Source organism: Neopelma chrysocephalum, unplaced genomic scaffold (assembly GCF_003984885.1).
Source record: "Neopelma chrysocephalum unplaced genomic scaffold, ASM398488v2 Primary Assembly neopelma1_89, whole genome shotgun sequence".
NCBI classification, from domain to species: Eukaryota; Metazoa; Chordata; class Aves; order Passeriformes; family Pipridae; genus Neopelma; species Neopelma chrysocephalum.
Window position 1 is genome coordinate 695,812 of NW_020897751.1, and position 139,615 is coordinate 835,426.

The 139,615-nt window shown below is 48.1% G+C and overlaps 4 protein-coding genes and 2 long non-coding RNA genes across 9 annotated transcripts in view; 2 read left to right on the top strand and 4 right to left on the bottom strand.

Moving 5' to 3' along the window:
• The window catches only part of RNLS (renalase, FAD dependent amine oxidase), a 61,247-nt gene extending 52,949 nt beyond the window's left edge, over positions 1-8,298 (top strand). For both annotated transcript variants that reach the window (XM_027693077.1, XM_027693076.1), the window contains exons 5-6: positions 4,265-4,440; positions 7,969-8,298. In XM_027693077.1, the coding sequence (XP_027548878.1) occupies positions 4,265-4,440; positions 7,969-8,121 (329 nt within the window). In that variant the 3' untranslated portion in view covers positions 8,122-8,298. The remainder of the gene's footprint in view (positions 1-4,264; positions 4,441-7,968) is intronic.
• An 11,284-nt stretch (positions 8,299-19,582) lies between these two features.
• On the bottom strand, positions 19,583-35,314 carry LOC113972230. Of its 2 annotated transcripts, none has more exons than XR_003535812.1 (3): positions 35,108-35,314; positions 23,879-24,076; positions 19,583-20,013 (listed from the first exon to the last, which is right to left on the bottom strand). It is a non-coding gene; the product is annotated as an uncharacterized LOC113972230 (long non-coding RNA). The 2 variants fall into 2 exon arrangements; XR_003535811.1 differs by lacking the exon at positions 35,108-35,314 and adding an exon at positions 21,388-21,513 and having other exon boundaries at positions 23,879-24,168.
• Positions 35,315-42,981: 7,667 nt separating this feature from the next.
• Positions 42,982-47,915, bottom strand: LOC113972212. Its single transcript, XR_003535800.1, has 2 exons — positions 46,948-47,915; positions 42,982-43,814 (listed from the first exon to the last, which is right to left on the bottom strand). It is a non-coding gene; the product is annotated as an uncharacterized LOC113972212 (long non-coding RNA).
• A 9,389-nt stretch (positions 47,916-57,304) lies between these two features.
• On the bottom strand, positions 57,305-103,851 carry PTEN (phosphatase and tensin homolog). Its single transcript, XM_027693062.1, has 9 exons — positions 103,696-103,851; positions 88,558-88,642; positions 84,550-84,594; positions 80,031-80,074; positions 76,650-76,888; positions 71,305-71,446; positions 68,608-68,774; positions 61,828-62,052; positions 57,305-60,482 (listed from the first exon to the last, which is right to left on the bottom strand). Exons 1-9 carry the CDS (start codon positions 103,772-103,774, stop codon positions 60,297-60,299), a joined length of 1,212 nt encoding a protein of 403 aa, XP_027548863.1. The 5' UTR covers positions 103,775-103,851; the 3' UTR covers positions 57,305-60,296.
• Positions 103,852-108,293: 4,442 nt separating this feature from the next.
• ATAD1 (ATPase family, AAA domain containing 1) lies at positions 108,294-121,682 on the top strand. Its single transcript, XM_027693061.1, has 10 exons — positions 108,294-108,440; positions 110,153-110,327; positions 111,580-111,678; positions 111,965-112,085; positions 114,009-114,209; positions 114,830-114,936; positions 116,205-116,294; positions 117,992-118,042; positions 119,247-119,383; positions 120,278-121,682. Exons 2-10 carry the CDS (start codon positions 110,166-110,168, stop codon positions 120,396-120,398), a joined length of 1,089 nt encoding a protein of 362 aa, XP_027548862.1. The 5' UTR covers positions 108,294-108,440; positions 110,153-110,165; the 3' UTR covers positions 120,399-121,682.
• Positions 121,683-124,064: 2,382 nt separating this feature from the next.
• The window catches only part of PAPSS2 (3'-phosphoadenosine 5'-phosphosulfate synthase 2), a 24,515-nt gene continuing 8,964 nt past the window's right edge, over positions 124,065-139,615 (bottom strand). The window contains exons 2-13 of one of the 2 annotated variants that reach the window (XM_027692904.1): positions 135,332-135,437; positions 133,501-133,736; positions 132,601-132,739; positions 132,230-132,348; positions 131,992-132,105; positions 131,374-131,485; positions 129,894-129,914; positions 128,424-128,629; positions 127,539-127,674; positions 126,408-126,676; positions 125,476-125,705; positions 124,065-125,097 (exon numbers count right to left, since the gene is read on the bottom strand). In XM_027692904.1, the coding sequence (XP_027548705.1) occupies positions 124,956-125,097; positions 125,476-125,705; positions 126,408-126,676; positions 127,539-127,674; positions 128,424-128,629; positions 129,894-129,914; positions 131,374-131,485; positions 131,992-132,105; positions 132,230-132,348; positions 132,601-132,739; positions 133,501-133,736; positions 135,332-135,437 (1,830 nt within the window). In that variant the 3' untranslated portion in view covers positions 124,065-124,955. The remainder of the gene's footprint in view (positions 125,098-125,475; positions 125,706-126,407; positions 126,677-127,538; positions 127,675-128,423; positions 128,630-129,893; positions 129,915-131,373; positions 131,486-131,991; positions 132,106-132,229; positions 132,349-132,600; positions 132,740-133,500; positions 133,737-135,331; positions 135,438-139,615) is intronic. The other variant, XM_027692905.1, reaches the window with a different exon arrangement.

The following is a 139,615-nucleotide window of genomic DNA, read 5'->3' on the forward strand; positions in this document are numbered from 1 at the left end:
ATTAAAAAAGTCCTGAGGGGCAGGAAACAACCACATCTTGTTTTTTATGGGTATCTTTTGTGACTCCAGGTTTTGGGCAGGAACATGAGGAAAAGACTTGATACCATTCCTCTGAGAAGGCGGAAAACATTCCTGTGGGAGATGTGTGCCTGTCACATGCATATACAGTTCTCTTCTGGAGACTGGTTGTAACCCTTGGATCAATCCCTGAGCACTCCAACAATAGGAGTATGATCTCCCTTTGAAGCTGGCTCCAGTTTTGAGCAGGAGGTTGGACTGGAGACCTCCAGAGGTTCCTCCCTCCCTCCCTAAGTCCTGTGACTCTGAGGCAGACAATGTTCTGGTGAGTATTTACTGAACACACTAATAAATGAACTGGGAAGTGAGTCCAAGCAAACCCCGTTGGCGAAGACAGGAAATTCTTCAAGCTCTGTCCACATTTGCTGTCCAGCAAGTTTTAATGTCAGTGCAGCTGAACCAGGAAGAATTTTCCACCCTCTCTGTGGACGTTTTGTGGATGCATCTGTGGAGCCTGCAGACTGATCAGCAGGTCGTGGCTGCTTGCTTTTTATGCCTCCATGGAAGCAGATCTCATTCTCCCGAGGGTTGGTGGATCTCTGGGCTCTGCAGAGCCTGTGAGCCACAGGCCACTTCCAGGGCATGCAGATTCCAGCCTGTGCTGCCTCATGCTTCTCCACAAAAGTGCTTCAGTCCTAAACCAGCACAACCACTTCTAAGGTCAGGGCTGATGAAGCCTCTCTGAACGCCCTGTCCTTGACGCCTCGCTGGACACTGTGTCCCCTGTGGCCCAGGATTTCCTGCTTCAAAGCCTTTCAGCTGAGCAACTGCAAAACATGCTCCACAGCGGCCCTTGGACATGATTATCTCTCCTAGAATATTATTGTTTGGGAAAATCCAGTTGGTTTCTGCTTTCTCAGGGACAGTAGGAGCTGTAGCTGCTGCTCCCTGTGTTTGCCAGGTCTCCCCGGGCAGTGTCAAAGGGCAGAGTACCTTCTGCCATTGATATAGTCCCAGGAGCACTCTGCTCTGTCCCCTTCCTGCTGCCTTGAAATCCATGTTACCCTCCAGTTCTTCCCTCTCCACACTTACTTTTCAACCTGCCCCAGAACACCATCCTGACCATTTGCCAAATGGATCCTATGACTTTCAGGCTCTGATGGTGTTCTCTTTTCTGAGGAAACTCCAGGCCTCCGTGGATCCCAGGGATTGCAGCTCATCTCTAAAATCCCTTTTGAATGTAGGGACTCTGAACCCTGACCTTGGCATAGATTCATCAGAAAAAAGGAGCTTTTGCATTTTGCAAGGAAGAAGATTTTGGTGGACAGATGATCTGCTGTGATCTTTCTCCAGGAACATATGTTTTGGTTTATTGTTTTAGTCATAATTTTATATGCTTTATTTTATTGTGATTTCCCTGTCCCCTCCCTTCCCTGAGACTGTTGGTGAGGAGGACGTGGCCACCACAGGAGCTGACTTCACATTCTCAGTACCATCTGAGAACTTCTCGGGGCAGGAGGAGCTCCCCGTGGGAGGACTTGGCTCCACGGGCCGTTCCCTTTGTCACTGTCCTGGAGTACAGAGTGCCTGGAGGAATTCACCCCTGAATCCTTGTATCCCATGTGACAGTGACAGCCATGCTTCCAGCCTGAGCAGCTTCACCCAGGACACCCCAATTCCACACTAAATGTGTTACTCAAAGCTAAGAGCCACCTTTCTGACACCAGATGTCCTGGAGCTGCAAGCCACTGTGCTGGGGAAGTGAGCTCTGTTCTCTGTCTTCTTTTCCAGGGATCTTTTATTAGCCCCATCCTTTTTCTGGAAGACAAGGCTCCTAACAGGCTTAATCCTGTATAAATTCTCACTGTCAGCAGTCTGTTCTCCTCTTCTTTAACACAGCCCGTGTGATTTCTCCAGCTGGGAATTAATGACGAGTGTTGAGACAGTCCCAAAACGTTAAGAAGCTGATGGCTGCTGCCTTCTGCTCACAATCCAAAAACCTTTCCCCTCATTCCCAGGTTCTAGGTCAAGTTCCAGTTTCCACGGGAAGTTCAACTTGGGGAGACTTTGCTGCTCAGTTCATGGCTGGCACTGGCCAAAGTGTAGTGTATGGTGAGCCTTAATCACTCCCATGCTCTTTGTCCTTGACACCCCTTCTAGGGAGCTGATGTGTCCTCTCCTTATGACAGCTTGTACTTCATGCTGCTCAGTGATGGAGGTTCTCCTCCTCTGTTTTCATGGATTTACACAAATTCTACCATGTTCCAGCTGGAGGGAGGAGGGTGAGGGACTCTGGCCTGTCCCTGCTCCCGGCAGAGCAAATGTCACAGCTACAGCAGGTGTCCAGGGGAGTTGGGGCAGTCCCCAAGGATGGAAACCCCCCCCAACACTCAGGGCCCCACAGGACCATCCCCAGGAGTCACCCCCTGTGCCCCAGAGGATCATCCAAACCCTCCTGGAGCTCTGGCAGCCTTGGGGCTGTGCCCACTGCCCTGGGGAGCCTGGGCAGTGCCAACCACCCTCTGGGGGAAGAACCTTTCCCTGAGATCCAACCTGGCCCTGCCCTGACCCAGCTCCAGCCATTCCCTGGGTCCTGTCCCTGGTCCCCCCAGAGCAGAGCTCAGTCCCTGCCCCTCCTCTGCCCCTGCCCAGGCAGCTGGAACTGCAGTGAGGTCTCCCCTCAGTCTCCTCTGCTCCAGCTGAACACACCAAGTGCCCTCAGTGTCCTCACACAGCTTCAAATCAAGGACCTTCCCCATCTCCGTGTCCCTCCTTTGGACACTCTCCAATGGCTCAATCTCTCCCTTCCATTGTGTCCCCCCAAACTGCCCCAGTGTTTAGGTGAGGCCTCCCCAGGGCAGAGCAGAGCAGGACAATCCCCTCCCTGATGCCCCCAGGACAGGGTTGGCCCTCCTGGCATGGCCATGGCCATCTTGCATCCTTGCCTCAAACAAAGGAAATTAAAACCTCCCCAGCAGCCCTGGTTTCCCAGCAGGCTGTTGCAGCCTGATCTAAACACACTGGAAGGAACAGGATGGGGTTTTACTCCCCCAACAGTTGCTCACCCACGGGGCAGCAGGACTGAGATCCCCCCACTGCTCTCAGGGAAAGATCTATTTTGGCCCCCTGTTTTAGCCAGTACTTTTGCAGAAGAAAGGAAAGGGCTCGAGGCTAAAGTTGATCCTGGCGGGCTGCATATTTCAGTGCTGGAAGGCTGTGACTCAGTGGCTTCTGGAAGCTCTCCAAGCTATCAGTAGCTCAGAGAAATTAAAAACTCAACGAACTGCCTGTTCTCCAGAAACTTGTTTTGTACGTGCTGTGGAAGAGATGAGAGATTTGAGAGAAGGTGGCCCTTGGCTGGGATCATTGGTGGGATCACTGGTGGAATCATTGGCTTTAACAAGACACAGCAAGCAATGAATATTTATTTTATTAAAATGCTCTTTTAATGAGCCTTTTTGCCAAGTTGAGGTGGAAGTATTTGCCCAAATACCATGTACACTGTCATAAATCCCACGGTACCTAATAGGCTTCCCTACATGGTCTTCTGTCCCTCACATTCTCTATGGAGAGACATCAGAATCCCTGTTTTCTCCCCCAGAAGGGGGAAGGAAAGACTGAGTAGCGTTTCTGATGTTTCTCCAGACAGTTGGAAAAGCCGATGCCTCTTCCTTTGTGGGTTCCTCGCTCATAAAACGCTTGTCACCTGAAAATAAAATATTTTTTCTAGGAATGTGCTAATTCAAAGAGAGGTTTAACCAGAAAAGGCTTTCTGCTTCCAAAAGAGGGAATTCCTGGTTAATGGAGTGAGAGGGAACCGCTTAATTCAAACACCAGCTCAGTCTCAGCTGAAATGCAGCAAAGACCATGCCCCATCCCTGGATGTGTCCCAGGCCAGGCTGGATGGAGCTCTGAGCAACCTGGGCTCATTGAAGATATCCCTGCCCATGGCAGGGGGTTGGAACTAGATCATGTTTAAGGTCCCTTCCAACCCAAACCATTCTGTGATTCAAGTCTTCTGTATTTCCATGTTGCAGAGATTGTCCCCCTTGACTTCTTCTTTGTGTTCTTTTTGGACAACTTGTGTTGTTGTTCCTTGTGGGTTTTTTCCAGCTGGAAGAACAGGGTGGTACCACAGATATTTTCATTCTTATTGACTCCTAGGCTGGAGGCACAATGGTCAGCATGTGGGGAAGGCAAGTATTAGTGAGTGATCCTTCAAAAGCATCTCTCTTCTTTCTTTCAGAGTCTCCTGAAGTTGGGCCTTCCCTGGTTGTCCACACGACTGTGACATTTGGAAGTGAGTACCTGGATTCAGACCCTGCAGAGGTGCAGCAGATCATTCTCAGTCACCTGCAGAGGATTGTCCCATCCCTGCCTGAACCAAGCAGCATCAAGTGCCACAAGTGGAGATACTCCCAGGTACTCTGCGGTGGGATCAGCCTGGAGCTGTGCTTTTCACCCTCAGGGAGCAAGAGGAAAGGGGGTAGTTGCCCAGTATCCATAATACATTCCTCCACGTAGCCATGAGCAGCATCCAAGGCTGGCCAGCACAGCCAGGTCATTTCTAGCCATGTTTCTGCATCATGGACCTGGCTCAGTGGTCAGTCCTGCAGCTCTCCTTGTGAGGAGGGACAGGAGCAGTGTGCAGGAAGGAAGTAAATCCCACGTACTTCAGTGGGATTTTCACTGGTATTTAAAAACATGACTCAATCCATTTCTCCGCATCCAAAAATATGTGATATTATTAGCAAAATTCCCACCCTACCACAGAGCAGCAGAAGTCCTTGAGTTCAGAGGGACTAATTGTTATTATTTGATTTGGCCCAGTTCAATTTAACAGCATGTTACGCAAAAAATATTTTAAAGTAAACTACCTAAGGGTAATAATAGCAAAATGTGTATATTTCACAGGCTTCTTTTAAAAATCCAAGGAAATTGTTGGCAATTTCCTAAAGTATTGGAGTGTATCTACATGTTTACCCAAAGCCTCTCAAGTTAAATTACATTGGTGAAATTGAACGTGGAAGTTGCTGCAAAATATTTACTTTTAGAGCAGTCCCCTAAAAATTTCTCCTTTTTATGAAGTCTGGAAAAGTTGCTGCAGACAAATGTTGTGAAGTCTGCTCGTAGCCCTTGATCTGCATCCAATTTGGGAACCTGGTCTCGTTAGCACAGAGTTTATTTTTCTGGGAGTTAGGTATTGGTGGATTGCAAAAGCGACCTTAGCAGAGGTATTATTAATATTTATATAAATCATATCAAAATCATGGTATGTTTTGTATGTTGCTCTTACCAGTTCGGGGTTGGGTTTTTTTGCAAGAAAAAAAAATAAATCTAAGTCTCCATACAGTTGTCACTGTTCAGGGATTGTTTTCTGGTTGTGACTTCTGGTGTTTTCTTCTGCCTTCCCCGTTACCTTCCTGCCTCAAACTGCTTGTGAGCACCAGAGCTGCAGGTGGTAGGGAGGAGAAGGGCTGGATCAGTCTCCAGCAGACAGACACTTGGCTGGCCAGCTCTGGAAAGGGTTCCCAAAACAAAGTAAGAAGTATTTCTAAGCAGAATTAATACACCCTACGTTCTGCTGCTATCACAGATATACAGCATAAAATCTGTCCAATTCAGCTGCTTTGCTTCATGTGTGCAAGGAAAGGGCTTAATGTGCCTTTCCTTGCACTACCCACACTCTTAGCACAGTGTCAAAGGTGACATATAAGGTGACATGCATTATATGTGGCCCATTTGGATTTATTCCACCATGGATAAAGGAAAAGACAGGAATGGCAGTTAATTTCTTCCTAATGAATCAAGAGAAAAAAAGTCTCAGTTGCATTCTACGAAGCAACTGTGCTTTCTGCAGCCTGACAAAATGATGGGCACACGGGATTGATTGTAGAATCCTGGAATCACAGGATGGTTTGTGTTGGAAAGGACTTTAAATCATCTCATTCCAAGAGAAAGGAATGACAAGGGACACCTTCCACTAGACCTGGGTGCTCCAAGCCCCATCCAGCTCCTGTCTCTGTTGCTGCAAACCACCTTCAGCAGCTGCTGGTGCTTTTGGAGGAATTACCCCCAGCCTGTAATTCGGGAGATGAATGTCAATATGTCTGAGGTTGCAAAGCAGTCGCTGTAGGTCAGACGTGTTATCTCCATAAAGAGATCTCTAATGCCACCCTATAAAATAATCACTGCCTAAATTAAATATCTGGGACAGAGCTCCCTCTTTCTCTTAAAGCTATCTTTGCTTTCAATTATAATAAGCTGTTGCCACAGAGGCAAAGGGAACTGATAAGATGGGTGCATCTTTCCCCTGACTCTTTTAGATGGGATTTATCCTACTTGTTAATTAAATCCGGCTGTAACATCCTTCACATGGCCAAACACAATCCTGGGATTAAAATGCAGACATTACAATTATCCGTGGCAGATGAGGGATTAGGACTCCCAAAATTCTACTGACACTGCTTAGCAGCACAGCTGCAGTTCTGGATCCCCTGCTTTAATTATGGGGAGGCACCATTAGCATTCAGAGCCACCAGCTTCCCAACCCATCGTGTGCCTTTGAGAGAGTCCCTTTATGTGGAATCATGGAATCATTATGGTTGGAAAACAAGTCCAACCTTTGACTGAATACCAATAAGAGTAATCTGGAATTTATGTTGGACACCACTAGAAGAATGTGAAGGAGGAGGAGGATCATTCCTTTCCCCTGCCTGGGGTGAGGATCTTTCATACATGGCTCACACAACCTTGCCATGCAGGTGAGAAGGTGCAGGCTGAGGTGTGGAAATACTGATCCTGTGGTCAGGATCACAAACCAGGAGCTGTTTGGTACAGCCAGCATCAAACAAGCACTGAGCAGCCAACAAGGAAGGACACTCGAAAAACCTTTTTCTGCTAAACCTTTCTTCATTCTTTATACTCAGCTAGATGTGTAAGAAAAAATTTAGGAATAAATTAAATACTGACTTAAAATTAGTCTGAGAGGACTGGATTTCCCATACCTGGATAGGCTCTTGTGTTAAGTTGGGTTGCAACTGGCTGTTTCAGGTAACTGCCTCCTTTAAAGAGCTGCAGTGACACAAAATGCAGCCAGTGACATAAATGTGGCTGGTTTGCAGCTGCTCCACACTTGGCAGTGGCAGAAAATGGCTCAGCAGTGGCCAGCTGAGTGGACATCTGAATCAGTGGAAAAATGCCCTGGACTTAGCAAGATTCCTTGGACATAAGGGCTTGTTCAGTGAAGCTGACAGTCCCACAGTGGGACACAGGAATGTTTCACTGCCCAGGAGTCCAACACGTGTCCTTGGACCAAAGGCAGAAAATCCAGAAATGATGAGAACAAAATTGTCCTCTCTGTACCATGCTTTAGGAGCCTGTGGTTTGATCTTTATTCCTGGTCTACTGATGTGCTCCTGCCCTTTTGTTTTCTCTCTCTGTCTTTGCCTTTCTAGATGTTTTTCTCTCTTTTCCAACAGTTCATCCTTACGGATCTTGTCTTGTCATTCCTTTTCTCGGACTACTTCTTCCCACCTTCCTCCTGCATCTTGTGGCATCCCTGGATGGAACTAGGTGATCTTTAAGGTCCCTTCCAACCCAGGCTTTTCCATGATTCTGTGATTCTATGATCTTCTTCCGTTTTTTATCCTATCTGCCTGTGCCTGCCTTGCCCTCACATTTACCTTCTGCTGCCTTGTCTCCACGCTGAGATTCACCAGTGCTGCTCTGGGATGCACTGATCCAGCACAACATGGACATGTAGGTTTGAAACAGGCTAAACAATGTTTGACACAGCCAGGAGAGATGATCTTTAAGGTCCCTTCCAACCCAAACCATTCTGGGATTCTTACCAAGGCTTTCCCTAAGGAAAAAAAACCCTTCTAGTGTGAAATTCAGGTAAATGAGGTACTTTTCTCTTCCAACTCTCTGTATGCTTTTCTTTTCCAGGTTACAAAGGCTGTGCCCAATTCTCCAGGACAAATGATTCTTCATACTCACCCTCTTCTGATTTGTGGGGGCGATGGATTCACCCGCTCCAACTTCGATGGCTGCATAGAGTCTGCCATGAGTCTTGCAGAGGCTGTGAAGCCTCATTTATAGCAATTTCCAAGTCAAGCTGCTGAATTTCATCTAGATTTATGATGAATTTTCCTGTGATTGATTGAATTCGAGGTTAGTGTCAACATCACCGGCCTCTGTCTTGCTAAAATAAATAAAGGGAGATGTATCGGTGTGCTGTAATAATTACTGGGATAGAATTAAATTGGATTTTCCAGAGTCTGTGCTGTGAGTGGTTACTTTGATTGAAGTAAAGCTTTTTCTGGCACTAGTCAGAGGCAGGGAGCTCCAGCAGCCTTGAAAATTATGTCAAGGAGAGGAGCCTGACTTGAAACAGCACAAAAATCCACGGAGCTGCCGAGTTTGCTCCTTGTAAACTCCTTGTTTACTCCTTGTCTTAGTGACAGGACAAGGGGGAATGACTGCAAAATGACTGAGTAGGTTTAGATGAGATGTTAGGAATAAATTCTTGGCTGTGAGGGTGGGGAGGCCCTGGCACAGGTTGCCCAGAGAAGCTGTGGCTGCCCCTGGATCCCTGGAAGTGTCCAAGGCCAGGTTGGAGGGGGCTTGGAGCAACCTGGGCTAGTGGGAGGTGTCCCTGTCCATGGCAGGGGTTGGAACTGGATGAGCTTTAAGGTCCCTTCCAACCCAAACCATTCTGGGCTTCTCTGAGCATTTGGAGCCTGGGAAGCACCAGAAGGAGCATGCACAGTTGATCCCAGAGATTCCATACATCCATGCGGGCATTAGGGCTGCTGTCCCAGAGTCATCCTGGGAATAAACATTGACATCTGGGCTGTACCACGAGTTTGCCACAGCAGAGAGACTGACCAGGGGGGTGGATACACTTAAAATAATTCAGTATTTGCTAGGTTGGAGAGTGCCAGGCTCATCATGGCTCTGCCAGTCCAGGATTCAGAGCAAGGAGCAGCCCTTTCCTCCTTCCAGCTGCTGGAGGAGTCGGGGCAGGAGCAGCCAACACTGAAGGTGGTTTAGCTGCTTTGCCTGGCAAATACCAAGAGGAAGGAGGGAAAGGAGTTTATCTAAGCGTGGTCTGGGGCAGTGTGTTAGTAAGAAAACTGTGCTGACATTTCAGAGTTACCTCATCACCACCATAAAAGCTCAAAGTAAACAGCCAGTCCAAAAATTAGGTGACTTTTAGACAGCTCGATACTTTATTTTGGCAGAACAGGTGCAGAAATAGCAGGACAGGTCCAGGGAAGGGTATAAATGGGCTTGTGAGTGAATGAACAAGGAATTTGATTTGAAATACTAAAAAAAAAATAAACAGCAAGTATAATTGTGTTGAAAATACTACCTGTCAGGGTTTCAAGTATTTCTAAGCTACTAAACTGTGTTTCTGTGAAGTCAGTTTTGAAATGACTCAAAAATTAACCAAGAAATCATTTATTTATTCTAAATCTGATTTTAACTCGCCCTTCCTCTTAAATCACATGTCACAAGTTTAGTGCCTCTCTACCACAGCACTAAAAATAACAAAATTTACCAGACAGAATTTTAACCATTAGAGGAGTCCAATTCAGCCACTTCTTTTTTTTTAATATCCCTGCATTTGACCAAAAATCTGACATCCTGTATGCACAGCAGCTGAACACTGGGATTTATTTGTGTTTGATCATTCCCAATGCAGTATTTAAAGTGAGTCCAAGAACTTTAAAACTTGATAATTTTAAAAGCTTGCAGAAAACTGAATGTGAGGCATCTCTGACTTAACACTGTGTTGTTCCTCTCACTGTCTCTCAAAGAGCTGTGCTCCAGAGAGCTGTGATGTTCTCTCAGGGGCTTTTTATCAGTAGCAGCCTTCAAATACCACAAGGGACAGAGAAGTGGAGATGTCTCTGCTCCATCCTTTCAGCAATCTCTCGACTTTGGTCACTCTGAGACCTCAAAATACCTGTTAATAAGCAAATTACTTGTTGAGATTTTTTTTTTTTAATTGTGAGGTTCTTGATTCTGAGGTTTTTGAGCATGAATCACGGTGAGTCTCAAACTGCTCCCCTCCTTCCTCATATCACAGAATCCCAGAATCATTTGAGTTGGAAAAGACCTCCAAGACTGTGGATCCAACCAATCCCCACCTTGTCCCCCAACCCAGAGCACTGAGCACCACGTCCAGTCCTTCCTTGGACACCTCTAGGACTCCAAACCTCCCTGGGCAGCCCCTTCCTAAACTTGACAACCCTTTCAGTGAAGAAATTCTTCCTGAAAACATCCTGACAGTCTATCAAAACACTTCTGCCCTGTAGCTTCCCCCCAAATTAAGATGATTTAGACAGAAACTACTTGTGGCTTTTTTTTTTTTGAAAGGTGGAGTGAAAAAGTTCATGGATGTGTCCCTCTGGATGTGCTCCAAGCACTGGGCACGTGAGGGTCTCTGTGGCCACGTCTCACTCTGTAGCTGGAGGAGGGAGACACAACATTAACTTTCCCACGCACGGCGGGTAACGAGGGGTGATGTTTCAAAGAGGCCACTGTGTCCAAAAGGGTGGCAACAGAAGAGACTTGTCTGGTTGATTTCCTGGGGTTTTCCCTGGATGGACATGATTTCCCATTAACTGGCAGATCCATCCATTACAACCACTATCTCCCTGTTCCCAGACCCAGGTGATGGCTGTGTCTGATCTCATATGTGCCACGAGCCACAGCTAATGCCTGGAGTTGAATTAGAGTGTTTTAGCTCCCAGACCATGATGTTATTGTCTTCCTCAGCACGAGGAAAGTCAAGGTCATAAATGCTCAAAGCCTTTTAGCTCACAGTTGTGGTAACTTCTCTCCAGTGAGCATCTCTTGGCAGGGCTGGCCCGTGGCATCTTGTGCAGTCGCTGCTCTTGGAGTGTGATCAGGGAATATGGGAACAAGGAGATAGTGGTTGTGATGGATGGATCTGCCAGTTAGTCAGAAATCACAGCCATCCTGGGAAAACCCCGGGAAATCAACCAGACAAGTCTCCTCTGCTGCCACAGAAGAGATGCATTTTCCTGCTCTCAGGGCATTGAAGTGTACCTTTAGGTCTGTGACAGCAATCCTTCCTTTCCAGTTACTGTCCCATCCCACAGTCTGTCCTGCCATTGCCACCGTGTCATGGGTACTGAGATGGACATGATGAGTTTTGGAGGAGGCCCTGGCAGAGATGGGCTTCAAGTCATGGCACACCATCTCCTGAGGGGCATCTCTCTGGCATGAATTTAGGGCCCTGTGGACAAGGATCCAACCCTGCCATCTCTCTAACCCACTCCTGGCATCTGACCCTGCCTGCAGATCCCTAAGATGGAGTAAAAGTGCTGTAAAGCAGATAAAAATAGAACACAAGTGCCAAAGGAGGCCACAGGACCCTGCTGAGAGCCCATCATATTGTGGCTCCTGGTTGGGGTAACTCTCACAGATCCTGCAAAATCACCTGCATTGCTCTTGGTGCATTTGGTTTGTAGGAATTGAGCCCATTTCCAAAAAGAGCTTGGAAGAGGGGACAGTCATTCAGCTCCTCAGCCCACATCAATTCCCAAACCACACATCTCCAAAGATCAGGGCTGTGTTTCAGGCATCTGAAAATAAATTAAGAAATTAATTTCCTTTTGGAGAGTTTGGTTGGTTTTTTTTTTCATTTTTAAAAGGAGGTGCTGCCCAGCTGAAAACACACGGTGGGTTTCACAGCACTGAGCTGGGAAACGTCCCTGCAGTGAAAGCCACCCTGCTTTCCCAGAGGCCAGGATTTCCTAGGGATCTGGCTGCCCTTGGGATGTGCCAGCATCATCACATTTGGCACGTGTGACCAAGGAGGAGGGGGTGGAGGTCTCTGCTCCCAGCAGGACCAATGCCACGGCTAAAACAGTTTGCTTGGGTCGTGTCTGGGCACGTTGGGGCATCCCCATCCTCCACCGGGACCACACTTCTCCTTGATGGAGGGACAGTTGTGCTGGTGCAGCACCAGATTAAGAGCAGACATCGCTGAGCCGTGGCACCAGCGTGGCATCACCCTGACACACGAGTTCCTGTTTGAGTTAGTGCAAAGAAGAGGAACCTGACCCTGCATCACCCAAACTGTGCCTGGGCCATCCAGCCCGAGGCGCAGAGCCAGCCCGGGGTGCCTGGGGAAGCACAGTGTGTGCTCGGCTGCTCCATCCTGCAAAATCCAGGATAACCAGCTCCGAAGGGCTGTGCCGTGCCGGCGGGAGGGGGTGCTGGCACCGGCAGCCCAAGCGCTGCCGTGGGGGGACGAGGGCGCTCTTTGAGCTGCCCAGCGAGCACCTTGAGCCCCTGGGCAGAGATTTCCCTGGAGCCAGAGCCGGTTTTGCCTCTAATCCAGTCTCCGGCTCAGATGTGCCGTCCCTAAGCCGCTTTGCGTGGCAGAGCCGAAGCCCTGAAATCCCGGAGCCTTCTGCTGCCGCTCTGCTCTGCCCGGCTCACCATTAGCCTCCTTAGGATTTTTCCTTAATTCCCACATTCAGGTGGCACCTCCGAGCCCAGCCGGTGATGACACCACGGCCGGCGCTCCCAGGTGCCTTCAAAGCCGGGACCCCACGGGGCAGTGACACAGCCCTTGGCCAAGGATGAGCGAGGGGGGCCGGCTCTCATTCCAGAGCCGAGCAAAACTTCTCCTCTGGGGGTGAATGAGTGGAAACAGGCAAGAAATACCCCGCAGAGAATTATTGCTGAATCCCAGCGGGGAGATTTCGTGCTGAGCAAAGGGGGTGCAGGGCAGGTTGCTGTTGTCATGGGGGTTGTGGTGCTGAAGCCTCGAAAAACCTCCTGATTCCTGTCATTCCCCAATTTTCGTCCCATAACAGCATCACTATAACCAGGAGCATCACTATAACCAGGAGCATCACTATTACTGGATGCATCACTATAACCAGGAGCATCACTGTTACTGGATGCATCACTATAACTGGATGCATCACTGTAACCAGGAGCATCACTATAACCAGAAGCATCACTATAACCAGGTGCATCACTATTACTGGATGCATCACTATAACCAGGTGCTTCAGGCATCATCCAAAAAAGCCCAAACGGGCCCTGGTGCACGGCACTGTGTGTGGCTGTCACCCTTCTCTGAACATCTGGGGGAGGGGGCTCGATGCCAGGGGGGTTCAACGCAAGCCAGGGCCACGCGGGCGAGCAAAAAGCCCCGGCTGTGCCCCAGGCGAGCCGTGCCACGCCTGTCCAGGCCCCGCTGTGGGAAAAGGAGCCCGTTGCCCTGCCCGACGGCTCAGCCGGTCACGAGGGCGCTGCGGTGAACCGCAGCTCGGCGTGAGATTATCTGTGCAGCGCAGGGTTCCTGCCCGGCCGGGTGGCACCTCCTCCCTCACCTGCGCCGGGGACGAAACATCCTTCCTTTCTCAGCGCTATCGTCCCCTCAGATCTCCCCTCCGGGACGATCGCACACGTCAAGGTCTTTAAAGCAGAGCACGCCCTGCTGCAGGGACCTGCTGGTTTCCCCCGGCTGGTTTCGGGGGTGATGCTCGCACTGTGCACGGGTTTGACCGTCCTCTGCCTTTTTCAGCCCAGACTGGGGGGAAAAAATAGGAAAGGAAAAAAAAATCGGTGGGCAGTCAGGCACTGCTGAGCGTGGAATATAGGTCAGCCTCGGTCCTGGAAGCTGCTTTCCTTGCCCAGAGCAGAGGGAAAGGGGATGAGCTGGCAGGAGAGGAGGGGCTCGGCCACTCTCCTTCACCACCTTTTCAGAGCACAGAAAATCCCAGCTCGGCACCCCAAAGCTTAGTGAGGCACAGCCCTTTCCTCTGCGGGGAGGACACACGTGGCCATCCCCCAGCACGGGAGAAAGGGAATCTCAGAAACGCTCTGGGACAAAGGGATTTTTGTTCTCGAGCTGCTCACAGATGTGTTGTAGCAATAGCCATGGGCTGTACGTGGGTATTGATCTTTACAGGGAGAGCTGGAGCAATTCTGCTCCAAACCCTGGATTACCAGCACCCTGCACCCCGGTCGTTTTGGATTTGCTGCCTCCCTCAGCACACCTGTGTAGTGCAAATCCCACTTCCCTTGTAGTTAAAAGGCAGTTTTGGAGGCCAGCTTGGGAATGCAAACCACAAACACAGCAGGGCTGGAGCACGTACAAATTAACCCCACAAAATATCCCAGTCCAGTGTTCCAGCCAGTCCCCTGGCCCTTGCCAAAGGACTTGCCAAAGGAATTTTTGAGCAGGACACAACAGCTCTGGGTTGCGGAGAAAACTGGGTTTTCTGCCCCAAATGTGGCTGGAGATGGTTTCTGGCTGTTTCTGAAGATAAAAGAACTCCTCATATTTGCACCCCGGGACCGTGTGCTGGAACTGGGAAGCAAAACAGCAGTGGGAGGGTAGGACTGATGCTGAGCAAGCAGCTCAGCTCTACAGAGGGGAATTTGGCCAGGCAGGGGGAATTTCAGGACTAATTCACACAGCACATGGCCGAGCAATGCAGGGGATGGAGAGGAGGGGAAATGATTTGCCCTTGTTGCTGGCACTGCGTTGTGAGCAAGGTGAAACCAGGTGGGCCTCTCCTACAAAACCTGTGGAGGTTTCCCCAGGGAAACACCAGGAGCTGAACCTCCCTATTCCCATTCCCTGGTGTGTTGCTGGAGCATGGCTGCAGTAAAAGCAGAGACACAGGGTTTGCTATTGCAATTATTAAAAATTACAAGGGTCAGGGTCAGCTTTTGGGCAGAATCTGGTAGTGCTGAATTAAAGGGGACCACACCAGGCTAAAATCAAGGTTGCAGAGAGGGGTTTCATTCATCTCTCCTTCTGAACAAATAAATAGCATAGGCAAAGGTCCACCAGTTAAAGTGGTTTTGGTGGCAACCCTAGGAATGTATTTTTCTTTGCTCAAATCTACCTAAAAATAGGTGAAGTTTTCTTGTGGGACTTCTTTTGTTCTTGTCTGCAAGTGTTATTTTTTAATTTGGTCAGTAAGAGAAAAATTTATTTCTATATGGATCATTAAAAAAAAAAAAATAAAATGCATGATTTGTTGCTTTTGATTTTCCCTGGAGGTCAGAATTGGAGGTGAAATTCCCGAGCCATATTCGCTGATGCAACGTACACACAGAGCACTTCGTGTGGGGGTTCTCAGCCTGGCCTCTGTCCAGTCAGTCATTTTTGAAAGGAATAAGATATTCAACTCCTAAGCTAGTGAGAAAAACAGAGACAGGGCACTGCAAGGCAGATTTTCTGCCTGCATCTGTGAGCACAGGCGTTGAACTCAAGGGTGCTAAAGAAATCCCTGCTCCCAGGGAGCAGCCAGAGGGTTAATTTTGGCTCCCTCTCCCTCACTTTATTCTTTGAATAATGAAATTAGTTGTTCCAGAGTCTTTTGAAGGGCTGAGCTTCGCCTTCTTGTAGAACAATACATGCTGTGCTCTCGATGTGAGTGCACTTGTGGTGAACTTTGAGCTACACATCTGCTATAAAGAAGTAACTCTTATTCCCAGTTGGCCATTGCAAGCAACAGATTCAGGCTCCTCAGCACAGTTCTGTTCACTGCATGGAGGCCTGATATGCAGAGGAGAAAGGTAGAAATGGTTTGGGAACCTTGTTGAAGCACACTGGCACACTTAGGGCTTTCACTGGGGAGCGAGAGCTGCAGCTGAGCCCTGCAGAAGGTGAGTGCACGACTAATCTGCAGCCCTTTACCAGCAAAGCCCCTTAAATCTGGGCATTAACTTCCCAGCTGTGCTGGGAGGCTGCACAAGGAATTTCCTTGGGATGCTTTTGGGCTGACTGTAGGTGATTTATAGAATCCCAGAACCACTGAGGTTGGAAAAGCCCTCCAAGGTCACCGAGTCCCCCCTGTGCCCGATGCCCCCCTTGTCCCCCAGCCCAGAGCACTGAGTGCCACGGCCAGGCCTTCCTGGGACACCTCCAGGGATGGGCACTCCAAACCTCCCTGGGCAGCCCCTGCCAGTGCCTGAACACCCTTTCCAGCAACAAATTCCTCCTCATGGCCAACCTGAGCCTCCTCAGTAGCAGTCACATGGACAGATGGCTGCGTGGGCTTTTGGAATAAAACCATGGAAGCAGTGTCACCTTTTGGGCACAGCTGAGACTTCAGAGGCTGCATTTCTTCCCTTCACTGGTGGTCAAAAAAAAAAACAAAACAGGAGGAGACACAGACACCAGGGAAAGGCACAACCTGGCATTGGATGCACTAGTCAAATATGAGGTGGGCAGCATGGCTACAGGGACAGTCCCGTGTTCAGGGCACCCTACAGGGTGGGAGCCAGTCTCCTAAGCAGGAGGCAGGAGGAGAGTTGTGGGTTTGGGGAGAAAGTTGTATTTCCAAGCAGTTTCTCTGTGCACAAAGCCCCTTATATTTGCAAACCAGAAAAGGCAGGGCAAAGGTATGAGAAGGAGACTGAAACAGCGAGAGCAGAAGGTGATTTGTGTGGTGGCATCTCACTGGAGACACTGGTTCCCAAATAGACATGCCACTTATCAATTACTGCAGGCAGCATTGATTTCATCATTTAAAACCACAGGTGGCAGGGCTCAAGGAGTGTCACAGTGTCACCTTTAGCATCAGCAGGGAGATGTGTTTGTTTGGGGTGATTTATGCAGTCCCATGGCTTGCTCACACCACGTCATGAAGTTCAACATGAAACCAGACACATTCTGCTTCTTTTTCCTCCTTGTTTTCTTGTAGCATTGCTGCTGGCTGTGAACCAGGATTGTCTTGGAAATGGGAAATCATCTTTCCCTCACAAAGCTAATTTTTGTCCCTCGTCCTCTCAATTGCTCTTCCTGATGCTGGTGGCACCTCCATCTGCCTCAAAATCCATCAATACCTGCAGTGGGAGGTGCTGGGCACAAAATGAGGTCTTCTTTCCAAAACCAGTCTGTGAGCATGTGCTTCTTATCCAAGGACCTAAATTTGAGCTTGTTGAAGTGAAGAGAGCAGGGTTTGCAACACGGTGCCAGAGGGAAACATCAGTTCAGTTGTCCAAAATCAGGGGCCATTATTTTCCCCCCACATATTGCAGGATGAGCAGCCTGGGTTCATCCCAGACTTGACCTGAGGGTGTCAAGAAATGGTAAAACTAAGACTTCATTCAGTGACCTGCTTCAGTGCTTGATTCACTCCTGTGTCCTCTTCCTGATGTGACTGACTGCAGTCTGAACCACCAGGACTTGACAGGCCTGAGGAGCCCATTGGAACAGAATAATTCCAGCAGGGAAACAGCTTCATAATCTTCTTTTCAGAAGCAAAATAGGCCAACCATCTTGATCCTTTCCTTTTCAGCCTGGACCATGACAGAGGTGCTGGACATGGCACCAGAGTCCTGTAAATCCCCTGGGCACATCCAAGAGCTACGGGACTTGACTCCATGCACAAAACCAGGAGCTGCAGCACCCAGAGACCTGAATCTGAAGGTCAGGATCTAAAGGTGGCCCAGGAACTGAGCTACTGCAGTTTAAGCAAATCAACCAAGCGGGGTCTTTTTCTCCAGTGGAAAAACCACTGGAGATCGCTGCCATGGAAAAGCGGAGTTGTTGCCAAACACGGAAATGTTTCCTGATCTGTTTACTAATATTTGGTGCTCCTTTCTGGACGGTGTTCAAGCTAAAATCCAACCAACACGTGTCAGCGACTTCCTGCCCTGCTCCCCACCCTCGGCTCCTGCACCCGGGGGAAAATCAGGGATGGGAAGAGCTGGTGAGAGGAGGAGAGGGATTAGGGCTGTTGTTTTCATCTCCTAGAGATGTCGGCGCCAGCCTCTGCTCCAGGGGCACGGGGAGAGCAGCGGAGGGTTTGTGTGCCCACCATGGCTCCAGCGCCCGGGTCGGGGCAGCAGGACACGGACGGGCTTCGCTTGCCCAGCCCCTCGGGCAACCTGAGCCTGTGCCAGGCTGGTTTTTAATGGGAAATAAATAGGATATTACAATTGTCTCTTTATGATGGGGCTGTTTACAGCTGTCCCAGCCCGTGGGGGAGGGATGGGAGTGCTGGCCGCTTCGCAGCTCCCAAAAGGTCAGCGTGGCACACGCGGCTACCGTAACCCTCCGACTAGATCAGGCCTCTGCTCAAGTGGCCCTCCCTAGTTCAGATTTAAGAACACTAAACTGAGATATGCACATGGTTCTCAGCGGTAATTATGCTAAAAGCAGGGATTTTTGCACAGCCTTCAAAGACATTCTATTGCATTGCAGGTTCTTCAGTGTTTGGGGTTTCTTCAGACTGTTTGTGAGTTATTGACATTACCCTGTCTGGTTATAAAGGAGTGGGATCCAGGGTTTGACTTCTCTGCTCTGCATGAATCATAAAATTATAGAATCACAGCCTAGTATGGGTTGGAAAGGATCTTAAAGATCATCTCATTTCACTCCCTGGCACCTTCCACTGTCCCAGGTTGCTCCAAGCCCCATCCAACCTGGCCTTGGACACTTCCAGGGATGGGGCAGCCACAGCTTCTCTGGGCAAATCACTGTGTTTAAAGGTTGGGAGGAAGTGGGAGCAGAAATGTGCCCAACACAGAGAGGGATTAAGCCCAAGAAAAAAAGGTAATGTTATCCAAACAGGCTAAAAGCCAATTAAAATTTAGGCAAGCCACTTTCCTGAAAAGCCAGGAAAACCTCAGCCACAGATCACTGGGTTTTGCCACAACCCTTCCCAGTTTAGATTCAGGCTGCTTCTCTTGGATTGGGCAACTCTCCTTCTTGCAGATGCTTCGTGGCCTCCTCTGGACTTGCTCCAACACTTTCATGTCCTCCCTGTGCTGGAGGCACCAGAACTGTGCACAGAAACTTCACTGCCCATTCCAAGCTCTAAAGGGAGCCACTGGCACCAGTCAGGAGGGAAGATGCCCATCCCAAACTCACTTTGGCTCAATCTACACCACTGGACAGATCCATGCTAATCCAACCCATCTCTGCCTGCAAGGGGAGAAAGGAGCAGCATTTTTCAAGGGAGAATCCTTGCTCCACTGGCATCAATACTTTTAATGCAGTTGCCACTTTCAATGGCTTTGGGTCTCTGGTTTAATAACTCAAAGCTCACTGTGTTCTTCTCATGCTCTTGTTTATTTCTGGCTGAAATCAGCGTTGAGTCGCTACAGAAATTGTTTACTTTGCTGTTGTCAATAGAAACCAAAGGTCAAACAATCAGAGCTCAGCCTGTGGATGTAACTCAGTATCTGTTTATATTTTTGCTGACAAGTATTAATAAAGATATTTGTTTGGCCAAGGAGGCTTCATGGAGCAAACAAAGGTGGACGTGTAGTTGAAAAGTGGAGAAAAACAAGCCAAGACTCCCCTCAGTGGAAAATACAGGGGCTAGGGAGGCTGCATGGGCTCCTGGACAAATCCATGGCTCCTTGTAAGAGTCCCTCTTCCTCCTCTCTTCCCACCAAGAGATGTCTCCAATGGTGAGAGAAGCAACCTGTGGTGAAGATGAGCACAGCCCTGGAGAGTTCAGGATGGAGCTGGTCAGGAAGGTGGCATGAAGAACGTGCTGTGACCCAGAGCTGTGCCCTGGGGTTGCCTGGAGATGGCAGGAGCAGGAGGGGCAGCAGGTTTGTTCCATCCAGCCTCGAGCCTCACACTCACTGCTGGCAAGGCACAAGAGCCTTGGAGGAAACCTGGATGCTCCTGCTTTGCTGTCAGCACACCTCTCCACTTCAGGAGATGCATCCATACAACACCCCCTGAGGCTCAGCTTGCACCTCTGGGAGCAGAATTTGTCTTGGCAGGGCAGCCTTGGGTGGCTTCATGATCACAGGCACTGCCTAAAATCCATCTACACCAACCACTACACTGTGCATTCCCTCCTACAGCTCCAGCCCAGGCAGGCTGAGGTACCCACTGCAGCAGGATCCCCACTGCAGTATTCCCTGTGATCCCTCCAGCCTGGTGGGCAACTCTTTACACCTTTAGAAACACGTCTGTCCAGGGAACATTGGAGCTTTTTAATGGCAGACCTGTGGAAGGAAAAGGAATGCACGTGGGGATTTGGAAATAGCTGTATCTGGCACAACAACAAACAATTTTGTCTGGCTTCCAAGCTTTCCCTTTACAAGAGTTTTGGATATACGTCTTGAGCAAGGCTTTAGGGATTTTTCTTTTGTTCTCGTGTGTCAGATTCTAGTCTCAGCTTACTCACAAGTAAACGCAACTCCAACAACAAATGTGCTTTGAGCTTGTGTTGCAAGTGTTGAAATCACACAAAATTAGCACCACTTCGAATGGCTCAAGGTGTTTCAAGATTGCAAAAGTCCCAGCTAGGTAGGTATGTAGACAGATTAAAAGCACAATGGGGAAAAAAATTCCTGAGCAATCAGAACAATCTAAATCCAGCGGTTTTCCACTATTTTACCCCACTGAAAGTGTACCACATTGATTAGGTTGTGATGCTGAGCTTTGGCTGCCCAGGCACAGATCCCAGCTCTGTGGTTCAAGGTTTCCCAGCCTTGCAGAGCTGAAGAGACACCCCCCTGCATGTCTTAGAGAGGTTTTTCCAGTACTCTATAGAGCCAACACTTGTTAGGTGCTGGAGCCCTCTCGCTCCACCTTCTCTGCCAGATCATGCCCATGCCCCTGGGCACTCTGCACCAAAGCTTCTTCCTTCCTTGTACGAGTTGGATTAGAAAAGAGAGGCTCTGGTATTTGGGAAAAGTCTTTATGATGCTTGGGTAAAGGTTAAGAGCACCATATCATCAATAATTAAAGCCCACTCGTCTCTTCACAGTGAGGAGCTGAGACTGTGTCGTTGCGCCTTCATTAATATCAGCCATCACCAGTGTGGCTAAAACAAGGAGCCTCACAAAACCAGAATAAAACTTGCATCAAACTGGGAACAGAAAGAGTGTTGAGGTCTCATTTTGAAGTCATCTGCTCGGTGCCTCTTCTGGGTTCAAAGGGGGCAAACCTACAAGACACTTCAATAGCATTTACACAGTTTCCGATTCGTTAGCACGGGGCTGTGAGTAATTCTGAAACCCTCACCTCTGAAGTGGAGCCAAATGGCAGCAAGTGAATCACCCAGAAGACCCTTTTCTGCTGGCTAAAGAAGCCACAAACACATTGCAAATGGCACAGGCTTCTTTGCTCATTCAGCATTTTGGTGCAAGCAGCTTTTATCCTGCCAGTATTGCTCACCAATTCAGCCCATGAACGACTGGATTCTGAGATAGCCTGGAGTTCTTTTGCTCAGAAACCTGGTAACACAAGTGTTCTGAAACAGAAGGGTTTGGGGGGTTGTATTCTTACATCCTTCAATCTGTGACCTCTGGGCTTCACCATTAAATGTTTAGCTTGAATCAGAATGTAAAGCAGAAATCACTCGGGCATGTTACCTTCCTCATCACACCCATCTTCACAAGGGAATGTCTCTGATTTCCTGTGGCAGGAGAACATGAAAATGCCTGTATTGGAGCAAATCCCCTGAATCCAGGATCCCATCTTTAACTCTGGCCAAAAACCTGGGGAAAGGCGTAAGAACAAGAAAAACATGCAGGGAAATTTCACCTGGGTGCTCTCACAGCTTCTGGTGCTTTGCTGCTCGGGGGTTTTATGAAATAGGTCATTTTGGAAGCCACATTCCAAAATGAACTCCTCATTCACGAGCTTGCTCGTGGCCCTTTTAAACTTACAAAAACCCCTCACATCCCCCAAACCAGGAGATTCTGAAGGGGAAACGTGTCCTGAGGGGCAACAACTCCTGTTGTCCAACCTGAACCTGCCCCCAGCTGAAGTTGGTGCCATCTGATACAGTCTAATTTTTTATAGCAGGACACATCAGGTACCACCAGAGAGACGTGGCTTCCTACAGAAGCCATTCCAGATCTTTCACCATTCCCAAAGCTTTCCCAGCTTCTGGGACAGGGAGACTAAAACACCACCCAGCACCCAAGACGTGGGAACATGTTGGATTTGTGCAGCAGCATCGTGGTGCTCTCTTTTCCTTTCCCGGTAATCCCTTGTGGTCTTTTGGCTTTTTCTGATGCTCCTGAGCAATGGACTGGTTCTTTCATGAGACCATCCATCAGAACACTGGGATCTCCTTCTGGAGTGCTCATCAGCCACCAGAGCCCATCACCTCACACGTGGCATTTGGGTTATTTTGCCTTTGTGCACCACTTAGCACCCGTTTAGTGCCTCTGCATTTCTTCACTGCTGTCCCTCAGCTTTGCCATTCTGCAGAAGGGAGCATCACCAGCAACATTGCTCTTTTTCAGGCAGCTAAGGAATGTGTTTAAAAGCCTGGATTTCAGTGGTGTGGGGGTTCCTGTGCTGCAGCTTGTGCTGGTGCCTCTGGGGCTCTCGCTGTGCCCCTCTGAGCAGACTCTGGATCCAAACACCAAATCTCTCTGTACCCTCACTGAGCTACATCTTCCCTGGCACCAGGGGCTCCCTGGGACACACCTGGGGCTGGAAATGGGAATGGTAGCACCTACAGCTCCCTTTTGAACATCGCCCAAGTCCCGAGGAATGAGCCTGGAGCTCTAAAAATCTGCAGCGACAAGGAAAACACTTGGTTTGCCTTTTCAGAGAGGCAGCGAGCCAGGGGTTTACCCTAGTTAATGAGCTAAAATGCAAATAAGGTGAATATCCTCATTTGTGTAGGATTCTTTCTGTTTTACATCAGGGACTGTTTGGTCTCCATCCCTCAGAGGGCTATAAACCTTTTAAGACTAAAGTAACAGGGGCAACATCAATCCAAGGAGATTAAGCCAGTGTGCTGGAAGGGATATGTCCTCACATCCAATATTGGATATTTGTGGTGTTTCACCACCCTATTATTGTGCTTTTCCAGCAGATACCCAGGAAGATGTTGACGTTTAGCAAATAGGAACTGAAATCTCACTACTTTTTCATGTATAAAAAAGAGACCTGATGCCAAAGGATATTTAGCTTCGACCACTGAAATCCATCAAACGTCCTGGAGAGTCAAGATGGAACCTGCAATCCTCTGGATAACCATCACTCATTTGAAAACAGTGATATTTTGTGTGAGCCCAGGGCCTCCAAAAAAACCCAGACCCTCCAAATCTGGGGAGAAAAAAGTCCCTGAGCACCAGGGACCCCCAAATTGGAAATAAAAAGAGTCCTCCAAATCTGGTCTATAAGGCCTATAGGGCCTCCCCTGCCCCACGCTCAAGGAAACCCGAGGAAGAGGAAGAATTCAGCTCATACTTTAGACCTACCAAAGGACAATTTAATCACTTTTTTCTAAATAGCATCACTTACTCAGATGCTTATGTTATTTATTAGTGAGCTCTAATCCAATGATAACAACAGATTCCTGCAGTGGACACCACTCTAGGAAATTATTTAGAGGACGAAATGATGCAGAGGCCAGGCTCTGAAACTTTGGTTAAATAAATCTGCAAAGTTACATGTACATATATGTATATATATATACATATACAGGGGTTTACCCTAGTTAATAAGCTAAAATGCAAATAAGGTAAATATCCTCATTTGTGTAAGGTTCCTTCTATTTTACATTGGGGCAGTTTGTCTCTCAGATAAACTTGTTAAGAATAATATATATATATTTTTATATATATATATATATATATATAATTTTTTTTTTTAAGTTGCAGAAGCTGCTTTACTTGTCCAGAAATTCTGATCCCATGGCAGGTGGGGACTGAGTCTGGGATGAGAATTTGCTCATCTTCTATGTCACATATCAGAACAATTCAAGCACAACCATATGGCAGCTCAAGGTATAGAAGTTTCATGCATCGACCATTACTTTGTAAAGTAAATGTAGAAAATACGAACTGTAATTAAATTCATGTTTTAGAAAAAGAAAACAAATGTTGTTGTCTTACTTACCTCTGGACCTTTGAGACTGGAAAACTCTTCCCTTGTGCTGGAGAAACTCTGTCCTGTGCTGGTTTTCACCTAGGCTGGTTTCCACACAGGTCTCCATGGACAGGAGCTGCAGCAAAAGTCCTCACTGCAAATCTTCACTGGGCAGCAAGAAGGGTGTTTGTAGCCCCAACCTGTGTATTTGTCTGGTGAGGAAAGCTTCTAGGAGAATGGCAAAGTGAAAGTTATCATGGAGTCATGGAATGGTTTGGGTTGGAAGAGACTTTAAGACCATCTCATTCCACACCTCCCACCAGCCCAGGTTGCTCCAAGCCCCATCCAACCTGGCCTTGGACATTTCCAGGGATCCAGGGGCAGCCACAGCTTCTCTGGGCAACCTGGGCCAGGGCCTCCCCACCCTCACAGGGAACAATTTCATCCCTTAACACTTGTTTTAATGCCATGGTTTCCCCTGGCAGGTCAATGTTCCTTCCACTGCAGCCCAAAAGAGGGAACTCACTCAGAAATTAATAGTTTTACTTCCATTGTGCCATTATCCCCTGATTATACTGTCACATTTCATGGGCCCAGGGTTCCACATCACACCTCGGGTTTCCTGCAGTGCTTTGCAGGCTGTGGTTTGTTCTGTTCCTGTGCTAACGGGGCTGAAAAGAGCAGAACCTCCCCATAGCTGCCTCCTTCTCTCTGTGAAAACTCTTTAATCAGAGCGATTATCAAAATCGAGGTCATGACGCAGGTATGTTTGAGAAACTCTTTTATGTGATTGGGGGTGGGGAAAAGAATAAAATCAGGGCTTGCTGGATCAGCAAGTTGTGACCTTGCCTCCAAGGTGAGTGGGCCACAGAGAGAAATGAGGTCTGTCAGACAACGCCAAGCAGAAGCTCCACTAAGGCAAGAAAAATGACTATGTAAAACTAAAGCAATGAGTAATGGAAAATAAACTTCAGCTTTTTGGGTTCCCACGCTTCATAAAATATAGAGATGGGGGTAACAGCGTGTGAGAATGAAGAAATGCTTTCCATCACCCCGCTGCTTTTCATGGAGGATTTGCAAAATCAGGTATTAAAACACCCCTTGAAGCCAGAGGGCTCAGGTCCAGTTTGCAGAAACTGGAGAGGCTGGAGGAGATCCCCACCTGGCTGCCCCTCTGCCACTGCAGAAACTAAAGCCATTTTGCAGCCTGACACCATCAGCCATATTTATTTATTTATTGTTAGTAATTTAGAGATGGATCTTACAGTTTGAACCACTGCTGTGCAGTCCATACATCCCATGGCAGTACCTGTTTTCTTCCCCGGGGTTTTCTTCATTTTCTACTTTAGCTGGTGCTAAACAGGACTTGACTGCAAGTCAAGAGCCCCCTTGGCTTAAGGCCATGTAGTTTTCCTGACTGGGAGTTTTTTGGCTTCCCTGTGTTATTTTTTTGATGTGGTATCTGTGCTTTGAGACATTCCAAGGATCAGGACAGGCAACGGGGTGTTGGTGGGACAGTGCCCACACTTATTTTCTGTTAGGTCATTTTTAATTAAAAACAATTCCTTTTGAGTGTTTCCAGAGTAGAAACCAGACCTACCTCTACTGAAAACAGGATTATACTCAACACTGCACCAACTCAGGTAAGCAGTGTGAAAACAAAAATAAATTAATGGATATTTTGTAATAGATCATTGAAATGGGCAAATGGACCAAATCCCTGTGTGAAACTGGTCCTTCCCTTTGGAAAACAAAAGTGTCCTTCCTTTTGGCTGATGGCAATGGCATCTCCAGCTGTAGTTTTAGACCCAGTTTTGCAGGCAAAGTCTTGGTGCTCCCAAAAGACAATTTACTTGGGCACAGAACTCGGGCATCTCCTTCCAGCCTGAGGTGAACAGGAGAGTTAATCCACCCCCAAGGTTCATCCTTTCATCCCTGTGCTTTTGCTCCTCTCCTGTCACCAGAATGGCACATTTCCCTGGGATTTCTAGGGCAGGTGAAATGTGAGATGACGTCCATGGCCCTGGACACGTGTCCACATGCCTGAGGCAGTGAGCTTCACCCCAGCCAGCAGAGCTGATGTTAACACTGGTGACACATTTCCAGCTGTTGCTCTGGTTTTCTTCTTCTATCACACAGTCACTTTTAATAAAAAAGCTGAGCCTTTTTTCCCCTCTTACAGAATCTGTGAATGCCTCATATGGTCAAGAAACGGAGATTCTTCGTAGCCGTAAACACTACATGTAATTTTTGCTTGTTGTAACTCCGTCCAGATGCTCTGTGTGCCCATGGAAATTAGGCACTCTTCTCTTTCCAGCCTCTCCACGAACCTCAGCACTCTGACTCACAATGAAGGGGGGAAAAAAAAGAATGGAAAGAATGCAAAGCAACTGCTCATAGTATTTTATTTGTCCTGGATCTAGTGAAAGGGAAACAGAGACAATAGAGGTCTAATAATGATGCTGAAGTGTTGTTTCTCCTTGAACAACACTGAGATTTTTCTGCTCCTCCTCCTCCTTTCAGCAAACTGGACCAAGCAACCACTGTCTCATGTGGGAGGAGCCCAAGAGCCAAACAAGTGAAGGTAGAAATAAAAAGGCCAAAGATAAAGGTTTCTTTGGAAACCAAAGAAGTCTTTCTCTGTATTTCGGCTCTCACCAGTTTGCCAGAGCTGAAAGCACAAGAGGCAGGTTGGTTCCAGCAAGGCTGTGTCCCCAAAGAGCCCTGAGAGCACAGATATTCCCACTGTTGCCATGAGGAAGCAATGAGCCTGCCCAAAGAGGGTCTCTAAGTTCATCCCTCACAGCCAGCTGGCAAAACTGGCATGCAGTCAATTTTCTGGTCTTCTCCTGGCAAAACCAGCACCCAGCCCTTCCTGCAAGCTGGGCCTGACCCCAAAACCAACACCATGCCCACGGTGGGGAAGATCTGCAGATGCAAACCTGACCCCCAGGCTGGCACACCCAGCTGAGCTCCAAGGGGGCTGCCTGACTCACTGTGGCATGAGAAGTGGGACAAGTAACCTGTAGGGTAGGTACCCACCAGGTGAGGGACAGCAGAGTCCAGCTGGCCTTCCCCTCAGTTCAGGGATGATTCCTCATGGTGACAGAGGGTCAAACTCACAGCCATGCTCTGAGGAGGCTGTAGGAAGGCAGAAAGGATCAGTTTTCATGCACACAAAAGAGAGAAGGAGGGATCCTTACTGGGTATAGATATTTGGAGGAAGGCAAGGGGATATTCTCCTTTTTCCCCAACTGAAAAAGTCTTCCTGTGTCTTTATCACCTTGAGGGCCTCATTCCCACGACCCCTCCACCAAAGCTTCCTACAAACTGGATGTGCAGCAGGATAAACAAGCAGGAAGAAGGTCCTGACTGATGCTCAGACATCCAAACTGAGCTGGCTCACTCCTGCTGGGGAATGGAAGCAGTGTTTGAGACGTGGACTTTGCAGCAGTGGTGGTCTTTGGCTTGTGCCTTTTTCAGAGCACCACGTGAAACACTTCCACCGTGACTTGAGAAATTAAGCATCAGCACTCTGCTGATAGGGAATTTGGGGTCAAAGAGTCCAAATCCAGAAAGTAAATGAAGGTTGAAAAAATTGTATCTCTCTGGATACGACACAAGTGGAGCTTGGCAGTGCCATGGAGTCACTCAGCTCTTAGCATGGGCATTCCTCTGTCAAGCTGTGTCTGCTCCCGGAAACTTGTGGCTCTATCCCTTATTTTAAGCCCCCAAACTTCCAAATATTTGATAACACGGACGTTTGAAAGGCAGCACTTTTGGTTTGCTTTTTCCTCCCATTCCAACAAGGATTCTCTAAATAAACAAGCTGTGTTTGCCTTTGAGAGCCACCACTCCACGAGGAAGGAGAAAAAACAAGAAGGTTGATGGGCAGGAAATCACTTGGGCGTTTTTTCTCTGTGAGTTCCACACGAAACCTGCTGACAAGCCCCTCCTGCTCTTCAGTCCTCTCACCTCTGGTCACAAGATCAGCCTGCAGAGCCAGTGCCCACGTCTCTGAACCAAATTTGGATGGCTGAAAGATCTCTGTGACATGACTGTGGCAACTGAGACTTTCCAGTAAAGTCAACAAGCATTTCTCTTGCTCATTTCAGCCAAATTGTGATGTCTCCCCAAACATTTCCTCTGAGCATGATCATTTAAATGGCACTGGTGACAGGCCTCTTGCTCAGGGCAGGAAGCAAATTTTGTGGAGGAGCCCTGGGTCTGTTTTGGAAAAGAAAAATGTTATCCATGGCACATTTATGTTTTTGCCGGTGACAGCAGATGCCACTGCAGAAAAACACGAGGTAAGGGGTCAGGGGGAGCAATAAGAAGGAATCTGGCTCTGGCATCCAAAGAGAAAGGGATTCCCCAGGGAGCAGGTGATGCTCCAGAAAGCTGCCTGTGCATTTTGCACTCTGGCATCTTTGAGGGAAAGGCACAAAAGGCCCTTAAGCAATACAGGGCCATAAGAGAACAGGCAACAAAGCCAACTCAAGGACATGGACAGACACAAGGGCCACACTGCTCTCCACTGAGCCAGGGGACCAGGGGGAACAAATCACACTCACATCCACCAAGTTTGACTCCCAAGGAGATCCAAGAGGAGAGAACCTCAATGAAGTTCTTCAAAGCAGCTCTTCTCCCAGCCCTGCCAAGTGTGAGACCTGAGCATGGGGCAAAAATCCTTTACCCTGTTTTTCCTGTGCACTATCCCAAGCTCCACCTCCAACAGCCCCTCTGAGTTTTCTCCAACCCTGGGCACAGTTCTACCCACCCTTCCCACTGAAGAAGGACTTCCTGGGAAGATGCAGAAGAACAAACAGTTTCTGCAGCTCAAACCTGAACCCTTATGCCTTCAGCAGCAGCCACTCATGGGTACTTATTGCTGAAGAGCAGCTCAAGCAGGTGGTTTTACAGCCCCCGAAATCTCCAGCAGCTGGGAGCTCAGGTCCTTCACCAAATTCTAAGGGATATCAATACAATTAGTGGTTTCCCATGCAGACTTTTCTGCCATATCTCCACTCAACTTTCTCATTTACATTCCAGTGGCCACCGTTTCATCCTCTCAAACTTTCTATTGTGTTTGAACCATGGAGTTTTGGTTTTGTATTGGCTACTGTTTGTGTGGGTTTTTTTGGTTTTGTTGTATCATTTATTGCTTCTTTGCGATTGTTCCTGTTTTGAAGAAGTGTTAATGTAGATTTACACATCTAGGGACCAGACCCACATGAAGGTTTGTAACAAGGGCCGAGGGTCCTGCTGAGCCCAACACCAGCACAGCAGCAAAGCCTCCAGCTCTGCACAAGCAGCAGCAGACAAGATGTGCCAACACACTCACCCCAGAGCAGGCTGGGGTGCCCCTGACCCATCCCTCCTGCCATTCCCTGAGGGCTCCAAGGGGAGACACCTTCACATCAGGCCCTGGCTCCGAGGAGCTCTCCCTGCCAGGGGCACGGAGCGGTGCCGGACGGGAGCGGTGCCCCTGGACGCCGTGTGCAGGGCTGTCAGCAGCCATAATCACACACGCTGCACTCCAGAAAAGCTTCTGAACATCAGCCAAGCAGGGTTTATTCCAAGCTCCTCGTGCACCGCTTGTAACCCCTTCGACACACGCCGCTGCTGGGAAAGGTGGCTCGCTCGCCCTGAACCAAAAATGGAAAGGATTAACACATTTTTCAGCCCTCACTTTTTTTTTTCCTTCAAGAACACGAGACTGTTTTACCTTTGGAAAGCGGGCTGTAGTCACTGAATGCTTCCTAAGGGATTACATGGCATGCTTAGCCCAGTTTCAAGAAGTCCACATGAGGGGTTTCTGGTAGGGATCCCCATGCTGGCAGCAGAAGTTTTAATGGGAATCCAAACACTCTGAGTTGCTGAATGTGGAGAGCAGGCACAGCAATCCTACCGCCAGAGCTTTCAGGAGGAAGGTTTTTTTCAGAAAACACAATGCTTGGGAAGCTTCTTGTCTGTCTTGGGGCCTCCATGAATCCCAGGAGAGGGGCTGCCCCCAGCACAGCAGTGCAAGGACTGCAGATCACTGCCAAGACCCCGGAGAAGGAGCTGGCACAGGGCATCAGACCCCTGTGGCCCCTGCTCCCAAGGGGGTTCCCAGGGCTCCTTTCCTTGCTTCTTCTTCACCCACACTCTTTGTGCTGCTCCAGGGTGACAGGTGAGGGTGATGTTGGGAGACTGATCAAAGCTCGATGGCAGAGTGACCTTTGCAACCAGAAGGGAGGTTGCAAGTCCAACAGCAAACCCAGGAATGGGGCAGCAATGAATGTTATTCCCTTTCCAAAGCTTGCTCTCTGTCCCACAGCTTTTGTGGTGATGTTTTGGGGTTTTTCTTCAGGTCAGCTGTTTCAAAGCACAACACAGAAGAACTTTCCCCCTGTTTCAAAGCCATCCACACCCCACCATGAGTGCAGAAAGCTGAAATTTGGCAGGGAAACGGAGAGAAGTTCCTTGGAGCAGCTTTCTCTGTGAAAGATTTGGGACCTCACAGTTCCGTATCAAGGTTTCACAGCGCATTTCCTACCCATTTTGTTTTAATAGGCCCATAAATGAGCTGCCCAGGAAGATTTCTCAGCACATGAACCACGTGTTGAGAGACCTGAGGCTTGGGAACGTGGGCCCCGCTCGGGCACGGAAGCCCAGGCTTGCCAAATCTCTCCCTTGTGGCCACACACAAGGACCTGCAGCAAGCAGGATTGCACCAGTGTTTCACACCTCATGTCCATGGTCACACCAACAGGAGCAGGGACAAGCTCCTGAATTCCCACAAGCTGAAAACACTCAATAAAGAAGCTCTGACCAACAGCCCTCAGAGATCCCAGTGCTTTCAGCTACAGAGAAGAGAAGGTCTGGGGTCTTTTCTGCTTTGGGTTGGGTTTTTTTTTCCCTAGGTTTTATGGTTGCCTGTAGACCTTGAGTAATCAAAAATAGAGCTGCAAATTCATCAGCTGCTTTGTTCTGTGCGAGTAACTCGCCCGGCTCTATTCACAGCTCAGCCTCCTCCTGCAGTGGAACTCACATGCTCTGGTTTGTTACGCCAGCACAGTCTAATTCCAGAGATCACAAAAATAATATTCCAAGTTTAATCCCAAAGAAAGGATTACTAGGGATCAAATCCATTATTTCACAATAAATCCCTTTTAGGTCTTTTTTTTTTAAATTTTTTTTCCCATCAGCGATCAAAGCAAGTGGATTTCAGCTCTAAAATGCTGCTGCTGTACAGCAGGAGAGATCCTTGCTCAAGGCACAGGGCTTAACATTTACTTTCTTTTTTTTTTTTTTTTTTGCACAGTATCAAAGGAGATTTATTTTTTCCCCCTTGCCAAAAATAAAGTCTGGTCTAGATTCTCAGCTGCAGCTGAGAGCACTGGGAGAGAAAGTAGCTACAGCCCATTTTTGCAGCTTCCTAATCTTGTAGGACAGTTTCTAATCTCCTCAAATTGTCCACAGCCCGTCACTGCTGTTCCTTCCTTTGAGAGTCTGAGCTGGAGAGTGAAGCTCTGGCTTCAGCAAGGGGAGATTTGGAGACCACCAAAGGGTTTTTTTTTTTTATCCCTCTAAATACAAGGGCAGGCTTAGCTCACCAATTCCAATTCCATTTTTTTCTTTCTTGGCATTGCCACAGTTTTCTGCCTCAATCCAAGCAGATGATCCCAGAAGTTTGAAGGTACCCACAGGGATCATCGAGTCCAACCTTTAGCCCTGCACAGGCCCATCCTCAGTGACACAAAACCCTTTAGCACCCCAGTTGTCCAGGGATGGAACGTTGCAGCCCTAATCCCTCCCGTGCCTGTTTTCCATACAGAGCCACCAACCACAGCATTCCAGAGCTGCTGGCCTTGCTGGAGGGAACAAGGATGCTGTCGTGGACAGAGGCAGCCCCCTGCTTCCTCTGCATCCCATCTTATGGAAGGCAAATGGAAACAAACCCAGTGTCAGCCTCGACCACACGCTGCATATAAACAGTACAAACTGGACTGGGCAAAACAGACTGTGCCTCATCATCACTGTGAAGGCAGGCTCTCCATGGTTCCCCTGCTAACTGGGCTGTATTTGAAGCCCTGATCTCAATCTGTTTGAATTAGCTCTGCTGAAGTGAACAGAATGATACGGGTCAGATCAATTATTACAAAAAATTCAATTATGATGGTGCCATATGCAGCACTATAAAAAGAAAGCAGCTGTACAAATGGCTGGAGAGAGCAACAGCACAAATATCCCCAACACTGGGAATGCCCTTTAGCCTTTCAACACTTTCCACACAGGCCATGTTGAGAGGAGAAAAAGTGATGACATTTGGCCTTTTCAAAAAACTCCAACAGCTTTCAAATGTCCCTCTCCATCACCCTCCAAGAAACCCCAAGAATCAGCTCCTCGTGGAGGTTGCACGGAGCATTGAGAGGCTTTGGTCTTGCTTGTGGCCTGAAAATTTCCACCAAAAAAATATAGAATCACAGAATCATTCAGGTTGGAAAAGGGCTTCAAGGTCATCAAGTCCAACCATCAACCCAGCACCACCACAAATTAAAAAAAAACAACAAAGGATTTTCCCAATATTTCCTAAAAAAAATAATAATTTCTGCCTTGTTTCCCAGGGAGAAATACCGTGTCCCAGTGTTCCCTTTCAGCGTGTAATGGGACAGGAAGGAAGCAACCAGGACTGGATCACACAGCAAAAGCCTCTGAGAAGCTGCCATCCACTCATCACAGGAATAATAATTAAAACCAAAGCCCTCAGTGGATCGACCAGTGTTCAAAAATACATCCAAGAGATGCTCTTCCACGTCAGACTGCCCTGGCATGTTCCTTCTGCACAGGCTTCCAGATGGTCCATCTTTTTAGCCCTTCCTTTATTTTAAGTGGACAGCCTGAGGCACAGCAGGACCATATCTTTGCTTTGTTTTAGAGCAGAGAAAATGAAAGTTCCCCTAGCAAAAAGGAATTACTTTTCTAAAAATAATTAAAAAAATTTAATAATTCTCAGATTTCCTTTTATTCTCCTTATTTTCCCCACACTTTTTAGAGAGACCAGCTCAGCAGAGATTTAAAGCAGCCTATTGGTGGTTGATAGCCCCTGTATTGCAGTCACTGATTCACAGATTAATTTATTTTTCAAGTCTAAATCATGCACTCCACGCTGAACAACCTCAAGTGCAACAGAACAGAGCCTATATGTTATAAATCTATTTCTCAGACAGTTTTCAAGGTTTTCCAAAAGGAACCTGTTAAAATGATTTCACACTCTCTTTCAGTAAAGAAAAGAAATTAATTTCTCAGGGTCTGCTGTGGAACCATTCGACTTCAGGAGGCAAACCTTAAATCTTGATAATTATCTACTGTTTAAGTGTGATGCTGCAGCAGGTCTTAAAACCAAGGGAAAAGCCCAGCCTTGCATCTCCAGGGGTTTCAGGGCTGTGAATTGAACAAGTTGCTTTTCCTGCCACCACGTTCTGAAAAAAGAGGGAAAAATCATCCAGAAGAGGAAGCACATGCAGGAGGAATCCAACTGCTTTTTACCATCACTCTTTTTCCTCTGTCAAAAAGCTGCTGGACAGGACAGCAGCAGAGGGGAGGGAAGGATGCCCCAAGGATGCTCCAGATCCTGGCCATGACGATGGTGTGGCTCTCCCATGGGCCCAAGGCACATCTCCCTCCAAAAACACACAGCTTCAGCACACACCCAACAAGTCCTACACTCACATGATCAAAGAATGTGCTGGTTTAGAAACCCAGATTGAGGCCTGTTCCCGTCTGAGCCTCCCTTGTGCTCGGCCCTTCGTTGGGAACTCATCCTTGGGAGATGCCGAGGGGAGCAACCCGAGTCAGTCACAAACACAAAGCCACCCGGGCTCCAAAAAAACCCGCCTGGATGTGAGTCAAACAATACAAGTTTTGAAAATTATTTTAGACTAAATTCTTCCTCAGGACATGATCTCCAAGGGTGAAGGCTTGGCCCCACTCAAGGCCAAGAGCAAAACTCCTGCAGACCTCAGCAGGACCTGGCTGCCACCCAAAGCAAACTTTTCAAGTCTCAGTCAAGCTCTTCAGCTGCAGACGTTCATGTCTATTATTTTTGCAGCCTTTTTTGTCTCACCAAAGGGATCCTTCCGCAGTGGCCTTCCAAGAGCCGCTGACAAGACAGAAGAAATTCAATTTGCAGCTGAAAAAGAAGTCTATAAATTTCCCGTTTTCAATTGAAACCAGCGTGCCTGTGACACGGTCCCCAGGCGTGTCGGTGTCACTCTGGCCAGCGGAGGAGCCTCACAGAGCTCAAACCCTTTGGGGACAGGGACTGTGCTCTGTCCTATTCCTGCAGAGCACCTAACCCTGCAGGACGCTGCATCTGCCAGGGATCCCCCTTCCAGGGACCATGGTAGAGGCAATTAGAAACACAAGCATTGTGATTTCAGCCTTGTTGACTTTCCCTTTGCCAGCATTGTTTGTCATTCCCGGCAGACCGAAGGCATTTTTCCCTGGTGGGGGAGAGCACTGTGACAATGAGGTTGGAGCGTTCTCCGGTTTCACATTTGGAACCACGGTAACAAGTAAAACACGAAGCCTCCATCTTACAAGGGATTTTGTAACTTCTGATGATTTGTTTTAAAGCCCCTGCTCCTGGAAACCAGTAGTTGCCCCAGCCTCTGTTCCTGCCGTCAGAAGGAAACATCCAGCCCACAGGGCCCCAGGGCACAGCTCAAAACCATGACCCCGAGCGGGTCAAAAAGCTGGAAAATAAAGAACAGCCCACGCTGGATCAGTTCTGTGCTTTGAGATCACCCTGGGCCATCCAGGTCATCACGTGGCTGGCAGTGATGAGACCCATCACACACCAGCTCTGACCAGAGGTGACCACAGTCTCTGCCTGAGGGAAAGGCACTTCCTTCAGCCAAGGAATCAGCAGCACCAATAACCACAACCAGCATCTATTGACTTTGCTCCTCGTGCTAAAACGCCAAGAAATTTGGTCACAGGAAGGTTTCCCTGCCCCAAACCCCACAGGTTCGGTCCCCAGCTCTTTACTGGCCCCCAGAAATTTTCCCCATGCACTCACAATTAAGGAATCGTTCCCAGCAACCAGAAACACGAGACACTTTGGAGGAAAGAAAATAAACCAGGTCTTCCTTCTACCTTCATCTCCTCCCCACCCGCTCCGACGTTCTTTGTGCAGCCGGAGCGGGGACGCGCCCTTCTCGTTCCCAAATGCCAAGTTGGTTCCCTGCCACGTTATTAGAGCCCACAAACCTCTGGCTTCGTCCAAGGAAGGAAGTCAGGCTCCAGCACGGGCAAGCTGCGTTGAACTTGCTCAAACATGCATATTTCCAGGGCTCTCTTCTCCCACAGCCCAAAGGACGTTGCGACACCACCCAGAGAGAGCCACGGTGTCACATGCCAGAGGGGTTGCTTACGTGAAGGTTGAGTCCAAGCCACTAAAGGCACATGTGAATTTTAGACCTCGGCAAACGCGGGGCGACTCAAACCTCTGGAATCTCCAAAGTTTCTGCCCCGGGACACAGAGGAATCCTGAGCTTTCCTGTCGTTTTCTTCACTCGTGTTTTCCAAAGAAAGCTGAGAGAATTGGGATTGTTCAGCCTGGTAAAGAGAAGGCTGAGGGGTGACCTAACTGTGGCTTTCTGGCACCTGAAGAGAGCCCACAAGAAAGATGGGGAGAGACTATTTACAAGGGCCTGGAGTGACAGGACATGGGGGGATGGCTTCCCACTGACAGAGAGTGGGGTTAGATTGGATACGAGGAAAAAATCCTTCCCTGTGAGGGTGGGGAGGCCCTGGCACAGGTTGCCCAGAGAAGCTGTGGCTGCCCCATCCCTGGAAGTGTCCAAGGCCAGGTTGGATGAGGCTTGGAGCAACCTGGGCTGGTGGAAGGTGTCCCTGCCCATGGCAGGGGGTGGGACTGGATGGTCCTTGAAGTCCCTTCCCACCCAAACCATTCTATGAATCAGTGATTCTAACAACTACAGGAACCACAACCAGCTCTTCTGAAACTCTCTGGTCCTCCAAAAGAGATATGAGCAACAGCCAACAGGCCAAGCTTGAAGGCAGAGCTCCCAGAGACCTGAACAAGTGCCTGTAGAAGCAGCTGTAGGATGGCCTGGATGCACAAGCTAAATTCTAGTTTTGGAGGAGTTTTCGCAGCAGTTTGGCACATTAAATAAAGACTTTGGTTGCACTCAAGCACACATCAGGAAATGTTCAGTTTGCTGGATGTGCTGGTCATCTTGGCTTTCACAAGCTGAGAATTATAGAATATCTTGAGTTGGAAAGGACTCTCAAGGATCATGGAGTCCAATTCCAGGCTCTGCCCAGGACACCCCAACAATCCCACCCTGTCCCTGAGAGCATTGTCCAAACCCTCCTGGAGCTCTGGCAGCCTTGGGGCTGTGCCCACTGCCCTGGGGAGCCTGGTCAGTGCCAACCACCCTCTGGGGGAAAAACCTTTTCCTAATATTGGCCCTAACCCTGCCCTGACACTGTTCCAGCCATTCCCTCAGGTCCTGTCACTGGTCACTGGGAACTGAAGAACTCCTGGGAATAATCTGCTGTAAGGCTAAGCTTTGCCAGAGGGAGAATTTCACAGGCAAGCGACTCCTATATCACCCTCAAAGAACCAGCCCACAGAGTCATGTAAGATTTCTCTTTCCTCTCTCTTCACCTCGAATCAACCCCGTGTAAGAAGTCTTAAGCATTGCAGTCATCTGTGAGTCATCCATGGCACCTACACCACACATGTAGCCACCTGAAACAGGCACCCCCAGAGCCAAGCTTTGTGCCTCAGAAGGACACAGCGTTCCCTTGGCTGCACATCCCGCTGCCTCAGCAGCTGCCACGAAGGCTCTTCCTCCTGCTATGGACACCAAAGCACACTGAGAAAAAGGACAAACCTCAAACTTCCACCAAACAAAAAGAAAAATTAAAAAATGCGCCAAATAAATATGAATCCCAGGATCACTGAGGTTGGAAAAGCCCTCCAAGGTCACCGAGTCCCCCCTGTGCCCGATGCCCCCCTTGTCCCCCAGCCCAGAGCACTGAGTGCCACGGCCAGGCCTTCCTGGGACACCTCCAGGGATGGGCACTCCAAACCTCCCTGGGCAGCCCCTGCCAAGGCCTGACCACCCTTTCCAGCAACAAATTCCTCCTCCTGGCCAACCTGAGCCTCCCCTGGCACAGCTGGAGGCCGTTCCCTCTCCTCCTGTCCCTTGTTCCCTGGGAGCAGAGCCCGACCTCCCCCGGCTCCCCCCTCCTGTCAGGGGGTTGCAGAGCCAGAAGGTCCCCCCTGAGCCTCCTTTGCTCCAGGCTGAGCCCCCCCAGCTCCCTCAGCTGCTCCTCACCAGACTTGTGCTCCAGACCCTCCAGGTCCAGTAGGGTTAGATGGGATACTAAGAAGAAATCCTTCCCTGTGAGGGTGGTGAGGCCTGGAAGTGTCCAAGGCCAGGTTGGACAGGGCTTGGAGCAACCTGGGATAGTGGAAGGTGTCCCTGCCCATGGCAGGGGGGTGGGACTGGATTGTCTTTAAGGTCCCTTCCAGAGATGGGGCAGCCACAGCTTCTCTGGGCACCCCGTGCCAGGGCCTCCCCACCCACCACATCTGTGACAAGTTATTGCAAATTTAGTACAACACACAAGCCAGCAAAGTCCCTGTAACTCTGTCATCAGTGCACGGGTTCCAACACCTCCCTAGATCCCAATCTCAACCTGTCTCACCTCATATCTTCACATCCATCTATTCTTTCGAGATTGCAATCGACCGAGAAGCAAAGAACTGTGTGCTCTAAGTAACGCCTCAGATGTGTTTGATCTGGAAGCCACTTTGCTCTTGCAGTGTGCAAGAACTGTAACTGCCTCAAAATGAGTCAGGTCCACAGTGAAGCATCTGCTCTGCTCCCTGGATTAGAGAGGATTCCGTAGGAAACCACACTGGCAGCCCTGTAGCAGATGGCAACAGCACCCATCAAACAGCCTCCCTCTCTCTCTCTCCCCTGCCCAACACAACATCAGGTCTTCATTAGAAGACCACTGATGCTCCCCATGCTAACCCTGGAGCAGAGGTTGTCCTGCCTGGTGGCTCTCTGTAGCTCCCACAGTGTGTCCATCCCGGCCTAGACAACAGGGCATTTCTTCTTTCCCTAAATCCCCAGGCGAATGACCCCTTCCCCTGCAGCTTGCCCATCCCACTTGGACAGGCAGCAGCAAATTCCAGCTCTGGAGCCCTGAGATGGGCTTGGGCAACCTCCCCATCACCAGGTCTGCTCCCGCCAAAGGCCCGGAGCAGCCGTGGCATTTTCAAGCCTTGAAGGGGGACAAGGATCCCCCTTGGTCTCCGCGGACAGCTCGAGGTGTCCAGGTGAGCACCTGCGGTGAGCACAGAGCCGGGGCTCCGTGGCTGTTCTCCCTGTTCACCAAGAGGGGGAAGCAGAGCCCCCTGACCCTCCAGCCCGCGGGGTTTGCACTTAAAATCCCGCTCAAAATGAGGGTCTCCCCACTTCGATGCAATCCCAGTGTTTGTCTCAAAGGGCTCAGAAAAGACTCCCCACGTCCTGCTGTCGGCACAGGCAATGCTGAGGGGCTGCTTTTACAGGATGCCACGCACAGCCTTCACTTGCACCCTCCAAACGCTCACACCCAAATTCTGGGAGCATGGCAAGATCATTCCATGAATATTATTAAAAATATTGAGCTGATCGTTACTTTTTTCTCATGTGGCCTGCAGTAAGTGGTCTTGACATGAGCACTTGGCTACCACAGGTATTTATCTGTGGCCTTCAGACAATACCTTATTGGCACAATATGAATCAGGTGATCTATCTAGTTCCTTTTCCCTCCCAGGGAGGGTAACGAACCCATTACAACGGCCCAATGAAACAAGTGGATTCAAAAAACAAACCTGGAGCGGCCCAGCTCTGTGTCATTGCTCCACATTTTTGCTCAAAATGCTTTGTTTGCCCTGCCCCAAAAAACCCCAGACAATTCCTCTGCTGCACAGAGCTGTTTTTCAGAGTCTGTTGGTCTGTTTTACTCAGCCTAGGAATTAACTCCACATTATTACTGTAGGGTTTCATGCACGGGAGAGGCTGCAAAACACAACTTTTTAAAAAAAAATTAAATAAATAACTAGAAGCCAAAGTTACCACTGAACACCGAAGTTGCAAAAGCTCCAGTTATGCAAGCACACATTTCCTGGGTGTGAACATCTGACACGCAGTAAATGAGGTGGAGAAGGAAGTTAATAAATGAGCACAACCAGCACAGTTGGAAAGTAAGTGGATTTGAGACTTTCTAAATCAAATCAGTCATTCAAAGCCCTGTGCTTGGAGTCAGCCTGTGCACAGCATCTCAGCTCCTCAGCTGTGCACAAATGCCTGCAAGCACCTCTGGAGCACGTGCCAAAGGGGGGAAAAAAGGGCATATAGGGGTTCCTTAGATTCTGTGGGAGAGAAATGAGCATTGCAGGGAGGATTTCCTTATGCCCATTTCAAAACCCTTAACTTATTGCCTTAAAATTAACCCCCTGAACATTTACCCTTCCCTTGAAAGAAAACCCTGGGCTGCCTCCCCCCCTTCCCAGTCTCCACAGGGACTGGCTCCAGTTTGCAGATGCCTCTCTTGCACTGGGGGCACCACATTGCTCCCAATACCCAGATGTGGGTCCCCAGTGATGAGCACAGGGATTATTTGAGCAAGCTGCTGAGGTGGAAGGTGTCCCTGCCCATGGCAGGGGCATGGGACAAGATGGTCCTTAAGGTCCTTTCCAGCCCCAACCAGTGTGATTTTACAATTCTGCATTCCCCACACCCACTGAGTGTGCTTTGGCCAACGCAGCCCTGGACAGGGCTGACCTTCCCTGCTGCCTCCAGACCAGTTCCCCACCCCTTGGGACCTCAGATCCCTTTCAGAATTGCTCTCCTTCTACCACCTTCCCATCCCTTTTTTCCTTTCAATATTTCCCAAATGGATCCCACGCCTCAAATTCATCATATGAACATATTACACCTTTGCCACCTGTCCTTTGGGCTATCCACATCACCACAGCATGTCTTTAGGAAGTGGCATCAGCTTTCCCTCTAAAGAGAAACTCTTTTTGGAAACATCTGAGTGGGATTTAGCCCTGCCAGCCTCCTGGAGTGCAAGTCCAGTCTGCACCCCTGGTGCCAAAACCAAACAAGAGGGACGAGTCTCTTCAGATTTTAGCAAGCAAGGAGATCATTCTGCAACCAGCACATGACTTACTTCAAATTTTCTGAATATTCTGGGCTTTTTTTCTGTATGCCTGTTGCTCTTCATCACTTTTCATCCCCTATCACAATTATATTTGAAAGGTAAACCCTTACTTTGCCCCAAATTCCCTCTGAGAGAAAACATTTCAGCAGTCTGTTGAATCAAGCAGCAAAACCACACTGATGTTTTCAGTGCCTCAATTTGGTCCCCGTTATCAAACTCAGAAAGAAAACCACCCCACAGATCTCCATGGCCAAACTCACTCAAGAAAAACTGACAACAAACCAAGTAACAGGAACTCCACATCCAAAAATAACCACATGTCCATCATTAGTGGTTTGGTTGCTCGTGGGGAATCACAGTTCAACAAGGTCACACTCTGTCGTTCCCTGAGTAGGATTTGATTTTTCAAAGGGAGAACAGATTTAAGCGTGACTTTTAAACTCTTTATGGAGTATAAACCACACATTTGAGTGTTGATGGTTGTGCTGCTTGATTTATTATTACCTGGGTGCATTATTACCTGCTCCTCTGGGGCACAGGGTGTGACTCCTGGGGATGGGCCTGTGCAGAGCCAGGACTTGGACTTGATGATCCATGTGGGTCCCTTCCAACTCAAACCATTCTGATATTCTGTGATATTCTGAGGTGCCTGGACACCAAGGTTTGCCACACGAGGGGGTTTCAGCAGCCAAGGTGGTACCTGTGACAGCAGCAGCCTGTGTTTCCCTCCTCACTGTGTTGCCCCCACAGCCATCAGCAGATGTCAGATCCTGGCGGGGCTGCTTTTCCTTTTCTTCTTTTATTTTTTTCTCTCTCTTTTTTTTTTTTTTTTAAGAATAGCATCTGGTTGGCTCGCTCCCAAGGCTGTTATTCAGCTCCACAGCAGTGGCAGCTGACAAACCAGGCAGCTTCAGCAGCTTTTACCCAAGTTCTGCCTTACCCGCCTTTTCCAGGCACTACCTAAATTTTATTCCCGTGCAACCTCTTATTTACACGACCACTTCTTTTTTTTGTTTGTTTTTTAACTTCCAGAGGGACCCTTTGCCAGAGTGGGGTAAAATAGAAACGACAAGAACCACCCCTGGTGTGAGGAGATGGGAACAAGTTGTGCCTCGGGACAGGGAGCCCGAGCAGCAACCCAGGACCCGCGGTCGTTGTGCAACACAAGGCTGGACACAGCCTGGCCAAGCCCAGCACTGGGACCAAACAGCACTTCTGCCACGGGGCCAGCGCTGGAAAAAGCTCATCAGCACGAAGAAAGTTCATAAAAACACGCAAAGGATGCTGGCAAGGCTTCCCTCCCTCCCCCCAGAGCAGCACAGGAGTGTAACGCAAACACCACCAACATTTTTAATGCCTTTTTTTTTTTTTTAATAAAAAGTAGCACATGGCCAAAAACCAAGCCAGGCCAGACCCTCGCTATGGGAATCACACCCTGTGACTATTTACAATTAGAGGGGTGTCCAGGCTCACCAGCCAGTTCTCAGCCTGTTCATACGTGCCACGGACACATTCGGGTGTCTCGGGTTCAGCCTGTCTTCAAGGACAAATGTAACACATTTATAGGTGCCAAACATCTCATCTGCACGAGACTCAGTGTTTAAAACCTGCCAATCATGAGCAGAAAGGGCTGAACGAGGTGTTTTCCTGTGATTGCCCACCAAGTGGGATCAATATCCCCTCTCTCATTGCTGCCAGGGTCAAACCTGCCTTTGAGCTGTATTCTGGAAGCTGGCACCATCCCAATAGTGGGGTTTGGGAGAGCTCCTCAGCCTTCTTCAAAGCTGTCAGGAGCTACTTATCCAAAAGCCAAAGGCATTATCGTGGCAGTTTTTCATTCAAATAGTGACATGGGAGGACATTATGATGTTTTGCCTCTCCCCCACTTGCATGGGGTCCCAAGGGACATTTTTCTGACTTTAAGAACCTCTAACACCTTCCTGTCAATTTATCCCAATGGTTTGGGCTGGAAGGGACCTTAAAGCTCATCCAGTTCCAGCCCCTGCCACGGGCAGGGACACCTTCCACCAGCCCAGGTTGCTCCAAGCCCCGTCCAACCTGGCCTTGGACACTTCCAGGGATCCAGGGGCAGCCACAGCTTCTCTGGGCAACCTGTGCCAGGGCCTCACCGCCCTCACAGCCAAGAATTCCTTCCCAATATCCCAATGCAGTTTATCTTCCAAGGTCTAACCCCAGCCATTTAACCTCACCCACCATGACCCAGCTCTGCCCACCTGCAGGCTGAGCTCTCCTGAAGGTGACACTGGCAGCAGAACAGGGAGATGGTGGCATTTCTCTTTTCCTTTTAATCCCAGCGGCCCAAAATTCCTTCTAATTTACTTCCTTGCCAGTTTTGAACAGCTCCCAGCATCTCATTGGCCCCCGTGGCTCCCTGTTTGCTGTTTCCATCTCCTGCAGACTCTTTGAAGGCTTAGTGTGGTTTCCACTTTGAAGGGAAGTCAAGCTCTCTTGACTTCCCCTCCGTGCCAACCCAGCTTTTTGTGCCAACACAGCCTTCCTGACCAGGCTTTGGACCATCCAGTAAAACATCCCTGAGCAACTCCCCCCACACTGGGACCAACCATCAGCTCCTTCCTATGCCCATGCCCAGTTTCGTTTGGGGCCGAGCCACAGTTTAATAGATCTCATTCGTGCCGGGAGACTTTCCGAGGTGGAATTCCTGTCTGTAATGTTTAGCAATTCCAAGAATATTTTATAATTCTGACAGCCTGCATCACCCTGGAGCCTGCCATGGTAAACACGCTCTCCCCTTTCCCTCTCTTGCAGATGGCAGCTGAGGCAGCCGGGGAGGTTTTGGGTTTGTTCTCTAGCGTGAGCCAAACTATTATTCCTTTTTTTTCCTCTTTTTTTTTTTTTTTTTTTTTCTGGAAGGACATTGACCTGCAGGCACTCAAGAGGATTTTCCCCCTCCCTCTCCAGATTTTCAGAGGTTTGGTGACAGGCACTCTGTTTGCAAGAGGCAGGATCCTGGAGGCCAAGTGCCTTTCTAGGCAGTCTGACATCCCAGGAAAGCCATCCCACCTGATTCCAGCAATGCCACTGGAAACCAGAAGATTGCAGCATTGGCACAAAGTATCTTACAGCTGGTGTGGTATGGGGTAAAGGTTGGACTAGAGACCCCAAGAAGGCTCTTCTGACCTAAATCATCCTCTTATCCCAAGCCCCATCCCCTCTCCTCCACCAGACACCAGATTATTCTTTCTTGTTCTTTGGTGTTTCTGTTGGCTCCACATCATGATGCTCTGCTCCATGGAGGCTTCCTCTTGGAATCCTCTTTTGGAGACAGTCTCCCGCAGCCACATCCTGCTTTAAACCCAGCAAACACGTCTGTCCAAAAGGAGAACAGCTGACATCCCACAGACCCGGGCTCTCCAGGTACATCACTTCCCCCAGGAGCAGCTCCCTTCTTCCTTGGGCTCCGTCTTCCCACCAGCCCTCACGGGGGGTGTGCCAAGGCTCCTTGCTAATTGAAAAACCAGTTGAACACAACCGGTTTTCTAGAGACTTAAAGGGTCACAGATCTGGGACACTGGGTGAAAAAAACCCATTTTTAAATGTGCAAGAGATTGTTTATGTAAAAAAAACCAGCCACAGTTACACTTTAACAACTTCCCTTTCTTTCCAGAAAGACAAGTACATGTTTCACGAGCTGTAACCACCCTTAGTTTCCCATGGCAGGACAAACCAGCGAAGATTCCTGCAAAATACAAACAGCACAACAACGAGCATTAATAATCCATGGCAATAAATTGCAAACTCAAAGGTTGCAGAAGCAGAAGTGGTGACTTTAAGCGGGTGATCAGCTACAAGGTTTTTCATCTCCTTGCCCTTTTCCCCCCCAGTGCCCTGCAGTGTGTTGGCTGGAGCCCACCCAGAGTCACCCACAGCAGGCTCCAGTGAATCTTGCAAGAGGATCATCAATTTTCACCCCGAAAAGAAGCCTCTTGTTTCAAGAGTAGCCCTGAGACACCACAGAAAGATACCACATCCCTCCCCAAAGCCCTTGCCTAACCATCCATCTGGTTACTTTGGTGTAACCCAAGAGATGGCTCCCGAGCACTTCGTTTCCAAAAGGTGATTAACACCCTCCCCTGATTAACACCCTCCCCACGCCCCGGCTCCCGCACGCCTGGAATGAGGTGCAGGTATTTATGGCTCCGGGAATAACCACAGCCTGCAGCCAAGCAGGGAGATCCCGGTTTTCCAGGGGCCTTTGCGCAGCAAAGAGACGGCTCCAGGGAAGTTTAAAGTCACTGCTGAGCAGCTTCAAGGCTGCCGGAGGAAAACGGGGAGCAAGTAAGGAGAGAACCGGGATTAGGGAAAGCTGCGGGAAGGCAATCCCAGCTTCAGGGTGAGCAAAGAGTTCCCGAGACTCCTAAAGGGGCTGTGAGTGCCCCCGATGCCTGGCGGGGACAGCCCCGCTCGGGGAAGGAAATCCCCGTCCATGGATTCATGGATGGCAGCGCCGGGCGGGCGGCCAGGGCAGGGCAGGCACTGATGGGCAAAGCAGATGTCGCTGCGGGCCCGGGGCCAAGGCTCAGCGGGAGTGATGCTGACCCAGGCGGAGAAAAGAGGCTCGGGAGGTGGAAGGGGCTCCGGGGGGACTCGTCCTCAGGACACACCTCCAGGAGAGCCGCGCCGAGGCTGCTCCTCCTCCCGGGGGGGGGAAACACCCTGGGCATCCCTGCAGGGTCGGGTCCTGCTGCTGCCGGGCACCGGGATAACTCAGCACAGCCCCACAGCCCCTAAACCTGCCCCGCGTTCACGGCTCAGCCCGCGCCGGGCGCTTTTCCTAAAACCTCACGCGAAGCCAAAAGAGGAGGAGCAAAGAGCAAGGAAAGAGCCCGGATATGTCCCCCGCTCCCACGAGTCAGCACTTTCAGTCCTTTTCTGTGACCCACAGGTGTGTTTCCCCCCATTTTAGGTACGCATGCACTAAGCCAAAAGAGGTGGGCTGCAGGTAACCCTAACCCCACTCCTTTTTCTTGTCTTTCCTTCTTTTACTCGCTACAGCCACCAAAATAATTTAATTTTTTTACTCTATACCCAGGCATTGACCTTGCTTAGGATCAACCCAGCATGGAGTGACTGGAGAATGGGAAATGGCTTCAGACTCACAGGCAGTAGGTTTACATCAGGCATTGGGAATAAATTCTGCCCTGGGAGGGTGGGGAGGCCCTTGAGCAGTTGCCCAAAGAGGTTGTGGACTCCCCATCCCTGGAAGTGTCCAAGGCCAGGTTGGACAGGGCTTGGAGCAACCTGGACTGGTGGAAGGTGTCCCTGCCCATGGCAGGGGATGGCACTGGATGAGTTTTAAGGTCCTTTCAACCCAAACCATTCTATCATTGTATGATTTTCTTCTCCAATCAAAATTATATCCAATGTAACCAAAATCAAGTCATAAGGTTAAAGATCAATCAAAATACAAGAAATAAGGATAAAAGTTACAGCTGCAGGGAGGAAAAACTTTGGAAGAGCCATTTTTTTTTTTCCATGGCAGAGCACATTGCCCAAACCCAACCATGAATCACCCCAGCAAAAGATTTGAGCTCATGGTTTGCCAGCAAGCACGAGGGTTCTCCTCCAAGAGGGTGGACCAACAGGGTCAAAACCTTTGCTTTTGGGCTATTTAGAGGTTCTTCACCCAGAAGAGACAGCTTGAACCTCTTCACTGCAATGATTTAGTTTTAAAATATCACGGGAAGTCATTTAAATGCAAACAAGCCATGGAAAATGTTAGCCTGCTGGAGAACTTGGGAGAAAGACAACTGAAAACAGAAGTGAGAAACGGGAAATTTTAGACTGTGGCTGCAACGCCACAGCATCAAGGGATTTTTTTTTAATTGTTATTATTATTATTATTTATTAGTTTAAAAAGGATTTTAAAAGCCACAGTCAGTAAGGTTTGGCCATTTTAGTTTCCCAAGGCCCCCTGAAAGCGAGTTGGAGCTCTTAGGAAATCAAAAAGCAGCTGTGCTGTGACATGCAGAGTCATTTTGGTAGGGACAACTCTCAGGAACATGCACTAAACCACACCAGCTCTTACTGCTCGAGCTGCCTCCGAAGCAGCTGTTAAAACATGCTGTAAGATATCAAAGCAGCTCTAATTAACTTCCTGCTTTAGTACTACTTCAAAGTATTTCAGAGGGTTCTCAAACCAGAGCTTTTGCAGGGCAGTTTCTAAAGGAAAGCAGTTTGGGGCTCATTCATGGTCGACTCCAAACACATTTGAGATTCTCCAGTTGCTGGTTTTGCTTAAAAAGTTGGTTAAAAAAGGCTCCATCCATAAAGCACTTTAACACATGGCATCACATATCCCAGGAGAACAAACCAGCCAAATGTCAAGACAATCAAATCCTTCTCTGAGCCATCACCTATAATCAGATGGGCCAGTCTGGTCCTTCCCAGGAATGTCACCTTTGGATTCCAACTCCGTTTTACCTGCAAAGGTTAAAGCACTTCTGGGGTTTGCAATGTCAGTGGGATTGTTGGGTCTGGCCGTGGGGACACTGGGGACATCTGTGAGCAGCTCCCAGCTGCAGCCTGGGCAGGGTTGGAGGGGATCCCAGAATCCCAGAATGGTTTGGGTTGGAAGGGACCTTACAGCCCGTCCAGTGCCACCCCTGCCATGGGCAGGGACACCTTCCACTAGCTCAGGTTGCTCCAAGCCCCGTCCAACCTGGCCTTGGACACTTCCAGGGATCCAGGGGCAGCCACAGCTTCTTGCTGTGCCTCTGCTCCCCCAGGGCCACCTCAAGCTCCTGAATGATGTTAGGTTTGGATCCACCCCCCATCTTCCTTTTTTCCAGTCCCAAGCCATGCTTATTTACCCATTGATTCTGATCTTTTTTATGGTCAGAGAGACACCCTCCCACATATCCAATCTACCAGGATCTCCACCATCATTATCCACTTAACAAGGACACCTTAAATTGCAAGTAGAGCATTAATCACTCCCTGGTGTCTTTGCCTGAAGCTCTGCCTCGCTCCATCCCCATCCCATACCACCCAGACCTACACACACACCCCCAACCCTTGCTATGCTTTGTGTAAAACATTTTTTTCCCCCAGAAAAAAAAAAGAAGTTGTCACAGCCAAAAATAGAACATTTTTCCGCTCCGAATAACAAGCAACATTCCTGGGAATTCAGACAAATAGCATTGGTCAGAAGAAGTCCCACAGACACCAGCGACATCCCAGAGCTGCTCCCATGTCCTGTGAAGCAGGAAAGCATTTGGGATCCCTCTTCCACCCACTGTGCAGAAGAAAATCAGAAGTGATGAGCCTGTTTCTCCATGAGAAAGTGTTGCTGTTCTCCAGAGGGCCTTTTTTTAATTTTAAATGATTTTTTTTTATTGTTTTAAAGAGAAAATGTCTCCTGAATAAAATCTGATGCCGTTTAGAGAACAAGTCTTACCCTGCCATCACTGTGCACAATCATCAATATTTTTACCAAGGTCCACATTTTCTATTTCCTATTAAAAAATATGTGCTATGTCCCATTATTCTATGCAATAAAACTTACACATAATAATGATTCTCTATATATTAGTGAATAAAATTATGTATAATTGCAAAACCATGTCCAATTGAAGAAAAGTTTGTAGACAGGAGACATTTTCAGGGAGCTTAAAACATCTAATTCGATCACTGTAGGTCCCTTCCAACTGAAAATATTCTCTTCTAATTAGTCACAAATCACCAAATTTGAATTTCAGTGGGAGTTGGTCTGAGTTTAATTGAATTTCTTTAGCAACAAGGGTTTTGATGACATCAAGGCAAACAGGGAGCTTCATTTTCAAAGGGTGGGATTTGGGTTCATTTTTGGGTGAATTTGGGTGGGATTCAGGGCTGGTTTTTTGGGGGTGTTTGTGGCTGGTTTTTTGGGCTAATTTGGGCTGGATTTGGAATAAAAACTGTATTAGCAGCCCTCTGCCTCTTTTGGAGGTGAAAATGCCCTCTTGCTCCATTTACTGGGGGGGGGGAAATATCCTATTCTATTAAACAGACTTGTGGGCAGATTTTACAGCACAGCCCAGAAGTATTCAATTTACTGCTAGTAAATTGAACAGGTGAGAAATCTTTCCAGCCCAGGATGGGTTTTTACTTTCTGATGGGAAAAAAAATTAAAAAAAAATCACTGACTTGGACACGGTTTTTCACGGGGAAACATCCATTTGGGCAGATTTGCCATGCAAGCAGAGGGGTCATCAACAGCCTGTCACAGGGAGAGGAGGGCAGGAGGGAGAGTTACCTGACTAGAGCTTCCCAGAGCTACCTGGAGAAAAAAAACATCGTGTTTTATTCTTGATTGCACCCAACTCAAGAGCAAGAGCTGAGCACAAGGCACCAGCATCGCCACAGGATGCTCCATCTGGAAGCATCCACGAGAAGATGCCAAAACCTGCACACACCTCACCTTTTCTTTGATTGTCCAAGTGCAGAAAAGAAGCTGGAAATTTCTGATCTTCTAATTTTTCGTGGGAGTGGAAAACTATCAGCATCTCAGCCTTGTGAGCAACCCCTGGAGGAGGAAGAGACCACCTAGGTGAGGTGGTAGCCATCTCCTGCTGGTTTGAGCCACCCCTGTCCCCTGGCAGAGCTGCTCTTTCCACCTGTGGGGCTTATGAGGGTGAGGTTATTCCACATCTAAGTCAAAAAGCAAAAAAAAAATAAAAAAAACCTCCATGTGCAAAGCCCAAAGCCCCTCAAGTCCTGTGTAAAGCTGACAGGTTTTGGACTTGGCCTCTCCCTGCACTCCCAGTGTCAGGGGTGTGCTGGCAAAGGCACTTGAGATGAGATGAGGCCCTAATTTAGGATCTAACCCAGTAAATGAATAATAATTACGTGCTACCCAGAGCTCAGCTAAATGAGAAAGGAAATAAAATCTGCAAAGCAGAGGATGGGAAGGTTCAGAGGACACCAGCCCTCGGGAGCACACACCTTGGGACGGGAGATCAGCACCTCGGGGCAGCAGCAGGGGGGAGTGGGTTTGTTGTTTGGCCTGTGGTGCCTCACCAAGGACAAACTCTGTGCTGAACAGCCATGTCCATGGAGGAGAGAGCATTTCCTATGGATTTATGAGCTGGTTGAGGTCCTCAGGTGCTGGACACGGCCTCAAACTTTGGTCTAGAGGCTCCTGCCATAAAAGCCCCTGGGTGAAAATCAGGTGGTTGCCACCTCCAGGCTGAAGTTGCCCGATATCAGCGTGTTCTGCCTCGGGAAAAAGAGCAAAAAAATTCCTTAAAAAGACGCTGTAGCTCAAGCTGAGGACACGGCTCCAGGTGAGGGAGCTGGGGAGGTCAGACCACAGCTATTCACAACCCCAGAGGGATCGGTGTCCACGGGAGGGGAGCAAGAGCGGCAGCTCTCGCACACGCGGCACGAAGTGGCTCTGCTTTTATTTATTTCTGCCACAAAGGCTAAAGGAAAACAGACTTTGTGAGACCACAGCTGCAACCTGAGCCGAGCTCGGCGGGGCCGGCGCAGAAATCAGAGCGGGGACCACATCAGCTCGTGGTGAAAGACCACAGATAAGATAAAAAAGTCAACTTTCAGCAGCAAATGGAACAAAAATTGAAGCTGCAGCCCCGAGGAGAGCGGAGCGCCCGGGGGCTGTAGCCGAGGGATGCTGGTGCAAGGCGTGAGCGCAGAGCACCTGTAGGGACACAAGAGGCTGGAAAATTCCCCCTGGGGCTTTGATCGAGTCCTGAGAGGTGAGAACGGAGCGTTTATTTGTTTGTTTAAGCGAGTACTGGGGAGACACCCCCGCAGGGGGGATTAACCCTTTCCCAGCCGCCTGCACCGTGTCACAGCCGTGTGACAGCACCCGCTGGCCCCAGCAAGCAAAGGGAATAAAAAGCCTGGCTCATCTCTCGAATGCAGCGAAGAGGAAGAAGACAGGTGAGAACCAACTCTTGCACGAGATAAAAAAAGCATTATCAGGCACAAGCGCCGCTAAGCCAGCTCATTAATTCAAAACGCTCATTATTCAGGAGCCACCGTCTCGCAGTTAAACTCCTTAATGGGCTTCAATTACAAAAAAAAAAAAAAAAAAAAAAGGAAACACGTGCCCGAGATGCTTGAGATAGAAAGTGCTGACTTTGATCTCGTGATTTTGAATTCAAGCATTTTAGCACAAACGCCCCATCCGCCGTGTCGGGGCACACCTGTGGGGCTGCTCCTGCCGCCCCAAAGCCCCGGGGAGAACCAGCCTTGCCTGTCCCCCCGCCCGACCATCACCAGCCCCCGGGGACAGAGGGGAGGATGACGCCAAACCGCGGCCCCTGGGGGGATGCAAAGCCCGAACGCGCGGGTCCGGCGGGCACAGCTGCGCGGGGAGACACGGGGGGCAAAGGCACGGGCGCCCCGGAGATGCTTTTTGCCCCGGCATGAAGCTCTGGAGAAGCCTTTCTTGCACGAGTGTGAAGTTCAGACTGGAAGACTGTTCAGCCCGGGGGGTGTCTTTGCCGGAGGTCTGCAAAGAGGCAGGTGGCACAGGTCGGAGGAGGGAGGACTGGCCGCCTGCTGCCTCTTCCAGGAGTGACTGACTGAAGTTAAGGAGATGCTTCCTCACCTCACTCAAAAGCTCATAGGACCTGTAAACCCCCTGGCTGAAGATTCAGCGGATGCCAAGAGTTTATACACCAGTTTGAGGGGAAATGGGACCAGTGCTTTGAAGATGAGCTGAATAAACAAACCACTTCGGGCTCAGGAAGTCCCTGGCCACCAACTGGTTTTGGTTACAGGCTGGTCTTGCGTGTGCATCCCCTGTTCTTACTCATCCCTGAACAGCCACAGAGGCAGGACACCCATTTCCACCAGCCCCAAACCCAAACGGCCGCAGAGTTACGCAGATGTACACTCAAAACTGTCCTTCTTGTATTTTAAGGCTTCACAGCAAGACACTGAGCTAAAAAAAACCAACCAAAACCACAAAACCAACCCCCCAAAGCAAGTAGTGAGCAATGGCCAATTCAATTCTTCTCTCTCAGGTTTCCCCTTCCACCTCCTTGTCCAGACATCTCAGCTTGCCTGTCCCTCTCCTCTTGCCTTCCCATTCTCCCTGCAGTTAAGCCGAGCTTGCTTTGTCTGAAGGACTTCAACTTTTGGGAAAGTCAGAAGGCATTAATCAAACGCTCTGTTGTGCAACTCTTTCCATCATCGAGCTGCATCTGGTCCCCAGGGTCCCTTAATTCTTCATTAAGAAAGTGCTCCATGTGGAAAGAGGCGAGAGAGGACTTGGGCAGCACTTCACAAGCTTTGCTGAACGCGATTATGCACGGCTTGAAATGAGCCACTCCAGCCCCACCAACAGATGAGCAAATGTGCCAAACACCAGTGCTTTTGTCAAAAGGGACAGAGACAAGTAGCAGTGGGGCCACCTCTGCCATGAGTCATCATCTTCCTGGCAGCCTGACGGGGAGAGATCACCCAGGGCTGCAGGTACAGAGCATCAAACCGAGAGCAGGGAGGAATGTCTGACCTGCCAGCGACTGTTCTGGGGCTGAAACCACGCAGGACAGATCAGCTCCCGTGCAAGTGCTGCAGGAAGTGGGCTGGTCTGTGAACAGCTCAGCCAGAGACACGCACCAGATGACCTGGGCACGGTGTTCCAGCCCAGAAAGGTCACGACCTCCTGTTAGAGAAATGCTCTTCAAAGGGAAGGCAAGTGTTGAAGTGAGAACATCAGGCTGCAGCCACCGGTTTGTCAAACCCACAGCTTGAACATCTTGACACCAACAGAGTTTTTGGACAGCACTTCCTGGCCAGCTCATGCCACAGCATTTACATGAAGGTGCAGTTACTGGTACAGGGTCCCAAACTGCTCTCAGAAAATTGTCTTGTGCTAAACAGATCCCAAACTGATTTCCTCTCCCAGCCACGTTGCTTAATTCCCTCTTCACAGAATCACAGAATATGCTGAGATGGAAGGGACCCACAAGGATCATCAAGCCCAAGCCTTATCCCTGCCCAGGACCATCCCTGAGGCTCACACCCAGTGCCTGAGGGTATCAACAGCCAGTGCAAGTGACTCCAGGGCACATCCACCTCCTCCTGCCACCTCTTCCCACCTCCTCTGGCAAGACCCAGTGGAATGACCACTTCAGGGGGTGCATGTGCACGAGATTGTGTTCACCCATCCACCTCCTGGTGTTGGGAAACCTGTCAAATCCTTAAAAAACAAGTCCTACCTTCCCAGAGGAGCCTGGAGTCCTGCTGTTGCACTGCTCTGAACCAAAGGAATTAAAATTTCCCACTTCAGAGTTTTCTGGCTATGAGGTCAGGGAATGAGAGGGATGAGGATGAAGGGAGAGGGAAAATCTCTGCTAAGCACAGAACTTGAGCAAGCAACCCCAGCTAAGCTCCTGGTCACAAGCTGGGACCTTCACCTCTTCACCAAATACCAAATCTGGCCTTCCAGACATTGGTCAAGAGGTATTTTGCCAAAGCTCAGGTTTTTGTCAAACAGGCAGAGTTTTACCCTATGTGAACATAAAAGTTTGGTAGATCTGATCTTAGTCCCCTAAAATAAGATCTCCAGGTCTCACTTGCCTGGGATGTCAGTTTGTCAGACGGGGCTGTGGAGATGAAGGAGGCAAAGTGTGTTCCTTGCAGCATCTTTCTTTTTCACTTCACCCTTCAGGGGAAGGCAGAGCATTCCCTGGAGTGCTGCTGCACAGAGCCAACCACAACAGGGTGTTTGGGCTTCACCCTGAGGTGCCATCAGAAGTCAAATGGTGAGAGGAAGATGAAAGCACGTCAAGAAATCCTTTTCACTCAAGGAAAGCAACCTGTACAGCACCAGTTGCCACCCCCCACAGGAGGAGGTGAGGAATTCATCCCAGAGACAGGCAGCAAGCAGCAGCTTTCCAGGTTCCTGAAGCAAGGCACAAACACATGAGCTGTGAGCTCTGGTGCAAAGCTCTTCATTCCCTTCGACACAACAGCTAAACTGAGAGCCAAGAGGATGGACAACCTGGGGTAAAAATAACCCCAGCCTGGCAGAAGCACCTCCCTATTTTGCTTTTTATTATTAGCCTGTGTTTCTCAGTTCAGTGGTTCCCAGCTGCTTCCAGCCCTTTCCCCTTCCAACAGGGCTGCAGTTTATCCCAGAAACCATCAAACCCTCAGCCCTCAGCTGCGGGTTGGTTTGCACCAGTAGCCCACCTGTAAGTCAGATCTGAGCAACACTGAACCTTCAGATTCTCAAACCCCACTGTGTATCCTTCACTGTACACCCAGATTTCAGGCAGAGTTGTGAAAAAGCCACGTCCTTCCCAAGTGCCAACACTCAGAGAAGGGAAAGAACTCCCCTTTTTGCTGGGGAGTGGATGTTATCAGTCCACTTTCCCTGCTGGGTGATTTTAACATGAGCTCTTCACCAGCCTCCAACGCAAATCCCAAATCCCAACTCCAGTCTGGAGCTCTCAGCCACCCCGTTTCCATAGTTTCAAACCCTTTTAAAGCCCAGGATCCCCAAGCCAACCCCTCAAACGCATCTCCCGCCTAAACTCACCCTCCAGATGCCTCTCAGCCACCTCTCATCAGCTGTTTTATACCGGCCCTGCAAATCCTCAGCAAATCTGTCTAAACATGTGCCATCACCCCTCTTCTCACAAGTTCCGTGCCTCCACCCACGAGGTTTCTCTCTCCCATTACCAAATCCTGCTTTACATTAAAGACTTTGCCGCCTCGGCCTTGAAACTCATTAATTTCCACTTAAAATGTTCATTTGTGCCCGGGGTTTCCATTACAGGATCCTTCCCGTTTCCTTCTGCCATTTTCCTTCCACCACAAAAACCTCCTGGAGGACGGGGCAGCCCTGATCTCTCCGTTCCCCTGCTCCTCAAATTCCTTAATCCAGCATTTCCCAGCTGCTTTCAGCCTCCTCACCTTCCAAACCCCACAGAACATCACCACTACAAGGTGGTGCCAAGGGCCAAAAAGAAAAGTAGAGCCTTAAGCAGCCTGAATTACACAAAGGGCATTTTAAAGGACAAACTTCAGCCTCCAAAACATCCCCTTTTAACAACTCCAAACTCCTCCCTGAACGGAGGATGCTCCAGGAACAGGACCAGGCTGCCCCATGGAGGGAAAGTGCCACCTTTTTCTCACCATCTTAGCGATGGGACACAAAGTTATGAAGCACAAGAGCCCTCAAAAAGTAAAAATACACCTCACTAAACCCTCTTCCAACATCAGTACAGCCCAGAGAGAAACATTTGCAGCTGGAAACCGTAACCCAGCAGTTAATTAACAAGTTTTTTGGTTTTTTTTTTTATTCAGGCTGCTCATCACAAGTCAAGCCCATGTGCTCATCGTTCCCATTAGGCTGGAGAAACTCGTCCAGCACATCAGCAGCTCACCAAGGCAAACACATCTGCTGAACCTGCACATCCCTGATGTTTTCAGAACTATTATTTAAAAAAAAAAAGCAACCCAGAAGCTTTTCTCCTTCAGACTAAAGCTTGGTGTACCAAAAAAAAAAATAAAAAAAAGAAATAAGAAGCAGGCAGAAAATAATTATCTGTCCTATTTTGCAACAGAGAGAGCAGTGGCTAAGAAGTTTGAAGGCACAGAAGAAAAGTGGAAAATGAGAAGAAACACACAGAAAAATAACGGAACAGCGTTAAAAAAAAGCCCAACCAGAAAAAGTCTCAAAGCACAGGCAGCGAAAGGCAAAAAAAAAACCCCAAAAAACAAGTGTGGGGTTTTATTCTATGAGGACCATCAGTTCAAAATAAATGGATTTTCTCATCTGCCCAGCACAGGATTGTACAGAAAAAAAAGGAGCAGAATGACCAAGGACAGATGAGGAAAGATGGGGTTTGAGAAGATACTAAAGAATAGGGTGGAGAAGGAGCCAAAGAGGTCGTAGCAAGCAATTCATATTCTGGTTTTGAGAAGACACTGATCCAGCTCTTTGTTTGACCTGCCCTCCCTTTGTATCTCAGCCTGTAGGGATGGTGGGTTGGGCTTTGTTTCTGGTCTGTCCCTCCTGAGGGTCTGTCTGTCTGTCTGAGCCTCTCAGCTCCTGCTGCACCTACAGACACCACCACCCCTCTGTGGCACCAGGCAGAGATTCCTTAGGGAATCTGGCCAGACTAACATGGGAACATCCTCCCTGGTGGACACCAGCACCCATCTCAGAGCCAAAACACCAACCAACTGCAAAAACAGGCGGTTCAGAAGTCTGCTACCAACAGAACTCCTGCTTAGAACAGTGGAATTTAGAACTCTGGCTGCAGCTTTAAAAAAAGATGCAATTAATTATTAACCAACCTCCTTGGCTGCCTAAAAAGGGACCTGAACACACAGAGCTGCAGATGCCAGAGGCAGGGAAAGCTCAGCCAGGCCCCCACACTGGAGGGGGACACGTCAGAGAACATGGGACTGTCCCCTGTGCAGCCACCCAGCACCACCCTGGGGAGCACAGTCACCACCTGGGGAGCACAGTCACCACCCTGGGCACCAGAGCACTTGTACAGGCAGCTGGAAATGGGAAAAAAAAATGAGCATTTTTGCACAGAAGCTCCTTTTAGCTGTTAAGGGCAGGTCAAGCATCGCCACTGCCACAGGGCTTCCCACCTGTCTCCAGACCAGAACCCTTCCCATACAGAGAGCTGGATATTCATACAAGCTACTCAACACGCTGAACGCTGTTCAGACGACTTTCCTTAAAGCTTCCTGTCCTTCCTGGACATCTTCCCACTCTATTTTCACTTTCTGGATGCAAAACAAGCTCACCCCAACAAAAGGAAGGTGTATGAACAGCTTGGGTGGTACCACCTTCTGTTCTAAAAAGATGGTGTCACCTGTGTCACTCACCTGCCAAGCCCTCCACCCCCCCAGAGCACCAAAACTGCCATTTCTCAAACCACCAAAGAGCAGAACAGGCCACAGCACCAAACCTCTACTCCAATCTGCATGTTTTTTGGAGATGCACAGCCAAATGTGACACAGGGCTGACTTTAACACCAGTGGGAAGGCAGGAGGAATAACCACAGTTACCCAAAGTCACCCGTGGGTGCAGAAGAACTCCATGGGTGTCACATTCCTAGAGGCTCTGGGGGTAACCCTACACACCAGGGGAACACCACCTAGAATTTAAGTGCCAGTTTAAAGTCTAGTTTGCAAACAGCAGCCAGAAGAACCCCCAAATTACACCCTTGATGTGTGTGCTGAGCACGGACTAGAGGATCTCAAAGGGCTTTTCCAACCCTAATGACTCCATGATTCCATAGGGAAAAATGCATCTCCTTGCCTTGAGCACTTCCAGGGATTCAGGGGCAGCCACAGCTTCTCTGGGCAACCTGTGCCAGGGCCTCCCCACCCTCACAGGGAAGGATTTCTTCCCAGTATCCCATCTAACCCTGCCCTCTGGCAGTGGGAAGCCATTCCCTGTGTCCTGTCCCTCCAGGCCCTTGGAAAAACGCTCCATGGTTTTTGTCAGCTCCCTTCAGGCACTGGAAGGGTTTGAGATCCCTGCACCCAATCTGCACTTCCACTGCCTGCACTCAAAGCCTCTGAACACAAAAGGGTTTTAAGCTGCAGTTCCCTTAAAATCCCTGGAGGCACAAGGAGCACCCTTGGCTCCCACCACCACGCTCAGAATTTCATGGCTTACAAGCAAAACATTCCAGCTGACTCTTTCCCATACTCAAAGCACTTCAATAAAACACCCACACAGTGACAAGAATGAGACTTTAATCAGTTTTAAGTGGAGTTTTAACACTAAGAGATAAAGGGTTGTTAAACACAATAACAAACGGACATCTGATTTGTATGAGGCATTATCCTGTACATGTCATACTTGGTTTTTGTGTATTCTCAGTTACACACAGAGCCACTGTTGCACAGCACAATAGTATTTGAAGAGGCTGAATCAGAGTAAGGCTGCTTAACAGACTGATTTTTTTTTTGTTTTTCTTTTAGTATCTATATATATATATGCTATATGAAAACAGACTGGAAATCTGAACCGGCAGAGAAAGGCAGCTCTGCCAAACGCTGCAGTTGGAGCCCCTTTTAGTGCACAGTCCCACCCCATCCATCTGCATGCACGACACTTCCTAACAGCATTTCAAAGGTAAACGAGGCACTTCGTGGCAACCACAGGCATCGTTAACATATTGCACACATTTGCTAGGACTAAACATGGAACTTGCACACCAGCATCCCGGGTTTTTTGATCGTTACAAAGGGGGTTTTTTGTGGGTTTTTTGGGGTTTTTTTTGGAATGATGCTGCGTGTAAACTCCACCTGGGTTTACGACGTGTGCCACGAGGGGAAATCTTGGGGCTGAGCTCTGCAGCTGCCCTGCAGCAGCTGTGGCCAAGGTTTGGAGTTGGGGCTGCCAATGAGCAGGGGATGCTTTCGGGGCCTTACAGTAAGCTCTTACCAAAGTGATGCCTTCAAGTAGTTTCAGACATGTAAGCTGTTGCACATCCAAAAAAGATCGGAGCGTACAAGTCCAGAAACTCAAGGAAAGATTACCTACAGAATGCAGTTCAAGCTAATTATGAATACTGTCATAAATAAAGTTTTAATAAGGACTCAAAAACCTTTCAGTCATAGTAATTCTTGTCAACTTCTATGGGGGTGGTAACTGAAATAAAGTATAGGAGAGTATGTATAATATATATTTATATATATAATATATATATATAATGCCATTTTTCCATTTCCAATGACTACACCATAAAATGTAAGCAAGGCTTCTCAAAGACATCGAAACATTCAAAAAAAAAAAAAATCAAAACCCTCATTCCAACCTTCACATTCCAAAGGAAAAATAACAGTGCAAAAGCCCATCGCGCCATGATTTCCGATCCCTCAGCGTTCCAGGCTGGAACCACACTGATCCCACCTTTGTTATCCAAAGGGGGACACGCAGCAGTGTCAATATCCAAATACTTTTAAAGCATCAACAGTTTTTTGTTTATTAAGCCAACACAACTTTCAACTGTTATAAACCAGACAAGGTGAAACGTGATTGGAAGGGTAAGAGTTCAATATTCCTGTCCCAAGGGAACCACCTCCTGCTCGTCATAGCACTGGGAATAACGAGTGCTGGAACCAGCAATCTTGATCCATTAAGCTATTAAAGTCTAATTAAACCTCTAAGTCAGAAAGTATTTACCAGCTTTGTTAGAAGTTAGAATCATGAATCGGATGAGCAAAATTGACCAACTGATACCAGACAAGAAAAAAAAAAAAAGCCCTTTATACCTTCGTTTACCAATAGTAATTACTGGAAGCCCTGCCTTGTCTCATTCAAATTCCAACCATTAATGCTGTTGTACAGATTCCATACATAATTCCAGGTGAGAACACAGCTCATGAACTTCACTGTCAGCACCAGTAAGTTAATGGGGGGGGGAAAATGAGTTATATCCTAAAAAAAGCATCCATTTGGGCTCAGCTCTTTATGAGGGCACAATTTGGGCAGCTGCTTCACCTTTGGATGCCACAGCACTTGTACTCTGAAGTCATCTGGGCATGACAATCACACACCAAAAGGGAATCTCAAGCCCTACCCTTGGCTATATCCCTACAGACAGATAACACAACACTGTCAGTTAGTGTACAAAACTAGTTTGTTGGGTGGTTTGTTGGTTTTTTTTCATAGCAAGCAATTTATTTGGGATAAGTTCTGCTTTTTAATCTTCATTTGCAGCACTGAGAATTTACTGCAACACTGGTTTCCTCTCTATCGTGTGTAAGGTCTGTTTTTCAGACATTGTAGGTACTGAGCATTCAAGTAAAATTCCCTAACAGTTACTGACTTTTTTTTTTTTCTTTTTTAAAAAGTGTGCAAAACTGCAAAACTCATTGTATTAGAATGTGTAAGGTCAAAGGGGTGGAACGGCTGACAGAGGTTTGATTGAATAAATGCATCAGAAACCTTCAAAACAAACACTAACCTGGAGAATCTCCAATGACATTTCCTGTGCACCATTACAAAATATTTTTATATTCATGAGGAGAAAAAAAAAAAAAAGCTTGCAAGGCAGCACATGAAGTATTCACAGCAGGAATATGATTGAAAAACTACTAATATAAATGTAAGATGTTGACTGATGTCTGCACTAAGAGCATCTGACTTTTAGCACTGGCCTTGATTACACAGGAGATGGAGCAGCCATTACAATTCAGGAAAAAGAAAAAAAAGAAGAAAACAACCCAATAAATCATTGTCAAATTTTGTAACCATTTGTTTTCGAGCTCCTATTTTCGTTGATAGCCTCCACATTTGTATGGTTAAGTCATTGTTGCTGTGTTTCCTTTTTTCCTCTATTTTTTTTGTGTGACCCCAAGAATTGGTCTCCCTTCCTGGCGCGGGTCTCGCGGGTGCGGGGAAGGTTCACTCCTGTCCCCCCCAGGTACAGAATCACAGAATCACTCCCCTCTAGCTGCCTTTTCTAGCACCATTACACTGAAAAAGAAAAATGAAAATGCACGAAGGACAAGCAGTGACAGCGGCGGCTCCTCCTCAGTTGTCCCGGATGAGTTGGGGCAGCATGCTAAGGAAAGGTGCATGGAACAGCCGGACACGGGACAGAGGCCACGCTCTTTCCCGAGCATTCCTTTCCATCCCCCAGCCAAAAGACATGCATTAGAATGTAGGAAAACCTTCTAGAAACATCTCTTAGCCAACTGCAGACTTTTCTGTTGCCACACGAGTGCAAAAAAAGGGGCAGGATGTGAACCTGTAATTTTTTTTGTTGTTGTCGCTGTTGTTGTTGTTGTTGGTTTCGGGTTTTTGGAACTTCGTTTGGTGACAGAACACAAAAGGAAAAATTCCTACGCATACACATTAGGTCTGTCTCCACTTTTATAAAACTGGAATAAAATGGGAAAGTGCCATGTTTATAGTTCCTAATTGAAGTTTTAATGTCCTTTTGACACAAAAAGGTATATACATATAAGAGCTACGTAACCTTCCTTTTTTTCCCCCCGACTAAACAAGTGTCAAACCCTGTAGATTCATAGGGCAAAACAAGATTGGTCAGGAAAGAATTGTTCCTATAACTGGTAATCTGACACTATGTCCTTTTGCCATTTAGAAAGGTCCTTTTTTTTTTTTTTTCAGTTTATTCAAGTTTGTCTCTCTTCATGGTTGGTGGGGTTTTTTTTTGTATGTTTTTTTTTTTATCTCTGATAAAAAAAATATTCAGACTTTTGTAATCTGCGTATGCTGATCTTCATCAAAAGGTTCATTCTCTGGATCAGAGTCAGTGGTGTCAGAGTATCTATAATGATCAGGTTCATTGTCACTAACATCTGGTGTTACAGAAGTTGAACTGCTAGCCTCTGGGTTTGATGGCTCTTCTACTGTTTTTGTGAAAAATAGCTTCACCTGGGGAAGGAAAAAAACAACATTTAAATAGGAAACCTGGACTTGAACTGAGCACAGGTAACAAAGCAATTTTTAACAGCTACACTGAATCACACGAGTGTTACTCTCTCTCCAGAGACAGGTTTTCCAGCCTCTCCCTGCCACAACAGGCAAAATAAAGCCCTGGCAGAGCAGCAGGATTTTCCAGCCCAGCTGTGCCTGCCTGCAGCAGTCACTGGTGCTCCCGAGTTGGAGCAGCAGGACACACCATCACAGCAGGCCAAGCTTTTCAATCCTCCTACCTTCCAGAGCTCTGGAATTGTGGTAAGACTGCACAGGAACGAATAAAACACTCTCTAACGGGTGACTTGTGTGTGAAAAGTCTGATCCAAGCAACATTCCAACGAGCAGCTCTGACCATTACCTTCACACCAGCACTGCTGGGGTCTGGCTGATGTTTTCTGAGCAAGTTACAAAATGCTCAAGTTCTTACAAATGCCTTTCCCACATTTAACACACTGCTGGCAATGGCTTGTATTCCTCAAAGCTTAACTCCCAGGCTAAGGTACTCCCAGACTCACAGAAGAGCTGGGGTTGGAAGGCACCTCTGGAGATCACCCAGTCCCAGTGCCCTGCCCAGGGCAGCAGGTGACACAGGAACATGTCCAGGTGGGTTTGGGATGTCTCCAGAGAGGGAGACTCCACCATCCATCCCCCTGGGCAGCTGCTCCAGTGCTCTGCCACCCTCAACACAAAGAAGTTCTTCCTCATGTGGAGATGGAACCTCTTGTGTTTCAGTTTATGGCCGTTGCTCCTCATCCTGTCGCTGGGCATCACCAAAAAGAGTCTGGAACAATCTTCTTGGCCCCTGCCTTGGGGATATTTGTGTGGATTGATGAGATCCCCTCTCAGTTTTCTCTCCTCTAGACTGAACAGGCCCAGCTCCTGCAGTCTTTCCTCATAAGAGATGCTCCAGACCCCTCATCCTCCCTGTGGCCCCTCTGCTTCCCACAAAACAGGCAAATCAAGTCAGGAATTAGTGTGTCAAGCTCAGAGCTCGTGCAACGCAGCTGCTACAGGGAAGATGCCACGTGGGTCACTGGCTCTCCTGCTACTCATCTCTAATGGCTTTGAGAAACACCTGACACAACCTGAAGGCTTTAAAATCCCAGTTATCAACACCTGTCAGCTTCCCAAAAAGCAGATAAACCTCCAAAGCAAAGAACTTTGCTAAGTGGTGGCAACACCAACACAGGGACTCCATCTCTACCCAGCAGTTTCACACGGTCCCTCCACGAGGCAAGACAGACAAATCAGAGCAAGTCATACAGCTTTTCAGCTTGGTTCACACAGAATATATACTGACCTTGAAGTTTGGAGAGAAATATCTGTTGGCTTTGTCTTTATTTGCTTTGTCTAGATCGTTTTTTGTTAATGTAAGGATTAAATATTCCTTATCATTATCTGAGCGCTCTGTACTGAAAATACCATCAAGTTCCTGCTCTGGAACTAGACTTCCATTTTCTACTTTGTCTGAATTTTCATCCAGTCCTATGAAGAATGTATTTACCCAAAAGTGAAACATTTTGTCCTGGGGGAGGAAGAACACAAAAAACAAGCTTGCTTTAGTATTCACTAGTGGCACATTCATTAGACTAATATCATCATCATCTGGTCAGAAACAAATAGGTAATAAACAGACAAAACTTGTTTGGACAACAATACATCATTGGTTACATTGCATGCAAAGACATTTTCACCAAATCTCCTGCACAACACACAAAACTCTGCATTAACCAAGCTCAGTTTTAAGCAATCAAGCTTTCAGAGGTCACTCCTTATCGAAAGCTGGGTTTACAACTATCATACCTACAATAAAAGCAGACGACAAGAAATTAAATAAGTCTTACACTTGCAATCACAAGGCATAAACAGACTTTGTTTGCTTCACACCTTGCCAAGCAATTGCCAAACCTAACAGACAACCCGAGTAAACCAGCTCAGGTGAGTTAAACATTGATAATACAGAACAGTCCATCCCCTAACAGAAAGCTTTTCTGTATTTTTATACAGAAATAGCTGTAATTGAGCAAAACCACCCTACAAACCCAGGACTCCTTCATTACTGCTTTACTGAGGTGGTTCCTACCAGTCAGACCTTTGCTGACCAGTACTAAGAGAAGTCAGACCCAGTGTCTGCTGTCCTTCTGCTCAGCAGGAGGTTTTTAGGGAGAAGCTGAGGCAGGGACAGTTGAGGTATATCCAGCTTAAGCAGAACTTCACAGATGACCAACAGGTACAAGTTTGGTTATCCACTCTGACACTGTACAAAGAGGCAAACCATCACTGTCTCAGAGATTTTGAAGGCTGGAGAACCAGTTGATATTGGCCAGAGCATCACACACTTCCCACTCGGACTGGCAGGAGAGTGTCTCTCTCCCTGTGTGCTCAACAGGTTTTGCTCTTGGCTGGACAAGCTCTGAGGGTGATCCACCCAGGAATTCCCCCTCAACAGCTCCACAGGATGCCCTGAATGCCCTTGGTTTAGCTCTCCATCTCTTGCCCTTCTGCCAGTCAAGAGCTGACGTTTCCAAGATCAGCTATGGTTGGCAGGTTGGTCCTACCTCCCACAGGATGGTCCTACCTCACACACTAAAAGCATTTCTCCTTCTGAAGCTGAGCTGTATTTACTTGCTCCTCACAAAGGAACTCTGCCATTTGACTCTTGATTTGAGTTTTCATGCAAAAGATCCAAACTGCAAATAAATGACCAGTCTCCCCACAATGGTCAGTATTGCTGCATCCCTGCTAAATTTGCTGCTCCGTTCCAGAACCTTCACTTACATTCATCTGCCTCAGAAATTATTAAAAATAAGTACACAAATCCTGGAAATTCAGAAGTGTCTGATCAACCCACTTCTACCTGCCTGCCTTCTCTACCAAAGGTCAGCAGAGCCACTTCCAGTGTTTTAGGTAAAGCCTACAAAAACCCTTCCAGCTTGTGTGCATTTCTGTGAGCACCTGAGAGACTCCCAGCCTGTAACAAAGGGCAATGGCAGAGACAGAAGTCAAATAATTCAGGCAGAAACACTTGTGGAAGTTAAGAAGTTACCCACTTCACCACAGGCCTGTCCAGCACCTTTGGGAATCTGCCAAATGAACATGCTGTAATTACAGTTGTGTTGGAAGCCTTTTTCTGGGAGCACTTTTGCCACTGGTGCAGGTCCTCAGTGCCACCTGTGTCACCTCCAGTGTGCAGCACACGGCTGGAAAGTGGCTCAAAACAGTGGAAGGAAGCAGTGCCAAAGAAAACCAGGCCCCTGGATGTGAAGCAATGCCAGCAGAAGGTACGGGCTTGTCATGCCTCACCTTCAACTCCAGCACGGGGGGCAGAACCAGGAAGGATTTACTTGGCATTTGAGGGCCTGCCTGAACAAGCAACTGCAGGGACTCAGCTCCAGGGACAGAGGCTGGAGAAGACAAGACAGATGACAAACTTCTTGCTAGACAGCTTTTAATCTGTTTTCCTTGGGATAAATTTCCAGAGGTCTTCAGGGACTCAAACTAAACAATACAACTCAGCTGAGTTGGTCATTTTTCCTTTTATCTCCCTCCAGCTTTGTAAAGCATTGGGTTATTTTCCTTTCTTTCCCACTACAGTAACTTAATTAGCTTAATAAACTGAGTTCATGGGTCCTGGAACATGGCACAGCCACTCAAATTGAGGGAAGACTTGATCAGGTTTTTTGGAATTAGCTCCTATGGGTGATAACAGTGTCGCTGTTTGCACTGAAGAATAAACCTCCTTATTCAAAGTGAGGATTCAGCTAAAGCATCAGACTCCAAGATATTTCATGCAAGACAACGAAGAAAGATGATGTAATATGGGCCAAAGATAGGAATTTTTAAAAATCAAGGCATGAACTGAATTTGGGCTTTATATAGCAAATCAAAATACCAGACCAAGTGCTCACATAAGACAATTTAATGAATAGGCTTCTGAAAAAGAGTATTAGAGACTGTTTTTCAATGTGTTTTGCTTCACTTCCAGTTACATCACAGACATCTGTCTTTAAAAAAAAAAAAAAAATCACAGCTGTACTTCTTCCATAACCAAATCTGTACCATAAAATCTACCAGAAAAAGCTGATTTAATCCCCCTATTGTGACACACAGGACTGCTCCTACCTCGTGCAGCTTCTCAGCTCTCACTGACAGAAAAACATTCTTCACTCCAGAGCTGGTACCTGTCTCTAACTGCAGGCTGAGATGCAAATCCAAGACCATTTAAGCCATCAGTTAAGAGTTCCTGTCTCCTCCTGAGAGTTTACTTTGCAGAGAGATCTACAGGCCCTTCCCATCACTCTGCAGCAAACCAAGGGGTTTGGAGATGCTGTCCAAGACATGGAGATCCTGTTTCACCCTGTTCCAGGCTGGCCTCAGCCCCTCCCCCAGTCATGGCTGAGGGAACTTCTTGTACCATTTTCAGATCAACAGTTCAAGTCTTCTGACATTTTCAGAGTTCATTCTTCAGTGTTTGCCAAACAGCAACTGCCCAAAAGTCTCCTTGAACTATGAAGCAGAACTTCTCATCTCCAGACTGGAGAGCTGAAACACAACTGCTCTAACAATGCTGCCAGCCCTGCCCACGCTGGAGACTGGCACTAAAACACCACTGACTCCTGCAAAGTGAACCCACAGCAGCATTTCCCTCTCATCTGTACTGGGAGGACTCCTGAAAAAGGTCTCCTTCACCCCCAGGCTCTGGAGGCAGGAAGATGAGGAGATCTTCTGTATTATTTTTAAACAGACTCTCATTGAACCGAGTGATCTAAGGATACTCTGAAATACTTAAAAATTATCATGTCAGCATCAATAACTGGAAGATAAAAGGCTCTGCACAGATACATGGAAGCAAACCTAGAGAGACTATGGCAGCAGTCTGAGATGGAAGAACAGTCAAGCTACAAGGCAGGACAACAAAAAGCCATGCTCCAAAAAAAATCCCCCAGATTGCTAAATTCTATCCATCAGAAATTCATACACAATAACTGTACTGGAGCCCCAAGCCATTTTGTTCTCATGTGGGCATGCATTTCATTCTTGAAAGGAAGTAGCTACATCACAGTGAAGAAATGGTCTGAGAATAAAGTAAACAACTTGATTAGACAAGAAAAGACCAAAAGCTCTGGACTTCCTAACTGATGCCAGGTGGCAGAGACTGTGGAAGAGCTGAAAGAGGGAAACTTTTCCAAAGCAGTCACCCCCTTACCAACAATCCTTTGGCTGAGGTCAGCCCTCAACAGCCACCAAAATTAACTTTTGCCATTAAAAGGCAGGACATGTGGCTGTTTTAAGTTTCACACTGTCTCTGCAACACTAGGTGCTTAAAAGTCCCTTGGTTGTTCCAGTTTGATTTAGTTTGTGCATAATAATTTATCCAAAAAGAGCTTGATCAAACTTCAGGAGGACCCTCCCAGCTAGAGAGCTCTGCAGGTAATGCTGCTGCTCTCCAAAGGATTAAGAACTTTGGAAGCAGGGAATGCTGAGGGAATCTGGGGCACTTCAGCTGAGGTGGGTGTTGTCAAACACCAACCCAGGCCCAGCAGGAGGACACAGAAGTTTTCTTTCTCTCCAGAGGCTGAGACACAGCCATTCTCCAGCCTGAGGCTCAGAAGGGATCAGGAATAACACTTTTAATTGATCTTATTAGTTTTTTTTATTATATTAAAGTTAAAATGCAGACTGGTAAATATGTGATGTCTTTTAAGACTTGCACAGCTACCTATAAATCTGCTAAGAAGACCTGGGAAGGACAAGAACCAGAGACAGGCAACAGACTTGGAATTCCACCTTTCATAAACCTGGTGACTAAGCCAGAAGCTCTGGAAGATAAGATCCTGTTACTCCTAATTATACTGCTCCTCATGAATCAGGTGATCCCTGCAGAGAGGTGAGCTTTGGAACACAAGTCTCCTCACTTTTGGGGTTTTGAGTAAAAGCTGTGCAGTCAGTTGATCTAGAAAAGGAACAGGCAGAGAAGTGAAACACTTGGACAGAGAAATGTGTACAACTTCGAGCCAAGGTAGGTTTTTCTGTCACCAATATTCAGCTTTGCCCTGTTCCCACCTTTTTATGGAACAAGCTGTCACAGGACCATGTGGAAGGATCTGCTCCTGCCTGTGCTTCCAGCAGAGCTGAGAGAGGTGATCTTACCAGAACTGGGGAACATCTCACACCTACTTCCTTCTAGTCTCCACTGGTACTGAAAGTTGAGGCAATGAGACACTCAGTTCAACAGATATTTGATTGTCAAGGTGGTTTCTTTACTGTCTGGTGAAGGCTTTCTATCTCAAAAAAGTTTGCAGGTGTGAAAAGAAGAGCTTTCACCACTTCTTGGCCCTAACAGGTCAAAAACACTGAGAAAAGAAGCACCTCTGCACTACCTGTAACCCACAGAACCCAAACAGTTCTGGTGCTTGGTAAGAATACACAAAAAGAAAAAAAAAATACATCAACCAGCTCCTCAGAAACTACAAAGGGACTCTTAAGAAATGAAACCACAATCTTTGACACTGAAATGAAAGTCCAGCCCAGTAACACTCCTGCTGTGGGGTTCTGAAGCTTTACATGCTCTTCAAGACCAAATTTACACTGCAGAAACGGTGTGTGCTCACCAGCAGCTCCAGTTGATGCTGTCACTGGATCTCAGTGCTCTCTCCAGGGGTAGAACAAACACAGGAGTGTGTTCCTGAGGCCACAGAGCCCAGAGCCAGCAGCTGACTCGCACACTGGGATTTCTGGGGTGGGCAGGGCAGCACAATGCTCCCTGTAATGCCTGTTTGCAATCCATGTGCTGCTGGAGATGGTAAAAACCCAGCAAATTCACAGTCCAGATAGGACAGAGTGCAGATAAAACAGGGCCTTGCCTCAGATGTTTGGGGTTTGTATCATCTCCTCCCTGCACCCCTCATGTCTAGCCCACAGTACTAATCTGGGTGCTCCTGTTCCCAAAAGTGGCTGCTCTGTGTTGCTGTTTGAAATGCCAAAGCAGAATTTCTACTTTTAAAAAGCTTTGTTTTACAGACACTGTGTTGCATGTAGCTGCACTGACCAACTAAAACATCTCATTAAACAGAAAACAGTCCCACTGGGAAACAGTTTCAAAACTTTTGCAGACATCAGCACACAGATTAAACTTGTTAACAGCACCTGGTACCTGAACAAGCCCACAAAACAGTGTGCATGTATATTCACACACAGCTACTAGGTACAACCTGCATGCTCAGTTTTAAGAAACTTATGTTTTATCTCCCAATCCACTCCAGGATTTCTTATTTTTAGGCCCTGCCTGTATACAGAACTCACTCACTGGATGCTCTCAAGTTTCAGAGCCTCCATTAAACCATGAGTAACTACTGATGAAGAATTTTAAGCAGCAAACACAAAGGCAGCCTTTAATCAACATGGTCTCATCCTCACCTTTCACTTGGGTAGATGCAAACTAGTACCACAAGCACCAGAACTAATGAACCCCAGAGAGGAGCCACTCAGCTTTAAGAACCTGGTTTCAAAATAAGTTCTAGATTAATTTCTTTCTACAGCTGATAAAATCCTCGGTGCTGAGTGAATTCTCCAAACCTCTGAAGTGGAGGCACTGCAGCCAGGAACAGGGAGGTGGTTGAAGAGACTGCAGAGATACTTTTACCAAGTGCGTAGGAACTTAATTACCTCAGAAATTCAACTACATCTGACAGATGGGGAGGAATCAGCCAACAGCACAGACAGGATCTTCTGTGCCTGCTCAAAACCTTAGGAAAATTTAGTGAAGAAAACAGCTGGAGTTAACTTGCTCAGTATGCAAGTCTATTTTTAGGCTGAGAATGTTTCTTCCTCAATTAGATTACTCACTACTACCCAAACGACTGCAATACATATCCAGGATCATTTTTATCCAACCTTTGTACTTAATCTCACCAGCTCTCCAAACACCCAGCTTTCCTTTTGTGGTGGATCCTTGGGAAAACTCGAAGAATTAAAGAATCAAAGAATGAAATACTGTGATTACACAGCCCTGAAGAAGAACCAGAGCACCAGCCCCGCATCAGGCTCGACACCACTTTCCAGAAAAAGCAAGAAAACCAACCTTTTTCAACATCTTGTTCTGTTTGTGGAAGAATTCCACTTTGATATCACCGCATACCGGCAGAGGTTGAGGGAATTCAAAGTACATGTACTTGTCTTCACGTCTCGAGGGTCCTGAAGGGGAGGTGAATATCTTTACCTTGAGCTGGTACACCACAAACTGAGGATCTGCATGGCAAAACAGAGGGTCACTTTGTAAGAAATGCCTCCAAAGTGTCAAAAAGCACGATATTAGCAGCAGAATCATGATATTTTCAAAGTTAAATAAATATCTTTTAAGTGTTAAGCACCACAGGGCATCAAACTTTTCTAGAGGCTACTGCAAACAACAGATTTCTGTCCTTCATGGCAATACTTTCAGGCAGCCAGAGCTCCTGGAAAGCTGTTGTTTTCAACATAGTAAGAAATAACTATATGAAGTGACAACTACTTGATGTTCTTTGTGTGCTGCCTCTCCTCACTACATCACATGGATCTGAGGGGTTTTATTCTCTCTCATCTCTTCTTCCAATTGTAGAGTGGGTGGTCATGTCAGCACAAACTTGTACTCTGACACAAACACAACTGTTAAACAAAACCGAGGATAGAATTGAACATTAAGATACAAAACCAACCAGCACCGACTTGGTCCTATATTTACCACCAGCACCAAAGAGCAGAACTCCCAAATTAAATCTGCAGGGGTAACAGGGACATTATGAGAGGCAGTCCAAGCAGGGTTTCTTTGGAAACTGCCAGACACCTCTGCAGAGCTGTGGGAATCCCTATGGAGCACATCCACATTATCCTGCTGAACGGCCCAGCTGTGAAACTGTTCCAGACTCAGAGCCATGGAATGGTTTGGGCTGGAAGGGACCTTAAAGCCCATCCAGTCCCACCCCCTGCCATGGGCAGGGACACCTTCCACCAGCCCAGGGTGCTCCAAGCCCTGTCCAACCTGGCCTTGGACACTTGCAGGGATCCAGGGGCAGCCACAGCTTCTCTGGGCAACCTGTGCCAGGGCCTCCCCATCCTCACAGGGGAGAATTTCATCCATATTTCCAACCTAAATTTCCCCTCTGCCAGTGTCAAGCCTTTCCCCCTTGTCCTATCACACAGTTCCTGATAAGAGTTCTCCTCTGGCTTCCCTGCAGCCCCTTCAGATCCTGGAAGGTGCTGGGAGGTCTCCACACAGTATTCTCTTCTCTGGGCTCGAACAGCCCCAACTCTCTCACCTTATCTCCCTCAAATCCTCGGAGCTGTGAAGCCCTGTCATCCTTTCATTTTGCCTGAGAGGCACAACCCTTCTTGGTCAGTGACTTTAGAACAGCAGAATGATAACCAGGAAGTCAGATTTGAAGATACTGTGTTCAATGTAAAATTCCTCCCATCACAGTTGATAATGCAACTAAAGAAACAACACAGCCCATGGGTTTCACATTCTGAAAAATCACTGAAAACTCCAGAGAAACTTAAAATATTGCAGCAGACAAAGATGCTGAAGTTGACAGTTCATCTGTCTTCTCAGGTGCTTAGCAAATCTGTTGTTCATCCCATGAAAACAGCACACCAAGGGCCTGCCATGGACACCCAAGTCAATGCTCACACGAGTGATTCAGACTCGTAGCTTCATTTGGCAAGTACAGCACAGTTTATCCAAAACATTAAATAAGTGGTAATTGCAGAAATCTGTAACCTCCACACCTCTCCCCTAGAGGCAGAGGTTTTTTGGCAGAGGCTCCTCCCTTCCTCCTCCTCCTCCTCAGCCCAGCCTGACAAGTTGCTCGATTGTTTCTTCTGTGTGTTATGTGTCCAGGTAGTGTCTCACAACAATATTAACAGGGCCCATTTTAATCAAAGCCACAGGAGGCACTGGAATTAATTACACATTGCTGTAATCCCCATAGCAAAACCACCAGAAAGATTTTTTCCACCACCAAAAAAAATGAACACGCAGCACCAGGCAGTCACTGCCCTGTCACGCAGCCCACAGGACAGCAGAGTTTGTATTTATATTACAGAGCTTCAAGAAATCTGCTGTTCCTTCCTAACACAGTGTACCAGCAGATCAGGTTAATCATTTACAGGTGTATTCCAGGCTTTAGAAGCCTCCACATAAAGAAAAGTTTATTCCAGAGTTAATTAGATATTTACCCAGTTGAACTGATTCATTTATTTTTTTTAAACATCATGGGGAGAATGATGTTGCTGCATTTGAAGCCAACACACCATTAAGCAAATGTTTTGCAGCAATTCATGTTTCCCAAGAGCTGCTGTATTTTAAAAAAAGGAGGCTTTTTATAAAAGTAAGGAGCAAATATTGAAATATAAATATATTGGATGGTGGGGTCCCCATCCCTGGGCGTGTTCAAGGAACGTGGCACCCGGTGCTCTGCTCTGGTTGACAAGGTGGTGATGGGTCAGAGGTTGGACTCCATGGTCTTGGAGGTCTTTTCCAACCTGACTGACTCTATATATGGCATCACTGATCTTCAAACCATCAAACACTTCCCAGTTTCAAACCACAGTAAAACAAACCTTAGTCCCTCCCATACCTCGAGTTCCCACCCCGGGAGGATCCCAGTGGACAGCCCACACTAACCCAGCAGATTTTGGAAGGTGAGGGGTGTAAATATGACCTTCTCCCCCGAGGTGTGCAGCTCTGGGTGCCATCACCACGTTCAAGGCCCACGTTTCCCACCGGGGGCCGGGTACTTACTGCAAGTTCCGCTGCTGAACATGGGAATTGTTTCAAACATCATCTTGTGGAACAGCAGTGCCACTGGTCTGTAATCCAGGTGATTCTTTAACAGGTAGCTATAGTAGTACACGTAGCGTCTCTGACTGGGAATTGTCACTCCCTAAACAGAGGGAAAACAAGTGTCAGAAACAACCAAAGCATCACTGAGAGAGCTCCTGCCCCGCTCCTCAGACACCCCTGAGGGCAAAGGAACCACCAAGGAACAGGGAAATCATCAGCAACAAGCAGGGCACTGGTTTTACAGTAACCTTAGTACATCCTAGAGGGCTGGAGCCCTTCTGCTCTGGGAGAATTGGGATTGTTGAGACTACACAAGAGAAGGCTCTGAGGTCACCTAATTGTGGCCTTGCAGGACCTGAAGGGAGATGACAGGAAAGATGGAGAGAGACTACTGACAAGGGCCTGGGGTGACAGGACAAGGGGGAATGGCTTCCCACTGACCAGAGAGTGGGATTAGACTGGATATTGGGAAGGAATCCTTCCCTGGGAGGGTGGGGAGGCCCTGGCCCAGGTTGCCCAGAGAAGCTGTGGCTGCCACTGGATCCCTGGAAGTGTCCAAGGCCAAGGTTGGACAGGCTGGAACTTAGATGACCTGTAAGGTCCCTTCCAACCCAAACCATTCCATGATTCTGTGCTCTCCCAACATCCACCTCCACTAATGAGGCAAAGAATGCTGATTTTTCCCTTATCCTAAAAACAAACCCTGCAGACACCCTGAGGGTCATGCTCCTGCTTTTTCTGGAGTGAGGAGTCTGAGGTGTTAAACAGGAGGTGCCTTGAACATACTCTAATTTTTAAGCATCACTAGAGGAATTACATTTTGACAGCAGTTTAAGTCAAAAGATTCTGATGTTTACTAATATCACCGTACTCAAGACAGATGTTGCCTTCTAATGTTCCTCTGAAATGTTTTCCCCCAAAAAAGCTGGGAAGTTTCATTACAATAGGCCCCATAGCCCAAAATGTGCAGTGAAGGACTTCAGTTGTTACAACTCTAAAGTAAATATTTGCTTTGAGAGCATGTAACCTACAAATGTTTTCATTACTGATTTTCAATCAGCTTAAAGCTTCGAGTAAGGGAACAGTTTTAAAGCTCTTACAGCTAATATTTTCAAGCAAAAGCAAGAAAGACGAAAAATTATTTCATTTCCCAGAAAATGCCTTACATACAACAGCATCAGTAAGTAAATTTTCTGATTAAAACTAGGTGGGATTACAATAAACAAAAATAAGCAAAAGGTTTTCATACATGAGCCCGTGAGCATTTTGGTCACAAAACCTACCCCACACTATTTCTACAAGCTCTTAAGTTTCACCTGCTTCACCTCACAGCAGCCATAAGCTTAGAGTGGCCAGAGTGCTTTTAATTTAGCAAATCTCTATTCTGCACACATGAAAATAGCCACTTCCTGCCATTATTAAAAAAAAAAAAAGTTGATAATTATGTCCCCTTATCACTTCAGCTGCTTCTAAATTACACAAAAGACCTTTCCCTGCAGCACTTGTGCAATGACCTTCCTAAGCCTTCCACACTGCCCGTGGTTTTGGCTCAGATGTCCTCAGGAGTTATCACACCCACTTCTTAAGGGAGCTTTCACACTTGCTTTCCTGGGCTCTGAGCACAGCCCAGGCTCAGAGCAGAGCAGCAGGGTTTGCCAACGCTGCCAAGCAGAAGAAAACCAGGCAGGTCAGGAGAAGACCTCCCTCTCTGCTTCCTCCTGTCCTGAAGGACGTGTCCTACCCCAGCACCCCACCAGAACAACCAAGGCTGGGACCAGAGCCAAGGGAGCACAGTCACGTTCACAGTGGTTGTCAATCCCAAAGCAAATCCACTCCTTGTCCAACGAGGCAGTTTTACCCCTCCAGCCAAAGAGATTTACTCCCTGGAGACACAGTCTTTCCCGTCAGATACCCCAAGAACCAGGTACACTGAAGCAAAACTCACAGTTCTCCACTTCCAAAGGTCTGAGTTCCAAGTAGAACATTTTCATAACAAGCTAATAATATTCCAAGAGGTACAATCAACCCCTGCTCACTTTTACTCCAGGAGAATAAGGACAGGGAAGTAGTTCAAGTATGTTCTCCTTGAGAAGCTGGTATTTCCCATCTATCACCACCACCATTTTTAAATGGATGTCAGATAAGCTTCTCTAATTCTTGTAGCAGAGTTTCCCAAGGCACTGGTGAGCAGTGCAGACATCACAGAAACTGTCAGGTGCTGCTCCTGATTCTCCTCTCAATGTAGCACAGGCAGTATCACGAAGAACAAACATTTTTGGAAGCAATGCTCCCACATTCACTTCAATAACATGCTCTACTGTGAGAGTAAAGCTGCAGCCTCACACTAGGCTTGGGGCATGAGGTTTAGCAGAGGTTGTCACCTGAGCACATCCAACAAACAGAAATCACAACTGCTGAGCTCTGCCATCAGCCGTGGGATCCCTGCCCTGCTCACAGAGTCATTCTGAGACTTCCTCGCACAAAGAACTGGTTTGCATTTCCTGTTCAGTTACACCACTACCACAGAATCACAGCATCAGTGTGCTTTGGGCTGGAAGGGACCTTAAAGATCATCCAGTCCCACCCCTGCCATGGGCAGGGATACCTTCCACTAGCCCAGGTTGCTCCAAGCCCCGTCCAACCTGGCCTTGGACACTTCCAGGGATCCAGGGGCAGCCACAGCTTCTCTGGGCAACCTGTGCCAGGGCCTCCCCACCCTCCCAGGGAAGGATTTCTTCCCAATATCCCATCCAATCCTGCCCTCTGGCAGTTGGAACCCGTTCCCCCTTGTCCTGGCACTCCAAGGCCTTGCAATGAGCCTCTCTCCATGTTTCTTGCAGGCTCCCTTCAGGTACTGGAAGGCCACAATTAAGTCACCCTGAAGCTTTTCTTCTCCAGGCTGAACAATCCCAATTTTCTCAGCCTTTCCTCATAGGAAAGCTCTCAGGAGTCATTCTTGAAAATACAACACTATAATAGTCAAACAATGCTCCTGAATGGATCATCTCCAGCTCCAGCCCTTGAATAGCTGTTCCCAGCTGATACCTGTCCATTGTCCACACTGTGCTTCCTTCCAAGTCTAATCCTCACCATAAAACCCTTCAAGGCAGCAGCAGTCAATCCTTTCTAATCTTCATCATTCCCTTCTTCTGAAAAAGTTTCCCCCACTACACAAGTTAGAGAAGTCAAAAGGGGGCGATTATCCAGGCAATAAAAACCAACCCCCACAGCAGGTTTTGGTCCCAGTCTTTTTGTAGACTCAGTTTTGCAACCTCTTAATTCCCCAGGACAGCACAACTCTCAGCCTCACCTACAACAGCTCTCACTGGATGGTGCAAAGGCCTCCCTGAAGCTGCTTCTCCCAGCAGGCACTTGGGAAAAGCCTGTTCCAGGAGTCTGAGAGCTCGTTCCCTTGGCCAATTAGTCACACTTCCTCCTGCAATCAGACTCACACTTCCTGCCAGCACCGACTGAACCCTCCAAGAATCACTCTGCCATGAACACTAATGGCAACAGTGATTTGAGCTGGGCTGTTCTCAGCAGCTCCATGCAAAGTGTGTGCCTTGTTCTTGCTTTAAACCAAGAAAATTTGGTGCCTGATTAAAGCCAGTTTTCCTTCATCGTACGTAGGTTGGTCCAGAAAAATAAACCAAAAAGAAAGAAAAGAGGCATTTGCTGATCCCTAGATGCAAACAGTTCTTTTGATGCCTCATTTGCTTTGAATTCAGGAAGTCAGTTATATAAAGGTGTGGTGAATGAGCAAATCAGAGAGCAGCACTTGACATATAACACTGAAATATGGGCCACAAGGGAGGAAAAGGCTCCCAGAACCTGCACTGGAATACCTGTTTATAAACACTATTTGAAGGATTATGTGAATCAAATGCTGCCCACTGGCCACATCAAGATAACCATGCTCAAGTGGAGCTGGGAAGGGAAAAAAAAATAAAAAAAAAAGTCAACTCTTCCAGTAGAGACACTGAAACCAAAACAAAGTGCTGGTTACAGACAGTATTTAGAGTAAAGCTAAACAAGGCTCTCACTATTCCTGTTTACTAAGGTTCCCTTATGTCCAAGTTGCCCAAGGTATCACTGGGGTACTGATGAACACCCAGCTGCCCTTATCCCACCACAGTGATGTGCAGGAATACAGCCTTTTTCCAAGAGGGAAACTGAGGCACGACACACTTTTTACCCTGCATTTCTTCAGGGCTGTTTTATCCAGCTCTTGAGATAACCCTCATCAGCAGGAGGAATCTACTGTGTTTATTCACACCACTCATCCCTAGGCATGGACTCTCACCAAAAGCCTCAAAGTTCTGATGGGAGACCTTGACAGCATCTCTGCTCTGGTGTTACACCACAACCAACCCAGCAGCCCAAGGAATAACAGCTCCACCTTGCCCAGGGAGCAAACTAAGGAGCTCCTTGCTCCTTCCAGTGAATTAACAGCCAAATCCCAGAATTCCTCATGTGCCACTTCTGCTCTCAAGAGCCTTCAGACACGAAGCTCTGCTTTTTAGAGGTCTTCACACTGTGAAATTAATACTTTGTGCAAACATTACAGGAACAGAGAGAGCTCTGTACTTGAGGAGACGGAAAAACTGCCCTGCTGGGATGATCCCTTTGGGATGCTCAACCAACATACTCAAGGAAATGATGAAAGATGAGCAGGGAAGCTTGTTCAAGTGACCTTGCAATTCACAACTTATCATCTTTGGAGAAGATTTCAAATAAGGAGGTTAAATTCCCATTAATGAGGGATAACAAGGCCAGAAAGGTCCTTAACTACCCTTCTATTGAAAAGGGGCATCCAACAACATGCCAGTATATTCCTACAGTAGGGATATTCAACTGTAATGCCTACACATCTCCAAACAACACCACAGAAGTTAAAAGAACCTGAGGAGATGAACAGCTCATCCATTCAGGCAAAACAAGCTGGAATAATCCTCTTATTTGGGCCGAAAATGCTGAACGAGAAAGTTCCCTCGTGGACTGTCCACCTGATGTAACACACAGCAGAACTCTGTTGAAAAAGCTATTTAAAACAGACTGTCCAGGTCTTCTTGAACAGGAGATGGAAAAGCCAGGCTGTTTTGGTGTTGTGACTAGTTGCTGCTGCTGCTTAGGAAAGCTTTTTCATTTATAACTGCACTGATCTGCTAATATTAAAGCTAAATCAAACCAGGTATCACAACTGATGGGAAGTATTTCTTTAAGGGTTGGAGCATCAAAATGACCCCGAGGAGGAAAAGCATCAAGTTACAGGGAGGGGGACAGAAGAACAGGGAGTATCTCACCTTCTTGTCTCTGGTCCTTACTTCCCCATAGAAATCTAGGGCTTCTTGAGCCTTTAAAAACTTGCCTCGATGCAACAAATATGCACAAATCATTACACCAGTTCGTCCCTTTCCAGCTTTACAGTGGATTGCTGCAACATGATTGTCATCTTCACTCAGCCACTGGTCAAGGTCTTCACAGAAAGGTTTGATGAGCTCCAGCTGTGGTGGGTTATGGTCTTCAAAAGGGTACTGTGCAACTGCAAGGAGAAGGAGGAATTCATCAGAACGTCCAAGGGGAATGCAGCAAGCTCAGACAGAGCAACTCTGGGACAAACACATAAAAATTAACTTATTAAGTAACCCCCCCCAATTTACATACAGGTACCTATTTTTTATTCTAATATTAGTCAGTATATTATAAGCACTGCAGACATTTCTCTAGTAATTCATAAGAATCCTGCTCCATGAAGCAACTATTTCACACCCCTGTTGAAATGAGTGGCACAGGCTCTGCAACAGGAATCTTCTAGAATTTCAGAGCGTGCTGGCACAAAGAATAGCCTTGTGGAAACCCATTACTCCAGCAATAATTAAACTACCTGCTGAGAGAGAATAGGGCCAGACCTCAGACACCGGGCAGGCAACAGGAATTTTGCTGAAAAATAACTGAGCACAGTTGGGTCTGCACTGGGAACAAACTCTCAAAGGTGCTTTGAAACAAAAACCTGCCATTTCCATATTTAAAAAAAAAGGGTAATCAAAAGAGAAATCCCATCTAAAACACTGGCAATCCTTGTGGGGTTTGCAGTCCTCCTTTCTCACATGGGTGTGTTCACACACACACACACTTTGTTCCATCTGGAGATGGAAAGAATTTCACGCCGGAAATGAAAGGGAACTCAAGAGAGCAACAAATAAGCAGAGAGAAGCACCCAGACTTCGACCACTTCAGATCACATGACAGACAATGTCAGGCTGACCAGCAGAACTCCAAGGGATGTTTTAGTTTCACCAGGAGAAGGCACTTGATGAAGTGCACCCCAATTCTCCATCTGCCTTGGGATCTTATAAACACAACTCTGGTTCGCCGAAAAAATTCTCAGCTAGAAACACCATTTCCTTTTCTGGGCTAAAAATGAATACATTCCGTTTTTTGGCAAGGGTCTGCATTTGTTTCGTAAGCCCTACTCTCTGGTCACACACACAAGGCTCCTTTTGATGAATCCCCAAGGACTTAAAAAGAGCAGAAGTGAGGGATGAAGTTATGGAACTGCTAAATGACTGCAGCACAAGGCTGAAGGACAGTTTATTCACTTCTCCCAGAAGACCAAACAGGGAAGCCCAACAAAGTGAATAATCTTTGCTAAAGAAACAACAAAGGTTCACCAGCATGAACACACAACTAATAAATTTTTCCACATGGCAGATCCGAAGACTCCCCGAACGACTGTTTTATGTGAACTCAGAGATGCCATTTTTTGCAGATGTAAATGAAAGCAGGAATTTACTTAGAATTCCCTAAGAAAAGAAGCTGCAAAAACGCTGCAGATTTGTCCATCCAACTCTGAGTCTACTGTAATTACAGCCAGAAAGGTTCCCATGGAAAAGGGAGTAAAACAGTCCTGAAAGAACAGCCTGAAAAATCCCAAGAAGTCACAGCATGCTGAAGGTGCTCTCCAAGGTCTGGGATCAAAGGCAAACCTCGTGGCAATTTCTTCAGAGGTGGAATGAGCTGCAGATGAAATGGGTGCCCTGTGATGCTGTGGGGGGATTAAGAGGAAGGAAACATTAAACTTCACCAGCCTCGAGCTGGCCCTTGAGAAGGTCCTCTATGGATTTTGATTCCTACCACTGGAGCGTGGGCCTGATCACTCTCTCCAATCCCACAGCACGGAAAGGAGTGGAAAAAAAAAAAAAGGAAAGTCTGTGGCAAAGCAGAAGGTAATTTCCAGCACAGAAGTACTCTGGGAACTGCAAAAACCTGGGACAGAAAGCAAATTCCCAAAGAAGATGAAGATGATTAAACCCTTTTTAGGGTTTAATTTGATGCAAGAGCATCCAAGGTGAATAATGAACTACTCTGGTGTTTCATGCTAAACGTACAAGTAAGAAGTTCCCTCTGCAATTAATTCACTTCAGGGGATTTCAAAGTAGAGCTGTTGTTCCTCTGCTAAGGGAAGTCCTGAGTCACCAGTTTGGTTATCTAAGGTTAACTAATTCAGGGATGAAAAGGAAAAAAATGCTCCATGTGCAGAGGAGCTGTGAAAGGTGCTGTCACAAACAACGTTTTGGGCTGGGATTGACAGTGAAGGGATCTGACACCTCCCTATCAAAAAGCATAAATTAAAGCAAACATATGTTCTGGCCATATTAGAACCACGTCCTTTTCATTTACGCCTTTTCTCTCCTCACCCAAAGTACTGCTCAAGCACATCTTAAAATACTTTTTTTCCTGGTTTTTATATATATGGAGTGAGGTTTCAGGACATGTCATTCAGCACAGTGAGAGCAAATCAGAAGTGATGATGGCTTCAACATGACAATTTCAGTCCTTCTGTACTCACACATTAAAGCAGCCAATTATATTTTGGTCACATTCTAAACCCCTCTTTTATAACTGGAAGGATGGTTTAAAATAATAATAATTAAAAAAATAAAAAAAGAAGTTGGAGCTCTTGCTATGATGTAGGATTAGCCCACGCTGCCAAAATTTGGTCATCTCCTACAACTGTGCAGACAAAAGAACTCCTCATCTCCCCAGGCAGCTCTACCACTGTGCCCAGAGAGTTCCTCTGCCCAAAGAATGAAGGTAAATCTGTATTTATTCATTACCTGGGGAGTTAATACTGACACAACAGGCATATCAGTATCCTCTCACCAAAGACCTGGTCAAAAGGCCCTCCTGAAAGTTTCCCTGCTGGTTTTAGTAGCTCTGCAAAGTGTCCAAAACCCAGCTCATCCCTAAGAGGCACCACACAGGAATGAATTCTTTTTTTAAGCATCTGAAGGTTATGTCAGATCTTCAAAAAGTTGCTTTATACAAACAGTGACGGTGGCTTAAGTGTTCTCCATTTTTATTCTTCCTAAGAACCAGACTCCTCCAAAGCTTCACATGGAAATTGTACAATCAGTTTGCTCGCTGAACTGGACTGAAACTTCTCTACAACCCCTTCTGCAAAGATCTTTGCAACAGTACATTTCTTATTAGGTCCTGATCTTTAACTGTCAGGAACAATTTTTTGAAAGCACCAAGAACATAGCAAGTTTTTCCAATGACTCAAAGCAATCTGACATCACTCCTGGTGCCCAGATCTCCTACATGACTATTCATCAGCTCCTCCTTTAGCCCTTCATTCACTCAAGTTTAAAGAGGACACACATTAAACAGTAAAAACATACCTCTGCAGTTAAATTTGGCGGTGTCATAATGTCTTTCAGCACATCTGAAAAAGAAAAACAGACAAGAGTTCAAGTCTCTGAGGCACTCCCAACATCTGTCACACCTTGGAACACACAGCTGGGAAAATCCTGTGCGCCCATCACCTTTAGGATTTGAAACTATAGCTAGAGGTCACACACAGAAAAACTGCTTTGCTGCAGACAGATAAAACTGCTCACTAAAATATCAAGTTATTTTACTGAAAGGCAAAACTTACCCTCTGCTAACTGTAGTCCATTGGTATGTTTAATCAACGTGACACAATTCACCCAAGTAATGCAATATATAATTACTTTTTAACCTGTGGTATTAACAGCTCCAGCCACTCCAGCAGCTTTATGCTCCCAAACACATGAAGAGCAGACAGCTGTGACCTTCATCCCATTGATCCTGAACTCAAAACACACATTAAGATGCCTCTACAGCAACAGAGGAGTGATGGGGATCACGAGGGTGTTTCAGGACCACCACAGACAACTGAAAGCTCCACCAAATATTCTCACAGAGATCACATCTGGCATTGCTTCTTGAATTTAAGTGAACTTAAAATGCCAGTCAGGCAGTTTCTCCCCCCCAGGCTCTGGAAAATGGCACATTTCTGAGGACTTTGGAGTTGCATCAGTGCCTCTCACAACTCAAAGAGACCCATAGTAGCAGGAGTAGCAAATCCTGCAGGGTGACAAACCCCAGGGATCAGACAGAACTCCATCAGCTGGGCTCTAAACCAGCCCAAATGGCACATGTAAGGGAACAACCAGATCAGATGTTGGGGTAAAGGGAGAGAAGGCAAGAATGGATGCCCCTGCAATGTTCCTTGGAGCTGCTCTCTGAGGCCAAATGATGGGAGTGAAAGTTCAGTTCAGAAAGGAAAAGAAGAACAATCCTGCCTTGAATCCTGCCAAGGCCAGCTTGGACCAGGCTTGGAGCAACCTGGGCTAGTGGAAGGTGTCCCTGCCCATGGCAGGGGGTGGAAGGAGGAGAGATTTAAGGTCCCTTCCAATCCAAACCATCCTGTAATTCTATGAACCAACAGGACCCCAGGTTGAAACACAACAGCCAGGAGTCATTTCAGTAGATGAAGCACACGTAGATCTTCTGCTGTGATTGCAACCTCTGCTCTTCCCAGGACTCCAATCCCCACACCAGTTTCAGGACTGGGATGAACTCATCTCTCCTCCCCAGGTGTGTTATGACTGCAGCCTTTGGAGTCACATGGAGCTGACTTGACACTTTTAGACACGGAAACTTTTGGGCTCCTACTTGTGACTGTAACTGGAGCCTCACAGAGCTGCTCTGAGCTTTGTCCACGAGACACACACCAGACAGAGGCAGCTCTGCTGGGGTTACATGTGCTCTCAGTGCTTCCCTTTCTCAGCATTCCAGAGCCTTCTCCACTCTACCCTCATCTAGGGAGAACTCTGGCAGCTTTTACAGCTCCCACCACATGGCTGACATTTTGCCTGGGTCAGAAGTGACCTGACACAGGTGAAGGTAGATGGGACTCCCAAAATCATTATCTGCACTCAACCCTTGGAGAAGAAAGGTTGGATGCAGGATGCTCCCCCAGGATGGAGTCACCATTCAGCACCTGCACTTTGGAAGCTGAGCCTGCTAGGAAGCAAAGCAGTTAACACAAAGCATCTTATCCAAGGAGGTTTCCTGCTTCCTTTTAAAGAAACACCCAGTTCAAACAGGTAGGAAGAGATGAAAGTCTTCAAAACACACACAAAAAAATTAATCTGCATATGGGCAGCCTTCAAAATGTGAAGTTTGAGAGAGTATCAAGTCAAATACCATGAGGGATAAGAAATAGTTTTGCTGATATCAAGGATAGAAACCGAGCACAGAACACAGCCATGGCCCTCTCTGTGCCCTCTTCTGGGAGCTGAACACAACCAAATGCAGAGTTCCAGGCACAGCTGCACCAAAATCCTGTGTATTTGCAGCAGAGATCCCACCAACACAAACTTTGGGGGGTGCTGGAGGCACTTAACACTTCAAAAGCATTTTGGGTTTTTTTTTTAAACACCTGTAATAGTCAGGTCTCCAGATGAAACCTGAATATTTCTTTGCATTTTGGGGGTAAGGAGTGGGTTGGTCTTATAACCCTCCCTAGGATGAAAGGGAGTTTAAAGCACCAAAGGGCTGCCAGGCACCTTCCTGATCAATCATGATCCCACTGCCAACAGGACTTCAGGCTTCCTCTGCCCCAGAGGAACAAACATGCACATAAAATCCACACTGTTCATCACAGCTCCTTCCTTCAACCATCTGCCTGTAGGAAACACCCTGGAGGAGATGGAGAGGATTCCAGAAGGGGAGGTAACAATCTGGCAGCACGTGAAGTGAAAGGGGATGAATACAAATAAAGAACACTGAGAAACAGCAAAGGGTTAAAGGAACACAGGAGAGAACCCACACAAACAAGGAGCAAAACGAACCTGCTCAAGCATTGGCAAGGAAGCTAAAAAGCCAAGATGTGAGGATGTGGCATAAACTGATATAATTTTGGAAAAATCTCTAAATCCTTTTAAATCAAACTTCATAGAACAGCCACCTTAAGGGAACTCAAACCCCGTGACAGTTTGAAATAATTCTGACTATGATCACGTAGCTCCTCTGAACTCCCACCTCCTTCTTTGAGACACAGACAATAGGTGATTATTTACAGCTTCAGCTGAAGAGATGAAGTTCTCTGGAAGACCTGATGGATGCAGTTCCCTCCCATCTCCTCACCAAACACACTGCAACAAGTCACCTGATGGCATTTTATGTGTATAAACCTTGCCTGCAAAAGGATCTAAGAGATAATCTGGTCCCTCCACATGGGGATGCACAGTTTAAAAGCTCCACTTTCCAAGTAAATCACTTAAATCTTCATTTGCAATTTATCCACGTCTTGGGTAATAAAAAAAACCCCTCACACTTTAACAGGACATTTTACCCTCCAAAACTTTTCATCTGAGGGCAAGTAATTTTAGGAAGTTTTATTTGTTTTCAAGGTCAGCAAGAGGGAAATCCATTTTTATACAAAGAGCTTGCAAACAAAAGCCTTTGGCACACCTGGACAAGTCCTTTTCACAGCTGAAAACACACGTCCCAGCAATGTAAATGTCAAATGCATTTGGCTCATCACAGCTCTTCTCACTCACAAACTTTAAAGCTGTTCCTGTGTAGGGCTGGGGGACTGGGTTTTGCCCTTTTTTACTTTTTTTTTTTTTTTTTTAAGTAAAATGAGGTTGCTGGCAGACCAAGTGGAAACTTTTCAGGCACCACCTCCCCGAGGAGCGACTTGCTGAGATGCACATCAGGTTTACTAAAATCCTGCTTTCTGACCAAGCCTGGTTTACACACAGCAACCTCCTCCCACAAATCGTATCCATTTATTCACAGGATAACATTCTGGAGGGCTTCTAAGCTGAAAAATACAATTTTGCTCCTAAACTGTATGAAAGATGGCCACTGACTGTATTTTATGTCCATGTGTTTTCTGTCCCATCCTACCCTCCAGAAAACTTCAAAAATCAAAATACAGTTTCTCAGTTTCTACTGTCACTTCTCCCCAACATCAGGAAACAGAGCTGCTTGATGCATAATCCTTCAGCTAACTTAGAGGCAGATTTAAATCCTCATTTTTAAATACTTATTTTTAATGACTGACAGATTACAGTGTCATGCATTGCCTGGATTTCCAGACTACAGTAATTTTTTCCATTAATTGCAGATATTTGGAAACATATTCATTTAAAAAAAATAAAAATAAAACTGTAGCACTTCAGAGAATCAATCTTCAATTTAGTTTTCTAGGAAAAAGATGAGGGGTAGGAAAACCACGACCTACTTTTCAACAGCAGCTGACATCACCAAATCATTTATACAAATGAAATTAGCCTAAGCTAACATATAAATTTGATCAGGGAACAGCAACAATAACAGCTTTCTGCATAACTAAATTTTCAGAGGAAAAACATTGCACTTGGAGAAGTGAGAAACCATCACCCATCGCTCCAACAGCTTTTTTAAAGTAATAAATAGGGACAGACAAGAGGAGTGAGGAAGCAAACAGAGCCACGGTACCAATGGAGTTGGATTGAAAAAAAAAAACCCAACCCAAAAACAGAGAAAAAAACCCCAGGAAAATATTCATTTGGCAATTGGACATTAATACACGAACAGAAAGCCTGCTGTGAATTACTTTTCACTTTTTAATCACATGGTACAAGCTCCAGATGGGCTGGGTGCCAAGTCATTTAAAAGCGTTCAAGTAATATGAATACACCCCAGCATTTCATTTAACCTCGCTCAGCTCCTCTAAATGAAGTACCAGTGCTCTCAATCAGCCTTAATTGTTTTAAGAAATGTGCAAAACATCCCCAGCTCCGCTTCGGGACAGCAACAAGAAGCCACTTGCACTCCCCCCCCAAAGCTATTTTTAGAAGTCATTATTTTGGGAAAATGCATCTCTAAGAGCATACTTACAGATTGTATATCTTGTAATGGTTTTTATGCTTTGAATCCAAAAACCTTAAGTAGGAAGGAAAGAAAAAACAAAACGTGTATTAATATACATTGCAATAATGTTGACCTTAATTTGCAGCATCCTCAAAGCACCACCCAGCATGTGCAGCTCTGCATTCCCTGCAGTGCCTCAAAGCCTCACTCATCCAAATAATCCAGCAACATGGATAAAATGATTATTGCAACTCAGAAAACCAAGATCTGGCCTGCAACCGAAATATTTACTGTATGGACTGGTTTTCTAATCCCTGAAATACCTGCAGATCACTGTGTTAAACCGAGGAAGGGCTGGTTATTTTGAAAAGCAGAAAGCACTGATCACACCAGGGATCTGTAAACACTTCCCATTTCATCATCTATGCAAAATATTTTCAGTGCCACCACGAAAAAGAGCAGTTAAAGTAACTTTTGTGTTCGAACTGCAGCCTGAACCGTTCCTTTTAATCCCATTTTAAACGGCCATTATTTGCCACCAAAGTCTGTCCCCGGTGATATTGTGGGTTCTGAAAGGAAGGAGGGAGATCACTTTTTCACACTCCTTTCATTTCCAAGCTCACTTTGGAACAAACAAAAAAAAAAAACAAAAAAACCCAACTTCCCATACAAGCCTCGGCGAGCCAAACTGCAAACATGATTCATCAAAATTGCCGTGATTATATATGATGTGTCACCTGGCAATGTGCAAGAAGGAATAACATACAAATGTTTACACTTAACATCATCAACAGTGTGTATCTGCACATCAGCCAGGAGGAATTTAATTAGCCATGACAGAACATGCTGTTCGAATTGAAAAGAAACACTAGCTGCTAAAATCCTGGAAAGCTCAAGCAAAAACAAGCTCTGGTTATCAGTCATAATATTCCAGAAGAGCCCAGAAGAAGTCCGTGGTTAAAGCCGGGCGTTAAAACAGGAACAGATGTGAATGCTCCTCGCGCGGCGTCGGGGGGGAGATTCCAATTTCGCCAGGAAAACATATCCCAGGACTCCTGCTGGTTCCCCCTGGCAGACTCGGAGAGCCTGAGGAAGATGGTGGATGTGGAGAGTTGTTTTTGGGAGATATTCCTGCTCCTTTAACACACAGCCGAGAGCGAGGAGAGCTGACTCCGCTTCTGCCGGTAATATCCACAGAGAGGAGGAGAAGGCATTTTCCTAAGGACAAAATTCCAGCCAAAACCTCTCCGAGTGACACTGCCAGCAGTCCAGGTCGTACTTCTCATGCAGGATTAGCCTGGAATTTGTCAGGATAGTCAGAAAAAGCCCACTGGTGGATCCTGGCTCGATGCCAATTGCTCCGGGGCTCAAGAACGTTGAATTTCTCATAAAAAGCTCTTGGAAAAATAATTCCACAATAAAAAATGACCGGAGCAGATGAGGAGTGCAACGTGGAAAATGCTGCATTATCACATTTTATTCTTGTTTAAAAATAGGAGGCAACAAACATATCACTACCTCAGCATCCAGTTCCCTACAGCCACTTAATTTACATCTCTCCACATCTTAATTTGGTTGATTATGCTTTTAGGTGATCACTGCTCCTTTTGATCAGAGTGTTTATGGACAGCTTAATAATTAGATAGGCATTCTCTTTCAAAAGTCTATTTTAGACATATCTATGTACTCAATAAAATGTATTTTCCTTCACCCAGAAGCAACTGAAATCAATGCTGGGAATAAAAGAGGGCCTTCAAAGACTGCTGCCTATTGTTATTTATTTGGATTATTCCCATGTTAAATATTAGGAGGAAATTCTTCCTTGTGAGGGTGGTGAGGCCCTGGCATGAGTTGCCCAGAGAGGTTTTTTTGGACTCCCCATCCCTGGAAGTGTCCAAGGCCAGGCTGGACGGGGCTTGGAGCAACCTGGGCTAGTGGAAGGTGTCCCTGCCCATGGCAGGGGGTTGGAATGAAATGAGCTTTAAGGCCCCTTCCCAGCCAAACCATTCCAGGATTTATTTTAAATCCAGCCTTTGCCCCTATCCCACAATTCCCAAAGATGGAGCCCCTCAGGGAACAGATATTTCACTCAGCAGATGCAAAGCCCCCATCAGCTTCATGAAAACGTGGCTCTGACTGCTGGCAATGAAAGCTGCCTACAGAGGCTGAGCTTTATGGGTTGGGAAGCACCTTAAGACCACCCAGTTCCACCCCTGTTTGAGAATTCCAGGCTCTTACAGCCCCCAAAAGGTAGGAGAGGAATGTTACGGATCTGTATGTTGGTATTTAAAAACAAAAGGTACAGTTCCTCAAAAAGGGAAGGGGAAGTGTGTTGCCAGGTCAAAGGGCAACCATTAGGACTGATGCCAGGGAAAACCCTCAGATTTTCCCTCTTCTCCTGCTTTAATGAAGAAGTTTCATGTTAATAATGGTCACTGATGATACACTTTGGTGCACTGATCATAGAACCATGGAATGGTTTGGATTGGAAGGACCTTAAAGCCCATCCCATTCCACCCCCTGCCACGGGCAGGGACACCTCCCACTAGCCCAGGTTACTCCAAGCCCCGTCCAACCTGACCTTGGACACTTCCAGGGATCCAGGGGCAGCCACAGCTTCTCTGGGCAACCTGGGCCAGGGCCTCTCCACTCTCACAGGGAACAATTTCATCCCAATATCCCATCTAACCCTGCCCTCTGTCAATCTGAACCCATTCCCCCATGTCCTGTCACTCCAGTTCCTGATGAACAGCCCCCTCAGACCCTGGAAGGTGCTGGGAGGTCTCCACACAACCTTCTCCTCTCCAGGCTGAACATTCCCAGCTCTCCCAGCCTGTCTCCACAGGGGAGGTGCTCCAGTCCCCTCAGCAACTTGGTGGCCTCCTCCAGACTTGCTCCAACAGCTCCATGTCCTTTGTGTGTTGGGGGCACCAGAACTGTGCACAGCATTCCAGGCAGGGTCCCATGAGAATGGAGCAGAGGGGCAGAATTCCCCCATCCCCTGGGAATGGGATCAGCCCATTCCTCACTGCTCTCCATGTGGACACTGAGCCCTCAAGCACAGCTCTGTGTGTGCAGCCACCCAGCCAATCCCTCACCCCTGAGTGGTCCATCCAGCAAATCCATGTCTCTCCAGAGCCAAGGATGTTGTGTGGGAACGACAAACCCTTCGCACAACCAGGAGAAACGCTCAGACCCGGGAGCAGCACCTTCCTGCCCGGACACACCTCCTCCTGACTGCACTGCAAACCCTCCTGCATCACCCCCAGCCCCAAACATCATGTCCCTCCTGGAGCTACTGAGCTCATGGCCTCAGATGATCTCTAGAGCATCACACATGGCTCCAAAAAACCACAGCTTAGGATCCCAAACACACAGACTTTGGGCAGCTTCTCCCAAGTATTTAGTTTTTAATGCAGCCTCTCACACTGCACTCTCCAGGTTGGGTGTTGATGACTAAAGAATTACAAGGATGCTCCCAAAACACTCTGCACCCCTCCTGCAGCTGCAGCCAGCAATTCACAGCAAATGACTTTATTTGATCATAAAAATGACAACCTGAAGGGGTTTTTAGCAGCAATAGTGAATTTTAGCTGATTTTTCTCCTCATCCATGATTATTGAATACAACCCAAAGTAAAGGCCTTTAGATAAAGTCACCTACATTTACTACTTTGACTCAAAATTAACTTATGATGCACTTCATTAATAACTAAAGAAAATTTAAGGGCAAACTTATCCTGAAATGTGATGGACCCATGTCTTTCTAAAAGCAAAGAACCTCCTTTTTACTCCAACACAACTCACTGAAGTGAATTTTCACCTTAAAAAAAGCAGATTATGCGCATTTGAGATCAACCCACAGATCATTTTCTTTGTTTCCAACATTTTCCAGGAAAACTAATAAGGCAACATCTACAAGATGCAAAAATCTTGCCATTTCTACCAGTCAGAACACACATCCTTTCCTTAGCAGAACATAAATATAAGAATATTCCAGTTTCATAAGTTAAGGAAAAGAAAAACAAAGCCTTACCTTACTACATCATCAATGTTGTTCCTGTACACTCCTTCAAGCCTCTCTGCAGGAAAGCCCATAGCAATTATGTTTGGATAAATATCTGGATATGCAAGTCAAGGAAATATTTGTAAAGCAAGTGAAATGTCTGCAATAGCATTAAATGGATGTTAATCCAATGTTTAACTGTATCCAAGTCAAAGCAACAACTCCAACCGACTCCACACAACAGATGGGAATGTGAAAAGGATTATGTGTCTTGTTTGTCAATAAAACCCCAACAATTACCCGTTTCTGAAAAAATATCCTCATCTCTTACTCTGAACTACCTGCAATTCACTTGCCAAAAGCAACCTGGGATAAAAGAATTTAGGCAAAGTACCTCTCAGCCCAAACAAATCAGTGCTAAGGGAAAAGGGCAAATAAGAAAACTGTAAGTTTACATCTCTGAAGAATTCACAGTAAACTGCTAGAGAATTACTGGTATTTATTTTTCTGGTGGTGAAATGATACACGGATTTTTATTTTTTTTTAACATAACTCCAATAAAGAAAGCACTCCCAAGTTTAAAACGTTATTAGAAATGATAATGTAGTGAAGAAGAAGCTTCACTGCAAATCAAACCAGAAATGAAAGCAGCAGCTCGAACAGCCCATACCCTGCTGCATTAACATACTCCTCCTCAAACTAATTTTAGAAGGAGCAAGAACAAAGCATGATATGTTTGAAGTTGGCCCTGCTTTAAACAAGGGGGCTGAAGGAGGTGGTTTCCAGAGGGCCCTTTTAACCTAAATTATCCCACCCTTTCAAGCACTGTTTTTACGGTCAAAATATCCCAAAGCTGCAAAGAGGAGGAACGTCAGGATGGAAGACACTGCAGCAGCTTCCAAGATATTAAAATTCCAGTTAGTTGTCCACAAAGCAAAGCCTGAAGTAGGACACAGACTCCTTTCCTCCACCCTTGCAGAATTCCCACAAGCTCAAGCCCTCCCAGCAGAGCAGCACAGACCAAGTTCTGCATTTACACCGTGAACTGCAAGACTCCAGAAAAACATTAAGAGCTGAATACACGGAAATAATGTTTTGTACTCTCAGAAAAAAAAATAAAAAAGAATTAGCATTTATTGTGTTGTAATCCAAGTATTAATAGACATTGGTCTGCTCGGGCCATTCAACAGATGATTTGTGCAGACAATGAGAAAAATAGGAAAGCTTTTGAGTAAATGAAATAAATATTTGTAGCTGCCTTAAATATAGACGCTGAAAGGGGCTCGTGGCTGGGCTCCAGTTTATTCTGTACTTGCTCAAACCCTAAAAAACACTTACACTGGAGGGAAAAAAAACCCTAAACATTAAATTGCTTAACTTACAGAGCTTGTAATAACTTCAAATAACAAACTTTGAACACCACTCTGATGGTATTTTACTCCTCAAGCAGTTCACACCTCCTTAATTAACAAAAGGTGCTATATAATTAGCAGTGTCTTCACTATTTTATCAGTTCCTCCTTGCCATAAGAAGAAACTGGTTCTATATTATGCTAACAATGAATTATCTGGCTTTCAGCTACACACATCACTCCCTCCTCCTGGATTTCAACCTGATTTCTCCCTACTCCCAGCATTTCTCCTGCAAAGCACCTCCTTTTGGGTCCCACCCTGAGCAGCAGGGCCATATAAATTACCACAGCAAAATAATCCAATATATCAGGCTGCTTTCCACAGCACTTCTCTGTGGAACACAAGCACTCCTGCAGGGTAAAATAAAAAAAACAGGGGTACAATCAATTCATTTTGACACACCACATCAAACCCCAGTCTCAGTTAAGCATCACCTGTGAGATAGATGCCCAAACTTCACCAAATTACGCTGCAACTCGCTCAGATTTGGGTTTGTGAGCTTTACTCCAGGGTTTTTTCAGGCGTTGCAGCCTGTGGTTTATGCTCAGATGCTTTTCCTCTCCCAGAGGCTGAGCCATGAGATACTTTCCAGGATTCCCAGCTGCTGCAAGATGGAAGAGAAGCAGACACCCCAAGCAAAGGGAAGAGAACATCTCAACAGCAGCCTTTCCAGTCAGCAGGTTCCCAGACTTGTCCAAACACCAAAGCTTCAAAACATGCAGGCAGAGGGAGATAAAAAGTTCCAAAATAACCGGGGCGGGCTCCGGCTTTTGGAAAGCGCAATTCCCGCTTGGATCCTGCCTCTCCTGTGACCCCTCTCCCCTCCCTGGCTCAAGGGCACATGCACAGCTCACAGGCATTTCTGCTTTTAAAGAGGGGCAGAATTAAATCACAGAATCAATTAGGCTGGAAAAGACCTCTAAGATCATCCAACCTTTGACTAATCACCACCAGGAATCACTAGGAATGCTTAAGCTTGACCATGCCCTATCCCTGGAAGTGTCCAAGGCCAGGCTGGACGGGGCTTGGAGCAACCTGGGCTAGTGGAAGGTGTCCCTGCCCATGGCAGGGGTGGGACTGGATGAGCTTTAAGGTCCCTTAAACCATACCAGGATCATTACAATTATTTTTTAAGTGCAGAGTGGGTATTGCAAAAGGTGTTCCACAATATCCCAGTAAAGAAAAAAAAATGGAAAAATACTTCAAAAGGGGCAGTGTGGGGGGAAAAAATAAGATCTATTTACTGAGGCCACCTTGATGTGAGGAAGACCTTTCCATGAAGGGTGGCAGAGCATTGGAACAGCTGCCCAGGGAAGCTGTGGAGTCTCCCTCTCTGGAGACATTCCAAACCCACCTGGACATGTTCCTGTGTCACCTGCTCTGGGTGACCCTGCCTGGGCAGGGGGTTGGACTGGATCATCTCCAGAGGTGCCTTCCAACCCCAACAACTATTCTGTGAGTCTGTGATGCTGATTCACTAAAAGCACTTTGTGCGCTCTGGGGCTTTGCAACCTGAGAGCACGAGAACTCAAGGGCTTCTCAAAACCAAACATCCAACAGGGAGCCCACTGAGGAGGGGGGGTTGATTTTAGAAAAATATGATTGGGTTGTTTTTTTTTTTAAAACCAGGCGAGGCAATCTCTCCACCACCTAAATATAATCGTCCTGAAGCACCTCAGTGATTATCTCAAAGTATTAGGCAGGAATGCAGTTCACACGCCACTGCTGACTCACCCCTGTGTGCTAAAGGACACGGCCCTGCCAGCCAGTGACACCCTTTCATGGCACCAGGCTTCCTCTGCTCCCCAGGAAAGCAAGGAACAGCCATGACAAATGCATTCCTACTGCTGGGCAAGATAACTTTGTGTCTTTTCAATATGTGCTCAATACAGAATATCCTGAGCTGGAAGGGACTCACAAGGAGTGTGAGTGACTCCTGGCCCTGCACAGAAACCCGAACGATCCCACCCTGTCCCTGGAAGTGTTGCCCAAACTCTCCTTGAGCTCTGGCAGCCTTGACATGTGGCTTTGAAGCTCTTTTGTTGGTTCAAGCCACTGAAGAAATGCCTTTGGCTTTAAGGAGCACCATAAGATGGAAGAACAGGGTGGAAGTGGTGCTGCTGTTTGCACACACGATCTAAATCTCTGAGCAGAAAGAGAAGATTCAACGTTTAATTGGAAAAGCTGCCATGAAACCCAAGTTCTTCCATCCCAAGATTCGCCTCAAGTGGAGGGGAAATTCCTGCATGTTTTTATCCCCATGCCAGGCAATAAAATCCCTCTTCGGGGACAGGGACAGCCCATGATCATTGCACAGACCAGCTTTGGGAGCATCAGGGAACATCACCTTCATGGAATTCTATCACCAGCCACGCTCAACACTTCACAGACACTCCTTTTCACACCTCACTTAATTTAACATTGATTCCCAAAGCTGAAATTAAGATATTCCCTACCAAGAGGAGATTTCTTACACAGGAGCTTGGAAGCTGGGCTTCCATTCAAAGGGAGAACTCTGAGTCATCATGAAATTGGTAATGATACTGCTAATTTTAGAAATCTGGAAGAACTGATCATTTAAAACATGCAACAAATTCATTACCAATTCCAAGTTTTTTTTGTTTTGTTTTGTTTTTTTTAGGGCAGGCAAACAAAAACGGAAAAAGCCTCAGGCCTTGACTGAGGCAGTTCAACACACACAAAACAAAGTCAACCAGAGAGTTGTAACCACCAAAATTTGAACTGGGCTTCCTTAAACAGCATAAAATAAACCCTGCCACAGTTTGCCAAAGTAGGTCTTTCCTAAAACACCCATTCCCCTGGAAGTTAGAGGCTGGACTCCAACAGCTTTAGATCCTTCTTATATCGTGGTGCCACAGGACACACAACAACAAAATCCCAAAACACCATCCTCTGCTCAAGTTCCTACCTCTCACTAACTACCCAACTGCAGCTTTTGCAGGAACCAAGACACTGTGCTGTGCCCAAGGAACCTTAAAACCAAAACACCCAATAATTTGCTAAATCATCCACCACCACAACGAGAAAGTGCCGATATTGAAACCAGACCAAAGCAAATAATCCATGTGCCACTTCAGAGATGCCTCTGCTCTAATGCTGCTCAGAGATTTAACAAAACAGTGCTCTTTAAAGCCTGAAATCATTCCCACATTGCTGAAGATGACAGTCTTTGCAGTTGCTATGAGAAAAATCCGGGATCATTATGCAAATCAGCAGTTATAATCACTTTCAAAAATAGCTGTCTATATATTCACACTATGCCAAGATCAAATTAAAGAATATGCAGTATACACTTGCAACTTCACATACATGGAGATATAAAAGTAAATTACTCATGTTGGTCCTATAACTGATTCTGCTCACAAATTCAGCCTTTTGCCTAATAATGGAAGGTGGCCAAAATAACATACCGAAATATTTACCAATTCTTAATTCTTAAACAGCCACAAGAACAGACAGCTGCAGCCTTTCTTGCAATGATCAACATTCTCAATTAGTAAACTACAACGGCATTAGAATTTCTAAGCAATTTTATGAAGTGCTATATTTCAAATATAGGATCCTCACTCCACTCATTAAGGTGGCTTTAAAGGGAAAACAAAGAGCAAATGACCTCATCTCTTATTTTATAAGCAGGCCAGAGCATGCAGAGCTTCAGAATTTACACAGAGCTTTGCTTTCCAAACCCAACACTGAGGACAGATTTTACATCAAAATGCAAATAACAAACAACTTTAAAACTCAGAGCCCTTTACAGTCTTATAAATATTTACTGTTTACAAGGGCCTGGAGTGACAGGACAAAGGGGAATGGCTTCCCACTGACCCAGGGCAGGGTTAGATGGGATAGTGGGAAGGAATTCTTCCCTGGGAGGGTGTTGAGGCCCTGGCCCAGGCTGCCCAGAGAAGCTGTGGCTGCCCCTGGATCCCTGGAAGTGTCCAAGGCCAGGTTGGACAACCTGGGCTAGTGAAAGGTGTCCCTGCCCATGGCAAGGGGTGGGACTGGATGAGCTTTAAGGTCCCTTCCAACCCAAACCATTCTATCACCCTGAACCAAAGGCTTCAGAAGACCTACCAGGCATCAGACTTCCTCTTCCTTCAGGAAGGAAATTTAAAACAAGCTGAGTGTTTCTGAAGCTGTGACTGATGGCACTGCTCAAATCATGCTCTGGAGCTAAAAACTCACTGCACAACCTGACCCAGCCCCTGCCAACAAAACCACCACAAGCCTGTTTCTCCCGACGCTCGGTTCCCACCTTCCCAACACAGACCTCGTTTAACAAAGGAGATTTACACCTATGGCCTGGAAACAAAGCTTCACAACTGCCAGGAGTGCTGATTTTCCCTTCCAGTTGGGGCTGGAACGTGCTCCCAGGCAGCCACTGCTGGCTGTGCTGCCAGCTGGGGGTCACCCCTGCCCTCCTGGTGCGAGGTGGCTGAGCTGGCACTGCCACATCCCTTTGAGAGTGACACCCAGGAGCAGAGGCACTGCGGCCTTTGAAGCATCCCAAAATTGCTTTGTTGCCTGGATCTGCCCACAATTTTCAGGAACTCTGACTCCAGGAGCCCGCCAGCCGTGAAAGAGTGACCTCCAGCCCTTTAAGTCCAGCTTAAACAAGTCCATCTAGCAACAGCAAGGATTAAAAAAAAAAATCCCACGCTGTTCTTGCTGTTCAACAGCTTGACAGCCTGAAGCTACGGGGGGAGTGTTAGGAGAAGTGTCCACACTCCATCCTCAAACAGATTTAAGAGCCCTGACAAATGGCCAAGCTCCTATTAGTGCCATTTTCTTGACAGCATCCCTAAAACAAAACAAAAAAAAAAAACAAACCAACAACAAAAAAGCAAAAGACACGGGAAAATATACCCAGAGCAATCTGGGAAAGTTTCCTAGCAGATATGCTGTTCAAACTGGACCCATGCATGAATTTCTGTTCAACAGGCAGCATTTCCATTAGCCAGCATGAAACACAAAATAAGTTTACTATTTTTCTACGAGCCTGGATCATCAGGAAGTAGAGAGGAAATGAACAGGAAGAAAGTTCTTCAGAGCAAAGGAGGATTCCTTGTAGCCAGCCAGCTGCACTTGCCAACTCTACCATCTGTGCCTTAAAGAACAAGAAAAGGGACCAACTCAGATGTGGCTGAAACATTTTATGGTTTAGAAGAAATGCATTTAACCCCTTAATGCTCCATATTTCAACTACGATCTTTTTTCCCCCCATTTTTTAGTTTTTTCAGATTTCACTTTGCAGTTTAAACGCAGCAACCTAGACAAGGAACAACAAAACTGCAGCTCCTTCCTATCCAGGAGGCAAACCTGTCCAGATGGAGTCATGGGGCTGACAACAGGTCTGGAAGGGAACTCAAATTCCCCCAGTACAAAGAGGGAAATCCAAAGATGCCTGAAGGGGATATTGCCAGGTTGTCTACATCCATAATTCAGTTCCATCCCATAGCAGGGCTTTTAGACCTGCTTACTACCTTGATTTGGGAAGTATTCCCAGACCAAGAGCCTCTCCTTCCTCTGTGAGGTGGATGAAATGTGTCCTGGAGCCCTAAGCCACAGGGAGGCTTTGCTGAACAGCTAATGGGGTTATTAAGATTGGGAAAAACCCCCTAAACCTCCCAGCAGAGATTCAAGAAGTGCTAAAAGCAGCGTGAAAGATGATGGCTGCTCTAGAGAAGAGCTTGTTCTGACAAAGGCTGAGAAAAGGATGCCTCAAACTTTCATTTCAAAATGGTCTGGAATCATAAATATAGAAAAGCATGCAGGTAATAAAGGAAACATGAGCCTGTTGTGCAGAGCTGCAAGAAGTGTTTGGACAAACACTCACAGGGACATAGTGGGACTGTTGGGGTGTCCTGTGCAGGGCCAGGAGTTGGACTGGATGATCCCTGTGGGTCCCTTCCAGCTCAGGATATCCTATGACTCTATGAAATCCCTCTAAAATAGCTGATGATACTACAGACAGAAAAAAGCTGCCCCTTCCCATTCAAAGAAAACTAAGAGCAAACAGGAACATAACAAATGATGCACCAAACTTTGTATTATTCACACAAAATTTGACAGAAAGGACTCTTCAGCTGAGAAGTCAGAGATTGGGCCTCATCTCCCTAACTCAACCTCAAGTGCAGATCTACAGCACTGAACAAAACCCTACAATCCCAAGGGATTCCCAGAGATGGAAACATGCAGACAGGCCAGTTAAGAAGGTTCTTCTGTTTCTGCTCCCATTTTGGAACAAGCTGCATCCCATCTTACCCTCCCTTCCCTGGCATCCCAACCAGCTGCAGCAACACAGGGAGGCCCAGGACCAAGAGCTGTGCCAGTGGGGAAGGTCAGTGGTGCAGGTTCACCGGATCATCAAGGCTGGAAAAGACCTCTGGGATCATCCAGTCCAGCCTGTGACCCATCACCACCTTGTCAACTAGACCAGACTTCTCAGTTTGAGTTTCTGAAGTGCCAAATTTACCTGTTTTAACCCACCAACCAAACTCAACATGAACCCTTTCAAGAAGGAGTTTGAGGTCTCCCTGTTCCCAGCACGTCACCCCACTTGGCAGGGTCTCCTTTAACGTGTATTTAAGCACATCCCAACCTCAAACACCCCCAGAAAAATACAAGAATTTTATTCAGCAATGAGAAGTCAGCACAGAAGAGTCACTACTTTGATATTTACTGACAGGAAGTGAAAAATGGCTCAGACTCAACTTTTTGCAAGCCTGAAAGAACGTCCAAAACTTTCAGAGACAAGGGAATTTCAAAGAGGACAAATGTGGCGCACGTTTAAAAAGCTTTCTAAAACAGAAGCTACAAAAACCAGGATTTGTATGGATTTATCAAACCTTCATTTGAGTCCAAGAGAAGATAATGGCAAGTGGCAAAACAAGACACAAGGCCATCCTAATAAACTGTTCCTCAACCAGCAAGCCCCAAGTAGATAATTTCATTCTGATGAGATCTAGTGTTTCCCTCCTTTAAATGTTAGTATAAAAAAAGGACATTACTTCTGTGACTCACCCACGCAAGAAATTAAAGAGCAGAAAATACACAACTGCTTCAATTCTAGCCTGATATACACCCAGGCAATGCAATGAATTAAGCAGAGGCCTCTAAGAAAATTAATCATGCAATTAAAAGCTATTCTACTACCGCTCCACAAAGGCAGAATTAAGTTTATAAAGACGTTTCTTAAGCACTTCACTACCAAAAACTGGATATTAAGCAGTTTTTCTGCACTGCTGCACGCTGGGGCTGTGAAGCCGGGAGTTCATCTTTAAAGGGAACAATGCCAGCTTTTGCAATAGTCATCATCCCAAACACAGAGCAGTTGAGTTTAATTTTTGAGCTGCACAGTCAATTACCATTTGAATCACCGAGCCACTACTTGAGCCCTGTTGCCTAAAAATCGTTATTAAGATAACCTAGATTTATGCAGCATGATACAGGGCCTAATTGCAAGATTATTTACTTCCATTCTCCAAAACTGCTGCTGTGTTTTTTTTTTCTTTCAGGGCCTCGCAGGCGAGACAGCGACCGAGGCAGATGACGACAGGAGCAGAGAGGATGCTGGCTTGAATTAGAAACTGGAACGAGCATTTGTTTACATCTGAAATATCAACCTGGGCCTAAGACACGCTCAAAAACTAACAGAACCCAAAGCAGAGGCAACCACCCACAAAGCAGTCGTGTTTCAGGAAAGATCCTGCTCTACAGGAATTCGTTTTCCAACAAATTCCCTTCTTCCAGCCCAGAAATCAGCCTTCCAGTAACTCATGGGATGTGCACAGCTTTAATCCCGAAAAACCTGCACCCAAGTGCCAAGTCAAAGGAGCCCACATCTACCTCAGGGATTAGGATGAGGAACTGGGCATGTCCAGCAATCGCTCCAGGCTACATCCCATTTTCCCCCCAAAAAAGCCATGCAATAATTAACCTTGAATCCCCCCCCTCCACTGGGCACAGTAAATAAATACACGTTGCATGCAGCTCCAAGTTGCAGATGACTTAAACCAGAGAGGAGGGGGGCTTTAAAAGGGAGTTAGTTCTGAGTAACGATACCAGCTTTGGGCTCTAATGTAATAAAGGGATTTGACAGCTCATCTGCCTATTCCCTCCCTTTTCTCCCACTTTGTCAGAACACAACTATTGTCCTTTAGATCATTATACAAGGACCATTTTCATGTTTAAACCCGTTGCAGGGGAAGTCCCTAGGCTAAGGTACCAGGGGTATAATTTGTCAGCTTATGCAGAATTAATGTGGCAACAACATTAATCCATTAAAAATATAATTTCATTCAAGGAACTGCTCAGAGATTCACAACTAGCAGAAAAAACTTGGTAGACAGAAACTTTTTACATATAATATTTGAACTTTGTAGTTGTCACATCCTGAAGTTTAGTTTTGGCTTTATGCTTTTTAGCATGGGGAGGGGTTTAACACAATGTATTAAAGAAACACATTCTCGCAACAATATTATTACTGAGCAAATTGTATCAATTGCTTGCACAACAAAGAGGATTTAGGTGTCCAAAACAACCTACGAGGAGGAAAATACAGCGGAAATTCTAAAATTAGACAATTCTGTCCTCCTCTAGACAGTGTTTTAAGATATTTAACAAATACTCACTGTCTCTACAGCAGTCACTGTGCTTCAGACTATGCTGGTTGTAAAACCAAGGTCCTATAGGAGTGTAGCACTGGATGGCCACTGGAAAACCACAGTTTTGTCCCAAAGAAACCTGCTGACCCCAGCCTAGCAGGCATCAAGAGCCAGCTAATCTTTGTGCACGTATTGAACTGAGCAGCAAGAGCCAGTTCCAGTGTTGCATAAGCCCCACACTCAAGGCTGTATCCTCATCCTCTCCCTCAAGCCCGGCTCACTGAGGCACTGCAAGTCAGGTGGAATTATCCTGAGGACAGAAAGGCCTCCCTGACTGGCAGAGATTCCTAGAAAGATGCATTTCCAAAACTCACCACCCTTCAAGACTCCAGCTGACACGTGGCCAACCAAGCACCCGCAGAGTAAAGGGGAAGGATTTTCAGGAGTCCCCACCAGAGCCACGAGCAGACCCCACAGAGGGAACTCCTCAAGTGCCAACAGCCCATCAGGATTAGTGCCATGAGGAGGAACCTGGATTTTTCCTTGGAAAGGAAACACTCAAAACCAATACCAGTCCTAGCAAAGCTTGCACTTAATTCAGCACTACCTTCTTCCCGTTTAATGGCAAAGCTTTGGATGTTCTGAAGGTTTCAAACAGTTAACTGAGCTTCCACCCAGTCACTTCAGCTGGGGTTTTTCCAAAGGGTCACAAGTGTTCTGCAGTGTCCACATGAGCTGTACTTGTTCCTCTCCCCACCTTGAGAACACACAGCCACCACCTCAGCATGAAACCAAGGAGCACCTTCTGTCAGGGAACTCTTAACCTGGAGTTTAGCCCTCTGCAAACAGCATCCACACGGATTAAAAATTCCTGATGATCCAAGAGGAAGCAGCACATGGGGAAGCCTACACTTAAACAAGGCCAAAGAGATGAGCTGTAATTTGTGAAGCTTCTTTTAAGCCCCTTTCTGAGCAGCAGCAGCAGCCAAAAAGCAGGGCAGGAAGGGGCCGGGTGACTCTGAATGGGATTGCACAACGGAGCACCTGCTGAAAATGGGGGGGTTTGTGGGAAAAAATTCAGCTGTCAAACACCACCAGCCACATGTTCTACAGCAGCATGGCAAAGGGTTTGGGGTTTCTTTGGGTTGTGAGCAACAGTAAATGATCCAGCTCATGTGCAACCCCAGAAGAGAAGAAGGCACAAACACACCTCCAGCAATCACCACCTGGACGATTCCAGACATCCTTCTCCTTGCTAAGAGCAGAAAGAGCTGTTTTCCTGGGATCAAACACATCCTACAGCGAGCAGGGAACTGGAACTCTGAGGAGTCCCCAGCCAGCAGGACTATTGTACTGCTGTCTGTGCAAACTGACTTCTGACATGAATTCCCAGCACTAATCTTCCTGTCCAAAACCCAAGATCATCCCGGGCTCCAGAAGCAAAACGAGCTCCAAACACCGCTGAGTAACGTGGTTTACTCCAGAACAAAGAAATACTTTTCCACCAATAAAACGTGTTGCCAGTTGGTCTCTTCCAGTTTCTTCTAAACCCTCACGAAAAACTTGTTACAAAACCTCTGACAAACTTCAATTTTAAAATGAAACCAAGGCCCTCAAACGAATGGCATTTCCAAGCCGGGCTCTATTTTTAAACACGGTATGTACCTCATGCCACTAATTCATTTTTTTTTCCCCTGGAAGCTGAGCCATTTTGAGTCAAGTCCCATAATTTAAAATTTCATTAAAAATGCAAAGAGCTTTAGGACTGCAAGCAGCAGAAAGCAGGAGGAGATTGTCAGAAGCTCCCTCTCACAATCTGAGCGTTCTCTGCCTTTCACTGCACGAGACAAACGACGTGTGAGACGTGTAAACTGCACCCAACATCTCATCTTTACTGAATATTGCTGCAGTTTGTACCACTATGTAGGTCACGAGCTGCACATGCTTCAGTCAAGCCCTGAGCTCAGCCTAGTTGGCCATTTTCACCCCTGACAGAAGGCCTGGAAACACGAGACAGTTTAACCAAAGCCAGAAGCAGCTTCACCGTTTTTTTCCAGCCTCAAATAGTTGAGCCACTTGCTAAACTCAGTAAAGCTCTGAGGACACAGGCAATCCAGGCACCGTTTCCTGAAGTGGACATGAACCAAGCTGCACAATTTCAGAAATACCAAACATCACAGTGCCTCAGAAAACAGACCGGTGGCTGCAGCACCAAGAAATGTCACCAGTGCAGAAGAAAGCCACTAATCCCAACTTTCCTTCTCTCCCATCTGCACAAAAAGGCATCCAGTATTACAGAGAGCAACTGGAAACCCAAACAAACCCGGAATAAACAGCTGAAATAAAGTATTAAAAAGCTTATCTAATGTCTCCACCTTCAAAACCTTTCTTCTTCTAAATTCAAAGTATTTTTTTTCCAAGAGGTGCATTAAAAAAGACTGTTCAGGGAGAACGTCTGATTAGATGAAAAGTAATGTCAATGTGGATTTTAAGGACACACAGGACTATTCTCAGACTGTGCACTGATTTTGAGGAGGTGCTACTTCCCTTTGCTGGAATCCTGCATTATCCACACAAGAGGAATTCTAAACCAACTCCTCAGGAACTGAGAGTTCCAAGCACAATGTCCTGTACTGTACATGAACCAGCATCAGCTTTAAAAGGATCTGACACAGCCCAAGCGAGGAAAAGAGGTCCTCAGAGGGAATTCTGGCACTGCAGCACCTGACCCAGCCTGGCTTTGGCACTCAGGTGTTCCTCCAAGGCCTGGGAGAATCAGCCACGACCAAAATGCAAAGACCACAAATCTCTGTCCACCTGGGACACCAAGACACGGACCCTCCCTCAAAGATGAGTGGAAGGAAAGGGCAGGTCACAGAAGACAGGCTGGAGATCAGGCACCTCACCTGGATTCACCACCATTCCTTTGATTTCCACCTCCCAAAGCCCAGGTCATCAGTCACCAGCTACTGGGGATTTTGGAGCAACCACCACTGAACTCCTCTCCCACAGGAATATTTACTGCAGGAGGACTTCAGGCCTCCACTTCCCTTATCCCAGGTAAATGCCAAAATCCCTGGGCTCTCCAATTCATGTCAGCCTTCCCTTTTTCACTCCCTGAACTCACCATAACCTGCACCACCTGGTCCTCCTGCCATGCCTTGCTGAACACCTCGCTTGGCCTTCAAGTTTTCTCTTCCTTCCCCTAATATCACATGGTTGGAGATTTAACTCCCTGCCTACAGGTGTAAGGAACAAATAGGTTATTTTCCAGCTGCCAGGTATGGTGAGAAACAATCCCACCCTGCACAAAGTCATCAAAAAATTCAACTTCCACTTGTGCAGCAACATCAGCCATGGCACTGTAAAGGCAGAAGTCTTCATTCATTAATTATCTGTTCAAAATGTGCAGCTATAAAAATAAGGACTGAGAATGAGCTTATTCCTAAAATATTTTTAGAAAAATCCCCACCTTTTCTACACTTTTCATTGCAGAACTGCAGCCAGCTGCTCCTTTTAGAAAAGCCAGCCTAAGCCCACTCTAGTGGCCTGTTTATAACACAAAATTCTAAGAATAAAATTAATGAGACGAGGATAAAAAAAAAAGTAAGGAAATAAGCAATAAGTTCCATTTGACACATCGTTAGCAGCCTTGAGCAAGAATACCAGGGTTCTACATTCACCAGTTTTCTTGCTGGGAGCTTACGACTAGTTAAAAAGATCAGCTTGGGCCAAAAAAATCTCTCCCTACCACTGGCACATCTGGGCAAAGATACCTGAAATACCAAACTCTTGCACTGTGAAGCCAAAAGCTCTTGGTTTTGCCACCACTTCACTCTTTTCATAACCCCAGTGGCCAAGTGAAAACGCTTTCAGGCCTAAAATCATATTTATCACAGACAGAATGCAGGAATCATGTACCAGAGCTGCTGCTTTTTAACCCAGAGCTCAGCAGCCACTTGCTAAAGTCCAGAACCTTACAGGCTGTTTTAAAGCCACTAAAATTTTAGGCCAAGGCTCAATGGAAACAGCAAGAGCTCTGTGCTGGTTCCAGCTGTTATCAGCTTTGATCCTGCCCAAGAACTGGATTTATTTGGAGAACTTGCTCGGACATGAGCGTAATGACTCCAAAACCCAGTAAGTTTCCCCCTGCTCCTGTTGCAGAACAGAAAGATCTCTCTACAGGGCTAAGTCCAGCCCTGAACACTACTGTCAATATCCATTTTTCCAACTTCTAAGCGAGGTTCTTGCTCCAAAATCCCCCCCACCCAGCACTGATCTTTCTCCAAGGAGCAAGACCATGGCCACAGCAGAGCCCCCACACACCATTAACCCTGCAAGGCATTCCAAGCCAAACATCTGCCTGCCGCCGCTCCAGCACATCTGCTCCAAAGGCCACCAAAACTACACCCTGGGTTTTGCCTCATTAGCCGTAATTGCTCGCTAATTACTTATTCCAAAGTATTCTATACAATCCTCCTCGACGAGACCCGATGCGCCGTGTCTCTGACACATCCTCGTGCGGTCCACCAGGAAAAAAACCGTGGGTTTTTTAATCTGGGAGCAGCGATTGCCACCTCTTGCCGTGGGGAGCCTCGCAGCATCCTAAGGAACAGCTCTGCCTCAGCGAAGGGATGGAAACCAGGGCAGAGGACACAGCCTTCGACTCACAATCAACCCGAGGAAAGCCACAGGCCCGCCACGATTATACTCGCGATCCGAGCTGCTAAATTAAAAATAAAAAAAAAAAATAAAAGCGCTGCGGACCCGAGTCGCGGCGGGACCGGCACGTTCGCTGCTCCCAGGGCCCAAAAAGCCACCCCGGCCGGAGATAAGCGGCTGCGGGGCCGGGTGGGGGGGCACGGCCCCCGGGCGGCTCGGAGCGCTCGGCGTTAATCCTGGAGCTCCGTTAATCTGCCGGGCCCGGACAAAAGGCGGCCGAGGCGGCGGCGGGGGAGGGCGCGGCGGCCCGGGCGAGCCCCGGCGGAGCGGCCGCGGGGCAGCGCGTTAGGTAACGCCGCGCCGGGGTCTGATGCAATCGCCGGGGACGTGCGGGGGGAAAAAAAAAAAGAGCAAGGAGCAAGGGGTGGGGGGGAAGAGAGAGAGAGAGAGAGAGAGGAAGAGGATACAGGTCAGGTCCAGGTCGAAGCCATCCTCCTGGTATCGCCTTTTGTTCCTGCTGACGATCTCTTTGATGATGGCGGTCATGTCTGGCAGCCGGGGGCCGCTCCGGGGCAGCGCGCAGGGCCCGGGCGGCGGCCGAGAGGCACCACCGGGCGGCCCCGGGCGCGGATGCTCCGCCGGCTCAGCAGCCCCGGGCGGGCCCGGCTCCTGCCGGCGGCGGCACCGGCCGCTGCTGCAGCCGCCGCTGCCGCTGTTGCCGCTCCCTCCTCCTCCTCCTTCTCCTCCTCCTCCCCCGAGCGCGTCGGGAGCCGCGCCGAGCCCCTGCGGGCGGTGCCGCCGCCGCCGCCGTGTTTGGGGCGAGCGCGGCGGCGGCGGGGGGAGCAGCTCTGCGGCGCTCCGGGCCCCGGCAATGGTGACAGCGGGCGCGGGGCGCGCCCCCCCCCCCCCCCCCCCCCCCCGGGGCCGGCCCCCCGTTTCCCCCCCTCCCCCCCCCCCTCCCCCGCCCGCCCGCCCTCCGCCCCGGGGACCGGCCGGTTGCTCCTTTTCGGCGCCTTTTTTTTTGGCTTTTTTTTTTTATCCCCGGGCGGCGGTGGCGGCAGCGGCGGCGGCTCCCTCAGGGCGGCGCGGCCGCGCTCATCCCCCGGCCCGCAGCGCTCGCCGGCGCGGGGCTCCCATCATGGCCGCGGCTTCCGAGAGGGACGGCGGGCGGCGCCGCCACGCCCACCGCGACGCATCCGCCGAGGGAGAAAAGTAGTCCCCCCTCCGGGGAGCCGCCACCGGAGGAGCGGGGGAGCGGAGAACGGGGCGGGTAAGAGGGGGGAGAGGCTCGCTGCGAGCGCGCCGCCCGCACCCCTCCGCCCGCCGGCGCCCCCCCTCGCTCCCTCCGGGAGCGAGGGGGGGGGGCCGGCGGGCGGAGGGATACGGGCGGTGAGGTGAGGCTCGGTGGGTGCGCTGCGGTCCCAGCGGGTCACGTGGGCGCTCGCGGCGGCGCCTCCCCCGCGGGCGGAAGTGGCCGTGAGGGGACGGGGCGGCCGCGGAGCCCCCTCAGAGCACCCCCGAGCCCCCTCAGCGCTCCCCGAGCCGTCTCAGAGCACCCCCCGAGCACGCTCGGAGGGCCTCGAAACCCTTCCGAGCTCCCCGCCCCACCGAGCTGGCCTTCCGCGCCCCGCCGCCCCCCAGCCAGGCCCGCCCCGCCGAGCGGAGGGGAAGAGCGGTGTCGGTGCGGCCCCGGTGAGGGGGGGGGGGTTGAGGGGGCTGGGTGTCCTCCGCTGTCGCCCCGCCGGGTTTGGCGAGGAGCGGGGCGGCCGCGGTGAGCGAGCGCCGATCGCCCCCTGCAGCCACCGGGCACGGAGGGAGAGAGGGGGTTTGGGGCCACCTGCTGCCCTCGGAGTCACAGGATCGTTGAGGTGGGAAAAGCCCTCCCAGCCCATGGAGTCCCCCCTGTGCCCGATGCCCCCCTTGTCCCCCAGCCCAGAGCACTGAGTGCCACGGCCAGGCCTTCCTGGGACACCTCCAGGGATGGGCACTCCAAACCTCCCTGGCAGCCCCTGCCAATACCTGACCACCTTTTCCAGCAAGAAATTCCTCCTCGGGACAATCCAAGCACGGGCACGGGGATGTGACAGCCCCCCCGGGTCGTGCCGGCTGGCTCAGCCCTCCTGGCTGTGCTGTTTCCATGGAGTTTTCTGTCCCACTCCGTCCCCCTTCCCACATGGATGACAATTATCCTGGCAGGGGGAAAGCACTGTCTATAAATCTCTAAATCAGCCTTTAAACCCCAGCCTACAAGGTTCTTCACAGTTCAAGCAGAGAACTCCTGCAAGTCTTTGGGAATTACCCGTGTTAATGTTTTGCAGGAAAACGACCCTCAGGAAGCCTGGTGCAGCCTGAGCTGCTGGATATCAACACTGGCTGCACTCTGGGATCAGTTTCCACCTTTCTCACTGTTTGGTAGGGCTTTTTTTTGGGATCTTTCATGTGATTTTTTTCCTCTGCTGTGCAGAGAGGTGAGAGAGATTGGGTTCCTGAGGTAATAAAAACTAAAATTTGAAGGCAGTTTGGGATGTAGGACCTCTGCAAAGCATCAGGAATGGGATCTGTTGGAGATCACCATCTGCCCCAGCTGCTGAGGGATCAGGAGGAAGCTTGGCACATGATATGTTTGGGAAAATGGGATTACCGGGACAATCCATGTGTAAATTTGCCTCCCTCACAAACAGTCTTCATGTCATTCCATTGCTGGGCACTAACATGAGGGATATCCCATGGAAGCCAAGGATAACACACCTTGGAAGGAAATCTTTAAAGGGTGGTTGGTTGTTTTATAAAAAAATCTGCAAAGAAAAAAAAACAAGAGGAAAATTGAACCACTTTTTGTACAACCAGAAAAGAGACACCACGGAAAGGAGTGTCCTGAGGGGACGAGGAGAATCCATGTACCCCTTTTTCCATAAAAAGCAGATGATGTAAACCAGGTATCTCCCAAAAAACCAGATCTGTAGGTCCACCTCGAATGTTTCTTGGGCTGGCAGGGAAAGGCATCTCACTGAAGACACTTTGTATCTAAATAATGAATGTCAATGATAACCAGAAATTAATAAATAAATAGTTACTTCAGTGACTTGCTCCATCTTTAAACACTTTTATAGGTGCTGGGGTCTGGCAGCAGATGCTGGAGCAGGAAAAGGAACAGGGAGAAGGGGGAAAAAAGCTTAGCTTTTCCTTTAAGGGCTCAAAATAAACTGGAACATAAGGTGGAGGGATTTCCTGGGCTGCTGCAGCCTCCAGCCTTTGCAAATGCTGTATTATATAATTCCTTTCATAAACGTATCAAGTTGCATCTTAAGATCTTTTGCCACCATTATTCCCACTGGGAAGCTGTTCCCAGAACCTTCTGCTGGTTTTCAGGCTAAATATATTTGGGGCTGGTCAGTCTCCATTTATTCCTGTGCCAACACTGGCCTTAAATAGCTGCTGCTCTGTGGCACTCTGTGCTCCCACGGGCACACACATCCCCTTGGCCATGGGCAGCTCTGCCCAGCTCCCCTCCAATTCCAGGCTTCCCCTTCCAGTGGCTGCATCCCGGGGCCTCCATCTTACCTTCTCCCAGGAGTTTTCCTGCTACAGTCTTGTGGAGTCCAACCAACTCAGCCACACGTTTCGTTGGAAAACCCAAAATGTTTGGTTGGTTTTTTTTCCCCCACGGCTCCAAACCCAAAGTTGATAAAATTGTGGCTGCCCCATCCCTGGAAGTGTTCCAGGACAGGTTGGAGCAACCTGGGCTGGTGGGAGGTGTCCCTGCCCATGCCAGGGGGTGGAATGGGATGGGCTTTAAGGCCCCTTCCAACACCTGAGCACCCTTTCCAGGAAGAAATTCCTCCTGCTGTCCAACCTGGCACAGCTCGAGGCCGTTTTTTCCTCTTGTCCTGTCCCTTGTTCCCTGGAAAACACGGACACAAGAGCAGGAGGGTTGAAGGGGAATTGCCAAAACTTTGGGTTAATTACAGGAATTACAGAGATCCTGTTATTTTAACCTTTTCCTGGACTTTTTTCTGTTACTATGTATATATACAGTAAAGTTATTCATATATATATGTTACATATATAATATATATATATATAAAATATATATGCTGTATATATAACATATATGTTATCTCTCTATATTATACATATATATATATAGTATGTATGTGTATATAATATATACTAATATATAATATATACTATATAGTACATGGTAATATATAGTATATATTATATATTAGTATATATTATTTTAAAATATATAATATATATAAAATAGATAACTTTCTATATAATCTATATAACTTTCTATATAATCTATATATCTAAATATAGATAGCTTTCTATATAATCTACAAAAAAATATATTTACATACTATTATATAATACATATAATATACTATATAATTTGTAGTAATATATAATATATAGTAATATATACAAATTACTTATCTATGATTTCTTATATATATAAAATAGATAACTTTCTATATAATCTATAAAAATATATCTATATATCTTTCTATATAATATAAAAATATATATTTATTTACTTATGTATATGTGTGTATATATAAAATATATTTAAAATATATAAAATATATAATTTTCTATATAATATATATAAATAGATATATATAGATAACTTTCCATATTATATAAAAATATATTTATTTATGCTTATGTATATATGTGTATACAAAATATATATGATATATAAAAGATATACTATATATACACATATATACACCTGTAGATGTCTGTATCTCTATATTGAGCATATGTTACGTATATGTTATATCATATATACGTTATATTTTATACGCGTTTCACACATTAGCAGAGAGCCTGAAATCACTGCTCTCATTACAGCTGCAATTGGAACCCTGTGCCCGCGGTGTGTGCCGCTGAAGTAGCGGTGAATCCTTCCCTTCCGCTGACGCTCGTTCCGGTCCATCCGTCCCATCCCGATCCATTTCCAGGCTGGAGCTCCCGCTTATCCGGGGGGCGGAACCTTCGCGCGGGTCGGCGGCGGGCGGAACGTTCGTGCGGGGCGGCGGGTGCCGGCCGGCCGGAGGAAGCGCGGGACGCGCCGCGGCCGCTGCCGGGTCCTCGGTGCCGCCGGCGGCTCCTTCTGCTCCTGCCGCTCCTTCCTCCTCCTCCTTCTCCTCCTCCTCCGGGCCCGCCCCGTGTCCCGCAGTGCGAGCGACCCGCCGGGCCCACGGTGAGTGCCGGCCGGGGGAGCGGCCGCGGCCGCGCCGCAGCTGCGGGGCGGCGGGAAGGTCACGGGCGGCCCGGGCCGGTCCGGCCCTCGCGGGGTCACCGTGGGGGGATGACGGGCCCGGGGGGGGATCCCCGGCTTGGGAGGGCATCGCCGGGCCCGGCACAGGCGGGGGATTCCCGGCAGTGCCTCAGCATTCCCCGGGAGCGGAACAGCCGCCGTGCTTTTGGTTTCCCTTTGGCGCCGGCATGGGCGGAGCGGAGCGAACCGTCCTCCCCGCTGAGGAAATAAACGCTCAAGTCCTGCAGGACTTACCTTCCGTTTGTTATCAGGGCTCTGCTCAGCGAGGCTGCGCTCCGATTTCTCTCCTGTTACAGCTTTTCCTCACAGTTGGTGCTCAGGGCACGGGTTGCATAAAGTGGAGGTTCCTTCCGTGGCTTTTTGGGAAGGATTTTTCCTTGTTCAGTGACACAGAGCCCTTTTATTTTAACGAATCAGGCTGAGGAGGGCACACAGAGCCCTCCAGCTCGGGATGACTTTTTTAAATCCCAAAGCAGGCAAATTTAATTTGGTTTCCAGGCAGGTGGGCACAGCGACAGGCTGGATTTTTAACTGCCTGAACAGGGAAGGGAGCGTTAAAAAACCCCCAAACCCAGTGATTCCAGTGATCCCGCTGGGGTACAGGAGCCAGGGGTTGATATTCACCAAGTGGTGCTTCTCCTGAGCCCAGTCCCAGTGGAATTCCAGGGATATCCAGGGATATCTTGGCTCTGGGTGCTCCAGCTTTGCCCTGGCTGCCAAAGTTCCCTTTGGAGAACAGCCAGGGAATGTCAGGAGCTGCCAGAGGAATTGCCACTGGTTTTCATTGCAGCAGGAAAACGGGGCAGTGCACGAGGAGTGATTGGGAATTGTCAAGAGGAACCCCCCCACCAGTTGAGGAGGAAGTGGACCCTGATTTTCCCAGCCATTTTCCAATGTTTTAGGAAAAGTCCTTCCTCTGTGCAGCACGTCCCCTACACTGAAGGCGCTGTGCTGTCTGGGCTTGGCTCCTGCAGCAGGCAGGCTTTTCCCTGGATAGCTGTGTGCCACATCCAGCATTTTCAGGATATTAATAACTCCACATATATCCTGCCAGGTGCAGCCTCCAGCTCTTAACCTCGTTTTAATCAAATCCAAGTCATCCATCGTTCTGGAATGTGGCACTTGGGTGAAGGGAAAAGACCTCTCTGGTTAAATAATGGAGTTCTCTGTCTCCAGGATTTAGCATTCTTGGGTCAAGAACAGTCCCAAAATGATGGTCTTAGTGGGAATGTGTACACAGAATCCCAGGATGGTTTCGGTTGCAAGGGAAATTAAGGATCATCTCATTCCACCCCCTGCCATGGGCAGGGACACCTTCCACTCTCCCAGGTTGCTCCAAGCCTCATCCAGCCTGGCCTTGGACACTTCCAGGGATCCAGGGGCAGCCACAGCTTCTCTGGGCAACCTGGGCCAGGGTCTCCCCACCCTCCCAGGGAACAATTCCTTCCCAATATCCCATCTAACCTTCCTCTGTTCCGTTTGAAGCCATTCCCCCTTGTCCTGTCACTGAAGGCCCTTCTCCAAAGGCCCTGGCAAACAGCTTTTATAACTCAGTGTTCAAACACAAGGCAGACGTTTTCCCAGCTTTGATTTTTCCTTCCTTCTGCCCCTCCCTGTGGTTTTCCCCCCTCCAGAGCTGGGAGCAGGATGGTCCACGCCGAGGCCTTCTCGCGGCCGCTGAGCCGGAACGAGGTGGTGGGGCTGATCTTCCGCCTGACCATCTTCGGGGCCGTCACCTACTTCACCATCAAATGGATGGTTGATGCCATCGATCCCACCAGGAAGCAGAAGGTAGAAGCTCAGAAGCAGGTAGTGCTCCGTTCTTCAGCGTTTCTGTGGAATATCGGGATGTTCTGATGGAAAACCGGACTGGCCGTGACGGTGACAAAACGGATGAGAGCACGTGGGATAATCCGAAAGAAAACTGGGGTTTCTTTTTTAGTAAATCTCAGGATTTAGGCTGCTGGTCTCTTCAAAAAATTCCAAAATTACAGCTTCTTACCTTGAAGCGGTGGAAAAACTGCAAAGCTGCTGAACTGGAGGCTGATGTTGGTTCTGGTTTTCAGCAACTCCATGGTGCTGCTTCTCCTCCTGACAACTTTGCTGAGCAGCAGTTGCTTTAAATCACACCCTCATCAGTCTCTTGGTTGCTTTTTAAAACCTTGAGCAGAGAGAACTTAATTCCCTGCTGCTTATAAGGCAACTTAATGGCAGAGACCTCCAGGAGGAGTCACATTTCCTTCCTGGAAAGGGGAGGAAAAAAAAGTGAAAAGCCTTATGTTAAATTAAAACAATTCATGCCCTGGGAAAACCTTTATGGGCAGTTCAGAACCAAAAGGGAGATGTTTCCTTTGGAATTGTGGCAGCTGTTTGGTTTGCTTTCTGGCTGACATAAATTTCACAGATTCAAAGAGCAGTTTTTGAGCAACCTGAGTCTGTTTTGGCGGGTTTTCCTTTTCTAACGAACTTTTGAGTTAAAAATCAGCTTTTCCCAATCTGTGCCAGTGCCAACTGTTATATAAGAAGCTGCAACATCCCAAAAGCACGTTGGACTTAGTGCCAGTTTGAGCAGAAAGAGAAACTAAATTGTGCAAGGGTGTTGACACATCTCATGACTTTTCCTTTTAAACTGGGGAAAACCCACTGACTGCATATTAAAAAATCGACTGGCTTCTGGGAATTAGCTTTTTTTACCTTAAAAATACGTTAATCTCTCCTTGATGCAGCACTGTGGAGGTTTGGGGGAGCCAAACTGTGTGTTTTAATGTTTATTGGGGTTGGTTTTTGGGTCATAATGGCTGAGTCGTGGATGTGGACTGGGAGGGCTGGGGTGACACTGCTTTGGGGGAACTGACTTGGTTTCACTCAGGTGACAACAAATCTTTAGGAAGCAGCAGAAATCTCTACTTAAAACAAGATTTAACCTCTTTTAGGGTGTGAGTTAGGGACACATAAAAGATTTTTCTTTCCAAACGCCACACAGAAAATTTTAGAAAGCTAATTTTTGAGGGGAACATTCCAATTCTGTCTCTGATTCTCCTGGTGTTTGATTTCCCCCCAGGCTGAAAAACTAATGAAGCAAATTGGAGTGAAAAATGTCAAGCTGACAGAATATGAAATGAGCATTGCTGCACATCTCGTGGACCCACTTAGCATGCATGTAAGTTTTCCCTGCTCCTTCTGCTCTTCAGACATGGAATATCTTGGCATTGACTCTGGATTTCATTAGTTGTCACATATACACATCTGTGGAAACACACAGAAAACGTTCCTGTGGTTTAAAACTACAACTGCATCGTTGAGAGCAGAGATTTTTAATCCCTTGTCTCTCATTTTTGAGGCCACGCACTACTTTGAAGCTTTTGTATTTCTCCTTGGGGAATTTAGGATATTTTCCCTTGTCAGGAACTATGCTGATCATCCCTAATATTGTTTTTCCCTCCTAGGTCACCTGGAGTGATATTGCAGGCTTGGATGATGTCATTACAGATCTGAAAGACACTGTCATTTTGCCCATCAAGAAGAAATATTTGTTTGAGAATTCCAGGCTCTTACAGCCCCCAAAAGGTAGGAGAGGAATGTCACGGATCTGTATGTTGGTATTTAAAAACAAAAGGTACAGTTCCTCAAAAAGGGAAGGGGAAGTGTGTTGCCAGGCCAAAGGGCAACCATTAGGACTGATGCCAGGGAAAACCCTCAGATTTTCCCTCTTCTCCTGCTTTAATGAAGAAGTTTCATGTTAATAATGGTCATTGATGATACACTTTGGTGCACTGATCATAGAACCATGGAATGGTTTGGATTGGGAGGATCTTAAAGCCCATCCCATTTCACCCCCTGCCATGGGCAGGGACACCTCCCACTAGCCCAGGTTGCTCCAAGCCCCCTCCAACCTGGCCTTGGACACTTCCAGGGATCCAGGGGCAGCCACAGCTTCTCTGGGCAACCTGTGCCAGGGCCTCCCCACCCTCCCAGGGAACAATTCCTTCCCAAATCCCATCTAACCCTGCCCTCTGGCAGTGGGAAGCTGTTCTCCCTGTCCCCCTGCTCCAGCCCCATGTATCCTGCATTTTTAACTGCCTGAGTTGTCTTGTTTTTCATCTTGCACCCCCATCTTGTCCTTTGGCAGTTGAGTTATAACTTTGCTCTGCAGCTTTGACACTTGGTTAATGTTTCTGTGTTGTTGTAGAAACAGAAGTCATAACATGAGCCCTCAATGGGAGCCAAGCTTGAGGCATCTCTGCTCTAATCCTGGAAATTCCCATCATCCAACAAGACAGACATCCCAGTTTTACTCCAGAGATCCCTTGATTTTCTCTGGAGTTGGGGCAGTGAGGAAACTGGCAGGTGGAGAATTAACTTTCCAGTTAAACTGGAAGGCTGGGCTCTGCTGGAATCCTTACAGCCACATTTGGGGGATGTTGTTGCAAAGCAAAGCAGAGTTTAAACCTAAAACACTGGACAAAACACCAAAGTTTATCTTTCCTGCTCTGATCCCTGGAATATTGTCTTCTGAACCTATTAATTCCTGCCTGGATCTGTGACCCTCTGGGTTCTGTGCCCCAAGGGATGGAAAGTGCAGCACTTTTGTGGCTGGTTTAGTTTTTCCAGGCTAACTTTCTGTTTCAAGTCACAGATTGAAGCTGTCTGGAAAATTACTTGAATGCCATGTTCTAATAAGCTGAAGGGAAAAAATGATATTTTTATTTATCTTTTTTAAAGCAGACTTTCCATCTAGGGCAGCTCCCCAGTTTTATTAGTGGCTTGTGCTGTGTGTTAATACCAAGTCACTGCTGCAGAGTGATGATGTTTGTGGTCTTCAGTCATGTAAACAGGGGAAAAAACCCTGAATAATTCTCTGTGTTTCAGGCTTTTTTTGGGCTGAATTTTGTCTCTTTAAATTGTGATTCTGTAATTTCTTTACAGCTGTGGTAGAAAAACACCCCTGTGAGTCCTTTGACTGTGACAGCTTTAAAAATAATACGAGACGTCATGTTTAATTGGGGGTAATTTGTTTAAAATGTCAGTGGGCTCAGCTTTTTGGTGGTTTTTTTTTCCTTTTCTCACCCCTCTGTGCTAAGTTTTATTAGCAGGGCAGAAACTGGCTATAAACAGGGCCTGTCAGATGCTGACAGGAAATAAATGGGGGCTTAGTTTTTTTTATGGAACCTTTATAGGCACAGAAATAGAATCATAGGATGGAATCACGGAATGGTTTGGGCTGGAAGGGACCTTAAAGATTATCTCATTCCAACCCCCTGCCATGGGCAGGGACAATAAACCAGCCCTTTTCCAAATGTCTCCTTCCAGTTTCCCTATACCTGTCTTTAGATATTCTTAGCTGTAATTTAATAAGGATTATCTTAAATATCTCTGAATTTGCTTTGATGGAACAGCGTTTCCTTATCCTGCTTTCTTCCCTTTTAAGGCCTGGATGAAATCCAAGCCTGGACACGCTCAGGTCTGTCATTAACACCATGAATTTTGCAGGAGTCCTTCTCTATGGCCCCCCTGGTTGTGGCAAAACCCTGATTGCCAAAGCTACAGCCAAGGAAGCAGGTTGCAGATTTATCAACCTCCAGCCTTCCACGCTGACAGACAAGTGGTATGGAGAGTCCCAAAAACTGGCTGCTGCTGTCTTCTCCCTGGCTATAAAGCTCCAACCATCCATCATCTTCATTGATGAAATAGGTAAAAATCCCTCTTTTTGTGGAAGTACCTGTAGCAGAGTGACATGAAACTGCAGGTTCAATGATGTATTGATTGCTGTCATCTTTTCCTTAGAAAGAGGGAAGGTTCAGTAATAGAAATAGAACTGAAGAAAGGTTCAGTAATAAATTTAAAGTACTGATGGCAAATCAGAAAAAAGAATGTATTTCTTCCTCGTGGTAGCGGAGGAATTTACACTTAGAACAAGTTGCTGCTTATTTTTGGTTCACAAGGAAACCCATCACTGAGCACACTTCAGTGCTTCTGCCATGAGGGCTCATAATGGAAAATAAACTGTGGGTTTAGGAGAGCTCTGGAATAGTAGTTTAATAAGGCTGAAGAAGTCGGAGGGGAGGCTGCTTTCCATGAATTCAGGAAGGTGAAAGTTTGGAGCACAAGGTTTGGGGTGAGCTTGTGTGAAGGGTCCACACTTGTGTAATGCCATGGAAAAGATGGGGGGGATTCCACTTTGCTGCTCTTCATCCCAAGCAATGCTTTTGTTTGGTGACAGTGGTTATTAAAAATGCATTTCTAAGGTAAGAGAATAGCCCAGGAGGAATCCAGCTGGGTTGGGAGTGAACTGCTTTTCTCCCTCTACACAGATTCCTTCCTACGGAACCGGTCGAGCACTGACCACGAGGCCACAGCCATGATGAAAGCTCAGTTCATGAGCCTGTGGGATGGGCTGGACACTGACTACAACTGCCAGGTAAGGACAGAGGATGGGGGGAAAAGGGATGGGAGTCCTTCCTCTGGGCTGTTGTGCATGGAGCCCCTTTGGAAGGGCGGCAGGTTGCACGGAGCGGGAATTGCCAAATAGTTTCATTACCTGACAGTGATGACTAGAACTTCATGGCAACGAGGGGAGAGATGAACAGATCCTTTTGCTTCCTGAGAAGACTGTGTTTGGACTCACTTGGGTTTTATTTGAGGTCTTATTTCCAGAAGTTACAGCAATGCAAGTGTATAGTCTGAGCTGCCAACACCGGGAATTTTTAAACTGCTTCGAAAAACATTGTCTGGAGAATATTTTCTTCAGGTGAAGGGAATCTTTGATTTCAGGAAAAGCTGTTGAGAAGCCAAAAGAGCAGCGAGGTGGTGATCCCGGTGCCTCTAGGTGGCAGGGTGACTCTGTGCCACCAGCCCTGCTGGAGCTGCCCTGCAGCACCAAAGGCACGGCAGGAAAACCTCTGAAGTGGAGATTAATTGCCCTGACATTTTTCCCTTTCCCCACTGGGTGTTTACCATGTACATAACTCAGAGTAACAAATGGGAAAACAAGGCCGGTGTGAATGGGAAGTAAATTTGTTCTGGAATCAATAACTGGAGTGCTCCAAGAAGGTAAACACTGTCCTTGTGTTGGACTTGGCTTGGACAGTGTAACCCACTGCTGGCAAATGGACCTGTGCATATAGAGGTTCATTTAATGCTTTTTTTAATGCCTAAAAAAACCCAGAGACACCCTTCTAGTGCATGTGGAAGCTGCCAGGTGCTGATTGCCTTTCTTGTCTAGTGGAAAGTGTCCCTGCCCCTGGGACAAGGTGATCTTTAAGGTCCCTTCCAACCCAAACTGTTCTGGGATCCTTTTTTCAACACAGAAATACCACATTTTTTGAATACCTTACCAAAACATCTCCTTTCAAATTCCTCCCAGAGCACCAGGAACTAAAGAGTGACATCACCAAGAGTTATAAGCAGAAGTTTTAAGTTCCCTCTTAGAGCTTGAACTTTCAGACTGGGCTCATAAAGTTCAGCCTGATGTCAGAATCTCCCCCCAGGTGGTATTTGTGGCAGCAGTTCTCTCCTCAGCTGCCCGGTGCTGGAATCACTGCCAGGAAACCTTGTGTAACTTCTTTAGATGTCGATGTTCTTGATAAAGTGGGGAAGAGTCACCTGTTTGGTTTTGAAACTGCCAATCCATCCATGCTTTCCAAAGCTGGTTTCAGGCTGACTGGTGTTGTGTGCTGGAATTCCCAGGTGATCGTGATGGGAGCCACCAACCGCCCCCAGGACCTGGACTCGGCCATCATGAGGAGGATGCCCACCCGCTTCCACATCAACCAGCCTGTGAGTCCTGCCACAGCCACAGCCAGGGGCTCAGCAGCCAGCAAATGCACACCTCTGGGGGGTTTTATCCCCAGGGAATGCTGCATTCCTTTGGTCTGGGTGTTGTTTTTCAGAAGCGCGTCTGTAACTCGGTGATGTTTCTCAGGGAGGTTTTGATGCCCTGGGTCTTTCATGTGAAACAACACTTCCCACCCCTCCTCTTCCTCCCGGAGAATGGAGTGCTTTAGGTGCTGCACACCGGGAAACAGCTTGTTTTTAACTTGAAAACAGCCACAAAAAGCACAAAAGTGGCTGCACACACTTGCCTGTGGGTGAGGATGGCACCCAGGTCAGCTGGGGGGGAGAAGCAGGTACATGCTGGCTGCCATTTGTGCCTTCTGGATACACAGTTTGCAAGGAGGGAAGAGGGAATGAACTCTGCCTATGAAAGCCTGTGTTCTGCTCAGGCCTTTCCACAGTTGGGCACTCTGGAAAAACAGGTTTATTCTGCTTATGGTGGAGTTGGAACGAGATGGTTCCAACCCAATCCATTCCATGATTCAATGATTTATGACAAAGAGGCAGTAATTAAGCTCTTTATCAATTAGCCAGCTGTCACAAGGTTGCCCTTGCTCCCAGTGTTGCTGTTGCCACCCTTTTCCAGGTATTTTAGTCTCCTTTGAACACTTGGCTTTGTCACCAGCCATTTTTGTGTTGGTGTTATTGGGAGTTCAGTCCCTGTCAGAATTCCCTTCTGGCTGCAGAAATAATTATTCATTTTTTGCTGAAACTTAAAGAGACAAAACTTGAAGGAGTAAAGCTCTTACTGATTGTGCAAGAGAGTACCTGTGTTCCCAGGCCCATGTTGTTTGAACTGGCTTTCACTCTGTGTGGGAGGATCCTCTTGGAAACAAGGCTCTTATAACCCAGTGACTGCTGAGCTTCCATACCTGTCCCGTAGCCCTTCCTCATCTCCAGGTATTCCTTGAATTAGGAAGGGCCAAGGATGTGGATTATAGTCCTTCCTCTTGTCTTTCCATCAAGACCCTTGTTAGAAGGAGGAATTATGTGCAGGTAACAGAGCCTTGGGATATTCCAGGGATTGGCTCCCTCTCCCAGGATGAGAGTTACCAGGGGAAGTGTCATTTAGGGAACAGATTTTCCTTACCCCACTACAGCCAGATCATGAACTTACTGCTTGTGTCCTGTGCTTTGTGATCAGGCAGGATGGATCCCGACTGGGATAACTGATGTGCTGTGGATTGGGAATGGCCACAGGTAGGAGGGAAAGCCTTGCAGATTTTAGAGCTGAGTTTCAGATGAAAATGCCCCAAATCACTCATTAAAAATTATCTGCAAGGCAGAGGGAAATGGAAGAGTTACTTTTTGGGACAGAGTAGCAACTGTTCAGCTGCCAGAGTATCTATAGGGGATTGTTTTCCCTTTTTAATGATGTAGGTGAAGTTTGGGAGACACAAACCCCAAGTCTTTGCTGCCTGTGTCTTACCTTGCTGGTAGGGATGTGCTCAGGGCTCAGCTGTTCTGTCAGTGACCCCATTACAGTGTGGGATTTCTGTTGCTTCAAACCCCTGGAGAACTACATTTGCTCTCAGACGGGTTCCCACAGCTTGTGTGGCTGAACTGGGACCAAAAGCCCCGCCGTGGAGCTCGATGTGTTTGGTTTTGTCCCCTGGTAACTTTGGTCTCTTCTGTTGCAGGCTCTGAAGCAAAGAGAAGCCATCCTGAAGCTCATCCTGAAAAATGAAAATGTGAGTAGAGCCCTGTCAATGTGTCCTTTGCTGGTGACATCAGGGGCCTTGCAGAAAACATGTTTTATAATTGGCTACCTTGGAGGGAGGGAGAGTTTATCTGCCAAGGTATTCGTGCTGATAACTTGGGAATCTTTTGTGGATTTAGGTGTGGCCTCACATTAAAGCACTAGAGTTGCCTCCCCTGTAAGCACGAGCCTCAGCAGAGCAGCAGGCTTGGATTTGGGAGTGAATCACCATCTCTGAGCAGAGTTACTTCATTTCTCTGTCTCCATTGACTAATTCTGTAACTAGATAGTATATTTGTCTCCCTAAAGATGCTGAATCCCATTTGGATAAGTGAAGGACATTTCAAGACCTCCTGAAGCAGGGAGATACTGACTCTAACTTTTTCTTGGCTCAAGTCAAGAAAGGAGGAGTGACTTTTTTACAGTGCTGCTTTTGCTCCATAATTCATATTTCCTGTAGAGGAAAACCACTCCAGGTGTTGTTACCATTACTGTGTGGTGTTTGTGTCCCATCTGCCCTCCCAGGGGTCGGTGTGAGCACACCTGGAAGTGTCTGTGGGCAGGATATGGGATCCATGTTATCAGTGGTTCCTCCCAGATTTAGTCAGCAGCACTATTTGTCTTGAATCTGATGCTGCAAAGGTAAAGGAAATACTGATGGACTGGAGGAATGTGCTGGAAGGGGCCGTAAAAAGATGGAATAAATGTGGGGTCTTGACTGGGAATAGTTCAGTCTGGTCCAGTGCATGGAGTTAAACACATTATTTTGCCTCTGAATCCCCATTTTGGGGTCGTATAAAGTAGGAGCAGGTGTCCAGACAACAGAGTTGCTGAGAAACTTCTGTGGGCACCTGGGAAAACGAGGCATTGTTCCTGTGCTCCGGTTTTTGCCACTCAGATCCGTGCAGGAGCTTGGCTAGTGATGGGATAGACCGATGGGATGGGTGGCTTTTGGTGGGTTTTCTTCATCAAGTGCAGAGTTGGATGAGCTGAAGCCTCAGTTTCCTTTTCTGAAATGAACTCCTTGGAGGGTTCTGAGTGTAAGCTGTGAGTTGATCATTCACCTCTCACAAAGCATCGGGTGAAGGAGGTGATCTCGGGGCAGGGAAAAACACTTGGGGGTGACTCGATTGTCCTCGGCGAGGGAAGTGAACACTGGTGGAGTTTCCATGCTGTGCCCCTGTGTTCTGTGGCAGGTGGACAGGCACGTGGATCTGCTGCAGATCGCCAAGGAGACGGACGGGTTCTCGGGCAGTGACCTGAAGGAGATGTGCCGGGACGCGGCGCTGCTCTGCGTGCGGGAGTACGTCAACAACGCCTGCGAGGAGGACACGTACGTGCCTCGCCCTCCCGGCCTCCTGCCCAGCCCTGCCCTTGTGCTCTCTCATTGCAATCAGGAATTTAGAGGGGGTTCGACCCCCTCGCAGCACAGGAGGGTCTCGTTTGCCTTTCCAAAACCCGCCCAACTTTCAAAATCGAAGTTACCGTTATTGATTTTGACTCTGGAAATAAGAGTGTTTGTGCCAAGATGGCTGGAGATGGCACGAGCCAACAAGTCGTGGTGCTGCACTATCCAGTACCAGGGTTCAGTGCTGGTGACACGGTGCTGGAACGTTCCTCTGGGATCTCCCACACCTACAGGGAATCCCTGCGTGCACAGGGGCTGTGCTGGAGCGTGTGCAGGGAAGGGAACGGAGCTGGGAAGGGGTTGGAGCAGCAGGAGCAGCTGAGGGAGCTGGGGGGGCTCAGCCTGGAGAAAAGGAGGCTCAGGGGGGACCTTCTGGCTCTGCAAGTCCCTGACAGGAGGGGGGAGCCGGGGGGGGTCGGGCTCTGCTCCCAGGGAACAAGGGACAGGAGGAGAGGGAACGGCCTCCAGCTGTGCCAGGGGAGGCTCAGGTTGGCCAGGAGGAGGAATTTGTTGCTGGAAAGGGTGGTGAGGCCTTGGCAGGGGCTGCCCAGGGAGGTTTGGAGTGCCCATCCCTGGAGGTGTCCCAGGAAGGCCTGGCCGTGGCACTCAGTGCTCTGGGCTGGGGGACAAGGGGGGCATCGGGCACAGGGGGGACTCTGTGGCATTGAAGGCCTTTTCCAGCCTGAATGATTCCATGATTCCAGTGTGATGCTGGATCCACATCAGAGCCCCTGTTTTCAGTGATTGCTGCTCACTGCTGGAATAGCTTTTCCACAGCACCTGAACCCTCACCTTGCTGTTTTTCCCTCTCTCTCTCAGCCACGACGAGGATGAAATCCGGCCCGTGCAGCAGCAGGATCTCCACAGGGCCATCGAGAAGATGAGGAAATCCAAGGATGTCTCCATGCAGAACCTGGCCATGGAGATTGTTTTTGATTAAGCCCAAAGAGCGTGTTTGCAGTTCTGATGTGATTTAGTTTGACTTCTTTAATCAGTTAGCAAAGCCAGTGCCGGGGGGCGGGAGCGGGGGTGGCCGAGGGGGTGGTTCTGCCTCTGGAATTGTTTTGATACAACAACTTCTAAGTTATTGAAATTCCATCGCGCGCCACTGGAAGTGCAACGAGAGATCATGAGTGGAACAATTGAGCCCAGCCCGAGAGTGTTGTCCCACACTGATCCACTGAGGAGCCTTCCAGCAGGTGGGACACGGGGGCGCCGGGGTGAGGGGGACAATCCGTGGCAGGGCTGTGCTACCTGTGACCTGTACATAGCCACACTTTTTTTTATATATAGACATAATCTGTAGATAACTTGAGTATGGAAAATCTTTTCTACTTACTGAAGCAAACCAAATCAGAAGATGTATAGATGAGAGATTCCTCGATACTCAGTTCACTTCTACCTTTTAGCAGCAAATACCAAGATAGGAACTGCTTCTAGAACAAAGCAAACTTTGAAATGCTACTGATTTCTCTTTCACGTGACCACTTGAAATCTGGTGCCATTTAGCAAAGATAGCAAACTACTCTGTACAAATGTTGGAATACTTTTAATTTTGTATGAATTCTGCTTTTTAAATGAACGCTGGTTTTATTTTGGGTTTTCCCTTGATGTGAGCAATTAGAGTAGAATCTTCCCTTGTCTTTCCTGAAGCCCCCACGTGTTCTGAGCTCTCTGGAGCCGTGGCTTTCTGAGCTCCTGTGCATTGTCCTGAGGACTGGCTGCTCTCTCCAGCTCCCCTGGAGGCCCCAGTGTGGCACCACCCCGGGAAGTGTCGCAGCTCTGGGGCACGGGGGGGATGCTCTGTGATGTTTGGCTCTGTCACATGCTTGGATCCGTGACACTGAAGAGGAGAGGAAGGGTTTTAGGCTTGTAAATGTGATTTAGCAGCGTGCTGTAGTTGTTGGTAACAGTTCTGGTGAGTTCACGTTCTGTCGCGACGGAGGCGAAGGGTTGCAAATGTGAGTGGCAAAAGTGTTCTGGTGAAGTTTTTGTCAGAGATATTCAAGAACTTGATTTTTCTTTGTCTAATTTTACGAACTGTGCACTAATTGAACACAAATCTGTAAAGGGAATTGTTTCCTACCCCTGGGGTGGAGTGTTGTGTCACAGCTCTGCTGCCTGTGAGGGGAGGGAGGCGTTGGAGGCAGAGAATGATGTAAAACCAAACGCACTGCAAAGTAAAATAAAGTGAAATAAAGAGGGCTGGAGCCCTGCCATCACAGTGTCGGGGGCTGCTGACAGTGTCCATCCAGCACAGCTTGCTCCCTGCTATTCCTGGAATGCTGGGGATGCAGGAGGGCTGAGCTTGACCCAATTTAACCTTAAAAGCAAATGAGGAGGGAGGGGGGTTTAAAAGTAACTGAATAATTGCTTAGACTTCTTTTCTCATATCAAAAAACAATGAGAGATGCACATTGCTCTAACACAGGGGTGCAGGAAATTAGGCACAGCAGAAACACCGTGCTACGGATGTCTGGGATGTGGGATGCTAATCCTGCCCTGTCATGTCAGTGCTGGGGCCGAGGGCAGTGCTGAGTGACAGTGCTGGCTCTGGGTTCAGGGAGCCAGTCCAGAGGAGGCCCCAAGAGGATCAGAGGATGGAGCAGCTCTGCTGGGAGGAAAGGCTGGGAGAGTTGGGATTGTTCAGCCTGGAGAGGAGAAGCTTTGGGGTGACCGGATTGTGGGCTTCCAGGACTTGAAGGGAGCCTGTAGGAAAGATGGAGAGAGACTATTTCCAACAGCCTGGAGTGCCAGGACAAGGGGGAATGGCTTCCCACTGCCAGAGGGCAGGGTTAGATGGGATATTGGGAAGGAATCGTTCCCTGTGAGGGTGGGGAGGCCCTGGCACAGGTTGCCCAGAGAAGCTGTGGCTGCCCCTGAATCCCTGGAAGTGTCCAAGGCCAGGTTGGACGGGGCTTGGAGCAACCTGGGCTAGTGGAAGGTGTCCCTGCCCATGGCAGAGGGTGGGACTGGATGGTCTGTCAGGTCCCTTCCAACCCAAACCATTCCATGATTTTATGACTCACCTCAGAATTAAACCTGCAAATTGTGCTGCTTACCGGGATCTGTTTCTGGGGAGGTTGGAATGAGGCCTGTGCCAGGTGCTCCAGCTGATCCATGTGTTCCATGCCCCTTCTGACACTCCTCCAGCCCCTCTCTGGGGTTGTTACACCTGAGAAATGCCAGGCTGGGAAGCTCCTCCTGCCTTTTTTTCAGGCTGCTTGCTATTTGGTAAAGACCCAGCGCAGGCAGGTCTTAACTGGTATGAATTGAGTGGAAAGTGTTTCCTCAGGGGAGTTTTAATGTCCCACTGAGGGCAGGGGAGAGGGAACAAACCCTGGGCTGTTGGCAGGTGCCAGGGGCAGCCTCTGGCTGAGCTCTGATCTGCCTGTTTCTCCAAAATCCTGGCTCTTGGCATGGCTGGAGCTTTGCCTTTTCCTCGTGCCGTGTCACCGGAGGTGTAAGGGGCTGATTGAAGAGGCACAAGGAGTTATTTCTAGTTGCCCCTGAGGGCAGTTACTGCAGTTGAACTGCAATTCCCACTTCTCCAAGAACCTTTCCAGACTTGTCTACTCTTGCTGCCGCCTCAGGAGTCCTTGTCAAAGCTCAAACCCTGCTAGGAAGGCTGGGGAAGCAGCGTGGTTTGTCCTGCAGGAATGTGGCCACTATAATCCCATGGCTCCAGTGGTTTGGTCCAATCCTCACCCTCTGCTCCTGCCTCTCCTCAGAGCTGGGGGTGAGCCTGATCCCTCTCCCACATCTCCAGGGCCAGCTCCTCAAACTGTGTCCAGTCTCCAGCGTTGAGCTCCGAGATGCAAAGCAAAGCTCCCCCCTCCAAAAAATCCAAGTGAGATTATACTTACATGTATAAATATTTATTTGTACTAAAAGTGAGTGTTTCGTAGCGGACTGTCGAGTTCAGAATATATTAAATCATGAGATGCATCAGTTGAAGTACAAATTCCAGTCTCATGTCTTTAATAAATACACTATAAAACCCCCAGCCCACATGCTCCAATCAGAGGTAATCAGGACACTGCGCTGGTTTAACAGGACAATACAACATCTGTGTTTGCTGTAACCACTTGGATTCACCGCAGAGGGTTTTTTAATGTTGGATTGTTTTATGATGAGCAGCAACAGCGCTACTTCACTCCTTGAAAATCCTAAGTGGGAATATTGCTTTGGGCTCCAGGTCCCTGCTGGAGGGCCTGAGCAGATGAGGTGCTGAGGTGCTGTCGGCTCCCACCACAGGGGCTGCAGCATTTCCTTGGGGTATGACACGAGCTTTGGGCTCTTTGCTCCAAATACTTTAAAAAATGACTTAAAAACCCACCCAACAAGCCTTTTTGCAAGGGTGTTTTCCAGCCACATCCAAAGTCTTGGACGCTGTGCCGTGGCCCCAGCACAGCAGCTCTGAGCTGGCGGTGTCGCTCCCGACCCTGACAAGGGGAGGCTGGTTGGTTTTGCTGAGCACAGACCCATTTGTCATTAACACTGAAGCACAAGAAGAAGGGAATGCTGGTTCCTGTTCATTGGGAACACATCCTGACCGGATCCGGGGCAGCTACTAAAGAAGGACAGGTACAAAAATCACGAAGGAGGATCCGATCCTGCCAGGCAGGAATATACCCCAGAGCATGTGGATGGCATCCCCAATTTTTTCTTGCTGCCCAGATCTTCCTCAGAGATCTCAGGTGCCTCCCAGGCCAGCTTCCCCTGCCAGGCTGTGAGCACAGGGAGCACCATGGCACAGTCCCCACAGAGAGCTGAGCTCAGAGCACCAGGAACGCTCATCCCGGGTTTTGTTTGACCAGAGAGGTCAAGCGGGAGGAAGGAAGCAAGGAATGTCAGTGAGCAACTGGCTCGGCCACAAGGAACTGGAGGTGGTCAAGGCTGATTTAAAAAAATCCTTTTAAAAAAGGGCATTAAAAAGATTCCGCTGTTTACTAGGAAAAACTGTCCAAGGCACAACCTGGAGGACAGTGACTGGATCTGGGCACGGGGTGCCCGTTTCTCACCCCAGCAGCAGCACCTGCTCCTCACTTCAGCAGCTGCTCCTGCCTCGTCAGGCAGTGCTGGGAGAGGGGCACTGGGAAGGCACTTCTTCATTCCTGCTCCTCGCAGGGACAGGCAGGATTTATCCTGGTGCTGAGCCCCCACCTCTGCACTGGGAGCCGGAGCGTGGCCCCAGCAGCACCAAAATATCCGTGTGGCCCATCTGGAGGCTGTGCTGGGCTTCCTGCCACCAGGCTCAGCTGGGAATGAAGGACCTGCTGCCCTTCTCCCTTCCAGCTCCACAACGATGCTCCCAGCAGCTTCAAGGGGAGAAGGACCAGGCTCAAAGTATTTCTGATTAGTAAAAAACACTCCGACCCGGGTGGGAAAATCCCACGGTCAGAGCACTGGAAATGCCAAGTAACTGATCTGTGTCATAGGGAATCAATCAATCATTGCTCACTCTTAATACAAGTATTTCTGGGAAGGAGGAGAGTTAATTCTTCTTTTCCAGCGACTGGTAGTAGGTGGTGAGGACTTTCCAGGCTTTGGGGGCCATGAAGCCGTCCGGGGGGTTCTCCCCTTCCCGAGCGAGTTTCCTCATGCGTGTTCCTGAGATGAAGTCGAAGTCGTCGTGCCTGTGCCAAACAGAGACAGGCGACATCAGCAGGGCTGGCCTGAGTCAGCCCCCGAGGGTTCCTCGTCCCAGAGGAGCTGGAGCATCCATGACCCACCTCCCCAGCTGGGAGAGGCTGTGCTTCTCCTGCCACTCAGTCCCCAGACTGTGCTGCTTATCCTCCCTGTGGCATCTTTAGTTCCACGTGACCCATCCTTGACCTGGTGACAGCTCCTGAGGGGGAATTCCAGGTGGCTTTCCCAGGTTCTCCCCCCACTCCTCTCCTTTAGAGGAACACCAAGGGTTTTCCCTCTGCCCTGGCCAAGCTGTGAGCCCGAGGTGACCACAAACCCCACGTGCCGCGGGGGCCGAAGGAGCCGCGACGCCGCTGCCGCGTTACCTTTTGGGGTCATAAAAATCCATGGCCCTTTTCAGCTTGTTGTAGGCAGCCACCCTGAAGGGGATGATCTCCACCGAGGTGAGCCCCGGGGCCATGCTGAGCACCTTCCCGCCGTGCGTGGGCTCGTACAGGTCCTTCTTGGTGTCGGGGTGCGGCATCCCTGCGGGATCGCGCCCCACGATGTAGAAGTTGGCCCCCGCGATCATCCGGGCTCGGCAGTGCCACTGCACCTGCACGGGGGGGACACAGGGCTGAGGGCTGAGCAGCAACGGGGCCACCCAGCCCGGGCTGCAAGAGAGGTCCTGGCCATGCACACGCAGGAAGGAAGGAGGGAAGGAAGGCAGGAGATGTGTCAGCAGCCTCGCCGTGGTTTGTCGCAGCACTCTCAGGCCGCCCAGACACATCTTCCACTGCTTGGACCCGATGCAACCACAGTTCTCCTAAGGACACATATTTCCATGGAAACACTGGGCATGGGAACGGGGTTTGTCCCAGCCTGGTGGCAAATGGAGGTCACAGTTGGAACCTTGAACATGCACAGGCGCTGCATGGTCACACACCAAAGGCTGCCTGCGCAACCCTCCCCTCCTCCCTCGGGGCAGGTCCAGCACTGACCCCTTTCGTCCCAGCGATTTAGGGACAGAAGGGAAACACTGAGGGAAACCAAATGAATGTCCCTGCCTGACAGGAAAAGGTGAAATCTTGTTTCTGCCCCTTGTCCCCAGTGAGGGGATGGGAGCCCATGGAGCCGAGCTCTGCCGGGACATTGCTGTGGCAGCAAGGGCGGGGGACCCGTGGAGAGAACCAACAGCGAGGCAATGGCTACAACTCCCTTCCCGGGACTTCCCAGAGCTGCAGGGGTAGGCTGGCAGCAGAATCCCCATGGACAGGCTTCACACCTTGCCCTGGGGAGCAGGCAGAGGCTACATTACCTCAGTGGGGCCGGCGTAGAGCATGGGAGAGGGGAAGATGGCCACGATGGTCGACTTGGGGTCCAGGACCTGCTCCTCCAGCACGGCCGCGTGCTGCTTCATCCGCCACTCTAGCGGCACGTCGTCATCCTTGGTCCACCCCCCCAGGGGGTGCAGGAGCAGCACAGGGTTTTTGTAGCCCCTCTCCAGGAGCTGGCGCCGCGTGTCCTGCATGAGCAGGGCGTGCCCGTTGTGCACGGGGTTGCGCAGCTGGAACGCGAACACGGCGTCTGGGAGGGAAGGATGCGGAGGGTCAGGGGCTGGCACCGACCCTCGGGTGCCTTGGCTTCATCTCACACCCCTGGCATTTCCACACAGCCATGAGTGTGTCCTGTCTCCACGCTAGTGAGGCCTTAAACACCTCAGGTGAGTGTTTCACACAGATCCATCGCTCTGCCAAGGCTGTTCTCATTACAGCCCTTTCCTCTGGGGCTGGTTTCAGTCCTATAATGTTCAGCCCTCCTATAATGTTTGTAAGTGCCACTGGACACCTCCAGCAAGTTCCCCAACTTCCTAAGTGACCTGCCAGCTCCATGAGCTCAATGACACCTTCAGGAAGATCAACACTCTCCCCAAAGCAAGGGTGGGTGTCTGAGCTCTGCCAGCCTGCTGGGATGAGGTGGGACAGGGCTTGGAGCAACCCTGGTCTAGTAGAAGGTGTCCCTGCCCATGGCAGGGGGTTGCAATGAGATGATCCTTAAGGTCTCTTCCAACCCAAACTACTCTGGGATTCTGTGGGATAGCCCCCCTGGGAGCAGACACCTGAGCTGTGCCCATGTGCAAGGCCAACCATGTCAGTGCTGACAGGGAGGCTCTGACCTGCCAGGGAGGACACGAGCAGGATGCTCAGCACTGTCCAGCCCATCACAAGCACCATCCTTAAACCACAGAGACCCTGCCCCACTTTTTGTGCCACGCCCTGGGTCCCTCTTACTGCTCAACCCCACCTGAACAGTCCCATTTTGGGAGGATCCAGAAGCAACCTCGTGAGTGCTGCGAGCCTGGGAGCACATCACCATGGATCACACCAACCTCCTGGTGCCAGCTGGGGCAGGGAGAGCCGTGTCCCCAGTGCCAACCCAGGGCACTCACCAGCATTCATCTCCCTGAACTTCTGCTTCAGAGCCCGTGGGGTGAGGCGGTACTGGTCCAGCCCATCGTTCCACTTGATCCTCTCCAGGACATGGAGGTCTCCCCCAACCAGCCAGTCTCCACTCTCCATCACCATCTGTGAATGACACACACACGCAGTGCAGAGGGGGCACCAAGGACATGCTTTTCCCTCTCCCGCTCTCCTTTGGAAGTGTTAGGCTTGACTCAGCTGGTGGGGTGATCTTCCCTTCTCCTTCAGCACGTTGTAGGCAGAAAACATCCTTACAGTAGCCACAGGAACTGAATGTCACGAGCAGCACAAAGCATCAGCCACCCAGTCCCCACCACTGCACCCAGCTGGGTGCTGCACTCTGGCACAAGACCTTCCTCCACCTCACTCTTTGCTCTTTCCTCCTGGGAATATGCAGGAGGAATACACCTGCTGCACGGTGAGCACACTGCTGCTGATTCACTACAAGAGGTGTTCTAAGGGAGCAGGAAAGGACTAACACAGCTTCAGCCTTTCTAAGCAGAGTCACGAGTTCTGACAGCTCAAGTCACTGGGTGGCACCCAGAGCTCTCCCTTTCTGAGGGATGAAGCTCCTTGGACTGCCAGAGAGTAAGTGGGAAGAGAGGAGCTGTAAAAACATGACACCCCTGTTGGCTGCCTGTACAGAACAGCCTAAAATTTCACAGAATATTCTGAGATGGAAGGGACCCACCAGGATCACTGAGTCCAACTCTTCAGTCCTGCCTGCTCGGGATGTGATGATTCCCAGCAGGGAGCTGGGCAAACAGGAAACCCCGTGGCCCTCAAAACCCGGGAAAGGTTCGGTTCCCCAGCCCCAGCCAGGCTTCCCAGGGCAGCGAGGGGGCAACCCTTACCTGGATGTGGGGGTGCCTGGGGCAGGTGGTGCCCCAGACACGGGCACAGCGCTCCTCCTTCCTGTGCTGGAAGAACTCCGGGCTCCGGAGCACGGCCACCCTGCGGCCCTGGAAGCTGAGCGCCAGCGCCTCGCAGCCCTCCAGCCGCTGCTTGTCCTCCTCTGACACCGGCAGCACGATGGGGACGCTCAGGTTCACCACACCATCTGCCAAGAGAGGGGCACAACTTCACCATCCTCCAGCCCCGGGGCTCGGGAACACAGGAAAAGGAGGTTTCCACGGAAGTTTAGTCGCGGTGTCGGTTTCTCTTTGGCACTGCCCTAAGTTGTGATGTTAGTGGGATACAGAAGCTCCCTATCCCAGGGACACGGATGTCTCTGAGACACCTGGAGCATCTCATTACTTCCTGTGCTCCCTCTCTTCCCTGGTTCTTCTCCATTAGTTGTAAAGTTGAGGAATGTAAATGTGCTTGGAAAACACAGCCCTGGATGTAACCCCTGCCTCTCCTCTGGCAGAACCACCTCTGTGGAGATGGTGTTACCTGGAGCATCCCATTCCCTGCACGCCTCCTGAGCTGCCTCTTCCACCAGGGAAACACCACCACACTTGGTTTCTTTGGGGTTTTTTTGGGGATATCTCGATACTGCTACTCCCCCTCCCTGACATCTCTGCACTGTCCATGTTTAATCTGTGTCTGTACAGCAAGTCTATATTTGCACATGCACTTCCTAATTTCGATGCTGTCCCTAAATACCTTGAAATCATGTTGGTTTTATCCTTGCTCCCCCAATCTCCCAGTCCTCCACTAAAGCCCTCCCATTTCTCCTTGGATAATTCCAGTGTTAATACAGAAGAATCAGTCCCTCCCATGAGTTTCCAGTCACAAACAAATCACTGATTCACTTCGTTCTGATCCGACTGAAATCAGTTTGGACCCCCGAGAGTCTTAATTTGAGCATTTTGACTAGGTTGTAGATTTTTTAAATCCTTATTAAAATATTTGCATTTACTTTTAATTCACAACCGGGTATCATTCGTCTGCCAGGCAGCAATTTTCATGGATAATCAGAATTACAGTCACATGGGATCCAATCAATATCAACTTCATACATTCAAATCACATTAATCAGTCAATGAAGTCAGCAGGGGAAAAACCAAAAGCTGGATTATGAAACCAACCAATGATGCTGAAAGGGAGGATATTCAGGCTCTATTTCCCAATGCAAGGTGGAGAATTAACAAAAGATCACCCCAATGATGGTAATCATCACAAAACTGCACGACTGGGATGTTTGTGGTCTGGATGACATGGATGTGTCAGGCCACGTGGATCAAAACCAGGCCATGGTTGTGTCTAGACTTTATAATTTCTTTTTCTTTTCTTTCTTTTTAATAAATCTCAAAAAATTACAGCAAAAAAATCTCAATTGCAGTAATTTGTGTTCAGCCTAAGGACAGTTACATACATACCAGCTACTGAGCGACTCTTTCCTGTGAGAACACAAACACAATTAAGATAATTAACATTCATAGGCACGTTATGGAAACCACTGCAAGAACCAAAGCATTTCAAACCTCAGCCAAGCACCTCCTGAGCACAGGCCTGACAGTGTGGCCGTGCTCCTCCACGGTGCCACCCCAACCTCTCTGGTGCTGGACTGACTCGGGAAGGACCAGCCTCAAACCTCTCCTAGGCAGTGCAGTTCTCAGCACCACGAGGTGGAACCTTCCACCATTTCCTAAGGCTCATCCAGGAGCGGCTGGGATGTTCTCCTTCCTGCCCAGATGCCACCCTGAGGGCCTGACCATGCAGATGTGGAGTTTGGAGACCTCCATGGAGATGAGGTGGAGCAGGGACTGACATTGATGCTCTCTGCTGCAAAGACCTCGCTCTGAAGAGTTCATCCCCCTGCAAAGCTGCTGTCCTGGCTTTGTCCCTGACCCCACAGAGCTCCACAAATCCTGAACATATGCCCACAGAGCTCAGAGGAGCTCTGCTCAGTGATGCCTGCAGGGGTGGGGGGCACCCCAAAACCAGGTGCTCTCCGAGACGAGCCTCCGGCACAAAGTACAGAGCTCTGAAGCAACGTGGTCATCAAGGGGCACCTCTGCGGCCCCGTCAGGCACAGCAGGCAGCTCAAAGACCACAGAGCAGGCTCTGATAACAAGGGCATGTGCTGCTGGACACTGTCTGCACCCTGGGAAGGAGGTGAAAGGCTACGATGTGTCTGAGAGCAGAAGCCCCCACCCAGTCCAAAGGGAGCAGCCCTGGGCTTTGCCTCTGCTGCACGGTGCCCAAATCCTAATAACAGCAGTGAGTCACTGCTCCAGCTGACCAGGGGATCTTCTAGAGGGAGGGCCAGGCTCAAAGGCTCACCAAGATCCAAGATCCCTGAGGGCAGAGGTCACGACCAGGTCTACAAACCCCTAAGTGAGGTCACAGTGACAGCATCTGCAGTTGAGACACTGGATGGGAACATCCATGCCCCTCTCTCAGCTGTGGATGATCACAACCTGAGCACTCCCTGCCTTTTCCAGGGATGGAGCACATGCTACTAATGGACGGAGAAATCTGATTGGTCTCAAGTTACCGTATTGGATAAGCAGGAAAGTGGGGTGGGGGGAGAAAAATCAGGCTCAGCTCCTGTTTCCAAGGAACAGGTGCCTTCTCCTCCCACCTCCAAGCCCAGCCTGGCCTCGGGGTTGCATCTCTATTTACCCTGGTATAACCAAGCATGGAAAGAGCTGCACAAGGGTTCCTGAAATGCCTGAAGGGTGTCAGAGCTGTGAGCCAGGGCTGTGACCTCAGCCACCTTCAGGAGCCCCTGCATTTAACACAGGAGAGGAAAGGAGCACAGCAGAGCCGAGCATGAAGGTGCTCTGTGGGGTGAGAATCCCATCCCACAGTGGCTTCTGGGCCAGCATTCCTGCAGGGAGTGGGGATCCATACCGTTGAGCAGGGTGTCAAAGTGGAGCACTTGCAGGTACTCTGCCTCACGCATGAAGCCCTTCAGAGGAGTGGCCCAGCCTTCGCTCAGCACCTGCACCCACTGCAGATCCAGCTGCAAAACAAACCCACAGGGCACTCCTGTCACACTCCTTCAGGGTCACAGAATGGGTTGGGATGGAAGGGATCTTAAAGATCATCTCATCCCACCCCTTGCCATGGGCAGGGACACCTCCCACTAGCCCAGGTTGCTCCAAGCCCCGTCCAACCTGGCCTTGGACACTTCCAGGGATCCAGGGGCAGCCACAGCTTCTCTGGGCAACCTGGGCCAGGGCCTCCCCACCCTCACAGGGAACAATTTCTTCCTAATATCCAACCTGTCAGTGTGAACTTGTGGGGCTGTATTAACACAGCAAAGGGGACTGACAGCCCTGACTTCCACCAGCACAGGGCAGAGACACAGCAGAAAATAGCTGAGGGTCAGGATCACACCTCAGCTCACCACAACCCACAGCCAGAAAAGGACATGGCCCTCACAGGAACACAGGCCCCTCTGGCAACACTCTCCTGGAAGCTTCTACCCCTGGAACAGCTAAAGAATGACAAAACCCCTGACAGTACCTTAGTGATCTCCACGGATGGCAGCTTCTCTGCCTCAGCTCGGACACTGCTGAGCTTATTTTCAGGCACAAACAGCTCAAGAACGTCCTTAATTGAGCCCCTGGGAACGATATTCTGAAAGACAGAGAAGAGACAGCACCTGTAAGAAACACACTGGTTTTTATGTGCACATCAAAAAGTCCATGTCCCAAAGCAGGATTCCAAATCTGCTGGTGACGGTGGCATAAAAATGACCTACCTGTGCTTGGAGGAGCTCCACAACCTGCTGGATACACTCAGACACTGATGCAATGTTCGTTTTCAACACTAGCTCAGGAGCTTCAGGTTTCTCGTACTCCGAGTCAATCCCCGTGAATCCTGCGGACAATTAAATCCCAAATTCAATTTATTTAATGTAATACTCGGCGCCCCAGAGCCAACAATGCTGTACAAACAACCAGCAGGCATTCAACCATGCTGGGTATGACAAGTGACACTTGTGACAGCAAGATTAGGGAAACAGGATCCTCTTGTGCTCCACAAAGAGCCTTTAGAAACCCACCTCTACGTGCTACAAGGTGTCCAATGCTTTGGAAAGTAAAGGCAAAATAAAACCTCACTCCTCCATACCTTTGATCTCTCCAGCTCTTGCCTTTTTGTACAGGCCCTTCACATCTCTGCTTTCACAGATATTTAAAGGAGCATCTACAAAGATTTCAAAGAAAGGAAGTCCAGCTGCCTCGTGAATTTTCCGTGCATTTTGACGGTCCTGTTAGAAGACAGATGGGAAAATCCTGTGTGTCCAAACTGCAGCAAGCACCTTCCTGCTACATGATGTGTCCCGGAATTTGACACAGGCAAATGTGTCTCTGTTACAGATTTATTAAATTTACACTAATTCTAACAAGGGCTTTTCATCTCCCTTCCCTCCTTTTCTTTAAAGATACTTGAAAAAAAAAATTGTACAAATCTACAAGCTCGTTCTGTTTTCAGCTTTTCCCATCCAAAACCTCAAGATCTTTTCGTGAAGCGGGACAGCAGAACTTAAGACTGTGAATAATTATCTGCCCTGTGCCAAAAAACAGCTGGGCTTGATGATCTTAGAGGTCTTTTCCAACCTTAATGATTCTGTGATTCTACGAAAAAAGGAACTGCTTGCAGCAGCTTGATAGCAGCAGCTACTCAGTCCTCTCAGGAAGCAAAAAAACCCACAATCACATCTTCTTCCAGATGAGCAGAGACAGTTCTAGGATAGGCTGTTGCTTTTGTGCCTCTTTTCTGCCTTCTGCAGGGAGATCTTAACCCCCTCTTAGCTTTACATCAATTTGTACCACGGAATACATTCAAGGAGATCACATCAAACATTCAAGGAGGTCTCCTAAAACTGATGGTGTGCAGTTGTTTGGAGAGGGAAGAGAGCAGCAGTGGGCAGAAGCATTGTTTGGGAAGTGCTCTATGCAAACCTCCCCTCCCCAGGAACCATCCCGGGGCGGAGGGCAGGGCAGGGCAGGCTGTGCTGCGGGGAGGTACCTTGGTGAAAGGGGAGATGAAGCTGGTGATGCAGACGAGCCCCGCGTCGGCGAAGAGCCGGGCGACCTCGGCGATGCGCCGGATGTTCTCCTCGCGGTCCGACGCCGAGAAACCCAGGTTCTTGTTCAGGCCGTGCCGGACGTTGTCGCCGTCCAGGGAGTAGCAAGGGATGCCATGGGAGACCAAGTACTCTTCCAGGGCAAAGCCAATGGTTGTCTTGCCAGCTCCAGAAAGGCCTGTTGGAGACAGAGCAGTGAGGGTCAGGGGTGAGGGCCGAAGAGTGAGGGTGTAACGCGAGACCTCCTGGGGGGAGATTCACCGGCAGCGAAACTCCTTCTGTCTGAAGTTGCTTCAGGAAGGAGTGAGGAAGGGAAGTTGGATTCATCTTTTTAGCACTGGGTCAACCCTTCTTATTAATCATAGAAGCACAGAATCAGCTTGGAAAAGACCTCAGAGACCATCAAGTCCAACCCTCAATCCAACCCCGCCGTGGTTCCCAGCCCATGGCACTGATGCCACATCCAGTCTCACCTTAAACACCTCCAGGGATGGAGAATCCACCCCCTCCCTGGGCAGCCCATTCCAATGGCTGATTACCCTCTCTGCAAAGAAATTCTTCCTAATATCCAACCTAAACCTCCCCTGGCACAGCTTAAGACTGAGCCCCCTCGTCTTGCCATGAGAAAAGCTGCTACATCCCAACGTCTGGAGGGGCTCAACCCAGCAGTGCTGCAAAAACACCTCTTGCTGGGATGTGGTGGGACAAACAGGCAACAGGAAGTAGGGGAAGTTTGGAAAGGTGCTGTTGCCTCCTCTTCCTCCTTCTGTTCCCACTGTTCCAGACTGAACCCAAGGAAAGGTTCTTGCAGCAACTGTGTGGGGTGGGACAGGCCCCAGCAGCAATGGCCCCTCTGCATCCACAGACACTTCTTCTCCAGGTGCATATTTCAAAGAACAATCACAAGCCAGAGAAGCTCAAACCTTTCAGGCACAAGATTTTTTGTGTGATACTCGAAGGAGAAGGAAATTGCCTTGGACAGGTTTTTTGAAATTGAACTGAAGTTGAAGAGGAGAACAAAACAGAAATGTGTTGTAATCAAACATCTACCATCTAAACTGACAGAAAGGCAAATCAGAATGGCTTTACAAACCCTCCCAAGCATGTCCTTCAACATCCTCCATCAATGAAAATGCCAATATTTAACAAGCAAAGGAACAACTGGGCAAGTGGCAAAAGACAGAGCTGTCTAAATATTAGAAATGAGAAATGCAATTATCACTTCCAGCAGCCCTTAATCCCCAAACAATGAGTTTATTTTCAAAGCAGAGGAGAAGGGCAGCAAAACACATGCAAGGAGTTGCTTCCAGTGCGACTGGCTGGGAGTATTTGTTTTCCAGACAAGGTGACTGCCTTGTGCTGCCTTAGACACAGCAAACCTGCGTGTCCCAATAAACTTCCCACCGCCCCTGAATGAAAACATCCGCATCTTGGACAGCCCTGGGCACGTTTCACTGCCAAGGACTGGCTGGGTTTGAGCCAAGGCTTCCTCAGCTACACACTTGGGAACAACAAGTGCTCCCCTTAGGGCCTCTGACGTGTTCAAAGGAGCCTGATAACAGCTGGGAAATTCATAAAAACATCAGTTCTGGGCAGCAGCTGCCAGGGAGAACATCTTGCTGCGCCAGCACCGTGTGTCCGTGTTTCCCACATGTGAATGTTTTGCAATTCCCAGCTCACAGGAATGCTGACGTTTCCTGCGGATCCCGGATCCCCACCTCATGCAGGGAGTTTCACAGGGGACGCCACGCTCTCACACCCAGCTGAAAATACCTGTCAGCCAAACGGTGCAGCCTCGAAATCCTCCTCTGGTACCCACAACTTGGCCTCTCTTACTCCTGCTCACATGGTGGGCTTGGTAAACCACGTTGGTTGATCCCTAGGGAAAACAAAGCAAAGCATTTTTGTACTGAGAGCAAGGAAGAAAATCTCTGCTGGGACTAACAGATGGGAGAGAAATGCAAATTCATTAATGAGCCACGCAGCAAACTTTGGTGTAAGGTGGATTTGTGTCTCAGCAGCACAGAGTGATCTGCTGGAGGCTCTCTGCCTGTGCCCAGAGTGCTCCTGTGGCGATGCCTCGGTGCCTGTGCCTTGTTCTGCTGCAGGAGCACTGCCAGGGAGGGGAGAGAGGACACAGAGCCCAGGCACAGAGACACCCCCCTGCCTTTTCCACATTTTACAACACAGACAGACTCGCCTATGATTTTAATTGTGCTTGCAAAACAAGGGCAACTTCAGGTGCTGGTTTACCTGCTGTGTTTGACAGAAGTTGGCTGTTAATAACTGGGCCAGGAGACGGCAACACAGCAATGCCAAGCTGAACACACGGCCATGGGAGGCAGGGGAGCAACACCTGGGGGGTTTGTGGGCACTTCCCAGAGCAAACAAGGGACTGGCACAACGCTGAGCCACAGGTCTGAATTTTGGTGCTTCCTAATGCTGCCCACCCCGGCCTCTCCGCTGGGTGCAGATGGAACAGCCTGTCCGTGCCCTGCAGCTCCAGCAACGGCAGCTCCACGAGGAATTGTGCACATAAAGTATCTGCAAGACCTTATTCATTGCAAGGATCATCCTTCCAACTGAGGTATCCAATGGAAAGTAGCAGGAGGGAACAAGGATATGAATATATCCTGGAGAAGGATGTGTATTGGAGAAGCGGAGGTTGTGTGGAGACCTCACAGCACCTTCCAGGATCTGAAGGGACCTACAGGGAAGCCAGAGAGGGGCTGTTCATCAGGAACTGGAGTGCCAGGACAAGGGGGAATGGCTTCCCACTGCCAGAGGGCAGGGTTAGATGGGATATTGGGAAGGAATTGTTCCCTGGGAGGGTGGGGAGGCCCTGGCCCAGGTTGCCCAGAGAAGCTGTGGCTGCCCCTGGATCCCTGGAAGTGTCCAAGGCCAGGATGGATGGAGCTCTGAGCAACCTGGAAGGTGTCCCTGCCCATGGCAGGGGGTGGAACTGGATGAGCTTTAAGGTCCCTTCCAAGCCAGACCATTCTGTGATTCGATGAAAAACTTAAAACAGCTCTAGGCCTGCCCCTGAAAAAGCGAGTGAACACTGCACATCCTGTGACTCAGAGAATAAAAGATAAGTAGCTCAAGATCTGGTTTTTGTGGTTTGTTCTGTTCTGTTGTTTTTCGTGGGGGTTGTCAAAAGTCAGAATATTTTTTGAGCTTGCAAAGGTGGGACAGCAACACCACGGTTTAATTTTCACCTGTCCCTGGGGTTCAGGCTCCAGCAGAGACACCAAACGACTGATGTGAACGAGCAAGACTGATATTTCTGCGGGGAGAAACGAACCTGCACGCTTCCAATCTCCCTTTTGCATCAGCAGGGACTCCAGCCTTTGCAAAGTGTTGATGTGCTGGCTGTGTCCTGCAGGAGATGAGCCCCGATACCCGCGTGCCTGGGGAAGGTGCAGGATCTGACACATTCCTTCGGGCTGACGTAGCGAGACTGTTGTGAGTACATGTTGCTGTGCCAGAAATCTGTGCTGTGAGCGCATCTCAGAGCTGCTGTTTTGCACACTGGCATCTTTTGGGAGCTTGGGGAGGCATCACTGAGGGCATTTTTGCAACCCAGCAACACTGTCAGACCTCTCCTTCCTGCCGGGAGCTCCAGATGGTACCAAACCCTCAGATTTTCCAGCTCTGTTAATAATCGTCCTGGGAAACTCTTCCTAACCCTGAGCAACTGCATGGCTGGGCTGGAGGCTTTTGCTTGGCTGGGAATGGGCTGTTCAGTGGGAAACATGGACTTCCCACTTCATAATTCAGCAGCCTCAACGTAGCTTGGGAAGCCAGAGCTGAAACAAGATGGAAGGGAGTGAAGGCACCAGGAAAAATAAGCATCAATGGCCTGAGAACAAATCCTGGAGAGATTTCACCTAGGAAGGGCATGTCCTGCAAGATGGTTGGGAGGCAGAGAGAAGGGATGAACAGGGTTTATTCAGATGCAGGGCTGTCCTACTGATTTTATTCTCAGGGTTTTAACCTTGCCACCATAAATCAAACTTATTTAAACAATTAATCCAATCGTCATCACAACACTTACACCTGCATTTTGGGCCCTACAGCAGGGACAATTTAGGGACACTGGTCAGCATGTCTTGGAATAGCCTAGATCAAGGAAGTGAGGTTTGGGAGAGGAACTTCTTATCTATAATTCAGTCCCAAACAAGGCAATAAATGATCCAGCAGGTCTCCAAAGAAGAGCTGTGCAGCCTCTGCCAGACAGATGGTTAAAGAGGACACTGCCACACTCTCCCCTTTCCTTGAAAAACTGCTGTTTGGCCCTGTCTGGATGATGTCAGTGCTCAGCCCACCCCATCTTAGCTCATCCAGGAAATTGGGAAAAAAATAAAGACATAAAGACATCGCTCCAAACCTTGTAACTGAGGCTGCAGTGGACCAAGAAACCAAATGTGAACTCTGCTTTTGGCCTTCCCTCCTACTGAACCCTTCTATGAGGCTGGCAAACTGGGAGACACCAAGATCTCAGCTCTCTGAGATCAGGTTTAACTAAGCTAACTGCCAAGTGTCTCCTCACCTGGTTTCCAAAGCAAACAAGCTTTTCATCAACCATCCTGATGGACAAGATGCTCCCCTGCTTTGTGAAAGCAGGTTGCAGGCAGAGCTGGAAGGTTTTTCCTTAGTGCTCCTCCTGAATAAAGAGATGGGAGCTCTGAGACAAGAGAGTCTTCTTGGAAATCAGGAACCACCAGTGTCCTCTGCTCCAATTCAGTGCCCAGAAAAGTGACCTCGGCTCTTCCTGAAGTATTTGGCCTGGAAGGGAGTAGCTGTCCTTGCCCACAAAGGTTGTGTGGGACTGTTCACAGGAGATGAGAGGAGAAGATGCTCCCTGACAACACATCTGACAGCTAACAGCACGAGGGCTGGGGGACCTCTCCCAGCCACTGCTAGTGTTTGTTGGGAGCAGAACTGCTGCACAAATAGCAGAAAATGCACCAGAAAAACAACATTTACAATCATTGAATTGTAGAACTGCCAAGGTTGGAAAAGACATTTAAGGTTATCAACTAAACCACATCCTTAAGTGCCCACTTTTTCTTGAACACTTCCAAGGATGGTGACTCCACCACCTCCCTGAACAGCCCGTTCCAATGCTTTGCAACGCTTTCCATTAAAAGAAAATTTCCTAATATTCAATCTAAACCTTCCCTGCTGCAACTTGAGGCCATTTCCACTTGTCCCCTGGGAGCAGAGCCCGACCCCCCCTGGCTCCCCCCTCCTGTCAGGGACTTGCAGAGCCAGAAGGTCCCCCCTGAGCCTCCTTTTCTCCAGGCTGAGCCCCCCCAGCTCCCTCAGCTGCTCCTTTTTTGTCCTTTTGTGTTTAGGGTTATCAAAACAAATTATATGGTTGTTTAGCCATCTTCCACTTGAAATCCAAGTATTTAAAAACTCTGTTCCTTAGGCAGCGCCTGCTCCTGCCCCCACAACCCCACTTCTTTAACCAGCCCCTGCATCATGAGTGGGACCAGGGTGAGAACTGGGGGCACGTGCCACAGCTGAGAGGGAGGTAAAGAGAAGAGACAGGAGCTGAGTCAGACATCCAACAGACGCTCTAAGTGCACACCACATCCTCAGGCCATCCCTTGCTCAGCCACCCACAGAAGGCAGAGCTCTCTGATCACAGAATCACAGAATCAGCTGGGTTGGAAGAGACCTCTGAGATCATCAAGTCCAACCCTTGATCCAACCCCACCATGGTTCCCAGACCATGGCACTGATGCCACATCCAGTCTGTCCTTAAACACCTCCAGGGACGGAGAATCCACCCCCTCCCTGAGCAGCCCATTCCAATGGCTGATCACCCTCTCTGTAAAGAATTTCTTCCTGATATCCAACCTAAACCTCCCCTGGCACAGCTGCAGACTCTGAGCCCTCTTGTCCTACTGCTGGTTCCTGGGAGAAGAGCCCGACCTCCACCTGGCTCCCCCCTCCTGTCAGGGAGTTGCAGAGAGTGAGGAGGTCTCCCCTGAGCCTCCTCTTCTCCAGGCTGAGCCCCCCCAGCTCCCTCAGCCTCTCCTCACA

Bases quoted from the DNA above. Each gene is read 5' to 3' on its own strand.
- PTEN (XM_027693062.1), bottom strand. From the start codon at position 103,774: ATGACCGCCATCATCAAAGAGATCGTCAGCAGGAACAAAAGGCGATAC. The intron at 88,643-103,695 runs GTATCCTCTTCC...TTGCATATCCAG, and splicing joins CTTCGACCTGGACCTGACCT to ATATTTATCCAAACATAATT. The intron at 68,775-71,304 runs GTAAGTACCCGG...TTTGCCATGCAG, and splicing joins GTTCAGCAGCGGAACTTGCA to ATCCTCAGTTTGTGGTGTAC.
- ATAD1 (XM_027693061.1), top strand. From the start codon at position 110,166: ATGGTCCACGCCGAGGCCTTCTCGCGGCCGCTGAGCCGGAACGAGGTG. The intron at 111,679-111,964 runs GTAAGTTTTCCC...TTTCCCTCCTAG, and splicing joins TGGACCCACTTAGCATGCAT to GTCACCTGGAGTGATATTGC. The intron at 114,210-114,829 runs GTAAAAATCCCT...CCCTCTACACAG, and splicing joins CATCTTCATTGATGAAATAG to ATTCCTTCCTACGGAACCGG.